Raw genomic sequence first — 143,231 nt, 5'->3', positions numbered from 1 at the left:
GTTAAGGTCTTTACCCTTACTCTGGCATAATAGCTAAGGTCTTAGACTCGTACTCTGGCCTAATGGTTAAGGTCTTAACTTTTACTCTGGCCTAATAGCTAATGTCTTAACTCTTACTCTGGCCTAATAGCTAAGGTCTTAGCTTCGTACTCTGGCCTACTGGTTAAGGTCTTAACTCGTACTCTGGCCTAATGGTTAAGGTCTTAACGCTTACTCTGCTCTAATAGCTAAGGCCTTAGACTCGTACTCTGGCCTAATAGCTAAGGTCTTAGACTCGTACTCTGGCCTAATGGTTAAGGTCTTAACTCTTACTCTGGCCTAATAACTAAGGTCGTAGACACGTACTGTGGCCTAATGGTTAAGGTCTTAACTTTTACTCTGGCCTAATAGCTAAGGTTTTAACTCTTACTGTGGCCTAATAGCTAAGGTCTTAGCCTTGTACTCTGGCCTACTGGTTAAGGTCTTAACTCTTACTCTGGCCTACTGGTTAAGGTCTTAACTCTTACTCTGGCCTAATAGCTAAGGTCTTAGACTCGTACTCTGGCCTAATAGCTAAGGTCTTAGACTCGTACTCTGGCCTAATGGTTAAGGTCTTAACTCCTACTCTGGCCTAATAGCTAAGGTCTTAGACTCGTACTCTGGCCTAATGGTTAAGGTCTTAACATTTACTCTGGCCTAATAGCTAATGTCTTAGACTCGTACTCTGGCCTAATAGCTAAGGTCTTAGACTCTTACTCTGGCCTAATGGTTAAGCTTTTAACTCCTACTCTGGCCTAATAGCTAAGGTCTTAACTCTTACTCTGGCCTAATAGCTAAGGTCTTAGACTCATACTCTGGCCTAATGGTTAAGGTCTTAACTCTTACTCTGGCCTACTGGTTAAGGTCTTAACTCTTACTCTGGCCTAATAGCTAAGGTTTTAGACTCGTACTCTGGCCTACTGGTTAAGGTCTTAACTCTTACTCTGGGATAATAGCTAAGGTCTTAGACTCGTACTCTGGCCTGCAGGTTAAGGTCTTAACTCTTACTCAGGCCTTCTGGTTAAGGTCTTAACTCTTACTCTGGCCTAATAGCTAAGGTCTTAGACTCGTACTCTGGCCTAATGGTTAAGGTCTTAACACTTACTCTGGCCTACTGGTTAAGGTCTTAACTCTTACTCTGGCCTAATAGCTGAGGTCTTAACTCTTACTCTGGCCTACTGGTTAAGGTCTTAACTTTTATTCTGGCCTAATAGCTAAGGTCTTAGACTCATACTCTGGCCTAATGGTTAAGGTCTTAACTCTTACTCTGGCCTAATAGCTAAGGTCCTAACTCTTACTCTGGCCTAATAGCTAAGGTCTTAACTCTCACTCTGGCCTACTGGTTAAGATCTTAACTCTTACTCTGGCCTAATAGCTAAGGTCTTAGACTCGTACTCTGGCCTAATAGCTAAGGTCTTAGACTCGTACTCTGGCCTAATAGTTAAGGTCCTAACTCTTACTCTGGCCTACTGGTTAAGGTCTTTACCCTTACTCTGGCATAATAGCTAAGGTCTTAGACTCGTACTCTGGCCTAATGGTTAAGGTCTTAACTCTTACTCTGGCCTAATAGCTAGGGTCTTAACTCGTACTCTGGCCTAATAGCTAAGGTCTTAGACTCGTACTCTGGCCTACTGGTTAAGGTCTTACCCCTTACTCTGGCCTACTGGTTAAGGTCTTAACTGTTACTCTAGCCTAATAGCTAAGGTCTTAACTCTTACTCTGGCCTAATAGCTAAGGTCTTAGACTCGTACTCTGGCCTAATAGCTAAGGTCCTAGACTCGTACTCTGGCCTAATGGTTAAGGTCTTAACTCTTACTCTGGCCTAATAGCTAAGGTTTTAGACTCGTACTCTGGCCTAATGGTTAAGGTCTTAACTTTTACTCTGGCCTAACAGCTAATGTCTTAACTCTTACTCTGGCCTAATAGCTAAGGTGTTAGCTTCATACTCTGGCCTACTGGTTAAGGTCTTAACTCGTACTCTGGCCTAATGGTTAAGGTCTTAACGCTTACTCTGCTCTAGTAGCTAAGGCCTTAGACTCGTACTCTGGCCTAATAGCTAAGGTCTTAGACTCGTACTCTGGCCTAATGGTTAAGGTCTTAACTCTTACTCTGGCCTAATAACTAAGGTCTTAGACTCGTACTGTGGCCTAATGGTTAAGGTCTTAACTTTTACTCTGGCCTAATAGCTAAGGTTTTAACTCTTACTCTGGCCTAATAGCTAAGGTCTTAGCCTTGTACTCTGGCCTACTGGTTAAGGTCTTAACTCTTACTCTGGCCTACTGGTTAAGGTCTTAACTCTAACTCTGGCCTAATAGCTAAGGTCTTAGACTCGTACTCTGGCCTAATAGCTAAGGTCTTAGACTCGTACTCTGGCCTAATGGTTAAGGTCTTAACTCCTACTCTGGCCTAATAGCTAAGGTCTTAGACTCGTACTCTGGCCTAATGGTTAAGGTCTTAATTTTTACTCTGGCCTAATAGCTAAGGTCTTAGACTCGTACTCTGGCCTAATAGCTAAGGTCTTAGACTCGTACTCTGGCCTAATGGTTAAGCTTTTAACTCCTACTCTGGCCTAATAGCTAAGGTCTTAACTCTTACTCTGGCCTAATAGCTAAGGTCTTAGACTCATACACTGGCCTAATAGCTAAGGTCTTAACTCTTACTCGGGCCTAATAGCTAATGTCTTAACTCTTACTCTGGCCTAATAGCTAAGGTCTTAGACTCGTACTCTGGCCTAATAGCTAAGGTCTTAACTCTTACTCTGGCCTACTGGTTAATGTCTTAACTCTTACTCTGGCCTAATAGCTAAGTTCTTAACTCTGTCTCTGGCCTACTGGTTAGGGTCTTAACACTTACTCTGGCCTAACAGCTAAGGTCTTAGACTCATACTCTGGCCTAATAGCTAAGGTCTTAGACTCGTACTTTGGCCTGCAGGTTAAGGTCTTAACTCCTACTCGGGCCTTCTGGTTAAGGTCTTAACTCTTACTCTGGCCTAATAGCTAAGGTCTTAGACTCGTACTCTGGCCTAATGGTTAAGGTCTTAACTCTTACTCTGGCCTACTGGTTAAGGTCTTAACTCTTACTCTGGCCTAATAGCTGAGGTCTTAACTCTTACTCTGGCCTACTGGTTAAGGTCTTAACTTTTACTCTGGCCTAATAGCTAGGGTCTTAGACTCATACTCTGGCCTAATGGTTAAGGTCTTAACTTTTACTCTGGCCTAATAGCTAAGGTCTTAACTCTTACTCTGGCCTAATAGCTAAGGTCCTAACTCTTACTCTGGCCTAATAGCTAAGGTCTTAACTCTTACTCTGGCCTACTGGTTAAGGTCTTAACTCTTACTCTGGCCTAATAGCTAAGGTCTTAGACTCGTACTCTGACCTAATGGTTAAGGTATTAACTCTTACTCTGGCCTACTGGTTAAGGTCTTTACCCTTACTCTGGCATAATAGCTAAGGTCTTAGACTCGTACTCTGGCCTAATGGTTAAGGTCTTAACTCTTACTCTGGCCTACTGGTTAAGGTCTTAACTCTTACTCTGGCCTACTGGTTAAGGTCTTAACTCTTCATCTGGCCTAATAGCTAAGGTCTTAACACTTACTCTGGCCTAATAGCTAAGGTCTTAGACTTATACTCTGGCCTAATGGTTAAGGTCTTAACTCTTACTCTAGCCTAATAGCTAAGGTCTTAACTCTTACTCTGGCCTAATAGCTAAGGTCTTAGACTCGTACTCTGGCCTAATAGCTAAGGTCCTAGACTCGTACTCTGGCCTAATGGTTAAGGTCTTAACTCTTACTCTGGCCTAATAGCTAAGGTCTTAGACTCGTACTCTGGCCTAATGGTTAAGGTCTTAACTTTTACTCTGGCCTAATAGCTAATGTCTTAACTCTTACTCTGGCCTAATAGCTAAGGTCTTAGCTTCATACTCTGGCCTACTGGTTAAGGTCTTAACTCGTACTCTGGCCTAATGGTTAAGGTCTTAACGCTTACTCTGCTCTAGTAGCTAAGGCCTTAGACTCGTACTCTGGCCTAATAGCTACGGTCTTAGACTCGTACTCTGGCCTAATGGTTAAGGTCTTAACTCTTACTATGGCCTAATAACTAAGGTCTTAGACTCGTACTGTGGCCTAATGGTTAAGGTCTTAACTTTTACTCTGGCCTAATAGCTAAGGTTTTAACTCTTACTCTGGCCTAATAGCTAAGGTCTTAGCCTTGTACTCTGGCCTACTGGTTAAGGTCTTAACTCTTACTCTGGCCTACTGGTTAAGGTCTTAACTCTTACTCTGGCCTAATAGCTAAGGTCTTAGACTCGTACTCTGGCCTAATAGCTAAGGTCTTAGACTCGTACTCTGGCCTAATGGTTAAGGTCTTAACTCCTACTCTGGCCTAATAGCTAAGGTCTTAGACTCGTACTCTGGCCTAATGGTTAAGGTCTTAACTTTTACTCTGGCCTAATAGCTAAGGTCTTAGACTCGTACTCTGGCCTAACAGCTAAGGTCTTAGACTCGTACTCTGGCCTAATGGTTAAGCTTTTAACTCCTACTCTGGCCTAATAGCTAAGGTCTTAACTCTTACTCTGGCCTAATAGCTAAGGTCTTAGACTCATACACTGGCCTAATAGCTAAGGTCTTAACTCTTACTCGGGCCTAGCTAATGTCTTAACTCTTACTCTGGCCTAATAGCTAAGGTCTTAGACTCGTACTCTGGCCTAATAGCTAAGGTCTTAACTCTTACTCTGGCCTACTGGTTCATGTCTTAACTTTTACTCTGGCCTAATAGCTAATGTCTTAACTCTTACTCTGGCCTAATAGCTAAGGTCTTAGCTTCATACTCTGGCCTACTGGTTAAGGGCTTAACTCGTACTCTGGCCTAATGGTTAAGGTCTTAACGCTTACTCTGCTCTAGTAGCTAAGGCCTTAGACTCGTACTCTGGCCTAATAGCTAAGGTCTTAGACTCGTACTCTGGCCTAATGGTTAAGGTCTTAACTCTTACTCTGGCCTAATAACTAAGGTCTTAGACTCGTACTGTGGCCTAATGGTTAAGGTCTTAACTTTTACTCTGGCCTAATAGCTAAGGTTTTAACTCTTACTCTGGCCTAATAGCTAAGGTCTTAGCCTTGTACTCTGGCCTACTGGTTAAGGTCTTAACTCTTACTCTGGCCTACTGGTTAAGGTCTTAACTCTTACTCTGGCCTAATAGCTAAGGTCTTAGACTCGTACTCTGGCCTAATAGCTAAGGTCTTAGACTCGTACTCTGGCCTAATGGTTAAGGTCTTAACTCCTACTCTGGCCTAATAGCTAAGGTCTTAGACTCGTACTCTGGCCTAATGGTTAAGGTCTTAACTATTACTCTGGCCTAATAGCTAAGGTCTTAGACTCGTACTCTGGCCTAACAGCTAAGGTCTTAGACTCGTACTCTGGCCTAATGGTTAAGCTTTTAACTCCTACTCTGGCCTAATAGCTAAGGTCTTAACTCTTACTCTGGCCTAATAGCTAAGGTCTTAGACTCATACACTGGCCTAACAGCTAAGGTCTTAACTCTTACTCGGGCCTAATAGCTAATGTCTTAACTCTTACTCTGGCCTAATAGCTAAGGTCTTAGACTCGTACTCTGGCCTAATAGCTAAGGTCTTAACTCTTACTCTGGCCTACTGGTTCATGTCTTAACTCTTACTCTGGCCTAATAGCTAAGTTCTTAACTCTGTCTCTGGCCTACTGGTTAGGGTCTTAACACTTACTCTGGCCTAACAGCTAAGGTCTTAGACTCATACTCTGGCCTAATAGCTAAGGTCTTAGACTCGTACTTTGGCATGCAGGTTAAGGTCTTAACTCCTACACGGGCCTTCTGGTTAAGGTCTTAACTCTTACTCTGACCTAATAGCTAAGGTCTTAGACTCGTACTCTGGCCTAATGGTTAAGGTCTTAACTCTTACTCTGGCCTACTGGTTAAGGTCTTAACTCTTACTCTGGCCTAATAGCTGAGGTCTTAACTCTTACTCTGGCCTACTGGTTAAGGTCTTAACATTTACTCTGGCCTAATAGCTAAGGTCTTAGACTCATACTCTGGCCTAATGGTTAAGGTCTTAACTTTTACTCTGGCCTAATAGCTAAGGTCTTAACTCTTACTCTGGCCTAATAGCTAAGGTCCTAACTCTTACTCTGGCCTAATAGCTAAGGTCTTAACTCTTACTCTGGCCTACTGGTTAAGGTCTTAACTCTTACTCTGGCCTAATAGCTAAGGTCTTAGACTCGTACTCTGACCTAATGGTTAAGGTATTAACTCTTACTCTGGCCTACTGGTTAAGGTCTTTACCCTTACTCTGGCATAATAGCTAAGGTCTTAGACTCGTACTCTGGCCTAATGGTTAAGGTCTTAACTTTTACTCTGGCCTAATAGCTAATGTCTTAACTCTTACTCTGGCCTAATAGCTAAGGTCTTAGACTCGTACTCTGGCCTAATAGCTAAGGTCTTAACTCTTACTCTGGCCTACTGGTTAATGTCTTAACTCTTACTCTGGCCTAATAGCTAAGTTCTTAACTCTGTCTCTGGCCTACTGGTTAGGGTCTTAACACTTACTCTGGCCTAACAGCTAAGGTCTTAGACTCATACTCTGGCCTAATAGCTAAGGTCTTAGACTCGTACTTTGGCCTGCAGGTTAAGGTCTTAACTCCTACTCGGGCCTTCTGGTTAAGGTCTTAACTCTTACTCTGGCCTAATAGCTAAGGTCTTAGACTCGTACTCTGGCCTAATGGTTAAGGTCTTAACTCTTACTCTGGCCTACTGGTTAAGGTCTTAACTCTTACTCTGGCCTAATAGCTGAGGTCTTAACTCTTACTCTGGCCTACTGGTTAAGGTCTTAACTTTTACTCTGGCCTAATAGCTAAGGTCTTAGACTCATACTCTGGCCTAATGGTTAAGGTCTTAACTTTTACTCTGGCCTAATAGCTAAGGTCTTAACTCTTACTCTGGCCTAATAGCTAAGGTCCTAACTCTTACTCTGGCCTAATAGCTAAGGTCTTAACTCTTACTCTGGCCTACTGGTTAAGGTCTTAACTCTTACTCTGGCCTAATAGCTAAGGTCTTAGACTCGTACTCTGACCTAATGGTTAAGGTATTAACTCTTACTCTGGCCTACTGGTTAAGGTCTTTACCCTTACTCTGGCATAATAGCTAAGGCCTTAGACTCGTACTCTGGCCTAATGGTTAAGGTCTTAACTTTTACCCTGGCCTAATAGCTAATGTCTTAACTCTTACTCTGGCCTAATAGCTAAGGTCTTAGACTCGTACTCTGGCCTAATGGTTAAGGTCTTAACTCTTACTCTGGCCTACTGGTTAAGGTCTTAAATCTTACTCTGGCCTACTGGTTAAGGTCTTAACTCTTCATCTGGCCTAATAGCTAAGGTCTTAACACTTACTCTGGCCTAATAGCTAAGGTCTTAGACTTATACTCTGGCCTAATGGTTAAGGTCTTAACTCTTACTCTAGCCTAATAGCTAAGGTCTTAACTCTTACTCTGGCCTAATAGCTAAGGTCTTAGACTCGTACTCTGGCCTAATAGCTAAGGTCCTAGACTCGTACTCTGGCCTAATGGTTAAGGTCTTAACTCTTACTCTGGCCTAATAGCTAAGGTCTTAGACTCGTACTCTGGCCTAATGGTTAAGGTCTTAACTTTTACTCTGGCCTAATAGCTAATGTCTTAACTCTTACTCTGGCCTAATAGCTAAGGTCTTAGCTTCATACTCTGGCCTACTGGTTAAGGTCTTAACTCGTACTCTGGCCTAATGGTTAAGGTCTTAACGCTTACTCTGCTCTAGTAGCTAAGGCCTTAGACTCGTACTCTGGCCTAATAGCTAAGGTCTTAGACTCGTACTCTGGCCTAATGGTTAAGGTCTTAACTCTTACTCTGGCCTGATAACTAAGGTCTTAGACTCGTACTGTGGCCTAATGGTTAAGGTCTTAACTTTTACTCTGGCCTAATAGCTAAGGTTTTAACTCTTACTCTGGCCTAATAGCTAAGGTCTTAGCCTTGTACTCTGGCCTACTGGTTAAGGTCTTAACTCTTACTCTGGCCTACTGGTTAAGGTCTTAACTCTTACTCTGGCCTAATAGCTAAGGTCTTAGACTCGTACTCTGGCCTAATAGCTAAGGTCTTAGACTCGTACTCTGGCCTAATGGTTAAGGTCTTAACTCCTTCTCTGGCCTAATAGCTAAGGTCTTAGACTCGTACTCTGGCCTAATGGTTAAGGTCTTAACTATTACTCTGGCCTAATAGCTAAGGTCTTAGACTCGTACTCTGGCCTAACAGCTAAGGTCTTAGACTCGTACTCTGGCCTAATGGTTAAGCTTTTAACTCCTACTCTGGCCTAATAGCTAAGGTCTTAACTCTTACTCTGGCCTAATAGCTAAGGTCTTAGACTCATACACTGGCCTAATAGCTAAGGTCTTAACTCTTACTCGGGCCTAATAGCTAATGTCTTAACTCTTACTCTGGCCTAATAGCTAAGGTCTTAGCCTTGTACTCTGGCCTACTGGTTAAGGTCTTAACTCTTACTCTGGCCTACTGGTTAAGGTCTTAACTCTTACTCTGGCCTAATAGCTAAGGTCTTAGACTCGTACTCTGGCCTAATAGCTAAGGTCTTAGACTCGTACTCTGGCCTAATGGTTAAGGTCTTAACTCCTACTCTGGCCTAATAGCTAAGGTCTTAGACTCGTACTCTGGCCTAATGGTTAAGGTCTTAACTTTTACTCTGGCCTAATAGCTAAGGTCTTAGACTCGTACTCTAGCCTAATGGTTAAGCTTTTAACTCCTACTCTGGCCTAATAGCTAAGGTCTTAACTCTTACTCTGGCCTAATAGCTAAGGTCTTAGACTCATACTCTGGCCTAATGGTTAAGGTCTTAACTCTTACTCTGGCCTACTGGTTAAGGTCTTAACTCTTACTCTGGCCTAATAGCTAAGGTTTTAGACTCGTACTCTGGCCTACTGGTTAAGGTCTTAACTCTTACTCTGGGATAATAGCTAAGGTCTTAGACTCGTACTCTGGCCTGCAGGTTAAGGTCTTAACTCTTACTCGGGCCTTCTGGTTAAGGTCTTAACTCTTACTCTGGCCTAATAGCTAAGGTCTTAGACTCGTACTCTGGCCTAATGGTTAAGGTCTTAACACTTACTCTGGCCTACTGGTTAAGGTCTTAACTCTTACTCTGGCCTAATAGCTGAGGTCTTAACTCTTACTCTGGCCTACTGGTTAAGGTCTTAACTTTTATTCTGGCCTAATAGCTAAGGTCTTAGACTCATACTCTGGCCTAATGGTTAAGGTCTTAACTCTTACTCTGGCCTAATAGCTAAGGTCCTAACTCTTACTCTGGCCTAATAGCTAAGGTCTTAACTCTCACTCTGGCCTACTGGTTAAGATCTTAACTCTTACTCTGGCCTAATAGCTAAGGTCTTAGACTCGTACTCTGGCCTAATAGCTAAGGTCTTAGACTCGTACTCTGGCCTAATAGTTAAGGTCCTAACTCTTACTCTGGCCTACAGGTTAAGGTCTTAACTCTTACTCTGGTCTACTGGTTAAGGACTTTACCCTTACTCTGGCATAACAGCTAAGGTCTTAGACTCGTACTCTCGTCTAATGGTTAAGGTCTTAACTCTTACTCTTGCCTAATAGCTAGGGTCTTAACTCGTACTCTGGCCTAATAGCTAAGGTCTTAGACTCGTACTCTGGCCTACTGGTTAAGGTCTTACCTCTTACTCTGGCCTACTGGTTAAGGTCTTAACTGTTACTCTAGCCTAATAGCTAAGGTCTTAACTCTTACTCTGGCCTAATAGCTAAGGTCTTAGACTCGTACTCTGGCCTAATAGCTAAGGTCCTAGACTCGTACTCTGGCCTAATGGTTAAGGTCTTAACTCTTACTCTGGCCTAAAAGCTAAGGTCTTAGACTCGTACTCTGGCCTAATGGTTAAGGTCTTAACTTTTACTCTGGCCTAACAGCTAATGTCTTAACTCTTACTCTGGCCTAATAGCTAAGGTGTTAGCTTCATACTCTGGCCTACTGGTTAAGGTCTTAACTCGTACTCTGGCCTAATGGTTAAGGTCTTAACGCTTACTCTGCTCTAGTAGCTAAGGCCTTAGACTCGTACTCTGGCCTAATAGCTAAGGTCTTAGACTCGTACTCTGGCCTAATGGTTAAGGTCTTAACTCTTACTCTGGCCTAATAACTAAGGTCTTAGACTCGTACTGTGGCCTAATGGTTAAGGTCTTAACTTTTACTCTGGCCTAATAGCTAAGGTTTTAACTCTTACTCTGGCCTAATAGCTAAGGTCTTAGCCTTGTACTCTGGCCTACTGGTTAAGGTCTTAACTCTTACTCTGGCCTACTGGTTAAGGTCTTAACTCTAACTCTGGCCTAATAGCTAAGGTCTTAGACTCGTACTCTGGCCTAATAGCTAAGGTCTTAGACTCGTACTCTGGCCTAATGGTTAAGGTCTTAACTCCTACTCTGGCCTAATAGCTAAGGTCTTAGACTCGTACTCTGGCCTAATGGTTAAGGTCTTAACTTTTACTCTGGCCTAATAGCTAAGGTCTTAGACTCGTACTCTGGCCTAATAGCTAAGGTCTTAGACTCGTACTCTGGCCTAATGGTTAAGCTTTTAACTCCTACTCTGGCCTAATAGCTAAGGTCTTAACTCTTACTCTGGCCTAATAGCTAAGGTCTTAGACTCATACACTGGCCTAATAGCTAAGGTCTTAACTCTTACTCGGGCCTAATAGCTAATGTCTTAACTCTTACTCTGGCCTAATAGCTAAGGTCTTAGACTCGTACTCTGGCCTAATAGCTAAGGTCTTAACTCTTACTCTGGCCTACTGGTTAATGCCTTAACTCTTACTCTGGCCTAATAGCTAAGTTCTTAACTCTGTCTCTGGCCTACTGGTTAGGGTCTTAACACTTACTCTGGCCTAACAGCTAAGGTCTTAGACTCATACTCTGGCCTAATAGCTAAGGTCTTAGACTCGTACTTTGGCCTGCAGGTTAAGGTCTTAACTCCTATTCGGGCCTTCTGGTTAAGGTCTTAACTCTTACTCTGGCCTAATAGCTAAGGTCTTAGACTCGTACTCTGGCCTAATGGTTAAGGTCTTAACTCTTACTCTGGCCTACTGGTTAAGGTCTTAACTCTTACTCTGGCCTAATAGCTGAGGTCTTAACTCTTACTCTGGCCTACTGGTTAAGGTCTTAACTTTTACTCTGGCCTAATAGCTAAGGTCTTAGACTCATACTCTGGCCTAATGGTTAAGGTCTTAACTTTTACTCTGGCCTAATAGCTAAGGTCTTAACTCTTACTCTGGCCTAATAGCTAAGGTCCTAACTCTTACTCTGGCCTAATAGCTAAGGTCTTAACTCTTACTCTGGCCTACTGGTTAAGGTCTTAACTCTTACTCTGGCCTAATAGCTAAGGTCTTAGACTCGTACTCTGACCTAATGGTTAAGGTATTAAATCTTACTCTGGCCTACTGGTTAAGGTCTTTACCCTTACTCTGGCATAATAGCTAAGGTCTTAGACTCGTACTCTGGCCTAATGGTTAAGGTCTTAACTTTTACTCTGGCCTAATAGCTAATGTCTTAACTCTTACTCTGGCCTAATAGCTAAGGTCTTAGACTCGTACTCTGGCCTAATGGTTAAGGTCTTAACTCTTACTCTGGCCTACTGGTTAAGGTCTTAACTCTTACTTTGGCCTACTGGTTAAGGTCTTAACTCTTACTCTGGCCTAATAGCTAAGGTCTTAGACTCGTACTCTGGCCTAATAGCTAAGGTCTTAGACTTATACTCTGGCCTAATGGTTAAGGTCTTAACTCTTACTCTAGCCTAATAGCTAAGGTCTTAACTCTTACTCTGGCCTAATAGCTAAGGTCTTAGACTCGTACTCTGGCCTAATAGCTAAGGTCCTAGACTCGTACTCTGGCCTAATGGTTAAGGTCTTAACTCTTACTCTGGCCTAATAGCTAAGGTCTTAGACTCGTACTCTGGCCTAATGGTTAAGGTCTTAACTTTTAGTCTGGCCTAATAGCTAATGTCTTAACTCTTACTCTGGCCTAATAGCTAAGGTCTTAGCTTCATACTCTGGCCTACTGGTTAAGGTCTTAACTCGTACTCTGGCCTAATGGTTAAGGTCTTAACGCTTACTCTGCTCTAGTAGCTAAGGCCTTAGACTCGTACTCTGGCCTAATAGCTAAGGTCTTAGACTCGTACTCTGGCCTAATGGTTAAGGTCTTAACTCTTACTCTGGCCTAATAACTAAGGTCTTAGACTCGTACTGTGGCCTAATGGATAAGGTCTTAACTTTTACTCTGGCCTAATAGCTAAGGTTTTAACTCTTACTCTGGCCTAATAGCTAAGGTCTTAGCCTTGTACTCTGGCCTACTGGTTAAGGTCTTAACTCTTACTCTGGCCTACTGGTTAAGGTCTTAACTCTTACTCTGGCCTAATAGCTAAGGTCTTAGACTCGTACTCTGGCCTAATAGCTAAGGTCTTAGACTCGTACTCTGGCCTAATGGTTAAGGTCTTAACTCCTACTCTGGCCTAATAGCTAAGGTCTTAGACTCGTACTCTGGCCTAATGGTTAAGGTCTTAACTTTTACTCTGGCCTAATAGCTAAGGTCTTAACTCTTACTCTGGCCTAATAGCTAAGGTCTTAGACTCATACACTGGCCTAATAGCTAAGGTCTTAACTCTTACTCGGGCCTATTAGCTAATGTCTTAACTCTTACTCTGGCCTAATAGCTAAGGTCTTAGACTCGTACTCTGGCCTAATAGCTAAGGTCTTAACTCTTACTCTGGCCTACTGGTTCATGTCTTAACTTTTACTCTGGCCTAATAGCTAATGTCTTAACTCTTACTCTGGCCTAATAGCTAAGGTCTTAGCTTCATACTCTGGCCTACTGGTTAAGGTCTTAACTCGTACTCTGGCCTAATGGTTAAGGTCTTAACGCTTACTCTGCTCTAGTAGCTAAGGCCTTAGACTCGTACTCTGGCCTAATAGCTAAGGTCTTAGACTCGTACTCTGGCCTAATGGTTAAGGTCTTAACTCTTACTCTGGCCTAATAACTAAGGTCTTAGACTCATACACTGGACTAATAGCTAAGGTCTTAACTCTTACTCGGGCCTAATAGCTAATGTCTTAACTCTTACTCTGGCCTAATAGCTAAGTTCTTAGACTCGTACTCTGGCCTAATAGCTAAGGTCTTAACTCTTACTCTGGCCTACTGGTTCAAGTCTTAACTCTAACTCTGGCCTAATAGCTAAGTTCTTAACTCTGTCTCTGGCCTACTGGTAAGGGTCTTAACACTTACTCTGGCCTAACAGCTAAGGTCTTAGACTCATACTCTGGCCTAATAGCTAAGGTCTTAGACTCATACTTTGGCATGCAGGTTAAGGTCTTAACTCCTACTCGGGCCTTCTGGTTAAGGTCTTAACTCTTACTCTGGCCTAATAGCTAAGGTCTTAGACTCGTACTCTGGCCTAATGGTTAAGGTCTTAACTCTTACTCTGGCCTACTGGTTAAGGTCTTAACTCTTACTCTGGCCTAATAGCTGAGGTCTTAACTCTTACTCTGGCCTACTGGTTAAGGTCTTAACTTTTACTCTGGCCTAATAGCTAAGGTCTTAGACTCATACTCTGGCCTAATGGTTAAGGTCTTAACTTTTACTCTGGCCTAATAGCTAAGGTCTTAACTCCTACTCTGGCCTAATAGCTAAGGTCCTAACTCTTACTCTGGCCTAATAGCTAAGGTCTTAACTCTTACTCTGGCCTACTGGTTAAGGTCTTAACTCTTACTCTGGCCTAATAGCTAAGGTCTTAGACTCGTACTCTGACCTAATGGTTAAGGTGTTAACTCTTACTCTGGCCTACTGGTTAAGGTCTTTACCCTTACTCTGGCATAATAGCTAAGGTCTTAGACTCGTACTCTGGCCTAATGGTTAAGGTCTTAACTTTTACTCTGGCCTAATAGCTAATGTCTTAACTCTTACTCTGGCCTAATAGCTAAGGTCTTAGACTCGTACTCTGGCCTAATAGCTAAGGTCTTAACTCTTACTCTGGCCTACTGGTTAATGTCTTAACTCTTACTCTGGCCTAATAGCTAAGTTCTTAACTCTGTCTCTGGCCTACTGGTTAGGGTCTTAACACTTACTCTGGCCTAACAGCTAAGGTCTTAGACTCATACTCTGGCCTAATAGCTAAGGTCTTAGACTCGTACTTTGGCCTGCAGGTTAAGGTCTTAACTCCTACTCGGGCCTTCTGGTTAAGGTCTTAACTCTTACTCTGGCCTAATAGCTAAGGTCTTAGACTCGTACTCTGGCCTAATGGTTAAGGTCTTAACTCTTACTCTGGCCTACTGGTTAAGGTCTTAACTCTTACTCTGGCCTAATAGCTGAGGTCTTAACTCTTACTCTGGCCTACTGGTTAAGGTCTTAACTTTTACTCTGGCCTAATAGCTAAGGTCTTAGACTCATACTCTGGCCTAATGGTTAAGGTCTTAACTTTTACTCTGGCCTAATAGCTAAGGTCTTAACTCTTACTCTGGCCTAATAGCTAAGGTCCTAACTCTTACTCTGGCCTAATAGCTAAGGTCTTAACTCTTACTCTGGCCTACTGGTTAAGGTCTTAACTCTTACTCTGGCCTAATAGCTAAGGTCTTAGACTCGTACTCTGACCTAATGTTTAAGGTATTAACTCTTACTCTGGCCTACTGGTTAAGGTCTTTACCCTTACTCTGGCATAATAGCTAAGGTCTTAGACTCGTACTCTGGCCTAATGGTTAAGGTCTTAACTTTTACTCTGGCCTAATAGCTAATGTCTTAACTCTTACTCTGGCCTAATAGCTAAGGTCTTAGACTCGTACTCTGGCCTAATAGCTAAGGTCTTAACTCTTACTCTGGCCTACTGGTTAATGTCTTAACTCTTACTCTGGCCTAATAGCTAAGTTCTTAACTCTGTCTCTGGCCTACTGGTTAGGGTCTTAACACTTACTCTGGCCTAACAGCTAAGGTCTTAGACTCATACTCTGGCCTAATAGCTAAGGTCTTAGACTCGTACTTTGGCCTGCAGGTTAAGGTCTTAACTCCTACTCGGGCCTTCTGGTTAAGGTCTTAACTCTTACTCTGGCCTAATAGCTAAGGTCTTAGACTCGTACTCTGGCCTAATGGTTAAGGTCTTAACTCTTACTCTGGCCTACTGGTTAAGGTCTTAACTCTTACTCTGGCCTAATAGCTGAGGTCTTAACTCTTACTCTGGCCTACTGGTTAAGGTCTTAACTTTTACTCTGGCCTAATAGCTAAGGTCTTAGACTCATACTCTGGCCTAATGGTTAAGGTCTTAACTTTTACTCTGGCCTAATAGCTAAGGTCTTAACTCTTACTCTGGCCTAATAGCTAAGGTCCTAACTCTTACTCTGGCCTAATAGCTAAGGTCTTAACTCTTACTCTGGCCTACTGATTAAGGTCTTAACTCTTACTCTGGCCTAATAGCTAAGGTCTTAGACTCGTACTCTGACCTAATGGTTAAGGTATTAACTCTTACTCTGGCCTACTGGTTAAGGTCTTTACCCTTACTCTGGCATAATAGCTAAGGTCTTAGACTCATACTCTGGCCTAATGGTTAAGGTCTTAACTTTTACTCTGGCCTAATAGCTAATGTCTTAACTCTTACTCTGGCCTAATAGCTAAGGTCTTAGACTCGTACTCTGGCCTAATGGTTAAGGTCTTAACTCTTACTCTGGCCTACTGGTTAAGGTCTTAAATCTTACTCTGGCCTACTGGTTAAGGTCTTAACTCTTCATCTGGCCTAATAGCTAAGGTCTTAACACTTACTCTGGCCTAATAGCTAAGGTCTTAGACTTATACTCTGGCCTAATGGTTAAGGTCTTAACTCTTACTCTAGCCTAATAGCTAAGGTCTTAACTCTTACTCTGGCCTAATAGCTAAGGTCTTAGACTCGTACTCTGGCCTAATAGCTAAGGTCCTAGACTCGTACTCTGGCCTAATGGTTAATGTCTTAACTCTTACTCTGGCCTAATAGCTAAGGTCTTAGACTCGTACTCTGGCCTAATGGTTAAAGTCTTAACTTTTACTCTGGCCTAATAGCTAATGTCTTAACTCTTACTCTGGCCTAATAGCTAAGGTCTTAGCTTCATACTCTGGCCTACTGGTTAAGGTCTTAACTCGTACTCTAGCCTAATGGTTAAGGTCTTAACGCTTACTCTGCTCTAGTAGCTAAGGCCTTAGACTCGTACTCTGGCCTAATAGCTAAGGTCTTAGACTCGTACTCTGGCCTAATGGTTAAGGTCTTAACTCTTACTCTGGCCTAATAACTAAGGTCTTAGACTCGTACTGTGGCCTAATGTTTAAGGTCTTAACTTTTACTCTGGCCTAATAGCTAAGGTTTTAACTCTTACTCTGGCCTAATAGCTAAGGTCTTAGCCTTGTACTCTGGCCTACTGGTTAAGGTCTTAACTCTTACTCTGGCCTACTGGTTAAGGTCTTAACTCTTACTCTGGCCTAATAGCTAAGGTCTTAGACTCATACTCTGGCCTAATAGCTAAGGTCTTAGACTCGTACTCTGGCCTAATGGTTAAGGTCTTAACTCCTACTCTGGCCTAATAGCTAAGGTCTTAGACTCGTACTCTGGCCTAATGGTTAAGGTCTTAACTTTTACTCTGGCCTAATAGCTAAGGTCTTAGACTCGTACTCTGGCCTAACAGCTAAGGTCTTAGACTTGTACTCTGGCCTAATGGTTAAGCTTTTAACTCCTACTCTGGCCTAATAGCTAAGGTCTTAACTCTTACTCTGGCCTAATAGCTAAGGTCTTAGACTCATACACTGGCCTAATAGCTAAGGTCTTAACTCTTACTCGGGCCTAATAGCTAATGTCTTAACTCTTACTCTGGCCTAATAGCTAAGTTCTTAGACTCGTACTCTGGCCTAATAGCTAAGGTCTTAACTCTTACTCTGGCCTACTGGTTCATGTCTTAACTCTAACTCTGGCCTAATAGCTAAGTTCTTAACTCTGTCTCTGGCCTACTGGTAAGGGTCTTAACACTTACTCTGGCCTAACAGCTAAGGTCTTAGACTCATACTCTGGCCTAATAGCTAAGGTCTTAGACTCATACTTTGGCATGCAGGTTAAGGTCTTAACTCCTACTCGGGCCTTCTGGTTAAGGTCTTAACTCTTACTCTGGCCTAATAGCTAAGGTCTTAGACTCGTACTCTGGCCTAATGGTTAAGGTCTTAACTCTTACTCTGGCCTACTGGTTAAGGTCTTAACTCTTACTCTGGCCTAATAGCTGAGGTCTTAACTCTTACTCTGGCCTACTGGTTAAGGTCTTAACTTTTACTCTGGCCTAATAGCTAAGGTCTTAGACTCATACTCTGGCCTAATGGTTAAGGTCTTAACTTTTACTCTGGCCTAATAGCTAAGGTCTTAACTCTTACTCTGGCCTAATAGCTAAGGTCCTAACTCTTACTCTGGCCTAATAGCTAAGGTCTTAACTCTTACTCTGGCCTACTGGTTAAGGTCTTAACTCTTACTCTGGCCTAATAGCTAAGGTCTTAGACTCGTACTCTGACCTAATGGTTAAGGTATTAACTCTTACTCTGGCCTACTGGTTAAGGTCTTTACCCTTACTCTGGCATAATAGCTAAGGTCTTAGACTCGTACTCTGGCCTAATGGTTAAGGTCTTAACTTTTACTCTGGCCTAATAGCTAATGTCTTAACTCTTACTCTGGCCTAATAGCTAAGGTCTTAGACTCGTACTCTGGCCTAATAGCTAAGGTCTTAACTCTTACTCTGGCCTACTGGTTAATGTCTTAACTCTTACTCTGGCCTAATAGCTAAGTTCTTAACTCTGTCTCTGGCCTACTGGTTAGGGTCTTAACACTTACTCTGGCCTAACAGCTAAGGTCTTAGACTCATACTCTGGCCTAATAGCTAAGGTCTTAGACTCGTACTTTGGCCTGCAGGTTAAGGTCTTAACTCCTACTCGGGCCTTCTGGTTAAGGTCTTAACTCTTACTCTGGCCTAATAGCTAAGGTCTTAGACTCGTACTCTGGCCTAATGGTTAAGGTCTTAACTCTTACTCTGGCCTACTGGTTAAGGTCTTAACTCTTACTCTGGCCTAATAGCTGAGGTCTTAACTCTTACTCTGGCCTACTGGTTAAGGTCTTAACTTTTACTCTGGCCTAATAGCTAAGGTCTTAGACTCATACTCTGGCCTAATGGTTAAGGTCTTAACTTTTACTCTGGCCTAATAGCTAAGGTCTTAACTCTTACTCTGGCCTAATAGCTAAGGTCCTAACTCTTACTCTGGCCTAATAGCTAAGGTCTTAACTCTTACTCTGGCCTACTGGTTAAGGTCTTAACTCTTACTCTGGCCTAATAGCTAAGGTCTTAGACTCATACTCTGATCTAATGGTTAAGGTATTAACTCTTACTCTGGCCTACTGGTTAAGGTCTTTACCCTTACTCTGGCATAATAGCTAAGGTCTTAGACTCGTACTCTGGCCTAATGGTTAAGGTCTTAACTTCTACTCTGGCCTAATAGCTAATGTCTTAACTCTTACTCTGGCCTAATAGCTAAGGTCTTAGACTCGTACTCTGGCCTAATGGTTAAGGTCTTAACTCTTACTCTGGCCTACTGGTTAAGGTCTTAAATCTTACTCTGGCCTACTGGTTAAGGTCTTAACTCTTCATCTGGCCTAATAGCTAAGGTCTTAATACTTACTCTGGCCTAATAGCTAAGGTCTTAGACTTATACTCTGGCCTAATGGTTAAGGTCTTAACTCTTACTCTAGCCTAATAGCTAAGGTCTTAACTCTTACTCTGGCCTAATAGCTAAGGTCTTAGACTCGTACTCTGGCCTAATAGCTAAGGTCCTAGACTAGTACTCTGGCCTAATGGTTAAGGTCTTAACTCTTACTCTGGCCTAATAGCTAAGGTCTTAGACTCGTACTCTGGCCTAATGGTTAAGGTCTTAACTTTTACTCTGGCCTAATAGCTAATGTCTTTACTCTTACTCTGGCCTAATAGCTAAGGTCTTAGCTTCATACTCTGGCCTACTGGTTAAGGTCTTAACTCGTACTCTGGCCTAATGGTTAAGGTCTTAACGCTTACTCTGCTCTAGTAGCTAAGGCCTTAGACTCGTACTCTGGCCTAATAGCTAAGGTCTTAGACTCGTACTCTGGCCTAATGGTTAAGGTCTTAACTCTTACTCTGGCCTAATAACTAAGGTCTTAGACTCGTACTGTGGCCTAATGGTTAAGGTCTTAACTTTTACTCTGGCCTAATAGCTAAGGTTTTAACTCTTACTCTGGCCTAATAGCTAAGGTCTTAGCCTTGTACTCTGGCCTACTGGTTAAGGTCTTAACTCTTACTCTGGCCTACTGGTTAAGGTCTTAACTCTTACTCTGGCCTAATAGCTAAGGTCTTAGACTCGTACTCTGGCCTAATAGCTAAGGTCTTAGACTCGTACTCTGGCCTAATGGTTAAGGTCTTAACTCCTACTCTGGCCTAATAGCTAAGGTCTTAGACTCGTACTCTGGCCTAATGGTTAAGGTCTTAACTTTTACTCTGGCCTAATAGCTAAGGTCTTAGACTCGTACTCTGGCCTAACAGCTAAGGTCTTAGACTCGTACTCTGGCCTAATGGTTAAGCTTTTAACTCCTACTCTGGCCTAATAGCTAAGGTCTTAACTCTTACTCTGGCCTAATAGCTAAGGTCTTAGACTCATACACTGGCCTAATAGCTAAGGTCTTAACTCTTACTCGAGCCTAATAGCTAATGTCTTAACTCTTACTCTGGCCTAATAGCTAATGTCTTAACTCTTACTCTGGCCTAATAGCTAAGGTCTTAGACTCGTACTCTGGCCTAATAGCTAAGGTCTTAACTCTTACTCTGGCCTACTGGTTCATGTCTTAACTCTTACTCTGGCCTAATAGCTAAGTTCTTAACTCTGTCTCTGGCCTACTGGTTAGGGTCTTAACACTTACTCTGGCCTAACAGCTAAGGTCTTAGACTCATACTCTGGCCTAATAGCTAAGGTCTTAGACTCATACTTTGGCATGCAGGTTAAGGTCTTAACTCCTACTCGGGCCTTCTGGTTAAGGTCTTAACTCTTACTCTGGCCTAATAGCTAAGGTCTTAGACTCGTACTCTGGCCTAATGGTTAAGGTCTTAACTCTTACTCTGGCCTACTGGTTAAGGTCTTAACTCTTACTCTGGCCTAATAGCTGAGGTCTTAACTCTTACTCTGGCCTACTGGTTAAGGTCTTAACTTTTACTCTGGCCTAATAGCTAAGGTCTTAGACTCATACTCTGGCCTAATGGTTAAGGTCTTAACTTTTACTCTGGCCTAATAGCTAAGGTCTTAACTCTTACTCTGGCCTAATAGCTAAGGTCCTAACTCTTACTCTGGCCTAATAGCTAAGGTCTTAACTCTTACTCTGGCCTACTGGTTAAGGTCTTAACTCTTAATCTGGCCTAATAGCTAAGGTCTTAGACTCGTACTCTGACCTAATGGTTAAGGTATTAACTCTTACTCTGGCCTACTGGTTAAGGTCTTTACCCTTACTCTGGCATAATAGCTAAGGTCTTAGACTCGTACTCTGGCCTAATGGTTAAGGTCTTAACTTTTACTCTGGCCTAATAGCTAATGTCTTAACTCTTACTCTGGCCTAATAGCTAAGGTCTTAGACTCGTACTCTGGCCTAATAGCTAAGGTCTTAACTCTTACTCTGGCCTACTGGTTAATGTCTTAACTCTTACTCTGGCCTAATAGCTAAGTTCTTAACTCTGTCTCTGGCCTACTGGTTAGGGTCTTAACACTTACTCTGGCCTAACAGCTAAGGTCTTAGACTCATACTCTGGCCTAATAGCTAAGGTCTTAGACTCGTACTTTGGCCTGCAGGTTAAGGTCTTAACTCCTACTCGGGCCTTCATGTTAAGGTCTTAACTCTTACTCTGGCCTAATAGCTAAGGTCTTAGACTCATACTCTGGCCTAATGGTTAAGGTCTTAACTCTTACTCTGGCCTACTGGTTAAGGTCTTAACTCTTACTCTGGCCTAATAGCTGAGGTCTTAACTCTTACTCTGGCCTACTGGTTAAGGTCTTAACTTTTACTCTGGCCTAATAGCTAAGGTCTGAGACTCATACTCTGGCCTAATGGTTAAGGTCTTAACTTTTACTCTGGCCTAATAGCTAAGGTCTTAACTCTTACTCTGGCCTAATAGCTAAGGTCCTAACTCTTACTCTGGCCTAATAGCTAAGGTCTTAACTCTTACTCTGGCCTACTGGTTAAGGTCTTAACTCTTACTCTGGCCTAATAGCTAAGGTCTTAGACTCATACTCTGACCTAATGGTTAAGGTATTAACTCTTACTCTGGCCTACTGGTTAAGGTCTTTACCCTTACTCTGGCATAATAGCTAAGGTCTTAGACTCTTACTCTGGCCTAATGGTTAAGGTCTTAACTTTTACTCTGGCCTAATAGCTAATGTCTTAACTCTTACTCTGGCCTAATAGCTAAGGTCTTAGACTCGTACTCTGGCCTAATGGTTAAGGTCCTAACTCTTACTCTGGCCTACTGGTTAAGGTCTTAAATCTTACTCTGGCCTACTGGTTAAGGTCTTAACTCTTCATCTGGCCTAATAGCTAAGGTCTTAACACTTACTCTGGCCTAATAGCTAAGGTCTTAGACTTATACTCTGGCCTAATGGTTAAGGTCTTAACTCTTACTCTAGCCTAATAGCTAAGGTCTTAACTCTTACTCTGGCCTAATAGCTAAGGTCTTAGACTCGTACTCTGGCCTAATAGCTAAGGTCCTAGACTAGTACTCTGGCCTAATGGTTAAGGTCTTAACTCTTACTCTGGCCTAATAGCTAAGGTCTTAGACTCGTACTCTGGCCTAATGGTTAAGGTCTTAACTTTTACTCTGGCCTAATAGCTAATGTCTTAACTCTTACTCTGGCCTAATAGCTAAGGTCTTAGCTTCATACTCTGGCCTACTGGTTAAGGTCTTAACTCGTACTCTGGCCTAATGGTTAAGGTCTTAACGCTTACTCTGCTCTAGTAGCTAAGGCCTTAGACTCGTACTCTGGCCTAATAGCTAAGGTCTTAGACTCGTACTCTGGCCTACTGGTTAAGGTCTTAACTCTTACTCTGGCCTAATAGCTGAGGTCTTAACTCTTACTCTGGCCTACTGGTTAAGGTCTTAACTTTTACTCTGGCCTAATAGCTAAGGTCTTAGACTCATACTCTGGCCTAATGGTTAAGGTCTTAACTTTTACTCTGGCCTAATAGCTAAGGTCTTAACTCTTACTCTGGCCTAATAGCTAAGGTCCTAACTCTTACTCTGGCCTAATAGCTAAGGTCTTAACTCTTACTCTGGCCTACTGGTTAAGGTCTTAACTCTTACTCTGGCCTAATAGCTAAGGTCTTAGACTCATACTCTGACCTAATGGTTAAGGTATTAACTCTTACTCTGGCCTACTGGTTAAGGTCTTTACCCTTACTCTGGCATAATAGCTAAGGTCTTAGACTCTTACTCTGGCCTAATGGTTAAGGTCTTAACTTTTACTCTGGCCTAATAGCTAATGTCTTAACTCTTACTCTGGCCTAATAGCTAAGGTCTTAGACTCGTACTCTGGCCTAATGGTTAAGGTCCTAACTCTTACTCTGGCCTACTGGTTAAGGTCTTAAATCTTACTCTGGCCTACTGGTTAAGGTCTTAACTCTTCATCTGGCCTAATAGCTAAGGTCTTAACACTTACTCTGGCCTAATAGCTAAGGTCTTAGACTTATACTCTGGCCTAATGGTTAAGGTCTTAACTCTTACTCTAGCCTAATAGCTAAGGTCTTAACTCTTACTCTGGCCTAATAGCTAAGGTCTTAGACTCGTACTCTGGCCTAATAGCTAAGGTCCTAGACTAGTACTCTGGCCTAATGGTTAAGGTCTTAACTCTTACTCTGGCCTAATAGCTAAGGTCTTAGACTCGTACTCTGGCCTAATGGTTAAGGTCTTAACTTTTACTCTGGCCTAATAGCTAATGTCTTAACTCTTACTCTGGCCTAATAGCTAAGGTCTTAGCTTCATACTCTGGCCTACTGGTTAAGGTCTTAACTCGTACTCTGGCCTAATGGTTAAGGTCTTAACGCTTACTCTGCTCTAGTAGCTAAGGCCTTAGACTCGTACTCTGGCCTAATAGCTAAGGTCTTAGACTCGTACTCTGGCCTAATGGTTAAGGTCTTAACTCTTACTCTGGCCTAATAACTAAGGTCTTAGACTCGTACTGTGGCCTAATGGTTAAGGTCTTAACTTTTACTCTGGCCTAATAGCTAAGGTTTTAACTCTTACTCTGGCCTAATAGCTAAGGTCTTAGCCTTGTACTCTGGCCTACTGGTTAAGGTCTTAACTCTTACTCTGGCCTACTGGTTAAGGTCTTAACTCTTACTCTGGCCTAATAGCTAAGGTCTTAGACTCGTACTCTGGCCTAATAGCTAAGGTCTTAGACTCGTACTCTGGCCTAATGGTTAAGGTCTTAACTCCTACTCTGGCCTAATAGCTAAGGTCTTAGACTCGTACTCTGGCCTAATGGTTAAGGTCTTAACTTTTACTCTGGCCTAATAGCTAAGGTCTTAGACTCGTACTCTGGCCTAACAGCTAAGGTCTTAGACTCGTACTCTGGCCTAATGGTTAAGCTTTTAACTCCTACTCTGGCCTAATAGCTAAGGTCTTAACTCTTACTCTGGCCTAATAGCTAAGGTCTTAGACTCATACACTGGCCTAATAGCTAAGGTCTTAACTCTTACTCGGGCCTAATAGCTAATGTCTTAACTCTTACTCTGGCCTAATAGCTAAGGTCTTAGACTCGTACTCTGGCCTAATAGCTAAGGTCTTAACTCTTACTCTGGCCTACTGGTTCATGTCTTAACTCTTACTCTGGCCTAATAGCTAAGTTCTTAACTCTGTCTCTGGCCTACTGGTTAGGGTCTTAACACTTACTCTGGCCTAACAGCTAAGGTCTTAGACTCATACTCTGGCCTAATAGCTAAGGTCTTAGACTCGTACTTTGGCATGCAGGTTAAGGTCTTAACTCCTACTCGGGCCTTCTGGTTAAGGTCTTAACTCTTACTCTGGCCTAATAGCTAAGGTCTTAGACTCGTACTCTGGCCTAATGGTTAAGGTCTTAACTCTTACTCTGGCCTACTGGTTAAGGTCTTAACTCTTACTCTGGCCTAATAGCTGAGGTCTTAACTCTTACTCTGGCCTACTGGTTAAGGTCTTAACTTTTACTCTGGCCTAATAGCTAAGGTCTTAGACTCATACTCTGGCCTAATGGTTAAGGTCTTAACTTTTACTCTGGCCTAATAGCTAAGGTCTTAACTCTTACTCTGGCCTAATAGCTAAGGTCCTAACTCTTACTCTGGCCTAATAGCTAAGGTCTTAGACTCGTACTCTGACCTAATGGTTAAGGTATTAACTCTTACTCTGGCCTACTGGTTAAGGTCTTTACCCTTACTCTGGCATAATAGCTAAGGTCTTAGACTCGTACTCTGGCCTAATGGTTAAGGTCTTAACTTTTACTCTGGCCTAATAGCTAATGTCTTAACTCTTACTCTGGCCTAATAGCTAAGGTCTTAGCTTCGTACTCTGGCCTACTGGTTAAGGTCTTAACTCGTACTCTGGCCTAATGGTTAAGGTCTTAACGCTTACTCTGCTCTAATAGCTAAGGCCTTAGACTCGTACTCTGGCCTAATAGCTAAGGTCTTAGACTCGTACTCTGGCCTAATGGTTAAGGTCTTAACTCTTACTCTGGCCTAATAACTAAGGTCGTAGACTCGTACTGTGGCCTAATGGTTAAGGTCTTAACTTTTACTCTGGCCTAATAGCTAAGGTTTTAACTCTTACTCTGGCCTAATAGCTAAGGTCTTAGCCTTGTACTCTGGCCTACTGGTTAAGGTCTTAACTCTTACTCTGGCCTACTGGTTAAGGTCTTAACTCTTACTCTGGCCTAATAGCTAAGGTCTTAACTCCTACTCTGGCCTAATAGCTAAGGTCTTAGACTCGTACGCTGGCCTAATGGTTAAGGTCTTAACTTTTACTCTGGGCTAATAGCTAAGGTCTTAGACTCGTACTCTGGCCTAATAGCTAAGGTCTTAGACTCGTACTCTGGCCTAATGGTTAAGCTTTTAGCTCCTACTCTGGCCTAATAGCTAAGGTCTTAACTCTTACTCTGGCCTAATAGCTAAGGTCTTAGACTCATACTCTGGCCTAATGGTTAAGGTCTTAACTCTTACTCTGGCCTACTGGTTAAGGTCTTAACTCTTACTCTGGCCTAATAGCTAAGGTTTTAGACTCGTACTCTGGCCTACTGGTTAAGGTCTTAACTCTTACTCTGGGATAATAGCTAAGGTCTTAGACTCGTACTCTGGCCTGCAGGTTAAGGTCTTAACTCTTACTCGGGCCTTCTGGTTAAGGTCTTAACTCTTACTCTGGCCTAATAGCTAAGGTCTTAGACTCGTACTCTGGCCTAATGGTTAAGGTCTTAACACTTACTCTGGCCTACTGGTTAAGGTCTTAACTCTTACTCTGGCCTAATAGCTGAGGTCTTAACTCTTACTCTGGCCTACTGGTTAAGGTCTTAACTTTTATTCTGGCCTAATAGCTAAGGTCTTAGACTCATACTCTGGCCTAATGGTTAAGGTCTTAACTCTTACTCTGGCCTAATAGCTAAGGTCCTAACTCTTACTCTGGCCTAATAGCTAAGGTCTTAACTCTCACTCTGGCCTACTGGTTAAGATCTTAACTCTTACCCTGGCCTAATAGCTAAGGTCTTAGACTCGTACTCTGGCCTAATAGCTAAGGTCTTAGACTCGTACTCTGGCCTAATAGTTAAGGTCTTAACTCTTACTCTGGCCTACAGGTTAAGGTCTTAACTCTTACTCTGGCCTACTGGTTAAGGTCTTTACCCTTACTCTGGCATAATAGCTAAGGTCTTAGACTCGTACTCTGGCCTAATGGTTAAGGTCTTAACTCTTACTCTGGCCTAATAGCTAGGGTCTTAACTCGTACTCTGGCCTAATAGCTAAGGTCTTAGACTCGTACTCTGGCCTACTGGTTAAGGTCTTACCTCTTACTCTGGCCTACTGGTTAAGGTCTTAACTGTTACTCTAGCCTAATAGCTAAGGTCTTAACTCTTACTCTGGCCTAATAGCTAAGGTCCTAGACTCGTACTCTGGCCTAATGGTTAAGGTCTTAACTCTTACTCTGGCCTAATAGCTAAGGTCTTAGACTCGTACTCTGGCCTAATGGTTAAGGTCTTAACTTTTACTCTGGCCTAATAGCTAATGTCTTAACTCTTACTCTGGCCTAATAGCTAAGGTCTTAGCTTCATACTCTGGCCTACTGGTTAAGGTCTTAACTCGTACTCTGGCCTAATGGTTAAGGTCTTAACGCTTACTCTGCTCTAGTAGCTAAGGCCTTAGACTCGTACTCTGGCCTAATAGCTAAGGTCTTAGACTCGTACTCTAGCCTAATGGTTAAGGTCTTAACTCTTACTCTGGCCTACTGGTTAAGGTCTTAACTCTTACTCTGGCCTAATAGCTGAGGTCTTAACTCTTACTCTGGCCTACTGGTTAAGGTCTTAACTTTTACTCTGGCCTAATAGCTAAGGTCTTAGACTCATACTCTGGCCTAATGGTTAAGGTCTTAACTTTTACTCTGGCCTAATAGCTAAGGTCTTAACTCTTACTCTGGCCTAATAGCTAAGGTCCTAACTCTTACTCTGGCCTAATAGCTAAGGTCTTAACTCTTACTCTGGCCTACTGGTTAAGGTCTTAACTCTTACTCTGGCCTAATAGCTAAGGTCTTAGACTCATACTCTGACCTAATGGTTAATGTATTAACTCTTACTCTGGCCTACTGGTTAAGGTCTTTACCCTTACTCTGGCATAATAGCTAAGGTCTTAGACTCGTACTCTGGCCTAATGGTTAAGGTCTTAACTTTTACTCTGGCCTAATAGCTAATGTCTTAACTCTTACTCTGGCCTAATAGCTAAGGTCTTAGACTCGTACTCTGGCCTAATGGTTAAGGTCTTAACTCTTACTCTGGCCTACTGGTTAAGGTCTTAAATCTTACTCTGGCCTACTGGTTAAGGTCTTAACTCTTCATCTGGCCTAATAGCTAAGGTCTTAATACTTACTCTGGCCTAATAGCTAAGGTCTTAGACTTATACTCTGGCCTAATGGTTAAGGTCTTAACTCTTACTCTAGCCTAATAGCTAAGGTCTTAACTCTTACTCTGGCCTAATAGCTAAGGTCTTAGACTCGTACTCTGGCCTAATAGCTAAGGTCCTAGACTAGTACTCTGGCCTAATGGTTAAGGTCTTAACTCTTACTCTGGCCTAATAGCTAAGGTCTTAGACTCGTACTCTGGCCTAATGGTTAAGGTCTTAACTTTTACTCTGGCCTAATAGCTAATGTCTTAACTCTTACTCTGGCCTAATAGCTAAGGTCTTAGCTTCATACTCTGGCCTACTGGTTAAGGTCTTAACTCGTACTCTGGCCTAATGGTTAAGGTCTTAACGCTTACTCTGCTCTAGTAGCTAAGGCCTTAGACTCGTACTCTGGCCTAATAGCTAAGGTCTTAGACTCGTACTCTGGCCTAATGGTTAAGGTCTTAACTCTTACTCTGGCCTAATAACTAAGGTCTTAGACTCGTACTGTGGCCTAATGGTTAAGGTCTTAACTATTACTCTGGCCTAATAGCTAAGGTTTTAACTCTTACTCTGGCCTAATAGCTAAGGTCTTAGCCTTGTACTCTGGCCTACTGGTTAAGGTCTTAACTCTTACTCTGGCCTACTGGTTAAGGTCTTAACTCTTACTCTGGCCTAATAGCTAAGGTCTTAGACTCGTACTCTGGCCTAATAGCTAAGGTCTTAGACTCGTACTCTGGCCTAATGGTTAAGGTCTTAACTCCTACTCTGGCCTAATAGCTAAGGTCTTAGACTCGTACTCTGGCCTAATGGTTAAGTTCTTAACTTTTACTCTGGCCTAATAGCTAAGGTCTTAGACTCGTACTCTGGCCTAACAGCTAAGGTCTTAGACTCGTACTCTGGCCTAATGGTTAAGCTTTTAACTCCTACTCTGGCCTAATAGCTAAGGTCTTAACTCTTACTCTGGCCTAATAGCTAAGGTCTTAGACTCATACACTGGCCTAATAGCTAAGGTCTTAACTCTTACTCGGGCCTAATAGCTAATGTCTTAACTCTTACTCTGGCCTACTAGCTAAGGTCTTAGACTCGTACTCTGGCCTAATAGCTAAGGTCTTAACTCTTACTCTGGCCTACTGGTTCATGTCTTAACTCTTACTCTGGCCTAATAGCTAAGTTCTTAACTCTGTCTCTGGCCTACTGGTTAGGGTCTTAACACTTACTCTGGCCTAACAGCTAAGGTCTTAGACTCATACTCTGGCCTAATAGCTAAGGTCTTAGACTCATACTTTGGCATGCAGGTTAAGGTCTTAACTCCTACTCGGGCCTTCTGGTTAAGGTCTTAACTCTTACTCTGGCCTAATAGCTAAGGTCTTAGACTCGTACTCTGGCCTAATGGTTAAGGTCTTAACTCTTACTCTGGCCTACTGGTTAAGGTCTTAACTCTTACTCTGGCCTAATAGCTGAGGTCTTAACTCTTACTCTGGCCTACTGGTTAAGGTCTTAACTTTTACTCTGGCCTAATAGCTAAGGTCTTAGACTCATACTCTGGCCTAATGGTTAAGGTCTTAACTTTTACTCTGGCCTAATAGCTAAGGTCTTAACTCTTACTCTGGCCTAATAGCTAAGGTCCTAACTCTTACTCTGGCCTAATAGCTAAGGTCTTAACTCTTACTCTGGCCTACTGGTTAAGGTCTTAACTCTTACTCTGGCCTAATAGCTAAGGTCTTAGACTCGTACTCTGACCTAATGGTTAAGGTATTAACTCTTACTCTGGCCTACTGGTTAAGGTCTTTACCCTTACTCTGGCATAATAGCTAAGGTCTTAGACTCGTACTCTGGCCTAATGGTTAAGGTCTTAACTTTTACTCTGGCCTAATAGCTAATGTCTTAACTCTTACTCTGGCCTAATAGCTAAGGTCTTAGACTCGTACTCTGGCCTAATAGCTAAGGTCTTAACTCTTACTCTGGCCTACTGGTTAATGTCTTAACTCTTACTCTGGCCTAATAGCTAAGTTCTTAACTCTGTCTCTGGCCTACTGGTTAGGGTCTTAACACTTACTCTGGCCTAACAGCTAAGGTCTTAGACTCATACTCTGGCCTAATAGCTAAGGTCTTAGACTCGTACTTTGGCCTGCAGGTTAAGGTCTTAACTCCTACTCGGGCCTTCATGTTAAGGTCTTAACTCTTACTCTGGCCTAATAGCTAAGGTCTTAGACTCGTACTCTGGCCTAATGGTTAAGGTCTTAACTCTTACTCTGGCCTACTGGTTAAGGTCTTAACTCTTACTCTGGCCTAATAGCTGAGGTCTTAACTCTTACTCTGGCCTACTGGTTAAGGTCTTAACTTTTACTCTGGCCTAATAGCTAAGGTCTTAGACTCATACTCTGGCCTAATGGTTAAGGTCTTAACTTTTACTCTGGCCTAATAGCTAAGGTCTTAACTCTTACTCTGGCCTAATAGCTAAGGTCCTAACTCTTACTCTGGCCTAATAGCTAAGGTCTTAACTCTTACTCTGGCCTACTGGTTAAGGTCTTAACTCTTACTCTGGCCTAATAGCTAAGGTCTTAGACTCGTACTCTGACCTAATGGTTAAGGTATTAACTCTTACTCTGGCCTACTGGTTAAGGTCTTTACCCTTACTCTGGCATAATAGCTAAGGTCTTAGACTCGTACTCTGGCCTAATGGTTAAGGTCTTAACTTTTACTCTGGCCTAATAGCTAATGTCTTAACTCTTACTCTGGCCTAATAGCTAAGGTCTTAGACTCGTACTCTGGCCTAATAGCTAAGGTCTTAACTCTTACTCTGGCCTACTGGTTAATGTCTTAACTCTTACTCTGGCCTAATAGCTAAGTTCTTAACTCTGTCTCTGGCCTACTGGTTAGGGTCTTAACACTTACTCTGGCCTAACAGCTAAGGTCTTAGACTCATACTCTGGCCTAATAGCTAAGGTCTTAGACTCGTACTTTGGCCTGCAGGTTAAGGTCTTAACTCCTACTCGGGCCTTCATGTTAAGGTCTTAACTCTTACTCTGGCCTAATAGCTAAGGTCTTAGACTCGTACTCTGGCCTAATGGTTAAGGTCTTAACTCTTACTCTGGCCTACTGGTTAAGGTCTTAACTCTTACTCTGGCCTAATAGCTGAGGTCTTAACTCTTACTCTGGCCTACTGGTTAAGGTCTTAACTTTTACTCTGGCCTAATAGCTAAGGTCTTAGACTCATACTCTGGCCTAATGGTTAAGGTCTTAACTTTTACTCTGGCCTAATAGCTAAGGTCTTAACTCTTACTCTGGCCTAATAGCTAAGGTCCTAACTCTGACTCTGGCCTAATAGCTAAGGTCTTAACTCTTACTCTGGCCTACTGGTTAAGGTCTTAACTCTTACTCTGGCCTAATAGCTAAGGTCTTAGACTCATACTCTGACCTAATGGTTAAGGTATTAACTCTTACTCTGACCTACTGGTTAAGGTCTTTACCCTTACTCTGGCATAATAGCTAAGGTCTTAGACTCTTACTCTGGCCTAATGGTTAAGGTCTTAACTTTTACTCTGGCCTAATAGCTAATGTCTTAACTCTTACTCTGGCCTAATAGCTAAGGTCTTAGACTCGTACTCTGGCCTAATGGTTAAGGTCCTAACTCTTACTCTGGCCTACTGGTTAAGGTCTTAAATCTTACTCTGGCCTACTGGTTAAGGTCTTAACTCTTCATCTGGCCTAATAGCTAAGGTCTTAACACTTACTCTGGCCTAATAGCTAAGGTCTTAGACTCGTACTCTGGCCTAATAGCTAAGGTCCTAGACTAGTACTCTGGCCTAATGGTTAAGGTCTTAACTCTTACTCTGGCCTAATAGCTAAGGTCTTAGACTCGTACTCTGGCCTAATGGTTAAGGTCTTAACTTTTACTCTGGCCTAATAGCTAATGTCTTAACTCTTACTCTGGCCTAATAGCTAAGGTCTTAGCTTCATACTCTGGCCTACTGGTTAAGGTCTTAACTCGTACTCTGGCCTAATGGTTAAGGTCTTAACGCTTACTCTGCTCTAGTAGCTAAGGCCTTAGACTCGTACTCTGGCCTAATAGCTAAGGTCTTAGACTCGTACTCTGGCCTAATGGTTAAGGTCTTAACTCTTACTCTGGCCTAATAACTAAGGTCTTAGACTCGTACTGTGGCCTAATGGTTAAGGTCTTAACTTTTACTCTGGCCTAATAGCTAAGGTTTTAACTCTTACTCTGGCCTAATAGCTAAGGTCTTAGCCTTGTACTCTGGCCTACTGGTTAAGGTCTTAACTCTTACTCTGGCCTACTGGTTAAGGTCTTAACTCTTACTCTGGCCTAATAGCTAAGGTCTTAGACTCGTACTCTGGCCTAATAGCTAAGGTCTTAGACTCGTACTCTGGCCTAATGGTTAAGGTCTTAACTCCTACTCTGGCCTAATAGCTAAGGTCTTAGACTCGTACTCTGGCCTAATGGTTAAGGTCTTAACTTTTACTCTGGCCTAATAGCTAAGGTCTTAGACTCGTACTCTGGCCTAACAGCTAAGGTCTTAGACTCGTACTCTGGCCTAATGGTTAAGCTTTTAACTCCTACTCTGGCCTAATAGCTAAGGTCTTAACTCTTACTCTGGCCTAATAGCTAAGGTCTTAGACTCATACACTGGCCTAATAGCTAAGGTCTTAACTCTTACTCGGGCCTAATAGCTAATGTCTTAACTCTTACTCTGGCCTAATAGCTAAGGTCTTAGACTCGTACTCTGGCCTAATAGCTAAGGTCTTAACTCTTACTCTGGCCTACTGGTTCATGTCTTAACTCTTACTCTGGCCTAATAGCTAAGTTCTTAACTCTGTCTCTGGCCTACTGGTTAGGGTCTTAACACTTACTCTGGCCTAACAGCTAAGGTCTTAGACTCATACTCTGGCCTAATAGCTAAGGTCTTAGACTCGTACTTTGGCATGCAGGTTAAGGTCTTAACTCCTACTCGGGTCTTCTGGTTAAGGTCTTAACTCTTACTCTGGCCTAATAGCTAAGGTCTTAGACTCGTACTCTGGCCTAATGGTTAAGGTCTTAACTCTTACTCTGGCCTACTGGTTAAGGTCTTAACTCTTACTCTGGCCTAATAGCTGAGGTCTTAACTCTTACTCTGGCCTACTGGTTAAGGTCTTAACTTTTACTCTGGCCTAATAGCTAAGGTCTTAGACTCATACTCTGGCCTAATGGTTAAGGTCTTAACTTTTACTCTGGCCTAATAGCTAAGGTCTTAACTCTTACTCTGGCCTAATAGCTAAGGTCCTAACTCTTACTCTGGCCTAATAGCTAAGGTCTTAGACTCGTACTCTGACCTAATGGTTAAGGTATTAACTCTTACTCTGGCCTACTGGTTAAGGTCTTTACCCTTACTCTGGCATAATAGCTAAGGTCTTAGACTCGTACTCTGGCCTAATGGTTAAGGTCTTAACTTTTACTCTGGCCTAATAGCTAATGTCTTAACTCTTACTCTGGCCTAATAGCTAAGGTCTTAGCTTCGTACTCTGGCCTACTGGTTAAGGTCTTAACTCGTACTCTGGCCTAATGGTTAAGGTCTTAACGCTTACTCTGCTCTAATAGCTAAGGCCTTAGACTCGTACTCTGGCCTAATAGCTAAGGTCTTAGACTCGTACTCTGGCCTAATGGTTAAGGTCTTAACTCTTACTCTGGCCTAATAACTAAGGTCGTAGACTCGTACTGTGGCCTAATGGTTAAGGTCTTAACTTTTACTCTGGCCTAATAGCTAAGGTTTTAACTCTTACTCTGGCCTAATAGCTAAGGTCTTAGCCTTGTACTCTGGCCTACTGGTTAAGGTCTTAACTCTTACTCTGGCCTACTGGTTAAGGTCTTAACTCTTACTCTGGCCTAATAGCTAAGGTCTTAACTCCTACTCTGGCCTAATAGCTAAGGTCTTAGACTCGTACGCTGGCCTAATGGTTAAGGTCTTAACTTTTACTCTGGGCTAATAGCTAAGGTCTTAGACTCGTACTCTGGCCTAATAGCTAAGGTCTTAGACTCGTACTCTGGCCTAATGGTTAAGCTTTTAACTCCTACTCTGGCCTAATAGCTAAGGTCTTAACTCTTACTCTGGCCTAATAGCTAAGGTCTTAGACTCATACTCTGGCCTAATGGTTAAGGTCTTAACTCTTACTCTGGCCTACTGGTTAAGGTCTTAACTCTTACTCTGGCCTAATAGCTAAGGTTTTAGACTCGTACTCTGGCCTACTGGTTAAGGTCTTAACTCTTACTCTGGGATAATAGCTAAGGTCTTAGACTCGTACTCTGGCCTGCAGGTTAAGGTCTTAACTCTTACTCGGGCCTTCTGGTTAAGGTCTTAACTCTTACTCTGGCCTAATAGCTAAGGTCTTAGACTCGTACTCTGGCCTAATGGTTAAGGTCTTAACACTTACTCTGGCCTACTGGTTAAGCTCTTAACTCTTACTCTGGCCTAATAGCTGAGGTCTTAACTCTTACTCTGGCCTACTGGTTAAGGTCTTAACTTTTATTCTGGCCTAATAGCTAAGGTCTTAGACTCATACTCTGGCCTAATGGTTAAGGTCTTAACTCTTACTCTGGCCTAATAGCTAAGGTCCTAACTCTTACTCTGGCCTAATAGCTAAGGTCTTAACTCTCACTCTGGCCTACTGGTTAAGATCTTAACTCTTACCCTGGCCTAATAGCTAAGGTCTTAGACTCGTACTCTGGCCTAATAGCTAAGGTCTTAGACTCGTACTCTGGCCTAATAGTTAAGGTCTTAACTCTTACTCTGGCCTACAGGTTAAGGTCTTAACTCTTACTCTGGCCTACTGGTTAAGGTCTTTACCCTTACTCTGGCATAATAGCTAAGGTCTTAGACTCGTACTCTGGCCTAATGGTTAAGGTCTTAACTCTTACTCTGGCCTAATAGCTAGGGTCTTAACTCGTACTCTGGCCTAATAGCTAAGGTCTTAGACTCGTACTCTGGCCTACTGGTTAAGGTCTTACCTCTTACTCTGGCCTACTGGTTAAGGTCTTAACTGTTACTCTAGCCTAATAGCTAAGGTCTTAACTCTTACTCTGGCCTAATAGCTAAGGTCCTAGACTCGTACTCTGGCCTAATGGTTAAGGTCTTAACTCTTACTCTGGCCTAATAGCTAAGGTCTTAGACTCGTACTCTGGCCTAATGGTTAAGGTCTTAACTTTTACTCTGGCCTAATAGCTAATGTCTTAACTCTTACTCTGGCCTAATAGCTAAGGTCTTAGCTTCATACTCTGGCCTACTGGTTAAGGTCTTAACTCGTACTCTGGCCTAATGGTTAAGGTCTTAACGCTTACTCTGCTCTAGTAGCTAAGGCCTTAGACTCGTACTCTGGCCTAATAGCTAAGGTCTTAGACTCGTACTCTGGCCTAATGGTTAAGGTCTTAACTCTTACTCTGGCCTACTGGTTAAGGTCTTAACTCTTACTCTGGCCTACTGGTTAAGGTCTTAACTCTTACTCTGGCCTAATAGCTAAGGTCTTAACGCTTACTCTGGCCTAATAGCTAAGGTCTTAACGCTTACTCTGGCCTAATAGCTAAGGTCTTAACTCTTACTCTGGCCTAATAGCTAAGGTCTTAGACTCGTACTCTGGCCTAATGGGTAAGGTTTTAACTCTTACTCTGGCCTACTGGTTAAGGTCTTTAACTCTTACTCTGGCCTAATAGCTAAGGTCTTAGACTCATACTCTGGCCTAATGGTTAAGGTCTTAACTCTTACTTTGGCCTACTGGTTAAGGTCTTAACTCTTACTCTAGCCTAATAGCTAAGGTCTTAACTCTTACTCTGGCCTAATAGCAAATGTCTTAGACTCGTAATCTGGCCTAATAGCTAAGGTCTTAACTCTTACTCTGGCCTAATAGCTAAGATCTTAGACTCGTACTTTGGCCTAATGGTTAAGGTCTTAACTCTTACTCTGGCCTACTGGTTAAGGTCTTGGACTCGTACTCTGGCCTAATAGCTAAGGTCTTAGACTCGTACTCTGGCCTAATGGTTAAGGTCTTAACTCTTACTCTGGCCTACTGGTTAAGGTCTTAACTCTTACTCTGGCCTACTGGTTAAGGTCTTAACCCTTACTCTGGCCTAATAGCTAAGGTCTTAACACTTACTCTGGCCTAATAGCTAAGGTCTTAGACTCGTACTCTGGCCTAATGGTTAATGTCTTAACTCTTACTGTGGCCTAATAGCTAAGGTCTTAACTCTTACTCTGGCCTAATAGCTAAGGTCTTAGACTCGTAATCTGGCCTAATAGCTAAGGTCCTAGACTCGTACTCTGGCCTAATGGTTAAGGTCTTAACTCTTACTCTGGCCTAATAGCTAAGGTCTTAGACTTGTACTCTGGCCTAATGGTTAAGGTCTTAACTTTTACTCTGGCCTAATAGCTAAGGTCTTAACTCTTACTCTGGCCTAATAGCTAAGGTCTTATCTTCGTACTCTGGCCTACTGGTTAAGGTCTTAACTCGTACTCTGGCCTAATGGTTAAGGTCTTTACCCTTACTCTGGCATAATAGCTAAGGTCTTAGACTCGTACTCTGGCCTAATGGTTAAGGTCATAACTCTTACTCTGGCCTAATAGCTAGGGTCTTAACTCGTACTCTGGCCTAATAGCTAAGGTCTTAGACTCGTACTCTGGCCTAATGGTAAAGGTCTTACCTCTTACTCTGGCCTACTGGTTAAGGTCATAACTGTTACTCTGGCCTAATAGCTAAGGTCTTAACTCTTACACTGGCCTAATAGTTAAGGTCTTAGACTCGTACTCTGGCCTACTGGTTAAGGTCTTAACTCTTACTCTGGCCTAATAGCTAAGGTCTCAACTCTTACTCTGTCCTAATAGCTAAGGTCTTAACTCTTAATCTGGCCTAATAGCTAAGGTCCTAGACTCGTACTCTGGCCTAATGGTTAAGGTCTTAACTCTTACTCTGGCCTACTGGTTAAGGTCTTAACTCTTACTCTGGCCTAATAGCTAAGGTCTTAGATTTGTACTCTGGCCTAATGGTTAAGGTCTTAACTCTTACTCTGGCCTAATAGCTAAGGTCTTAGACTCGTACTCTGGCCTACTGGTTAAGGTCTTAACTCTTACTTTGGCCTACTGGTTAAGGTCTTAACTACTACTCTGGCCTAATAGCTAAGGTCTTAGACTCACACTCTGGCCTAATGGTTAAGGTCTTAACTCTTACTCTGGCCTACTGGTTAAGGTCTTAACTCTTACTCTGGCCTAATAGCTAAGGTCTTAACGCTTACTCTGGCCTAATAGCTAAGGTCTTAACTCTTACTCTGGCCTAATAGCTAAGGTCTTAGACTCGTACTCTGGCCTAATGGGTAAGGTCTTAGACTCACACTCTGGCCTAATGGTTAAGGTCTTAACTCTTACTCTGGCCTACTGGTTAAGGTCTTAACTCTTACTCTGGCCTAATAGCTAAGGTCTTAGACTCGTACTCTGGCCTAATAGCTAAGGTCTTAGACTCGTACTCTGGCCTAATGGTTAAGGTCTTAGACTCGTACTCTGGCCTACTGGTTAAGGTCTTAACTCTTACTCTAGCCTAATAGCTAAGGTCTTAACTCTTACTCTGGCCTAATAGCAAATGTCTTAGACTCTTACTCTGGCCTAATAGCTAAGATTTTAGACTCGTACTTTGGCCTAATGGTTAAGGTCTTAACTCTTACTCTGGCCTACTGGTTAAGGTCTTAGACTCGTACTCTGGCCTAATAGCTAAGGTCTTAGACTCGTACTCTGGCCTAATGGTTAAGGTCTTAACTCTTACTCTGGCCTACTGGTTAAGGTCTTAACTCTTACTCTGGCCTACTGGTTAAGGTCTTAACACTTACTCTGGCCTAATAGCTAAGGTCTTAACACTTACTCTGGCCTAATAGCTAAGGTCTTAGACTCGTACTCTGGCCTAATGGTTAAGGTCTTAACTCTTACTCTGGCCTAATAGCTAAGGTCTTAACTCTTACTCTGGCCTAATAGCTAAGGTCTTAGACTCGTACTCTGGCCTAATAGCTAAGGTCCTAGACTCGTACTCTGGCCTAATGGTTAAGGTCTTAACTCTTACTCTGGCCTAATAGCTAAGGTCTTAGACTCGTACTCTGGCCTAATGGTTAAGGTCTTAACTTTTACTCTGGCCTAATAGCTAAGGTCTTAACTCTTACTCTGGCCTAATAGCTAAGGTCTTAGCTTCGTACTCTGGCCTACTGGTTAAGGTCTTAACTCGTACTCTGGCCTTATGGTTAAGGTCTTAACGCTTACTCTGCTCTAATAGCTAAGGTCTTAGACTCGTACTCTGGCCTAATAGCTAAGGTCTTAGACTCGTACTCTGGCCTAATGGTTAAGGTCTTAACTCTTACTCTGGCCTAATAGCTAAGGTCTTAAACTCGTACATTGGCCTAATAGCTAAGGTCTTAACTCTTACTCGGGCCTAATAGCTGATGTCTTAACTCTTACTCTGGCCTAATAGCTAAGGACTTAGACACGTACTCTGGCCTAATAGCTAAGGTCTTAACTCTTACTCTGGCCTACTGGTTAAGGTCTTAACTCTTACTCTGGCCTAATAGCTAAGGTCTTAGACTCGTACTCTGGCCTAATAGCTAAGGTCTTAACTCTTACTCGGGCCTAATAGCTAATGTCTTAACTCTTACTCTGGCCTAATAGCTAAGGTCTTAGACTCATACTCTGGCCTAATGGTTAAGGTCTTAACTCTTACTCTGGCCTAATAGCTAAGGTCCTAACTCTTACTCTGGCCTAATAGCTAAGGTCTTAACTCTCACTCTGGCCTACTGGTTAAGATCTTAACTCTTACTCTGGCCTAATAGCTAAGGTCTTAGACTCGTACTCTGGCCTAATAGCTAAGGTCTTAGACTCGTACTCTGGCCTAATAGTTAAGGTCTTAACTCTTACTCTGGCCTACAGGTTAAGGTCTTAACTCTTACTCTGGCCTACTGGTTAAGGTCTTTACCCTTACTCTGGCATAATAGCTAAGGTCTTAGACTCGTACTCTGGCCTAATGGTTAAGGTCTTAACTCTTACTCTGGCCTAATAGCTAGGGTCTTAACTCGTACTCTGGCCTAATAGCTAAGGTCTTAGACTCGTACTCTGGCCTACTGGTTAAGGTCTTACCTCTTACTCTGGCCTACTGGTTAAGGTCTTAACTGTTACTCTAGCCTAATAGCTAAGGTCTTAACTCTTACTCTGGCCTAATAGCTAAGGTCCTAGACTCGTACTCTGGCCTAATGGTTAAGGTCTTAACTCTTACTCTGGCCTAATAGCTAAGGTCTTAGACTCGTACTCTGGCCTAATGGTTAAGGTCTTAACTTTTACTCTGGCCTAATAGCTAATGTCTTAACTCTTACTCTGGCCTAATAGCTAAGGTCTTAGCTTCATACTCTGGCCTACTGGTTAAGGTCTTAACTCGTACTCTGGCCTAATGGTTAAGGTCTTAACGCTTACTCTGCTCTAGTAGCTAAGGCCTTAGACTCGTACTCTGGCCTAATAGCTAAGGTCTTAGACTCGTACTCTGGCCTAATGGTTAAGGTCTTAACTCTTACTCTGGCCTACTGGTTAAGGTCTTAACTCTTACTCTGGCCTACTGGTTAAGGTCTTAACTCTTACTCTGGCCTAATAGCTAAGGTCTTAACGCTTACTCTGGCCTAATAGCTAAGGTCTTAACGCTTACTCTGGCCTAATAGCTAAGGTCTCAAATCTTACTCTGGCCTAATAGCTAAGGTCTTAGACTCGTACTCTGGCCTAATGGGTAAGGTTTTAACTCTTACTCTGGCCTACTGGTTAAGGTCTTTAACTCTTACTCTGGCCTAATAGCTAAGGTCTTAGACTCATACTCTGGCCTAATGGTTAAGGTCTTAACTCTTACTTTGGCCTACTGGTTAAGGTCTTAACTCTTACTCTAGCCTAATAGCTAAGGTCTTAACTCTTACTCTGGCCTAATAGCAAATGTCTTAGACTCGTAATCTGGCCTAATAGCTAAGGTCTTAACTCTTACTCTGGCCTAATAGCTAAGATCTTAGACTCGTACTTTGGCCTAATGGTTAAGGTCTTAACTCTTACTCTGGCCTACTGGTTAAGGTCTTAGACTCGTACTCTGGCCTAATAGCTAAGGTCTTAGACTCGTACTCTGGCCTAATGGTTAAGGTCTTAACTCTTACTCTGGCCTAATAGCTAAGGTCTTAACTCTTACTCTGGCCTAATAGCTAAGGTCTTAGACTCGTAATCTGGCCTAATAGCTAAGGTCCTAGACTCGTACTCTGGCCTAATGGTTAAGGTCTTAACTCTTACTCTGGCCTAATAGCTAAGGTCTTAGACTTGTACTCTGGCCTAATGGTTAAGGTCTTAACTTTTACTCTGGCCTAATAGCTAAGGTCTTAACTCTTACTCTGGCCTAATAGCTAAGGTCTTATCTTCGTACTCTGGCCTACTGGTTAAGGTCTTAACTCGTACTCTGGCCTAATGGTTAAGGTCTTTACCCTTACTCTGGCATAATAGCTAAGGTCTTAGACTCGTACTCTGGCCTAATGGTTAAGGTCATAACTCTTACTCTGGCCTAATAGCTAGGGTCTTAACTCGTACTCTGGCCTAATAGCTAAGGTCTTAGACTCGTACTCTGGCCTAAAGGTAAAGGTCTTACCTCTTACTCTGGCCTACTGGTTAAGGTCATAACTGTTACTCTGGCCTAATAGCTAAGGTCTTAACTCTTACACTGGCCTAATAGCTAAGGTCTTAGACTCGTACTCTGGCCTACTGGTTAAGGTCTTAACTCTTACTCTGGCCTAATAGCTAAGGTCTCAACTCTTACTCTGTCCTAATAGCTAAGGTCTTAACTCTTACTCTGGCCTAATAGCTAAGGTCCTAGACTCGTACTCTGGCCTAATGGTTAAGGTCTTAACTCTTACTCTGGCCTACTGGTTAAGGTCTTAACTCTTACTCTGGCCTAATAGCTAAGGTCTTAGATTTGTACTCTGGCCTAATGGTTAAGGTCTTAACTCTTACTCTGGCCTAATAGCTAAGGTCTTAGACTCGTACTCTGGCCTACTGGTTAAGGTCTTAACTCTTACTTTGGCCTACTGGTTAAGGTCTTAACTACTACTCTGGCCTAATAGCTAAGGTCTTAGACTCACACTCTGGCCTAATGGTTAAGGTCTTAACTCTTACTCTGGCCTACTGGTTAAGGTCTTAACTCTTACTCTGGCCTAATAGCTAAGGTCTTAACGCTTACTCTGGCCTAATAGCTAAGGTCTTAACTCTTACTCTGGCCTAATAGCTAAGGTCTTAGACTCGTACTATGGCCTAATGGGTAAGGTCTTAGACTCACACTCTGGCCTAATGGTTAAGGTCTTAACTCTTTCTCTGGCCTACTGGTTAAGGTCTTTAACTCTTACTCTGGCCTAATAGCTAAGGTCTTAGACTCGTACTCTGGCCTAATGGTTAAGGTCTTAACTCTTACTCTGGCCTACTGGTTAAGGTCTTAACTCTTACTCTAGCCTAATAGCTAAGGTCTTAACTCTTACTCTGGCCTAATAGCAAATGTCTTAGACTCTTACTCTGGCCTAATAGCTAAGATTTTAGACTCGTACTTTTGCCTAATGGTTAAGGTCTTAACTCTTACTCTGGCCTACTGGTTAAGGTCTTAGACTCGTACTCTGGCCTAATAGCTAAGGTCTTAGACTCGTACTCTGGCCTAATGGTTAAGGTCTTAACTCTTACTCTGGCCTACTGGTTAAGGTCTTAACTCTTACTCTGGCCTACTGGTTAAGGTCTTAACACTTACTCTGGCCTAATAGCTAAGGTCTTAACACTTACTCTGGCCTAATAGCTAAGGTCTTAGACTCGTACTTTTGCCTAATGGTTAAGGTCTTAACTCTTACTCTGGCCTACTGGTTAAGGTCTTAGACTCGTACTCTGGCCTAATAGCTAAGGTCTTAGACTCGTACTCTGGCCTAATGGTTAAGGTCTTAACTCTTACTCTGGCCTACTGGTTAAGGTCTTAACCCTTACTCTGGCCTAATAGCTAAGGTCTTAACACTTACTCTGGCCTAATAGCTAGGGTCTTAGACTCGTACTCTGGCCTAATGGTTAAGGTCTTAACTCTTACTCTGGCCTAATAGCTAAGGTCTTAACTCTTACTCTGGCCTAATAGCTAAGGTCTTAGACTCGTAATCTGGCCTAATAGCTAAGGTCCTAGACTCGTACTCTGGCCTAATGGTTAAGGTCTTAACTCTTACTCTGGCCTAATAGCTAAGGTCTTAGACTTGTACTCTGGCCTAATGGTTAAGGTCTTAACTTTTACTCTGGCCTAATAGCTAAGGTCTTAACTCTTACTCTGGCCTAATAGCTAAGGTCTTATCTTCGTACTCTGGCCTACTGGTTAAGGTCTTAACTCGTACTCTGGCCTAATGGTTAAGGTCTTTACCCTTACTCTGGCATAATAGCTAAGGTCTTAGACTCGTACTCTGGCCTAATGGTTAAGGTCATAACTCTTACTCTGGCCTAATAGCTAGGGTCTTAACTCGTACTCTGGCCTAATAGCTAAGGTCTTAGACTCGTACTCTGGCCTAATGGTAAAGGTCTTACCTCTTACTCTGGCCTACTGGTTAAGGTCATAACTGTTACTCTGGCCTAATAGCTAAGGTCTTAACTCTTACACTGGCCTAATAGCTAAGGTCTTAGACTCGTACTCTGGCCTACTGGTTAAGGTCTTAACTCTTACTCTGGCCTAATAGCTAAGGTCTCAACTCTTACTCTGTCCTAATAGCTAAGGTCTTAACTCTTACTCTGGCCTAATAGCTAAGGTCCTAGACTCGTACTCTGGCCTAATGGTTAAGGTCTTAACTCTTACTCTGGCCTACTGGTTAAGGTCTTAACTCTTACTCTGGCCTAATAGCTAAGGTCTTAGATTTGTACTCTGGCCTAATGGTTAAGGTCTTAACTCTTACTCTGGCCTAATAGCTAAGGTCTTAGACTCGTACTCTGGCCTACTGGTTAAGGTCTTAACTCTTACTTTGGCCTACTGGTTAAGGTCTTAACTACTACTCTGGCCTAATAGCTAAGGTCTTAGACTCACACTCTGGCCTAATGGTTAAGGTCTTAACTCTTACTCTGGCCTACTGGTTAAGGTCTTAACTCTTACTCTGGCCTAATAGCTAAGGTCTTAACGCTTACTCTGGCCTAATAGCTAAGGTCTTAACTCTTACTCTGGCCTAATAGCTAAGGTCTTAGACTCGTACTATGGCCTAATGGGTAAGGTCTTAGACTCACACTCTGGCCTAATGGTTAAGGTCTTAACTCTTACTCTGGCCTACTGGTTAAGGTCTTTAACTCTTACTCTGGCCTAATAGCTAAGGTCTTAGACTCGTACTCTGGCCTAATGGTTAAGGTCTTAACTCTTACTCTGGCCTACTGGTTAAGGTCTTAACTCTTACTCTAGCCTAATAGCTAAGGTCTTAACTCTTACTCTGGCCTAATAGCTAAGGTCTTAACACTTACTCTGGCCTAATAGCTAAGGTCTTAGACTCGTACTCTGGCCTAATGGTTAAGGTCTTAACTCTTACTCTGGCCTAATAGCTAAGGTCTTAACTCTTACTCTGGCCTAATAGCTAAGGTCTTAGACTCGTACTCTGGCCTAATAGCTAAGGTCCTAGACTCGTACTCTGGCCTAATGGTTAAGGTCTTAACTCTTACTCTGGCCTAATAGCTAAGGTCTTAGACTCGTACTCTGGCCTAATGGTTAAGGTCTTAACTTTTACTCTGGCCTAATAGCTAAGGTCTTAACTCTTACTCTGGCCTAATAGCTAAGGTCTTAGCTTCGTACTCTGGCCTACTGGTTAAGGTCTTAACTCGTACTCTGGCCTAATGGTTAAGGTCTTAACGCTTACTCTGCTCTAATAGCTAAGGTCTTAGACTCGTACTCTGGCCTAATAGCTAAGGTCTTAGACTCGTACTCTGGCCTAATGGTTAAGGTCTTAACTCTTACTCTGGCCTAATAGCTAAGGTCTTAGACTCGTACATTGGCCTAATAGCTAAGGTCTTAACTCTTACTCGGGCCTAATAGCTGATGTCTTAACTCTTACTCTGGCCTAATAGCTAAGGACTTAGACACGTACTCTGGCCTAATAGCTAAGGTCTTAACTCTTACTCTGGCCTACTGGTTAAGGTCTTAACTCTTACTCTGGCCTAATAGCTAAGGTCTTAGACTCGTACTCTGGCCTAATAGCTAAGGTCTTAACTCTTACTCGGGCCTAATAGCTAATGTCTTAACTCTTACTCTGGCCTAATAGCTAAGGTCTTAGACTCGTACTCTGGCCGAATGGTTAAGGTCTTACCTCTTACTCTGGCCTACTGGTTAAGGTCTTAACTGTTACTCTGGCCTAATAGATAAGGTCTTAACTCTTACTCTGGCCTAATAGCTAAGGTCTTAGACTTGTACTCTGGCCTACTGGTTAAGGTCTTAACTCTTACTCTGGCCTAATAGCTAAGGTCTCAACTCTTACTCTGTCCTAATAGCTAAGGTCTTAACTCTTACTCTGGCCTAATAGCTAAGGTCTTAGACTCGTACTCTGGCCTAATGGTTAAGGTCTTAACTCTTACTCTGGCCTACTGGTTAAGGTCTTAACTCTTACTCTGGCCTAATAGCTAAGGTCTTAGATTTGTACTCTGGCCTACTGGTTAAGGTCTTAACTTTTACTCTGGCCTAATAGCTAAGGTCTTAGACTCATAATCTTGCCTAATGGTTAAGGTCTTAACTCTTACTCTGGCCTAATAGCTAAGGTCCTAACTCTTACTCTGGCCTGATAGATAAGGTCTTAACTCTTACTCTGGCCTACTGGTTAAGGTCTTAATTCTTACTCTGGCCTAATAGCTAAGGTCTTAGACTCGTACTCTGGCCTAATAGCTAAGGTCTTAGACTTGTACTCTGTCCTAATAGCTAAGGTCTTAACTCTTACTCTGTCCTAATAGCTAAGGTCCTAGACTCGTACTCTGGCCTAATGGTTAAGGTCTTAACTCTTACTCTGGCCTACTGGTTAAGGTCTTAACTCTTACTCTGGCATAATAGCTAAGGTCTTAGATTTGTACTCTGGCCTAATAGTTAAGGTCTTAACTCTTACTCTGGCCTAATAGCTAAGGTCTTAGACTCATACTCTGGCCTACTGGTTAAGGTCTTAACTCTTACTTTGGCCTACTGGTTAAGGTCTTAACTACTACTCTGGCCTAATAGCTAAGGTCTTAGACTCATACTCTGGCCTAATGGTTAAGGTCTTAACTCTTACTCTGGCCTAATAGCTAAGGTCTTAACGCTTACTCTGGCCTAATAGCTAAGGTCTTAACTCTTACTCTGGCCTAATAGCTAAGGTCTTAGACTCGTACTCTGGCCTAATGGGTAAGGTCTTAACTCTTACTCTGGCCTACTGGTTAAGGTATTTAACTCTTACTCTGGCCTAATAGCTAAGGTCTTAGACTCTTACTCTGGCCTACTGGTTAAGGTCTTAACTCTTACTCTAGCGTAATAGCTAATGTCTTAGACTCGTAATCTGGCCTAATAGCTAAGGTCTTAACTCTTACTCTGGCCTAATAGCTAAGATCTTAGACTCGTACTTTGGCCTAATGGTTAAGGTCTTAACTCTTACTTTGGCCTACTGGTTAAGGTCTTAACTACTACTCTGGCCTAATAGCTAAGGTCTTAGACTCATACTCTGGCCTAATGGTTAAGGTCTTAACTCTTACTCTGGCCTACTGGTTAAGGTCTTAACTCTTACTCTGGCCTAATAGCTAAGGTCTTAACGCTTACTCTGGCCTAATAGCTAAGGTCTTAATTCTTACTCTGGCCTAATAGCTAAGGTCTTAGACTCGTACTCTGGCCTAATGGGTAAGGTCTTAACTCTTACTCTGGCCTACTGGTTAAGGTCTTTAACTCTTACTCTGGCCTAATAGCTAAGGTCTTAGACTCGTACTCTGGCCTAATGGTTAAGGTCTTAACTCTTACTCTGGCATACTGGTTAAGGTCTTAACTCTTACTCTAGCCTAATAGCTAAGGTCTTAACTCTTACTCTGGCCTAATAGCAAATGTCTTAGACTCGTAATCTGGCCTAATAGCTAAGGTCTTAACTCTTACTCTGGCCTAATAGCTAAGAGTTTAGACTCGTACTTTGGCCTAATGGTTAAGGTCTTAACTCTTACTCTGGCCTACTGGTTAAGGTCTTAGACTCGTACTCTGGCCTAATAGCTAAGGTCTTAGACTCGTACTCTGGCCTAATGGTTAAGGTCTTAACTCTTACTCTGGCCTACTGGTTAAGGTCTTAACTCTTACTCTGGCCTACTGGTTAAGGTCTTAACCCTTACTCTGGCCTAATAGCTAAGGTCTTAACACTTACTCTGGCCTAATAACTAAGGTCTTAGACTCGTACTCTGGCCTAATGGTTAAGGTCTTAACTCTTACTCTGGCCTAATAGCTAAGGTCTTAACTCTTACTCTGGCCTAATAGCTAAGGTCTTAGACTCGTACTCTGGCCTAATAGCTAAGGTCTTAACTCTTACTCGGGCCTAATAGCTAATGTCTTAACTCTTACTCTGGCCTAATAGCTAAGGTCTTAGACTCGTACTCTGGCCGAATGGTTAAGGTCTTACCTCTTACTCTGGCCTACTGGTTAAGGTCTTAACTGTTACTCTGGCCTAATAGATAAGGTCTTAACTCTTACTCTGGCCTAATAGCTAAGGTCTTAGACTTGTACTCTGGCCTACTGGTTAAGGTCTTAACTCTTACTCTGGCCTAATAGCTAAGGTCTCAACTCTTACTCTGTCGTAATAGCTAAGGTCTTAACTCTTACTCTGGCCTAATAGCTAAGGTCTTAGACTCGTACTCTGGCCTAATGGTTAAGGTCTTAACTCTTACTCTGGCCTACTGGTTAAGGTCTTAACTCTTAATCTGGCCTAATAGCTAAGGTCTTAGATTTGTACTCTGGCCTACTGGTTAAGGTCTTAAATTTTACTCTGGCCTAATAGCTAAGGTCTTAGACTCATAATCTTGCCTAATGGTTAAGGTCTTAACTCTTACTCTGGCCTAATAGCTAAGGTCCTAACTCTTACTCTGGCCTAATAGATAAGGTCTTAACTCTTACTCTGGCCTACTGGTTAAGGTCTTAATTCTTACTCTGGCCTAATAGCTAAGGTCTTAGACTCGTACTCTGGCCTAATAGCTAAGGTCTTAGACTTGTACTCTGTCCTAATAGCTAAGGTCTTAACTCTTACTCTGGCCTAATAGCTAAGGTCCTAGACTCGTACTCTGGCCTAATGGTTAAGGTCTTAACTCTTACTCTGGCCTACTGGTTAAGGTCTTAACTCTTACTCTGGCATAATAGCTAAGGTCTTAGATTTGTACTCTGGCCTAATAGTTAAGGTCTTAACTCTTACTCTGGCCTAATAGCTAAGGTCTTAGACTCATACTCTGGCCTACTGGTTAAGGTCTTAACTCTTACTTTGGCCTACTGGTTAAGGTCTTAACTACTACTCTGGCCTAATAGCTAAGGTCTTAGACTCATACTCTGGCCTAATGGTTAAGGTCTTAACTCTTACTCTGGCCTACTGGTTAAGGTCTTAACTCTTACTCTGGCCTAATAGCTAAGGTCTTAACGCTTACTCTGGCCTAATAGCTAAGGTCTTAACTCTTACTCTGGCCTAATAGCTAAGGTCTTAGACTCGTACTCTGGCCTAATGGGTAAGGTCTTAACTCTTACTCTGGCCTACTGGTTAAGGTCTTTAACTCTTACTCTGGCCTAATAGCTAAGGTCTTAGACTCGTACTCTGGCCTAATGGTTAAGGTCTTAACTCTTACTCTGGCCTACTGGTTAAGGTCTTAACTCTTACTCTAGCCTAATAGCTAAGGTCTTAACTCTTACTCTGGCCTAATAGCAAATGTCTTAGACTCGTAATCTGGCCTAATAGCTAAGGTCTTAACTCTTACTCTGGCCTAATAGCTAAGATTTTAGACTCGTACTTTGGCCTAATGGTTAAGGTCTTAACTCTTACTCTGGCCTACTGGTTAAGGTCTTAGACTCGTACTCTGGCCTAATAGCTAAGGTCTTAGACTCGTACTCTGGCCTAATGGTTAAGGTCTTAACTCTTACTCTGGCCTACTGGTTAAGGTCTTAACTCTTACTCTGGCCTACTGGTTAAGGTCTTAACCCTTACTCTGGCCTAATAGCTAAGGTCTTAACACTTACTCTGGCCTAATAACTAAGGTCTTAGACTCGTACTCTGGCCTAATGGTTAAGGTCTTAACTCTTACTCTGGCCTAATAGCTAAGGTCTTAACTCTTACTCTGGCCTAATAGCTAAGGTCTTAGACTCGTACTCTGGCCTAATAGCTAAGGTCCTAGACTCGTACTCTGGCCTAATGGTTAAGGTCTTAACTCTTACTCTAGCCTAATAGCTAAGGTCTTAGACTCGTACTCTGGCCTAATGGTTAAGGTCTTAACTTTTACTCTGGCCTAATAGCTAAGGTCTTAACTCTTACTCTGGCCTAATAGCTAAGGTCTTAGCTTCGTACTCTGGCCTACTGGTTAAGGTCTTAACTCGTACTCTGGCCTAATGGTTAAGGTCTTAACGCTTACTCTGCTCTAATAGCTAAGGTCTTAGACTCGTACTCTGGCCTAATAGCTAAGGTCTTAGACTCGTACTCTGGCCTAATGGTTAAGGTCTTAACTCTTACTCTGGCCTAATAGCTAAGGTCTTAGACTCGTACATTGGCCTAATAGCTAAGGTCTTAACTCTTACTCGGGCCTAATAGCTGATGTCTTAACTCTTACTCTGGCCTAATAGCTAAGGTCTTAGACACGTACTCTGGCCTAATAGCTAAGGTCTTAACTCTTACTCTGGCCTACTGGTTAAGGTCTTAACTCTTACTCTGGCCTAATAGCTAAGGTCTTAAACTCGTACTCTGGCCTAATAGCTAAGGTCTTAACTCTTACTCGGGCCTAATAGCTAATGTCTTAACTCTTACTCTGGCCTAATAGCTAAGGTCTTAGACTCGTACTCTGGCCGAATGGTTAAGGTCTTACCTCTTACCCTGGCCTACTGGTTAAGGTCTTAACTGTTACTCTGGCCTAATAGCTGAGGTCTTAACTCTTACTCTGGCCTACTGGTTAAGGTCTTAACTTTTACTCTGGCCTAATAGCTAAGGTCTTAGACTCATACTCTGGCCTAATGGTTAAGGTCTTAACTTTTACTCTGGCCTAATAGCTAAGGTCTTAACTCTTACTCTGGCCTAATAGCTAAGGTCCTAACTCTTACTCTGGCCTAATAGCTAAGGTCTTAACTCTTACTCTGGCCTACTGGTTAAGGTCTTAACTCTTACTCTGGCCTAATAGCTAAGGTCTTAGACTCGTACTCTGACCTAATGGTTAAGGTATTAACTCTTACTCTGGCCTACTGGTTAAGGTCTTTACCCTTACTCTGGCATAATAGCTAAGGTCTTAGACTCGTACTCTGGCCTAATGGTTAAGGTCTTAACTTTTACTCTGGCCTAATAGCTAATGTCTTAACTCTTACTCTGGCCTAATAGCTAAGGTCTTAGACTCGTACTCTGGCCTAATGGTTAAGGTCTTAACTCTTACTCTGGCCTACTGGTTAAGGTCTTAACTCTTCATCTGGCCTAATAGCTAAGGTCTTAACACTTACTCTGGCCTAATAGCTAAGGTCTTAGACTTATACTCTGGCCTAATGGTTAAGGTCTTAACTCTTACTCTAGCCTAATAGCTAAGGTCTTAACTCTTACTCTGGCCTAATAGCTAAGGTCTTAGACTCGTACTCTGGCCTAATAGCTAAGGTCCTAGACTCGTACTCTGGCCTAATGGTTAAGGTCTTAACTCTTACTCTGGCCTAATAGCTAAGGTCTTAGACTCGTACTCTGGCCTAATGGTTAAGGTCTTAACTTTTACTCTGGCCTAATAGCTAATGTCTTAACTCTTACTCTGGCCTAATAGCTAAGGTCTTAGCTTCATACTCTGGCCTACTGGTTAAGGTCTTAACTCGTACTCTGGCCTAATGGTTAAGGTCTTAACGCTTACTCTGCTCTAGTAGCTAAGGCCTTAGACTCGTACTCTGGCCTAATAGCTAAGGTCTTAGACTCGTACTCTGGCCTAATGGTTAAGGTCTTAACTCTTACTCTGGCCTAATAACTAAGGTCTTAGACTCGTACTGTGGCCTAATGGTTAAGGTCTTAACTTTTACTCTGGCCTAATAGCTAAGGTTTTAACTCTTACTCTGGCCTAATAGCTAAGGTCTTAGCCTTGTACTCTGGCCTACTGGTTAAGGTCTTAACTCTTACTCTGGCCTACTGGTTAAGGTCTTAACTCTTACTCTGGCCTAATAGCTAAGGTCTTAGACTCGTACTCTGGCCTAATAGCTAAGGTCTTAGACTCGTACTCTGGCCTAATGGTTAAGGTCTTAACTCCTACTCTGGCCTAATAGCTAAGGTCTTAGACTCGTACTCTGGCCTAATGGTTAAGGTCTTAACTTTTACTCTGGCCTAATAGCTAAGGTCTTAGACTCGTACTCTGGCCTAACAGCTAAGGTCTTAGACTCGTACTCTGGCCTAATGGTTAAGCTTTTAACTCCTACTCTGGCCTAATAGCTAAGGTCTTAACTCTTACTCTGGCCTAATAGCTAAGGTCTTAGACTCATACACTGGCCTAATAGCTAAGGTCTTAACTCTTACTCGGGCCTAATAGCTAATGTCTTAACTCTTACTCTGGCCTAATAGCTAAGGTCTTAGACTCGTACTCTGGCCTAATAGCTAAGGTCTTAACTCTTACTCTGGCCTACTGGTTCATGTCTTAACTTTTACTCTGGCCTAATAGCTAATGTCTTAACTCTTACTCTGGCCTAATAGCTAAGGTCTTAGCTTCATACTCTGGCCTACTGGTTAAGGTCTGAACTCGTACTCTGGCCTAATGGTTAAGGTCTTAACGCTTACTCTGCTCTAGTAGCTAAGGCCTTAGACTCGTACTCTGGCCTAATAGCTAAGGTCTTAGACTCGTACTCTGGCCTAATGGTTAAGGTCTTAACTCTTACTCTGGCCTAATAACTAAGGTCTTAGACTCGTACTGTGGCCTAATGGTTAAGGTCTTAACTTTTACTCTGGCCTAATAGCTAAGGTTTTAACTCTTACTCTGGCCTAATAGCTAAGGTCTTAGCCTTGTACTCTGGCCTACTGGTTAAGGTCTTAACTCTTACTCTGGCCTACTGGTTAAGGTCTTAACTCTTACTCTGGCCTAATAGCTAAGGTCTTAGACTCGTACTCTGGCCTAATAGCTAAGATCTTAGACTCGTACACTGGCCTAATGGTTAAGGTCTTAACTCCTACTCTGGCCTAATAGCTAAGGTCTTAACTCTTACTCTGGCCTAATAGCTAAGGTCTTAGACTCGTACTCTGGCCTAATGGGTAAGGTCTTAACTCTTACTCTGGCCTTCTGGTTAAGGTCTTTAACTCTTACTCTGGCCTAATAGCTAAGGTCTTAGACTCGTACTCTTGCCCAATGGTTAAGGTCTTAACTCTTACTCTGGCCTACTGGTTAAGGTCTTAACTCTTACTCTGGCCTAATAGCTGAGGTCTTAACTCTTACTCTGGCCTACTGGTTAAGGTCTTAACTTTTACTCTGGCCTAATAGCTAAGGTCTTAGCCTTGTACTCTGGCCTACTGGTTAAGGTCTTAACTTTTACTCTGGCCTAATAGCTAAGGTCTTAACTCTTACTCTGGCCTAATAGCTAAGGTCCTAACTCGTACTCTGGCCTAATAGCTAAGGTCTTAACTCTTACTCTGGCCTACTGGTTAAGGTCTTAACTCTTACTCTGGCCTAAAAGCTAAGGTCTTAGACTCGTACTCTGACCTAATGGTTAAGGTATTAACTCTTACTCTGGCCTACTGGTTAAGGTCTTTACCCTTACTCTGGCATAATAGCTAAAGTCTTAGACTCGTACTCTGGCCTAATGGTTAAGGTCTTAACTTTTACTCTGGCCTAATAGCTAATGTCTTAACTCTTACTCTGGCCTAATAGCTAAGGTCTTAGACTCGTACTCTGGCCTAATAGCTAAGGTCTTAACTCTTACTCTGGCCTACTGGTTAATGTCTTAACTCTTACTCTGGCCTAATAGCTAAGTTCTTAACTCTGTCTCTGGCCTACTGGTTAGGGTCTTAACACTTACTCTGGCCTAACAGCTAAGGTCTTAGACTCATACTCTGGCCTAATAGCTAAGGTCTTAGACTCGTACTTTGGCCTGCAGGTTAAGGTCTTAACTCCTACTCGGGCCTTCTGGTTAAGGTCTTAACTCTTACTCTGGCCTAATAGCTAAGGTCTTAGACTCGTACTCTGGCCTAATGGTTAAGGTCTTAACTCTTACTCTGGCCTACTGGTTAAGGTCTTAACTCTTACTCTGGCCTAATAGCTGAGGTCTTAACTCTTACTCTGGCCTACTGGTTAAGGTCTTAACTTTTACTCTGGCCTAATAGCTAAGGTCTTAGACTCATACTCTGGCCTAATGGTTAAGGTCTTAACTTTTACTCTGGCCTAATAGCTAAGGTCTTAACTCTTACTCTGGCCTAATAGCTAAGGTCCTAACTCTTACTCTGGCCTAATAGCTAAGGTCTTAACTCTTACTCTGGCCTACTGGTTAAGGTCTTAACTCTTACTCTGGCCTAATAGCTAAGGTCTTAGACTCGCACTCTGACCTAATAGTTAAGGTATTAACTCTTACTCTGGCCTACTGGTTAAGGTCTTTACCCTTACTCTGGCATAATAGCTAAGGTCTTAGACTCGTACTCTGGCCTAATGGTTAAGGTCTTAACTTTTACTCTGGCCTAATAGCTAATGTCTTAACTCTTACTCTGGCCTAATAGCTAAGGTCTTAGACTCGTACTCTGGCCTAATGGTTAAGGTCTTAACTCTTACTCTGGCCTACTGGTTAAGGCCTTAACGCTTACTCTGCTCTAATAGCTAAGGTCTTAGACTCGTACTCTGGCCTAATAGCTAAGGTCTTAGACTCGTACTCTGGCCTAATGGTTAAGGTCTTAACTCTTACTCTGGCCTACTGGTTAAGGTCTTAACTCTTACTCTGGCCTACTGGTTAAGGTCTTAACTCTTACTCTGGCCTAATAGCTAAGGTCTTAACACTTACTCTGGCCTAATAGCTAAGGTCTTAGACTCGTACTCTGGCCTAATGATTAAGGTCTTAACTCTTACTCTGGCCTAATAGCTAAGGTCTTAACACTTACTCTGGCCTAATAGCTAAGGTCTTAGACTCGTACTCTGGCCTAATGGTTAAGGTCTTAACTCTTACTCTGGCCTACTGGTTAAGGTCTTAGACTCGTACTCTGGCCTAATAGCTAAGGTCATAGACTCGTACTCTGGCCTAATGGTTAAGGTCTTAACTCTTACTCTGGCCTACTGGTTAAGGTCTTAACTCTTACTCTGGCCTAATAGCTAAGGTCTTAACACTTACTCTGGCCTAATAGCTAAGGTCTTAGACTCATACTCTGGCCTAATAGCTAAGGTCTTAGACTCGTACTCTGGCCTAATGGTTAAGGTCTTAACTCCTACTCTGGCCTAATAGCTAAGGTCTTAACTCTTACTCTGGCCTAATAGCTAAGGTCTTAGCTTCGTACTCTGGCCTACTGGTTAAGGTCTTAACTCTTACTCTGGCCCAATAGCTAAGGTCTTAGACTCATACTCTGGCCTAATAGCTAAGGTCTTAGACTCGTACTCTGGCCTAATGGTTAAGGTCTTAACTCCTACTCTGGCCTAATAGCTAAGGTCTTAACTCTTACTCTGGCCTAATAGCTAAGGTCTTAGCTTCGTACTCTGGCCTACTGGTTAAGGTCTTAACTCGTACTCTGGCCTAATGGTTAAGGTCTTAACGCTTACTCTGCTCTAATAGCTAAGGTCTTAGACTCGTACTCTGGCCTAATAGCTAAGGTCTTAGACTCGTACTCTGGCCTAATGGTTAAGGTCTTAAGTCTTACTCTGGCCTAATAGCTAAGGTCTTAGACTCGTACTCTGGCCTAATAGCTAAGGGCTTAACTCTTACTCTGGCCTAATAGCTAATGTCTTAACTCTTACTCTGGCCTAATAGCTAAGGTCTTAGACTCGTACTCTGGCCTAATAGCTAAGGTCTTAACTCTTACTCTGGCCTACTGGTTAAGGTCTTAACTCTTACTCTGGCCTAATAGCTAAGGTCTTAGACTCGTACTCTGGCCTAATAGCTAAGGTCTTAACTCTTACTCTGGCCTAATAGCTAATGTCTTAACTCTTACTCTGGCCTAATAGCTAAGGTCTTAGACTCCTACTCTGGCCTAATAGCTAAGGTCTTAACTCTTACTCTGGCCTACTGGTTAAGGTCTTAACTCTTACTCAGGCCTTCTGGTTAAGGTCTTAACTCTTACTCTGGCCTAATAGCTAAGGTCTTAGACTCGTACTCTGGCCTAATGGTTAAGGTCTTAACTCTTACTCTGGCCTAATAGCTGAGGTCTTAACTCTTACTCTGGCCTACTGGTTAAGGTCTTAACTTTTACTCTGGCCTAATAGCTAAGGTCTTAGACTCATACTCTGGCCTAATGGTTAAGGTCTTAACTCTTACTCTGGCCTAATAGCTAAGGTCCTAACTCTTACTCTGGCCTAATAGCTAAGGTCTCAACTCTTACTCTGGCCTACTGGTTAAGGTCTTAACTCTTACTCTGGCCTAATAACTAAGGTCTTAGACTCGTACTCTGGCCTAATAGCTAAGGTCTTAGACTTGTACTCTGGCCTACAGGTTAAGGTCTTAACTCTTACTCTGGCCTACTGGTTAAGGTCTTTACCCTTACTCTGGCATAATAGCTAAGGTCTTAGACTCGTACTCTGGCCTAATGGTTAAGGTCTTAACTCTTACTCTGGCCTAATAGCTAGGGTCTTAACTCGTACTCTGGCCTAATAGCTAAGGTCCTAGACTCGTACTCTGGCCTAATGGTTAAGGTCTTAACTCTTACTCTGGCCTAATAGCTAAGGTCTTAGACTCGTACTCTGGCCTAATGGTTAAGGTCTTAACTTTTACTCTGGCCTAATAGCTAAGGTCTTAACTCTTACTCTGGCCTAATAGCTAAGGTCTTAGCTTCGTAATCTGGCCTACTGGTTAAGGTCTTAACTCGTACTCTGGCCTAATGGTTAAGGCCTTAACGCTTACTCTGCTCTAATAGCTAAGGTCTTAGACTGGTACTCTGGCCTAATAGCTAAGGTCTTAGACTCGTACTCTGGCCTAATGGTTAAGGTCTTAACTCTTACTCTGGCCTACTGGTTAAGGTCTTAACTCTTACTCTGGCCTACTGGTTAAGGTCTTAACTCTTACTCTGGCCTAATAGCTAAGGTCTTAACACTTACTCTGGCCTAATAGCTAAGGTCTTAGACTCGTACTCTGGCCTAATGGTTAAGGTTTTAACTCTTACTCTGGCCTAATAGCTAAGGTCTTAACACTTACTCTGGCCTAATAGCTAAGGTCTTAGACTCGTACTCTGGCCTAATGGTTAAGGTCTTAACTTTTACTCTGGCCTAATAGCTAAGGTTTTAACTCTTACTCTGGCCTAATACCTAAGGTCTTAGCCTTGTACTCTGGCCTACTGGTTAAGGTCTTAACTCTTACTCTGGCCTACTGGTTAAGGTCTTAACTCTTACTCTAGCCTAATAGCTAAGGTCTTAGACTCATACTCTGGCCTAATAGCTCAGGTCTTAGACTCGTACTCTGGCCTAATGGTTAAGGTCTTAACTCCTACTCTGGCCTAATAGCTAAGGTCTTAGACTCGTACTCTGACCTAATGGTTAAGGTCTTAACATTTACTCTGGCCTAATAGCTAAGGTCTTAACTCTTACACTGGACTAATAGCTAAGGTCTTAGACTCGTACTCTGGCCTACTGGTTAAGGTTTTAACTCTTACTCTGGCCTACTGGTTAAGGTCTTAACTCTTACTGTGGCCTAATAGCTAAGGTCTTAACTTTTACTCTGGCCTAATAGCTAAGGTCTTAACTCTTACTCTGGCCTAATAGCTAAGGTCTTAGCTTTGTAATCTGGCCTACTGGTTAAGGTCTCAACTCGTACTCTGGCCTACTGGTTAAGGTCTTAACTCTTACTCTGGGATAATAGCTAAGGTCTTAGACTCGTACTCTGGCCTAATAGCTAAGGTCTTAACTCTTACTCGGGCCTAATAGCTAAGGTCTTAGCTTCGTACTCTGACCTACTGGTTAAGGTCTTAACTCATACTCTGGCCTAATGGTTAAGGTCTTAACGCTTACTCTGCTCTAATAGCTAAGGTCTTAGACTCGTACTCTGGCCTAATAGCTAAGGTCTTAGACTCATACTCTGGCCTAATGGTTAAGGTCTTAACTCTTACTCTGGCCTAATAACTAAGGTCTTAGACTCGTACTGTGGCCTAATGGTTAAGGTCTTAACTTTTACTTTGGCCTAATAGCTAAGTTTTTAACTCTTACTCTGGCCTAATAGCTAAGGTCTTAGCCTTGTACTCTGGCCTTCTGGTTAAGGTCTTAACTCTTACTCTGGCCTACTGGTTAAGGTCTGAACTCTTACTCTGGCCTAATAGCTAAGGTCTTAGACTCGTACTCTGGCCTAATAGCTAAGGTCTTAGACTCGTACTCTGGCCTAATGGTTAGGGTCTTAACTCCTACTCTGGCCTAATAGCTAAGGTCTTAACTCTTACACTGGCCTCTTAGCTAAGATCTTAGACTCGTACTCTGGCCTAATGGTTAAGGTCTTAACTTTTACTCTGGCCTAATAGCTAAGGTCTTAACTCTTACACTGGACTAATAGCTAAGGTCTTAGACTCGTACTCTGGCCTACTGGTTAAGGTCTTAACTCTTACTCTGGCCTACTGGTTAAGGTCTTAACGCTTACTCTTGCCTAATAGCTAAGGTCTTAACTCTTACTCTGGCCTAATAGCTAAGGTCTTAGACTCATACTCTGGCCTAATGGTTAAGGTCTTAACTCTTACTCTGGCCTACTGGTTAAGGTCTTAACTCTTACTCTGGCCTAATAGCTAAGGTCTTAACTCTTACTCTGGCCTAATAGCAAAGGTCTTCGACTCGTAATCTGGCCTAATAGCTAAGGTCTTAACTCTTACTTTGGCCTAATAGCTAAGATCTTAGACTCGTACTTTGGCCTAATGGTTAAGGTCTTAACTCTTACTCTGGCCTACTGGTTAAGGTCTTAGACTCGTACTCTGGCCTAATAGCTAAGGTCTTAGACTCGTACTCTGGCCTAATGGTTAAGGTCTTAACTCTTACTCTGGCCTACTGGTTAAGGTCTTAACTCTTACTCTGGCCTAATAGCTAAGGTCTTAACACTTACTCTGGCCTAATAGCTAAGGTCTTAGACTCGTACTCTGGCCTAATGGTTAAGGTCTTAACTCTTACTCTGGCCTAATATCTAAGGTCTTAACTCTTACTGTGGCCTAATAGCTAAGGTCTTAGACTCGTACTCTGGCCTAATAGCTAAGGTCCTAGACTCGTACTCTGGCTTAATGGTTAAGGTCTTAACTCTTACTCTGGCCTAATAGCTAAGGTCTTAGACTCGTACTCTGGCCTAATGGTTAAGGTCTTAACTTGTTCTCTGGCCTAATAGCTAAGGTCTTAACTCTCACTCTGGCCTAATAGCTAAGGTCTTAGCTTCGTACTCTGGCCTACTGGTTAAGGTCTTAACTCGTACTCTGGCCTAATGGTTAAGGCCTTAACGCTTACTCTGCTCTAATAGCTAAGGTCTTAGACTCGTACTCTGGCCTAATAGCTAAGGTCTTAGACTCATACTCTGGCCTAATGGTTAAGGTCTTAACTCCTACTCTGGCCTACTGGTTAAGGTCTTAACTCTTACTCTGGCCTACTGGTTAAGGTCTTAACTCTTACTCTGGCCTAATAGCTAAGGTCTTAGACTCGTACTCTGGCCTAATGGTTAAGGTCTTACCTCTTACTCTGGCCTACTGGTTAAGGTCTTAACTGTTACTCTGGCCTAATAGCTAAGGTCTTAACTCTTACTCTGTCCTAATAGCTAAGGTCTTAGACTCATACTCTGGCCTACTGGTTAAGGTCTTAACTCTTACTCTGGCCTAATAGCTAAGGTCTTAACTCTTACTCTGGCCTAATAGCTAAGGTCTTAGACTCGTACTCTGGCCTAATGGTTAAGGTCTTAACTCTTACTCTGGCCTAATAGCTAAGGTCTTAGATTTGTACTCTGGCCTAATGGTTAAGGTCTTAACTCTTACTCTGGCCTACTGGTTAAGGTCTTAACTCTTACTCTGGCCTAATAGCTAAGGTCTTAGATTTGTACTCTGGCCTAATGGTTAAGGTCTTAACTCTTACTCTGGCCTAATAGCTAAGGTCTTAGACTCGTACTCTGGCCTACTGGTTAAGGTCTTAACTCTTACTCTGGCCTAATAGCTAAGGTCTTAACTCTTACTCTGGCCTAATAGCTAAGGTCTTAGACTCGTACTCTGGCCTACTGGTTAAGGTCTTAACTCTTACTTTGGCCTACTGGTTAAGGTCTTAACTCTTACTCTGGCCTAATAGCTAAGGTCTTAGACTCATACTCCGGCCTAATGGTTAAGGTCTTAACTCTTACTCTGGCCTACTGGTTAAGGTCTTAACTCTTACTCTGGCCTACTGGTTAAGGTCTTAACTCTTACTCTGGCCTAATAGCTAAGGTCTTAACGCTTACTCTTGCCTAATAGCTAAGGTCTTAACTCTTACTCTGGCCTAATAGCTAAGGTCTTAGACTCATACTCTGGCCTAATGGTTAAGGTCTTAACTCTTACTCTGGCCTATTGGTTAAGGTCTTAACTCTTACTCTGGCCTAATAGCTAAGGTCTTAACTCTTACTCTGGCCTAATAGCAAAGGTCTTAGACTCGTAATCTGGCCTAATAGCTAAGGTCTTAACTCTTACTCTGGCCTAATAGCTAAGATCTTAGACTCGTACTTTGGCCTAATGGTTAAGGTCTTAACTCTTACTCTGGCCTACTGGTTAAGGTCTTAGACTCGTACTCTGGCCTAATAGCTAAGGTCTTAGACTCGTACTCTGGCCTAATGGTTAAGGTCTTAACTCTTACTTTGGCCTACTGGTTAAGGTCTTAACTCTTACTCTGGCCTAATAGCTAAGGTCTTAAAACTTACTCTGGCCTAATAGCTAAGGTCTTAGACTCGTACTCTGGCCTAATGGTTAAGGTCTTAACTCTTACTCTGGCCTAATATCTAAGGTCTTAACTCTTACTCTGGCCTAATAGCTAAGGTCTTAACTCTTACTCTGGCCTAATAGCTAAGGTCTTAGACTTGTACTCTGGCCTAATGGTTAAGGTCTTAACTTTTTCTCTGGCCTAATAGCTAAGGTCTTAACTCTTACTCTGGCCTAATAGCTAAGGTCTTAGCTTCGTACTCTGGCCTACTGGTTAAGGTCTTAAATCGTACTCTGGCCTAATGGTTAAGTCCTTAACGCTTACTCTGCTCTAATAGCTAAGGTCTTAGACTTGTACTCTGGCCTAATAGCTAAGGTCTTAGACTCGTACTCTGGCCTAATAGTTAAGGTCTTAACTCTTACTCTGGCCTACTGGTTAAGGTCTTAACTCTTACTCTGGCCTACTGGTTAAGGTCTTAACTCTTACTCTTGCCTAATAGCTAAGGTCTTAACACTTACTCTGGCCTAATAGCAAAGGTCTTAGACTCGTACTCTGGCCTAATAGCTAAGGTCTTAGACTCGTACTCTGGCCTAATGGTTAAAGTCTTAACTCTTACTCTGGTCTAATAGCTAAGGTCTTAGACTCGTACTGTGGCCTAATGGTTAAGGTCTTAACTTTTACTTTGGTCTAATAGCTAAGGTTTTAACTCTTACTCTGGCCTAATAGCTAAGGTCTTAGCCTTGTACTCTGGCCTACTGGTTAAGGTCTTAACTCTTACTCTGGCCTAATAGCTAAGGTCTTAGACTCGTACTCTGGCCTAATAGCTAAGGTCTTAGACTCGTACTCTGGCCTAATGGTTAAGGTCTTAACTCCTACTCTGGCCTAATAGCTAAGGTCTTAGACTCGTACTCTGGCCTAATGGTTAAGGTCTTAACTTTTACTCTGGCCTAATAGCTGAGGTCTTAACTCTTACACTGGACTAATAGCTAAGGTCTTAGACTCGTACTCTGGCCTACTGGTTAAGGTCTTAACTCTTACTCTGGCCTACTGGTTAAGGTCTTAACTCTTACTCTGGCCTAATAGCTAAGGTCTTAACATTTACTCTGGCCTAATAGCTAAGGTCTTAACTCTTACTCTGCTCTAATAGCTAAGGTCTTAGACTCGTACTCTGGCCTAATAGCTAAGGTCTTAGACTCGTACTCTGGCCTAATGGTTAAGGTCTTAACTCTTACTCTGGCCTCATAGCTAAGGACTTAGACTCGTACTGTGGCCTAATGGTTAAGGTCTTAACTTTTACTTTGGCCTAATAGCTAAGGTTTTAACTCTTACTCTGGCCTAATAGCTAAGGTCTTAGCCTTGTACTCTGGCCTACTGGTTAAGGTCTTAACTCGTACTCTGGCCTAATGTTTAAAGCCTTAACGCTTACTCTGCTCTAATAGCTAAGGTCTTAGACTCGTACTCTGGCCTAATGGTTAAGGTCTTAACTCTTACTCTGGCCTACTGGTTAAGGTCTTAACTCTTACTCTGGCCTACTGGTTAAGGTCTTATCTCTTACTCTGGCCTAATAGCTAAGGTCTTAACACTTACTCTGGCCTAATAGCTAAGGTCTTAGACTCGTACTCTGGCCTAATGGTTAAGGTCTTAACTCTTACTCTGGCCTAATAGCTAAGGTCTTAACACTTACTCTGGCCTAATAGCTAAGGTCTTAGACTCGTACTCTGGCCTAATGGTTAAGGTCTTAACTCTTACTCTGGCCTAATAGCTAAGGTCTTAACTCTTACTCTGGCCTAATAGCTAAGGTCTTAGACTCGTACTCTGGCCTAATGGTTAAGCTTTTAACTCCTACTCTGGCCTAATAGCTAAGGTCTTAACTCTTACTCTGGCCTAATAGCTAAGGTCTTAGACTCATACTCTGGCCTAATGGTAAAGGTCTTAACTCTTACTCTGGCCTACTGGTTATGGTCTTAACTCTTACTCTGGGATAATAGCTAAGGTCTTAGACTCGTACTCTGGCCTGCAGGTTAAGGTCTTAACTCTTACTCGGGCCTTCTGGTTAAGGTCTTAACTCTTACTCTGGCCTAACAGCTAAGGTCTTAGACTCGTACTCTGGCCTAATGGTTAAGGTCTTAACTCTTACTCTGGCCTACTGGTTAAGGTCTTAACTCTTTCTCTGGCCTAATAGCTGAGGTCTTAACTCTTACTCTGGCCTACTGGTTAAGGTCTTAACTTTTACTCTGGCCTAATAGCTAAGGTCTTCAACTCATACTCTGGCCTAATGGTTAAGGTCTTAACTCTTACTCTGGCCTAATAGCTAAGGTCTTAGACTCGTACTCTGGCCTAATAGCTAAGGTCTTAGACTCGTACTTTGGCCTAATGGTTAAGGTCTTAACTCCTACTCTGGCCTAATAGCTAAGGTCTTAGACTCGTACTCTGGCCTAATGGTTAAGGTCTTAACTTTTACTCTGGCCTAATAGCTAAGGTCTTAACTCTTACTCTGGCCTAATAGCTAAGGTCTTAGCTTCGTAATCTGGCCTACTGGTTAAGGTCTTAACTCGTACTCTGGCCTAATGGTTAAGGTCTTAACGCTTACTCTGGCCTAATAGCTAAGGTCTTAGACTCGTACTCTGGCCTAATGGTTAAGGTCTTAACTCCTACTCTGGCCTAATAGCTAAGGTCTTAGACTCGTACTCTGGCCTAATGGTTAAGGTCTTAACTTTTACTCTGGCCTAATAGCTAAGGTCTTAACTCTTACACTGGACTAATAGCTAAGGTCTTAGACTCGTACTCTGGCCTACTGGTTAAGGTCTTAACTCATACTCTGGCCTACTGGTTAAGGTCTTAACTCTTACTCTGGCCTAATAGCTGAGGTCTTAACTTTTACTCTGGCCTAATAGCTAAGGTCTTAACTCTTACTCTGCTCTAATAGCTAAGGTCTTAGACTCGTACTCTGGCCTAATAGCTAAGGTCTTAGACTCGTACTCTGGCCTAATGGTTAAGGTCTTAACTCTTACTCTGGCCTAATAGCTAAGGTCTTAGACTCGTATTGTGGCCTAATGGTTAAGGTCTTAACTTTTACTTTGGCCTAATAACTAAGGTTTTAACTCTTACTCTGGCCTAATAGCTAAGGTCTTAGCCTTGTACTCTGGCCTACTGGTTAAGGCCTTAACGCTTACTCTGCTCTAATAGCTAATGTCTTAGACTCGTACTCTGGCCTAATAGCTAAGGTCTTAGACTCATACTCTGGCCTAATGGTTAAGGTCTTAACTCTTACTCTGGCCTACTGGTTAAGGTCTTAACTCTTACTCTGGCCTACTGGTTAAGGTCTTAACTCTTACTCTGGCCTAATAGCTAAGGTCTTAACACTTACTCTGGCCTAATAGCTAAGGTCTTAGACTCGTACTCTGGCCTAATGGTTAAGGTCTTAACTCTTACTCTGGCCTAATAGCTAAGGTCTTAACACTTACTCTGGCCTAATAGCTAAGGTCTTAGACTCTGGCCTAATGGTTAAGGTCTTAACTCTTACTCTGGCCTAATAGCTAAGGTCTTAGACTCGTACTCTGGCCTAATATCTAAGGTCCTAGACTCGTACTCTGGCCTAATGGTTAAGGTCTTAACTCTTACTCTGGCCTAATAGCTAAGGTCTTAACTCTTACTCTGGCCTAATAGCTAAGGTCTTAGACTCGTACTCTGGCCTAATATCTAAGGTCCTAGACTCGTACTCTGGCCTAATGGTTAAGGTCTTAACTCTTACTCTGGCCTAATAGCTAAGGTCTTAGACTCGTACTCTGGCCTAATGGTTAAGGTCTTAACTTTTACTCTGGCCTAATAGCTAAGGTCTTAACTCTTACTCTGGCCTAATAGCTAAGGTCTTAGCTTCGTAATCTGGCCTACTGGTTAAGGTCTTAACTCGTACTCTGGCCTAATGGTTAAGGTCTTAACGCTTACTCTGGCCTAATAGCTAAGGTCTTAGACTCGTACTCTGGCCTAATGGTTAAGGTCTTAACTTTTACTCTGGCTTAATAGCTAAGGTCTTAGACTCGTACTCTGGCCTAATAGCTAAGGTCTTAGACTCTGGCCTAATGGTTAAGGTCTTAACTCTTACTCTGGCCTAATAGCTAAGGTCTTAACTCTTACTCTGGCCTAATAGCTAAGGTCTTAGACTCGTACTCTGGCCTGATATCTAAGGTCCTAGACTCGTACTCTGGCCTAATGGTTAAGGTCTTAACTCTTACTCTGGCCTAATAGCTAAGGTCTTAGACTCGTACTCTGGCCTAATGGTTAAGGTCTTAACTTTTACTCTGGCCTAATAGCTAAGGTCTTAACTCTTACTCTGGCCTAATAGCTAAGGTCTTAGCTTCGTAATCTGGCCTACTGGTTAAGGTCTTAACTCGTACTCTGGCCTAATGGTTAAGGTCTTAACGCTTACTCTGGCCTAATAGCTAAGGTCTTAGACTCGTACTCTGGCCTAATGGTTAAGGTCTTAACTCCTACTCTGGCCTAATAGCTAAGGTCTTAGACTCGTACTCTGGCCTAATGGTTAAGGTCTTAACTTTTACTCTGGCCTAATAGCTAAGGTCTTAACTCTTACACTGGACTAATAGCTAAGGTCTTAGACTCGTACTCTGGCCTACTGGTTAAGGTCTTAACTCTTACTCTGGCCTACTGGTTAAGGTCTTAACTCTTACTCTGGCCTAATAGCTGAGGTCTTAACTTTTACTCTGGCCTAATAGCTAAGGTCTTAACTCTTACTCTGCTCTAATAGCTAAGGTCTTAGACTCGTACTCTGGCCTAATAGCTAAGGTCTTAGACTCGTACTCTGGCCTAATGGTTAAGGTCTTAACTCTTACTCTGGCCTAATAGCTAAGGTCTTAGACTCGTATTGTGGCCTAATGGTTAAGGTCTTAACTTTTACTTTGGCCTAATAACTAAGGTTTTAACTCTTACTCTGGCCTAATAGCTAAGGTCTTAGCCTTGTACTCTGGCCTACTGGTTAAGGCCTTAACGCTTACTCTGCTCTAATAGCTAAGGTCTTAGACTCGTACTCTGGCCTAATAGCTAAGGTCTTAGACTCATACTCTGGCCTAATGGTTAAGGTCTTAACTCTTACTCTGGCCTACTGGTTAAGGTCTTAACTCTTACTCTGGCCTACTGGTTAAGGTCTTAACTCTTACTCTGGCCTAATAGCTAAGGTCTTAACACTTACTCTGGCCTAATAGCTAAGGTCTTAGACTCGTACTCTGGCCTAATGGTTAAGGTCTTAACTCTTACTCTGGCCTAATAGCTAAGGTCTTAACACTTACTCTGGCCTAATAGCTAAGGTCTTAGACTCTGGCCTAATGGTTAAGGTCTTAACTCTTACTCTGGCCTAATAGCTAAGGTCTTAGACTCGTACTCTGGCCTAATATCTAAGGTCCTAGACTCGTACTCTGGCCTAATGGTTAAGGTCTTAACTCTTACTCTGGCCTAATAGCTAAGGTCTTAGACTCGTACTCTGGCCTAATGGTTAAGGTCTTAACTTTTACTCTGGCCTAATAGCTAAGGTCTTAACTCTTACTCTGGCCTAATAGCTAAGGTCTTAGCTTCGTAATCTGGCCTACTGGTTAAGGTCTTAACTCATACTCTGGCCTAATGGTTAAGGTCTTAACGCTTACTCTGGCCTAATAGCTAAGGTCTTAGACTCGTACTCTGGCCTAATGGTTAAGGTCTTAACTTTTACTCTGGCTTAATAGCTAAGGTCTTAGACTCGTACTCTGGCCTAATAGCTAAGGTCTTAGACTCGTACTCTGGCCTAATGGTTAAGCTTTTAACTCCTACACTGGCCTAATAGCTAAGGTCTTAACTCTTACTCTGGCCTAATAGCTAAGGTCTTAGACTCATACTCTGGCCTAATAGTTAAGGTCTTAACTCTTACTCTGGCCTACTGGTTAAGGTCTTAACTCTTACTCTGGCCTAATAGCTAAGGTCTTAGACTCGTACTCTGGCCTGCAGGTTAAGGTCTTAACTCTTACTCGGGCCTTCTGGTTAAGGTCTTAACTCTTACTCTGGCCTAATAGCTAAGGTCTTAGACTCGTACTCTGGCCTAATGGTTAAGGTCTTAACTCTTACTCTGGCCTACTGGTTAAGGTCTTAACTCTTACTCTGGCCTAATAGCTGAGGTCTTAACTCTTACTCTGGCCTACTGGTTAAGGTCTTAACTTTTACTCTGGCCTAATAGCTAAGGTCTTAGACTCATACTCTGGCCTAATGGTTAAGGTCTTAACTCTTACTCTGGCCTAATAGCTAAGGTCTTAGACTCGTACTCTGGCCTAATGGTTAAGGTCTTAACTTTTACTCTGGCCTAATAGCTAAGGTCTTAACTCTTACTCTGGCCTAATAGCTAAGGTCTTAGCTTCGTAATCTGGCCTACTGGTTAAGGTCTTAACTCGTACTCTGGCCTAATGGTTAAGGTCTTAACGCTTACTCTGCTCTAATAGCTAAGGTCTTAGACTCGTACTCTGGCCTAATAGCTAAGGTCTTAGACTCGTACTCTGGCCTAATGGTTAAGGTCTTAACTCTTACTCTGGCCTAATAGCTAAGGTCTTAGACTCGTACTGTGGCCTAATGGTTAAGGTCTTAACTTTTACTTTGGCCTAATAGCTAAGGTTTTAACTCTTACTCTGGCCTAATAGCTAAGGTCTTAGCCTTGTACTCTGGCCTACTGGTTAAGGTCTTAACTCCTACTCTGGCCTAATAGCTAAGGTCTTAGACTCGTACTCTGGCCTAATGGTTAAGGTCTTAACTTTTACTCTGGCCAAATAGCTAAGGTCTTAACTCTTACACTGGACTAATAGCTAAGGTCTTAGACTCGTACTCTGGCCTACTGGTTAAGGTCTTAACTCTTACTCTGGCCTACTAGTTAAGGTCTTAACTCTTACTCTGGCCTAATAGCTAAGGTCTTAACTTTTACTCTGGCCTAATAGCTAAGGTCTTAACTCTTACTCTGCTCTAATAGCTAAGGTCTTAGACTCGTACTCTGGCCTAATAGCTAAGGTCTTAGACTTGTACTCTGGCCTAATGGTTAAGGTCTTAACTTTTACTCTGGCCTAATAGCTAAGGTCTTAGACTCGTACTGTGGCCTAATGGTTAAGGTCTTAACTTTTACTTTGGCCTAATAGCTAAGGTTTTAACTCTTACTCTGGCCTAATAGCTAAGGTCTTAGCCTTGTACTCTGGCCTACTGGTTAAGGTCTTAACTCTTACTCTGGCCTACTGGTTAAGGTCTTAACTCTTACTCTGGCCTAATAGCTAAGGTCTTAGACTCGTACTCTGGCCTAATAGCTAAGGTCTTAGACTCGTACTCTGGCCTAATGGTTAAGGTCTTAACTCCTACTCTGGCCTAATAGTTAAGGTCTTAGACTCGTACTCTGGCCTAATGGTTAAGGTCTTAACATTTACTCTGGCCTAATAGTTAAGGTGTTAACTCTTACACTGGACTAATAGCTAAGGTCTTAGACTCGTACTCTGGCCTACTGGTTAAGGTCTTAACTCTTACTCTGGCCTACTGGTTAAGGTCTTAACTCTTACTCTGGCCTAATAGCTAAGGTCTTAGACTCGTACTCTGGCCTAATAGCTAAGGTCTTAGACTTGTACTCTGGCCTAATGGTTAAGCTTTTAACTCCTACTCTGGCCTAATTGCTAAGGTCTTAACTTGTACTCTGGCCTACTGGTTAAGGTCTTAACTCTTACTCTGGCCTAATAGCTAAGGTCTTAGACTCGTACTCTGGCCTAATAGCTAAGGTCTTAGACTCGTACTCTGGCCTAATGGTTAAGCTTTTAACTCCTACTCTGGCCTAATAGCTAAGGTCTTAACTCTTACTCTGGCCTACTGGTTAAGGTCTTAACTCTCACTCTAGCCTAATAGCTAAGGTCTTAACTCTTACTCTGGCCTAATAGCTAAGGTCTTAGACTCATACTCTGGCCTAATGGTTAAGGTCTTAACTCTTACTCTGGCCTACTGGTTAAGGTCTTAACTCTTACTCTGGCATAATAGCTAAGGTTTTAGACTCGCACTCTGGCCTACTGGTTAAGGTCTTAACTCTTACTCTGGGATAATAGCTAAGGTCTTAGACTCGTACTCTGGCCTAATAGCTAAGGTCTTAACTCTTACTGGGGCCTAATAGCTAATGTCTTAACTCTTACTCTGGCCTAATAGGTAAGGTCTTAGACTCGTACTCTGGCCTAATGGTTAAGGTCTTAACTCTCACTCTGGCCTAATAGCTAAGTTCTTAACTCTGACTCTGGCCTACTGGTTAGGGTCTTAACTCTTACTCTGGCCTAACAGCTAAGGTCTTAGACTCGTACTCTGGCCTAATAGCTAAGGTCTTAGACTCGTACTCTGGCCTGCAGGTTAAGGTCTTAACTCTGACTCGGGCCTTCTGTTTAAGGTCTTAACTCTTACTCTGGCCTAATAGCTAAGGTCTTAGACTCGTACTCTGGCCTAATGGTTAAGGTCTTAACTCTTACTCTGGCCTACTGGTTAAGGTCTTAACTCTTACTCTGGCCTAATAGCTGAGGTCTTAACTCTTACTCTGGCCTACTGGTTAAGGTCTTAACCTTTACTCTGGCCTTATAGCTAAGGTCTTAGACTCATAATCTGGCCTAATGGTTAAGGTCTTAACTCTTACTCTGGCCTAATAGCTAAGGTCCTAACTCTTACTCCGGCCTAATAGCTAAGGTCTTAACTCTTACTCTGGCCTACTGGTTAAGGTCTTAACTCTTACTCTGGCCTAATAATAAGGTCTTAGACTCGTACTCTGGCCTAATAGCTAAGGTCTTAGACTTGTACTCTGGCCTACAGGTTAAGGTCTTAACTCTTACTCTGGCCTACTGGTTAAGGTCTTTACCCTTACTCTGGCATAATAGCTAAGGTCCTAGACTCGTACTCTGGCCTAATGGTTAAGGTCTTAACTCTTACTCTGGCCTAATAGCTAGGGTCTTAACTCGTACTCTGGCCTAATAGCTAAGGTCTTAGACTCGTACTCTGGCCTAATGGTTAAGGTCTTACCTCTTACTCTGGCCTACTGGTTAAGGTCTTAACTGTTACTCTGGCCTAATAGCTAAGGTCTTAACTCTTACTCTGTCCTAATAGCTAAGGTCTTAGACTCGTACTCTAGCCTACTGGTTAAGGTCTTAACTCTTACTCTGGCCTAATAGCTAAGGTCTTAATTCTTACTCTGGCCTAATAGCTAAGGTCTTAGACTCGCACTCTGGCCTAATGGTTAAGGTCTTAACTCTTACTCTGGCCTACTGGTTAAGGTCTTAACTCTTACTCTGGCCTAAAAGCTAAGGTCTTAGATTTGTACTCTGGCCTAATGGTTAAGGTCTTAACTCTTACTCTGGCCTAATAGCTAAGGTCTTAGACTCGTACTCTGGCCTACTGGTTAAGGTCTTAACTCTTACTTTGGCCTACTGGTTAAGGTCTTAACTCTTACTCTGGCCTAATAGCTAAGGTCTTAGACTCATACTCTGGCCTAATGGTTAAGGTCTTAACTCTTACTCTGGCCTACTGGTTAAGGTCTTAACTCTTACTCTGGCCTACTGGTTAAGGTCTTAACTCTTACTCTGGCCTAATAGCTAAGGTCTTAACGCTTACTCGTGCCTAATAGCTAAGGTCTTAACTCTTACTCTGGCCTAATAGCTAAGGTCTTAGACTCATACTCTGGCCTAATGGTTAAGGTCTTAACTCTTACTCTGGCCTACTGGTTAAGGTCTTAACTCTTACTCTGGCCTAATAGCTAAGGTCTTAACTCTTACTCTGGCCTAATAGCAAAGGTCTTAGACTCGTAATCTGGCCTAATAGCTAAGGTCTTAACTCTTACTCTGGCCTAATAGCTAAGATCTTAGACTCGTACTTTGGCCTAATGGTTAAGGTCTTAACTCTTACTCTGGCCTACTGGTTAAGGTCTTAGACTCGTACTCTGGCCTAATAGCTAAGGTCATAGACTCGTACTCTGGCCTAATGGTTAAGGTCTTAACTCTTACTCTGGCCTACTGGTTAAGGTCTTAACTCTTACTCTGGCCTAATAGCTAAGGTCTTAACACTTACTCTGGCCTAATAGCTAAGGTCTTAGACTCGTAATCTGGCCTAATAGCTAAGGTCTTAACTCTTTCTCTGGCCTACTGGTTAAGGTCTTAACTGTTACTCTGGCCTAATAGCTAAGGTCTTAACTCTTACTCTGTCCTAATAGCTAAGGTCTTAGACTCGTACTCTGGCCTAATGGTTAAGGTCTTACCTCTTACTCTGGCCTACTGGTTAAGGTCTTAACTGTTACTCTGGCCTAATAGCTAAGGTCTTAACTCTAACTCTGTCCTAATAGCTAAGGTCTTAGACTCGTACTCTGGCCTATTGGTTAAGGTCTTAACTCTTACTCTGGCCTAATAGCTAAGGTCTTAACTCTTACTCTGGCCTAATAGCTAAGGTCTTAAACTCGTACTCTGGCCTAATGGTTAAGGTCTTAACTCTTACTCTGGCCTACTGGTTAAGGTCTTAACTCTTACTCTGGCCTAATAGCTAAGGTCTTAGATTTGTACACTGGCCTAATGGTTAAGGTCTTAACTCTTACTCTGGCCTAATAGCTAAGGTCTTAGACTCGTACTCTGGCCTGCTGGTTAAGGTCTTAACTCTTACTTTGGCCTACTGGTTAAGGTCTTAACTCTTACTCTGGCCTAATAGCTAAGGTCTTAGACTCATACTCTGGCCTAATGGTTAAGGTCTTAACTCTTACTCTGGCCTACTGGTTAAGGTCTTAACTCTTACTCTGGCCTACTGGTTAAGGTCTTAACTCTTACTCTGGCCTAATAGCTAAGGTCTTAACGCTTACTCTTGCCTAATAGCTAAGGTCTTAACTCTTACTCTGGCCTAATAGCTAAGGTCTTAGACTCATACTCTGGCCTAATGGTTAAGGTCTTAACTCTTACTCAGGCCTAATAGCTAAGATCTTAGACTCGTACTTTGGCCTAATGGTTAAGGTCTTAACTCTTACTCTGGCCTACTGGTTAAGGTCTTAGACTCGTACTCTGGCCTAATAGCTAAGGTCTTAGACTCGTACTCTGGCCTAATGGTTAAGGTCTTAACTCTTACTCTGGCCTACTGGTTAAGGTCTTAACTCTTACTCTGGCCTAATAGCAAAGGTCTTAGACTCGTAATCTGGCCTAATAGCTAAGGTCTTAACTCTTACTCTGGCCTAATAGCTAAGATCTTAGACTCGTACTTTGGCCTAATGGTTAAGGTCTTAACTCTTACTCTGGCCTACTGGTTAAGGTCTTAGACTCGTACTCTGGCCTAATAGCTAAGGTCTTAGACTCGTACTCTGGCCTAATGGTTAAGGTCTTAACTCTTACTCTGGCCTACTGGTTAAGGTCTTAACTCTTACTCTGGCCTAATAGCTAAGGTCTTAACACTTACTCTGGCCTAATAGCTAAGGTCTTAGACTCGTACTCTGGCCTAATGATTAAGGTCTTAACTCTTACTCTGGCCTAATATCTAAGGTCTTAACTCTTACTCTGGCCTAATAGCTAAGGTCTTAGACTCGTACTCTGGCCTAATAGCTAAGGTCCTAGACTCGTACTCTGGCTTAATGGTTAAGGTCTTAACTCTTACTCTGGCCTAATAGCTAAGGTCTTAGACTCGTACTCTGGCCTAATGGTTAAGGTCTTAACTTTTTCTCTGGCCTAATAGCTAAGGTCTTAACTCTTACTCTGGCCTAATAGCTAAGGTCTTAGCTTCGTACTCTGGCCTACTGGTTAAGGTCTTAACTCGTACTCTGGCCTAATGGTTAAGGCCTTAACGTTTACTCTGCTCTAATAGCTAAGGTCTTAGACTCGTACTCTGGCCTAATAGCTAAGGTCTTAGACTCGTACTCTGGCCTAATGGTTAAGGTCTATCTCTTACTCTGGCCTACTGGTTACGGTCTTAACTCTTACTCTGGCCTACTGGTTAAGGTCTTAACTCTTACTCTGGCCTAATAGCTAAGGTCTTAACACTTACTCTGGCCTAATAGCTAAGGTCTTAGACTAGTACTCTGGCCTAATGGTTAAGGTCTTAACTCTTACTCTGGCCTAATAGCTAAGGTCTTAACACTTACTCTGGCCTAATAGCTAAGGTATTAGACTCGTACTCTGGCCTAATGGTTAAGGTCTTAACTCTTACTCTGGCCTAATAGCTAAGGTCTTAACTCTTACTCTGACCTAATAGCTAAGGTCTTAGACTCGTACTCTGGCCTAATAGCTAAGGTCCCAGACTCGTACTCTGGCCTAATGGTTAAGGTCTTAACTCTTACTCTGGCCTAATAGCTAAGGTCTTAGACTCGTACTCTGGCCTAATGGTTAAGGTCTTAACTTTTACTCTGGCCTAATAGCTAAGGTCTTAACTCTTACTCTGGCCTAATAGCTAACGTCTTAGCTTCGTAATCTGGCCTACTGGTTAAGGTCTTACCTCGTACTCTGGCCTAATGGTTAAGGTCTTAACGCGTACTCTGCTCTAATAGCTAAGGGCTTAGACTCGTACTCTGGCCTAATAGCTAAGGTCTTAGACTCGTACTCCGGCCTAATGGTTAAGGTCTTATCTCTTACTCTGGCCTAATAGCTAAGGTCTTAGCCTTGTACTCTGGCCTACTGGTTAAGGTCTTAGCTCTTACTCTGGCCTACTGGTTAAGGTCTTAACTCTTACTCTGCCCTAATAGCTAAGGTCTTAGACTCGTACTCTGGCCTAATAGCTAAGGTCTTAGACTCGTACTCTGGCCTAATGGTTAAGGTCTTAACTCCTACTCTGGCCTAATAGCTAAGGTCTTAGACTCGTACTCTGGCCTAATGGTTAAGGTCTTAACTTTTACTCTGGCCTAATAGCTAAGGTCTTAACTCTTACACTGGACTAATAGCTAATGTCTTAGACTCGTACTCTGGTCTACTGGTTAAGGTCTTAACTCTTACTCTGGCCTACTGGTTAAGGTCTTAACTCTTACTCTGGCCTAATAGCTAAGGTCTTAGACTCGTACTCTGGCCTAATAGCTAAGGTCTTAGACTCGTACTCTGGCCTAATGGTTAAGCTTTTAACTCCTACTCTGGCCTAATAGCTAAGGTCTTAGACTCGTACTCTGGCCTAATGGTTAAGCTTTTAACTCCTACTCTGGCCTAATAGCTAAGGTCTTAACTCTTACTCTGGCCTAATAGCTAAGGTCTTAACTCTTACTCTGGCCTAATAGTTAAGGTCTTAGACTCATACTCTGACCTAATAGTTAAGGTCTTAACTCTTACTCTGGCCTACTGGTTAAGGTCTTAACTCTTACTCTGGCCTAATAGCTAAGGTTTTAGACTCATACTCTGGCCTACTGGTTAAGGTCTTAACTCTTACTCTGGGATAATAGCTAAGGTCTTAGTCTCGTACTCTGGCCTAACAGCTAAGGTCTTAACTCTTACTCGGGCCTAATAGCTAAGGTCTTAGCTTCATACTCTGGCCTACTGGTTAAGGTCTTAACTCGTACTCTGGCCTAATGGTTAAGGTCTTAACGCTTACTCTGCTCTAATAGCTAAGGTCTTAGACTTGTACTCTGGCCTAATAGCTAAGGTCTTAGACTCGTACTCTGGCCTAATGGTTAAGGTCTTAACTCTTACTCTGGCCTAATAGCTAAGGTCTTAGACTCGTACTGTGGCCTAATGGTTAAGGTCTTAATTTTTACTCTGGCCTAATAGCTAAGGTTTTAACTCTTACTCTGGCCTAATAGCTAAGGTCTTAGACTCGTACCCTGGCCTACTGGTTAAGGTCTTAACTCTTACTCTGGCCTACTGGTTAAGGTCTTAACTCTTACTCTGGTCTAATAGCTAAGGTCTTAGACTCGTACTCTGGCCTAATAGCTAAGGTCTTAGACTCGTACTCTGGCCTAATGGTTAAGGTCTTAACTCCTACTCTGGCCTAATAGCTAAGGTCTTAGACTCGTACTCTGGCCTAATGGTTAAGGTCTTAACTTTTACTCTGGCCTAATAGCTAAGGTCTTAGACTCGTACTCTGGCCTAATAGCTAAGGTCTTAGACTCGTGCTCTGGCCTAATGGTTAAGCTTTTAACTCCTACTCTGGCCTAATAGCTAAGGTCTTAACTCTTACTCTGGCCTAATAGCTAAGGTCTTAGACTCATACTCTGGCCTAATGGTTAAGGTCTTAACTCTTACTCTGGACTACTGGTTAAGGTCTTAACTCTTACTCTGGCCTAATAGCTAAGGTTTTAGACTCATACTCTGGCCTACTGGTTAAGGTCTTAACTCTTACTCTGGGATAATAGCTAAGGTCTTAGACTCGCACTCTGGCCTGCAGGTTAAGGTCTTAACTCTTACTCGGGCCTTCTGGTTAAGGTCTTAACTCTTACTCTGGCCTAATAGCTAAGGTCTTAGACTCGTACTCTGGCCTAATGGTTAAGGTCTTAACTCTTACTCTGGCCTACTGGTTAAGGTCTTAACTCTTACTCTGGCCTAATAGCTGAGGTCTTAACTCTTACTCTGGCCTACTGGTTAAGGTCTTAACTTTTACTCTGGCCTAATAGCTAAGGTCTTAGACTCATACTCTGGCCTAATGGTTAAGGTCTTAACTCTTACTCTGGACTACTGGTTAAGGTCTTAACTCTTACTCTGGCCTAATAGCTAAGGTTTTAGACTCGTACTCTGGCCTACTGGTTAAGGTCTTAACTCTTACTCTGGGATAATAGCTAAGGTCTTAGACTCGCACTCTGGCCTGCAGGTTAAGGTCTTAACTCTTACTCGGGCCTTCTGGTTAAGGTCTTAACTCTTACTCTGGCCTAATAGCTAAGGTCTTAGACTCGTACTCTGGCCTAATGGTTAAGGTCTTAACTCTTACTCTGGCCTACTGGTTAAGGTCTTAACTCTTACTCTGGCCTAATAGCTGAGGTCTTAACTCTTACTCTGGCCTACTGGTTAAGGTCTTAACTTTTACTCTGGCCTAATAGCTAAGGTCTTAGACTCATACTCTGGCCTAATGGTTAAGGTCTTAACTCTTACTCTGGCCTAATAGCTAAGGTCCTAACTCTTACTCTGGCCTAATAGCTAAGGTCTTAACTCTCACTCTGGCCTACTGATTACGATCTTAACTCTTACTCTGGCCTAATAGCTAAGGTCTTAGACTCGTACTCTGGCCTAATAGCTAAGGTCTTAGACTTGTACTCTGGCCTACAGGTTAAGGTCTTAACTCTTACTCTGGCCTACTGGTTAAGGTCTTTACCCTTACTCTGGCATAATAGCTAAGGTCTTAGACTCGTACTCTGGCCTAATGGTTAAGGTCTTAACTTTTACTCTGGCCTAATAGCTAAGGTCTTAACTCTTACTCTGGCCTAATAGCTAAGGTCTTAGACTCGTACTGTGGCCTAATGGTTAAGGTCTTAACTTTTACTTTGGCCCAATAGCTAAGGTTTTATCTCTTACTCTGGCCTAATAGCTAAGGTCTTAGCCTTGTACTCTGGCCTACTGGTTAAGGTCTTAACTCTTACTCTGGCCTACTGGTTAAGGTCTTAACTCTTACTCTGGGATAATAGCTAAGGTCTTAGACTCGCACTCTGGCCTGCAGGTTAAGGTCTTAACTCTTACTCGGGCCTTCTGGTTAAGGTCTTAACTCTTACTCTGGCCTAATAGCTAAGGTCTTAGACTCGTACTCTGGCCTAATGGTTAAGGTCTTAACTCTTACTCTGGCCTACTGGTTAAGGTCTTAACTCTTACTCTGGCCTAATAGCTGAGGTCTTAACTCTTACTCTGGCCTACTGGTTAAGGTCTTAACTTTTACTCTGGCCTAATAGCTAAGGTCTTAGACTCATACTCTGGCCTAATGGTTAAGGTCTTAACTCTTACTCTGGACTACTGGTTAAGGTCTTAACTCTTACTCTGGCCTAATAGCTAAGGTTTTAGACTCGTACTCTGGCCTACTGGTTAAGGTCTTAACTCTTACTCTGGGATAATAGCTAAGGTCTTAGACTCGCACTCTGGCCTGCAGGTTAAGGTCTTAACTCTTACTCGGGCCTTCTGGTTAAGGTCTTAACTCTTACTCTGGCCTAATAGCTAAGGTCTTAGACTCGTACTCTGGCCTAATGGTTAAGGTCTTAACTCTTACTCTGGCCTACTGGTTAAGGTCTTAACTCTTACTCTGGCCTAATAGCTGAGGTCTTAACTCTTACTCTGGCCTACTGGTTAAGGTCTTAACTTTTACTCTGGCCTAATAGCTAAGGTCTTAGACTCATACTCTGGCCTAATGGTTAAGGTCTTAACTCTTACTCTGGCCTAATAGCTAAGGTCCTAACTCTTACTCTGGCCTAATAGCTAAGGTCTTAACTCTCACTCTGGCCTACTGATTACGATCTTAACTCTTACTCTGGCCTAATAGCTAAGGTCTTAGACTCGTACTCTGGCCTAATAGCTAAGGTCTTAGACTTGTACTCTGGCCTACAGGTTAAGGTCTTAACTCTTACTCTGGCCTACTGGTTAAGGTCTTTACCCTTACTCTGGCATAATAGCTAAGGTCTTAGACTCATACTCTGGCCTAATGGTTAAGGTCTTAACTTTTACTCTGGCCTAATAGCTAAGGTCTTAACTCTTACTCTGGCCTAATAGCTAAGGTCTTAGACTCGTACTGTGGCCTAATGGTTAAGGTCTTAACTTTTACTTTGGCCCAATAGCTAAGGTTTTATCTCTTACTCTGGCCTAATAGCTAAGGTCTTAGCCTTGTACTCTGGCCTACTGGTTAAGGTCTTAACTCTTACTCTGGCCTACTGGTTAAGGTCTTAACTCTTACTCTGGCCTAATAGCTAAGGTCTTAGACTCGTACTCTGGCCTAATAGCTAAGGTCTTAGACTCGTACTCTGGCCTAATGGTTAAGGTCTTAACTCCTACTCTGGCCTAATAGCTAAGGTCTTAGACTCGTACTCTGGCCTAATGGTTAAGGTCTTAACTTTTACTCTGGCCTAATAGCTAATGTCTTAGACTCGTACTCTGGCCTAATAGCTAAGGTCTTAGACTCGCACTCTGGCCTAATGGTTAAGGTCTTAACTCTTACTCGGGCCTTCTGGTTAAGGTCTTAACTCTTACTCTGGCCTAATAGCTAAGGTCTTAGACTCGTACTCTGGCCTAATGGTTAAGGTCTTAACTCTTACTCTGGCCTACTGGTTAAGGTCTTAACTCTTACTCTGGCCTAATAGCTGAGGTCTTAACTCTTACTCTGGCCTACTGGTTAAGGTCTTAACTTTTACTCTGGCCTAATAGCTAAGGTCTTAGACTCATACTCTGGCCTAATGGTTAAGGTCTTAACTCTTACTCTGGCCTAATAGCTAAGGTCCTAACTCTTACTCTGGCCTAATAGCTAAGGTCTTAACTCTCACTCTGGCCTACTGGTTAAGATCTTAACTCTTACTCTGGCCTAATAGCTAAGGTCTTAGACTCGTACTCTGGCCTAATAGCTAAGGTCTTAGACTTGTACTCTGGCCTACAGGTTAAGGTCTTAACTCTTACTCTGGCCTACTGGTTAAGGTCTTTACCCTTACTCTCGCATAATAGCTAAGGTCTTAGACTCGTACTCTGGCCTAATGGTTAAGGTCTTAACTTTTACTCTGGCCTAATAGCTAAGGTCTCAACTCTTACTCTGGCCTAATAGCTAAGGTCTTAGCTTCGTAATCTGGCCTACTGGTTAAGGTCTTAACTCGTACTCTGGCCTAATGGTTAAGGTCTTAACGCTTACTCTGCTCTAATAGCTAAGGTCTTAGACTCGTACTCTGGCCTAATAGCTAAGGTCTTAGACTCGTACTCCGGCCTAATGGTTAAGGTCTTATCTCTTACTCTGGCCTAATAGCTAAGGTCTTAGACTCGTACTGTGGCCTAATGGTTAAGGTCTTAACTTTTACTTTGGCCTAATAGCTAAGGTTTTAACTCTTACTCTGGCCTAATAGCTAAGGTCTTAGCCTTGTACTCTGGCCTACTGGTTAAGGTCCTAACTCTTACTCTGGCCTACTGGTTAAGGTCTTAACTCTTACTCTGGCCTAATAGCTAAGGTCTTAGACTCGTACTCTGGCCTAATAGCTAAGGTCTTAGACTCATACTCTGGCCTAATGGTTAAGGTCTTAACTCCTACTCTGGCCTAATAGCTAAGGTCTTAGACTCGTACTCTGGCCTAATGGTTAAGGTCTTAACTTTTACTCTGGCCTAATAGCTAAGGTCTTAACTCTTACACTGGACTAATAGCTAAGGTCTTAGACTCGTACTCTGGCCTACTGGTTAAGGTCTTAACTCTTACTCTGGCCTACTGGTTAAGGTCTTAACTCTTACTCTGGCCTAATAGCTAAGGTCTTAGACTCGTACTCTGGCCTAATAGCTAAGGTCTTAGATTCATACTCTGGCCTAATGGTTAAGCTTTTAACTCCTACTCTGGCCTAATAGCTAAGGTCTTAACTCTTACTCTGGCCTAATAGCTAAGGTTTTAACTCTTACTCTGGCCTAATAGTTAAGGTCTTAGACTCATACTCTGGCCTAATGTTTAAGGTCTTAACTCTTACTCTGGCCTACTGGTTAAGGTCTTAACTCTTACTCTGGCCTAATAGCTAAGGTTTTAGACTCGTACTCTGGCCTACTGGTTAAGGTCTTAACTCTTACTCTGGGATAATAGCTAAGGTCTTAGACTCGTACTCTGGCCTAACAGCTAAGGTCTTAACTCTTACTCGGGCCTAATAGCTAAGGTCTTAGCTTCGTACTCTGGCCTACTGGTTAAGGTCTTAACTCGTACTCTGGCCTAATGGTTAAGGTCTTAACGCTTACTCTGCTCTAATAGCTAAGGTCTTAAACTCGTACTCTGGCCTAATAGCTAAGGTCTTAGACTAGTACTCTGGCCTAATGGTTAAGGTCTTAACTCTTTGTAGGAGAGTGGAATCTGACTAATGGTTGCCCCCAACTTTTTGCCTGGTATTTAAGTGGTTTTTGACTAGTCTGGCTGGGATCCTGCTATCCAGGACCCCAGCCTATCTGCTTTCTCCCTAAAACTGTTGTGAGTACTCTAGGTACAAACATAATTGGATGCTGGGCATGCCCTTCCAGTCCCTTGTAGATGGTACCCTAGGTACCCAGGGCATGGGTCCCCCAGTAGGCCTACCAGGGCTGCAGCACTTATTGTGCCACCCTGGGACAGCCACCCAAACTGACACCACCAGGCCACTACTGTAGCCTGGGTAAGGTGGTGCTAGCACCCCTTACAGGGACGTAGGTACCCTATGTCCCATACCATTACAACACATATACTCTCATAGGTCACCCCTATGGCAGGCCCTGGTAATCCTACAGGGCTGGGTGCTGAGGTATGTGTGAGGGGGGACCCCTACATGAGTAGGACCTCTCTGCAACCTTCGTAAGACCGTTACTGGGTTGTTTGTAGTGTAGCCATACCATATACTCTACCGCATTATAAGTTATTGCGTCATCGCTGTAACTTGGGACTGGCTACACAGAACCATATCGTGTTTGGTGTCAAACATGAAGGAATCATACCCCCAGTCCAGCCATGGGCATGGGGGCACGATTCCCCCTTGCTAGGAGGGTGATATGGGAAAAGCGGTAGAATTTGGAAACCAATTTAAAAGTGCACATGTACCACAAAATGGCTACTGTTCGCCACCTACACGACTCTGGCTGGCTGTTGCTGGGGAAAACCCCAGCCTCGCCATCTGGACAATAGGGCTCCTGTGGCAGGGAGGTGCCAGCACCTCCCCAGACAGGATATGTGGATTGGAACAGGGTGGGTGCACCAAAAGTCCATTCAGAGTTGCACGTAGGCAGCTGCAGAGCCCCAATTCTGCATACACCGCCTGGAACCGGTTCAGGGGCATCCTGCCCCTCGCCCAGGCGGGAAACACACAAAGGGGAGTGGGTGTAGCCACCCTTTCCCGCCTCTACTCTGATTGGTAGGCTCTATTTTGGACCATCCCCTAATCTTGGGGATATATGGGAATAACTTTGCCCTAGAGCCTTAGATTCGTACAGGACTTCACAGAACTGACCTTCGACGAGCTGCTGCCCAGCTGACTGAAGAAATCTCCCTTGGGATAAAGGAGTTATCCCCCTGCTTGGCAGGCACCTAAAAGACTACAAGATACCCGGTTGGAACTTCGTTGCTCTCACGACCTTCGACGCCTTCCAGCAACCTCGAGGTGGGTCTCCAGTGCATCCCAGCGTCCTGTGAGTGTGCCCAGCAAGTCTGAGCACCCTGGACCACGTGGGTGTCGAGATCCCCGCATACCCCGAGACACCGGCCACCTCTTGTCCAGCACACGACCCCGACCAGTGGGGAAGTTGTGCTTTGGCCCATTCTTGAGCCAACCTTCAAGCAGCATTTGTGCCGACTCTCAGCTCCCTGGCCCGCTCCGGTGGCCCGTGGGAGCACTTTTACGCACTCCATTTTGCTGCCTTCCGCGGTCCCTTGTCTCTCGACTTGTGGGCCCTGACGGAGGACAATCTTCCTTTCTAAGAGTTCCCCTGGTTGCTCCAGGCCTGCTCTACGCTCCCTGCAAAGGAGAGCACCCTCAGACCTCGTGGGTCTGCACCAGCAGCTGCTTTGTTCATCTTGCGTGGGTTGCGGTTGCCAATGCTTAGTGGATCCAATCGGGACACTAACACCGCAGCGACCCTCAGCCGACGTGGGACAGTCGCCCTCCAGAAGCTGGCCTTCCTTGAAGCCTCCCGGAGCCCGTGACTGCAGAGCCCAGCTGTACCTTCCACACCTGAAGCACCCGACATCCACGAGCTCCTTCCTGTGAGCTCCCTGGTCACGGTGCTGTGACCCAGACTCTGTCCCCTCTGCTTTCAGGTTCACCTTTGTCTTTTCTTCAACTTTAATCTTCACGACTTCAGCGACACTTCCAGTTAGCAGCAGTTTGGACTCCTTTTCCATAGAAAATCAGCCCGCGACCCGACACCAGAATCGACCTATGCACCCGGCTTCCCTGGGGCAGGTAACAGTGGTACTTCGGTACTTCCGTGGTGGTGGGCTCTCCAAAGCCTTAAGTCTCAAGCCTTAACTTTGTGCTGTTGTTAGAAGTGTCCTTAAACCTTAATTATTCAACCGCGACATTCTCCATAGGCTAACATTGCGATCCCGACAGCAGCTTCTCGCACTGCACACGCCTCCCGTGGGTCCCCGTCCTCTTAACTGTGGGTGGATTCTCAAGGGGCCAGCGATCCTGAATGCCCTAGGCATTGCCTGTAGAATTGTCGTGGTTCTTATACCACTATTTTAGTATATGGTTTGGTCCCCCCCTGGGGCCCATTGATTTCTGTGCTATTTATTGTGTTTAGAAATGCTTGTTTGAATTGTAACTTTGCCACTAGCCACATAAAGTGACTGTGGGATTCTGTCTAGAATAAATACATATATTTTATATATATACCTGTGTGGGCTACTCTTTCATTTGGTTATTCAAGAGGTTATTATGGTAAAACAATAAGCTTAACACTCCTTCAAGACTTAGCCTGAAGGCTGCTCTCCACAGCTACCACTAGGATAGCTTTCTTAAAGGTTGTCTTAAACCTATCATCAATAGGAGTCGAATTGGACTGGTGCAAGGTGTCCCTATAACTAGGAACAGCATATGCCAGGCCAACTTCTCACATTGGTGTGCAGCGGTTGGATTCAAGCTTGCCATTGTTTTACCAGATAACACATTGAATTTCTAAAGTGAAAGCCACAAGGTACCAAAGGTACATATAAATTCAAGCTAGAATACAATAAGTTCTACTGAACTTGGAGTTGTGTGTAGAGGGTCTAGCACACCTTGACTACAACTCAAGAGAGGGTTCAGTAGGCCACACTTAGTGTAGGTAGATACATCACTACACTAAACATGTCTTCAAGTGGCACTAAGGCTATGGAAGGACCCCAGAGGGTCCCAGTAGATAAGTATGATAATTTCACCTTTGCTGAGCTCAGGGAAATGTGCACCCTTAGGAGACTGAAGACAGAAAGAGGTGCCAACACAAAACGTCTCAAAGAGATCCTGCTCATAGCAGACTTTATGGAGTCCATAGGATCCAGAGGGACGGACAACGTGGGTGGGCACCCCTCAGAAGAGGACACTCCCAGAGTGGAATCTGAAGAGGATCAGGAAGAGGATGAAAATCCTGACCTGGAAGACACAAACCACTCACAGCATGGAAGTGATGGCCCAAGAGGCACTCCTTCCACCCTTAAAAGGAGAGTGGTGGACCCCAGAAGGAACAGATCCCCCTCAGTGGGATCCAACCATTCTAGGGGATCCAAAGGGTCCTCTGCCTCTTCTCAGAGAAGAGAATCCTCTCATGAGAGGAAATGCAGACTGATCAAATTTGAGCAGGCTAAGCTTCAGCTTAAAAGAGAACAGTTAGCATTAGACAGGGAAACCCTGGAGCTTCAGAAAGCTTCAAAGAAATGGGGTCTAGAGATCCCTGGTGGCAGTGATGAAACCCCTAGAGTTAGAGAGAGAGTCCCTGACAATAGGAACCTCCACAAGATTGTGCCCCCCTATCAGAATGGGGATGATATTCACAAATGGATATCTGCTCTTGAAAGGGCCTGTAGAGTACAGAGGGTCCCTGTAGAGCAGTGGGCAGCAATCCTGTGGCTCTCCTTTTCAGATAAAGGGAGAGACAAGCTCCTCTCTGTAAGAGAAGAGGATGCTGATGATTATTATATCCTGAAAGATGCTTTAATAGATGGGTTTGGCTTAACCACTGATCAATACAGACTTAAGTTCAGAGACACCCAGAAAGCACAAAATCAGGATTGGGTAGACTTTGTGGATTGTGCAACCAAGGCACTGGAAGGTTGGTTAAATGGCAGTAAAGTTAATGATTATCAAGGATTGTATAATCTCATTATGAGGGAGCAGATTCTTAATAATTGTCAGAACCAACTTTTACACCAGCACCTGGTGGACTCTGATCTGACCTCTCCCCAAGAATTGGGAAAGAAGGCAGACAAATGGGTCAGAACCAGGATCAGGCCTAAGAACCAAGTTGGTGACCAGAAGAAGGATTCCACTAAGCCCAAAGAGAAAGGTGGGGATGATAAACAAGAAAAGTCATCTGAAGGGCCCCAACAAACCAGTGCTGGGGGTGGGTCCCAAAATCCTTCCTCTAATATCAAGAAACCCTATTGCCATGTCTGTAAGAAACCTGGCCACTGGAAAACTGACTCCAGCTGTCCTAAAAATGGCAATAAAGAAAATGTTCCTCCAAAACCTGCTCCAACACCTCCTGTTACTACTAGTAGTAATCCCCCAGGTGGTGGGAGTGCACCCAAAAACTTAGTTGGGTTCTCTTTGGGGACACCAGTGGACTCTGGCCTAGCCAGGTCCCCTGCATTAGCAACTATGGTCTGTGATGGTGGCATGGGGTTTGCCAACTTTACCATGAGCCCCAGTATTCTGGGCAGGTACAGACAAGAACCAATAATCAATGGTCAGAAGGCTGTGGCCTATAAGGACACAGGGGCCACTGTCACCATGGTGACCAAGAGGCTAGTGCCCCTAGATCAGCTTTTACCTGGGTTTAGCTATCAGGTGACCAACATTGATGGAATCAGGACAGATCATCCCATGGCAGTGATAAATCTCAGCTGGGGAGGAGTCACTGGCCCCAAGAGAGTGGCAGTGTCCCCAAACTTGCCTGTGGATTGTTTACTGGGGAATGATCTAGAAATCTCAGCCTGGGCTGAGGTTGACCACAAGGCCCATTTGAAAATGGTAGGAATTCCTGAGAGAGTGGATGAGACCCTGAGGGCCTCACCTCCACCCCAGGAGAAAATAGAAAGAGTGAAGCCTGAAACTATGGATCACTCTACACAAACAGAGAGCATAGGGGAGGAAGAGCAGTCTTCCCCCCACCAGACTACAGGTAAAGGGCAAGTTTCTCAGGGAACTGACCCTGCCCCTTGTGAAGTAACTGCCCCAGAAGTGGACAGGCTTGGCCTGCCCACCTCTCTGATGGCAGGGGATCCTTCCAAGGTGGTACCCAGTCTGGAGCAGGTATCCTGCCCCTCTCTACCCTGCCTCAGTCAGCCCAGGGCTGCAGAGGTCAGGGAGGCCAGTGGACCCTTACTGGGCCCCTGTCCAGAGGAACCCCCTCATCAAGAGATTAGGGACACCCAGCAGAGTAGTTTCAGCCAGGTGAATATTCCTCTACAAACTGAGGGATCCCCCTTACCCCTAGGTATAGGCACCCCTCAAATGGATGTTGTTGAGCACAGGGAAACCTGGGGCCTAGCTGCCCCAAACCTTCCAGTGCCCTCCACTATTCCAGCCAAAGGGATCCAGCCCCCAGCTGTAGGCAGCCAGAGGTTGACCCTTAGGGCCAGATATGACACCGTCATGGGCAGAAAGGCTTCCATAGTGGCCAGTGATCTGAGGAGGTTGAGACCAACCCAAGTAGGGTCTCACTTCCAGACTCAGACACCCCACCAGCCCACCTCTGACCCAAAAACCAATACAGGTAATTTCCCTAGACTTTGGAGAAACTCTAGAACCCCTTGGGGTAGGATTTCCCAAGTGGACCATGACACAGGGAGCAACCATGTTAGTACAGGTTCTTCCTTATATGGCCACTCAGGAAATAAAGGCTTATCTGGACAAGGTTAGCCTTATCTCCTTTCGTTTGGGGGGGGGTTATGTAGGAGAGTGGAATCTGACTAATGGTTGCCCCCAACTTTTTGCCTGGTATTTAAGTGGTTTTTGACTAGTCTGGCTGGGATCCTGCTATCCAGGACCCCAGCCTATCTGCTTTCTCCCTAAAACTGTTGTGAGTACTCTAGGTACAAACATAATTGGATGCTGGGCATGCCCTTCCAGTCCCTTGTAGATGGTACCCTAGGTACCCAGGGCATGGGTCCCCCAGTAGGCCTACCAGGGCTGCAGCACTTATTGTGCCACCCTGGGACAGCCACCCAAACTGACACCACCAGGCCACTACTGTAGCCTGGGTAAGGTTGTGCTAGCACCCCTTACAGGGACGTAGGTACCCTATGTCCCATACCATTACAACACATATACTCTCATAGGTCACCCCTATGGCAGGCCCTGGTAATCCTACAGGGCTGGGTGCTGAGGTATGTGTGAGGGGGGACCCCTACATGAGTAGGACCTCTCTGCAACCTTCGTAAGACCGTTACTGGGTTGTTTGTAGTGTAGCCATACCATATACTCTACCGCATTATAAGTTATTGCGTCATCGCTGTAACTTGGGACTGGCTACACAGAACCATATCGTGTTTGGTGTCAAACATGAAGGAATCATACCCCCAGTCCAGCCATGGGCATGGGGGCACGATTCCCCCTTGCTAGGAGGGTGATATGGGAAAAGCGGTAGAATTTGGAAACCAATTTAAAAGTGCACATGTACCACAAAATGGCTACTGTTCGCCACCTACACGACTCTGGCTGGCTGTTGCTGGGGAAAACCCCAGCCTCGCCATCTGGACAATAGGGCTCCTGTGGCAGGGAGGTGCCAGCACCTCCCCAGACAGGATATGTGGATTGGAACAGGGTGGGTGCACCAAAAGTCCATTCAGAGTTGCACGTAGGCAGCTGCAGAGCCCCAATTCTGCATACACCGCCTGGAACCGGTTCAGGGGCATCCTGCCCCTCGCCCAGGCGGGAAACACACAAAGGGGAGTGGGTGTAGCCACCCTTTCCCGCCTCTACTCTGATTGGTAGGCTCTATTTTGGACCATCCCCTAATCTTGGGGATATATGGGAATAACTTTGCCCTAGAGCCTTAGATTCGTACAGGACTTCACAGAACTGACCTTCGACGAGCTGCTGCCCAGCTGACTGAAGAAATCTCCCTTGGGATAAAGGAGTTATCCCCCTGCTTGGCAGGCACCTAAAAGACTACAAGATACCCGGTTGGAACTTCGTTGCTCTCACGACCTTCGACGCCTTCCAGCAACCTCGAGGTGGGTCTCCAGTGCATCCCAGCGTCCTGTGAGTGTGCCCAGCAAGTCTGAGCACCCTGGACCACGTGGGTGTCGAGATCCCCGCATACCCCGAGACACCGGCCACCTCTTGTCCAGCACACGACCCCGACCAGTGGGGAAGTTGTGCTTTGGCCCATTCTTGAGCCAACCTTCAAGCAGCATTTGTGCCGACTCTCAGCTCCCTGGCCCGCTCCGGTGGCCCGTGGGAGCACTTTTACGCACTCCATTTTGCTGCCTTCCGCGGTCCCTTGTCTCTCGACTTGTGGGCCCTGACGGAGGACAATCTTCCTTTCTAAGAGTTCCCCTGGTTGCTCCAGGCCTGCTCTACGCTCCCTGCAAAGGAGAGCACCCTCAGACCTCGTGGGTCTGCACCAGCAGCTGCTTTGTTCATCTTGCGTGGGTTGCGGTTGCCAATGCTTAGTGGATCCAATCGGGACACTAACACCGCAGCGACCCTCAGCCGACGTGGGACAGTCGCCCTCCAGAAGCTGGCCTTCCTTGAAGCCTCCCGGAGCCCGTGACTGCAGAGCCCAGCTGTACCTTCCACACCTGAAGCACCCGACATCCACGAGCTCCTTCCTGTGAGCTCCCTGGTCACGGTGCTGTGACCCAGACTCTGTCCCCTCTGCTTTCAGGTTCACCTTTGTCTTTTCTTCAACTTTAATCTTCACGACTTCAGCGACACTTCCAGTTAGCAGCAGTTTGGACTCCTTTTCCATAGAAAATCAGCCCGCGACCCGACACCAGAATCGACCTATGCACCCGGCTTCCCTGGGGCAGGTAACAGTGGTACTTCGGTACTTCCGTGGTGGTGGGCTCTCCAAAGCCTTAAGTCTCAAGCCTTAACTTTGTGCTGTTGTTAGAAGTGTCCTTAAACCTTAATTATTCAACCGCGACATTCTCCATAGGCTAACATTGCGATCCCGACAGCAGCTTCTCGCACTGCACACGCCTCCCGTGGGTCCCCGTCCTCTTAACTGTGGGTGGATTCTCAAGGGGCCAGCGATCCTGAATGCCCTAGGCATTGCCTGTAGAATTGTCGTGGTTCTTATACCACTATTTTAGTATATGGTTTGGTCCCCCCCTGGGGCCCATTGATTTCTGTGCTATTTATTGTGTTTAGAAATGCTTGTTTGAATTGTAACTTTGCCACTAGCCACATAAAGTGACTGTGGGATTCTGTCTAGAATAAATACATATATTTTATATATATACCTGTGTGGGCTACTCTTTCATTTGGTTATTCAAGAGGTTATTATGGTAAAACAATAAGCTTAACACTCCTTCAAGACTTAGCCTGAAGGCTGCTCTCCACAGCTACCACTAGGATAGCTTTCTTAAAGGTTGTCTTAAACCTATCATCAATAGGAGTCGAATTGGACTGGTGCAAGGTGTCCCTATAACTAGGAACAGCATATGCCAGGCCAACTTCTCACACTCTTACTCTGGCCTAATAGCTAAGGTCTTCTTAGACTCGTACTGTGGCCTAATGGTTAAGGTCTTAAATTTTACTCTGGCCTAATAGCTAAGGTTTTAACTCTTACTCTGGCCTAATAGCTAAGGTCTTAGACTCGTACTCTGGCCTAATGGTTAAGGTCTTAACTCCTACTCTGGCCTAATAGCTAAGGTCTTAGACTCGTACTCTGGCCTAATGGTTAAGGTCTTAACTCCTACTCTGGCCTAATAGCTAAGGTCTTAGACTCGTACTCTGGCCTAATGGTTAAGGTCTTAACTTTTACTCTGGCCTAATAGCTAAGGTCTTAACTCTTACTCTGGCCTAATAGCTAAGGTCTTAGCTTCGTAATCTGGCCTACTGGTTAAGGTCTTAACTCGTACTCTGGCCTAATGGTTAAGGTCTTAACGCTTATTCTGGCCTAATAGCTAAGGTCTTAGACTCGTACTCTGGCCTAATGGTTAAGGTCTTAACTTTTACTCTGGCTTAATAGCTAAGGTCTTAGACTCGTACTCTGGCCTAATAGCTAAGGTCTTAGACTCGTACTCTGGCCTAATGGTTAAGCTTTTAACTCCTACTCTGGCCTAATAGCTAAGGTCTTAACTCTTACTCTGGCCTAATAGCTAAGGTCTTAGACTCATACTCTGGCCTAATGGTTAAGGTCTTAACTCTTACTCTGGCCTACTGGTTAAGGTCTTAACTAGGCCTGGGCAAAAATTTCGTTCCGTTCGCGGAAATTGCGATAATTTGCCATTTTTGCGTTCCGCGGAGAGCGCGAAAATGTCAAAAATTCCGGTTTCCGCAGCTTGGCGATAATTTGTTTCTTGCTCGCGCTGTAAAATGATACATTCTCGCGCGCGCGCGATCGCCTTACCTGAATCCCTGCGTTCGCCGACAAGTTTTCTTGATCCGGTCGCGTTCTCCATGAGATGTTGTATTGTTTTTAGCCATTTGCGCTGTCTCGCGACAGTTCGCGCCCGCAGTGACGTCATGCGTCGCGCGACCACGTCTTTCTTCTCGCGATCATGCACCGCGAGAACAACTCAAAACAAGATGGCCGCGCCCGCAAGCAACCACATGGGTAAGTTGGCGACCCGCAACCATGCAGAAAATCTCGCGAACATGCCGGAAAAAAACTTCCGCATCTTCGCGATATTTCTGCTTGTTTGCGATAATTTTAAACATTCTCGCGATAATTTGCGAAGGTTAATTCCGCAAATTCCGCCCACCCCTAGTCTTAACTCTTACTCTGGCCTAATAGCTAAGGTCTTAGACTCGTACTCTGGCCTGCAGGTTAAGGTCTTAACTCTTACTCGGGCCTTCTGGTTAAGGTCTTAACTCTTACTCTGGCCTAATAGCTAAGGTCTTAGACTCGTACTCTGGCCTAATGGTTAAGGTCTTAACTCTTACTCTGGCCTACTGGTTAAGGTCTTAACTCTTACTCTGGCCTAATAGCTGAGGTCTTAACTCTTACTCTGGCCTACTGGTTAAGGTCTTAACTTTTACTCTGGCCTAATAGCTAAGGTCTTAGACTCATACTCTGGCCTAATGGTTAAGGTCTTAACTCTTACTCTGGCCTAATAGCTAAGGTCTTAGACTCGTACTCTGGCCTAATGGTTAAGGTCTTAACTTTTACTCTGGCCTAATAGCTAAGGTCTTAACTCTTACTCTGGCCTAATAGCTAAGGTCTTAGCTTCGTAATCTGGCCTACTGGTTAAGGTCTTAACTCGTACTCTGGCCGAATGGTTAAGGTCTTAACGCTTACTCTGCTCTAATAGCTAAGGTCTTAGACTCGTACTCTGGCCTAATAGCTAAGGTCTTAGACTCGTACTCTGGCCTAAAGGTTAAGGTCTTAACTCTTACTCTGGCCTAATAGCTAAGGTCTTAGACTCGTACTGTGGCCTAATGGTTAAGGTCTTAACTTTTACTTTGGCCTAATAGCTAAGGTTTTAACTCTTACTCTGGCCTAATAGCTAAGGTCTTAGCCTTGTACTCTGGCCTACTGGTTAAGGTCTTAACTCCTACTCTGGCCTAATAGCTAAGGTCTTAGACTCGTACTCTGGCCTAATGGTTAAGGTCTTAACTCTTACTCTGGGCTAATAGCTAAGGTCTTAGACTCGTACTCTGGCCTAATGGTTAAGGTCTTAACTCTTACTCTGGCCTAATAGCTAAGATCTTAGACTCGTACTCTGGCCTACTGGTTAAGGTCTTAACTCTTACTCTGGCCTACTGGTTAAGGTCTTAACTCTTACTCTGGCCTACTGGTTAAGGTCTTAACTTTTACTCTGGCCTAATAGCTAAGGTCTTAGACTCATACTCTGGTCTAATGGTTAAGGTCTTAACTCTTACTCTGGCCTAATAGCTAAGGTCCTAACTCTTACTCTGGCCTAATAGCTAAGGTCTTAACTCTCACTCTGGCCTACTGGTTAAGATCTTAACTCTTACTCTGGCCTAATAGCTAAGGTCTTAGACTCGTACTCTGGCCTAATAGCTAAGGTCTTAGACTTGTACTCTGGCCTACAGGTTAAGGTCTTAACTCTTACTCTGGCCTACTGGTTAAGGTCTTTACCCTTACTCTCGCATAATAGCTAAGGTCTTAGACTCGTACTCTGGCCTAATGGTTAAGGTCTTAACTTTTACTCTGGCCTAATAGCTAAGGTCTCAACTCTTACTCTGGCCTAATAGCTAAGGTCTTAGCTTCGTAATCTGGCCTACTGGTTAAGGTCTTAACTCGTACTCTGGCCTAATGGTTAAGGTCTTAACGCTTACTCTGCTCTAATAGCTAAGGTCTTAGACTCGTACTCTGGCCTAATAGCTAAGGTCTTAGACTCGTACTCCGGCCTAATGGTTAAGGTCTTATCTCTTACTCTGGCCTAATAGCTAAGGTCTTAGACTCGTACTGTGGCCTAATGGTTAAGGTCTTAACTTTTACTTTGGCCTAATAGCTAAGGTTTTAACTCTTACTCTGGCCTAATAGCTAAGGTCTTAGCCTTGTACTCTGGCCTACTGGTTAAGGTCCTAACTCTTACTCTGGCCTACTGGTTAAGGTCTTAACTCTTACTCTGGCCTAATAGCTAAGGTCTTAGACTCGTACTCTGGCCTAATAGCTAAGGTCTTAGACTCATACTCTGGCCTAATGGTTAAGGTCTTAACTCCTACTCTGGCCTAATAGCTAAGGTCTTAGACTCGTACTCTGGCCTAATGGTTAAGGTCTTAACTTTTACTCTGGCCTAATAGCTAAGGTCTTAACTCTTACACTGGACTAATAGCTAAGGTCTTAGACTCGTACTCTGGCCTACTGGTTAAGGTCTTAACTCTTACTCTGGCCTACTGGTTAAGGTCTTAACTCTTACTCTGGCCTAATAGCTAAGGTCTTAGACTCGTACTCTGGCCTAATAGCTAAGGTCTTAGATTCGTACTCTGGCCTAATGGTTAAGCTTTTAACTCCTACTCTGGCCTAATAGCTAAGGTCTTAACTCTTACTCTGGCCTAATAGCTAAGGTTTTAACTCTTACTCTGGCCTAATAGTTAAGGTCTTAGACTCATACTCTGGCCTAATGTTTAAGGTCTTAACTCTTACTCTGGCCTACTGGTTAAGGTCTTAACTCTTACTCTGGCCTAATAGCTAAGGTTTTAGACTCGTACTCTGGCCTACTGGTTAAGGTCTTAACTCTTACTCTGGGATAATAGCTAAGGTCTTAGACTCGTACTCTGGCCTAACAGCTAAGGTCTTAACTCTTACTCGGGCCTAATAGCTAAGGTCTTAGCTTCGTACTCTGGCCTACTGGTTAAGGTCTTAACTCGTACTCTGGCCTAATGGTTAAGGTCTTAACGCTTACTCTGCTTCAATAGCTAAGGTCTTAAACTCGTACTCTGGCCTAATAGCTAAGGTCTTAGACTAGTACTCTGGCCTAATGGTTAAGGTCTTAACTCTTACTCTGGCCTAATAGCTAAGGTCTTCTTAGACTCGTACTGTGGCCTAATGGTTAAGGTCTTAAATTTTACTCTGGCCTAATAGCTAAGGTTTTAACTCTTACTCTGGCCTAATAGCTAAGGTCTTAGACTCGTACTCTGGCCTAATGGTTAAGGTCTTAACTCCTACTCTGGCCTAATAGCTAAGGTCTTAGACTCGTACTCTGGCCTAATGGTTAAGGTCTTAACTCCTACTCTGGCCTAATAGCTAAGGTCTTAGACTCGTACTCTGGCCTAATGGTTAAGGTCTTAACTTTTACTCTGGCCTAATAGCTAAGGTCTTAACTCTTACTCTGGCCTAATAGCTAAGGTCTTAGCTTCGTAATCTGGCCTACTGGTTAAGGTCTTAACTCGTACTCTGGCCTAATGGTTAAGGTCTTAACGCTTACTCTGGCCTAATAGCTAAGGTCTTAGACTCGTACTCTGGCCTAATGGTTAAGGTCTTAACTTTTACTCTGGCTTAATAGCTAAGGTCTTAGACTCGTACTCTGGCCTAATAGCTAAGGTCTTAGACTCGTACTCTGGCCTAATGGTTAAGCTTTTAACTCCTACTCTGGCCTAATAGCTAAGGTCTTAACTCTTACTCTGGCCTAATAGCTAAGGTCTTAGACTCATACTCTGGCCTAATGGTTAAGGTCTTAACTCTTACTCTGGCCTACTGGTTAAGGTCTTAACTCTTACTCTGGCCTAATAGCTAAGGTCTTAGACTCGTACTCTGGCCTGCAGGTTAAGGTCTTAACTCTTACTCGGGCCTTCTGGTTAAGGTCTTAACTCTTACTCTGGCCTAATAGCTAAGGTCTTAGACTCATACTCTGGCCTAATGGTTAAGGTATTAACTCTTACTCTGGCCTACTGGTTAAGGTCTTAACTCTTACGCTGGCCTAATAGCTGAGGTCTTAACTCTTACTCTGGCCTACTGGTTAAGGTCTTAACTTTTACTCTGGCCTAATAGCTAAGGTCTTAGACTCATACTCTGGCCTAATGGTTAAGGTCTTAACTCTTACTCTGGCCTAATAGCTAAGGTCTTAGACTCGTACTCTGGCCTAATGGTTAAGGTCTTAACTTTTACTCTGGCCTAATAGCTAAGGTCTTAACTCTTACTCTGGCCTAATAGCTAAGGTCTTAGCTTCGTAATCTGGCCTACTGGTTAAGGTCTTAACTCGTACTCTGGCCGAATGGTTAAGGTCTTAACGCTTACTCTGCTCTAATAGCTAAGGTCTTAGACTCGTACTCTGGCCTAATAGCTAAGGTCTTAGACTCGTACTCTGGCCTAATGGTTAAGGTCTTAACTCTTACTCTGGCCTAATAGCTAAGGTCTTAGACTCGTACTGTGGCCTAATGGTTAAGGTCTTAACTTTTACTTTGGCCTAATAGCTAAGGTTTTAACTCTTACTCTGGCCTAATAGCTAAGGTCTTAGCCTTGTACTCTGGCCTACTGGTTAAGGTCTTAACTCCTACTCTGGCCTAATAGCTAAGGTCTTAGACTCGTACTCTGGCCTAATGGTTAAGGTCTTAACTCTTACTCTGGCCTAATAGCTAAGGTCTTAGACTCGTACTCTGGCCTAATGGTTAAGGTCTTAACTCTTACTCTGGCCTAATAGCTAAGATCTTAGACTCGTACTCTGGCCTACTGGTTAAGGTCTTAACTCTTACTCTGGCCTACTGGTTAAGGTCTTAACTCTTACTCTGGCCTACTGGTTAAGGTCTTAACTTTTACTCTGGCCTAATAGCTAAGGTCTTAGACTCATACTCTGGTCAAATGGTTAAGGTCTTAACTCTTACTCTGGCCTAATATCTAAGGTCCTAACTCTTACTCTGGCCTAATAGCTAAGGTCTTAACTCTCACTCTGGCCTACTGGTTAAGATCTTAACTCTTACTCTGGCCTAATAGCTAAGGTCTTAGACTCATACTCTGGCCTAATAGCTAAGGTCTTAGACTTGTACTCTGGCCTACAGGTTAAGGTCTTAACTCTTACTCTGGCCTACTGGTTAAGGTCTTTACCCTTACTCTCGCATAATAGCTAAGGTCTTAGACTCGTACTCTGGCCTAATGGTTAAGGTCTTAACTTTTACTCTGGCCTAATAGCTAAGGTCTCAACTCTTACTCTGGCCTAATAGCTAAGGTCTTAGCTTCGTAATCTGGCCTACTGGTTAAGGTCTTAACTCGTACTCTGGCCTAATGGTTAAGGTCTTAACGCTTACTCTGCTCTAATAGCTAAGGTCTTAGACTCGTACTCTGGCCTAATAGCTAAGGTCTTAGACTCGTACTGCGGCCTAATGGTTAAGGTCTTATCTCTTACTCTGGCCTAATAGCTAAGGTCTTAGACTCGTACTGTGGCCTAATGGTTAAGGTCTTAACTTTTACTTTGGCCTAATAGCTAAGGTTTTAACTCTTACTCTGGCCTAATAGCTAAGGTCTTAGCCTTGTACTCTGGCCTACTGGTTAAGGTCTTAACTCTTACTCTGGCCTACTGGTTAAGGTCTTAACTCTTACTCTGGCCTAATAGCTAAGGTCTTAGACTCGTACTCTGGCCTAATAGCTAAGGTCTTAGACTCATACTCTGGCCTAATGGTTAAGGTCTTAACTCCTACTCTGGCCTAATAGCTAAGGTCTTAGACTCGTACTCTGGCCTAATGGTTAAGGTCTTAACTTTTACTCTGGCCTAATAGCTAAGGTCTTAACTCTTACACTGGACTAATAGCTAAGGTCTTAGACTCGTACTCTGGCCTACTGGTTAAGGTCTTAACTCTTACTCTGGCCTACTGGTTAAGGTCTTAACTCTTACTCTGGCCTAATAGCTACGGTCTTAGACTCGTACTCTGGCCTAATAGCTAAGGTCTTAGATTCGTACTCTGGCCTAATGGTTAAGCTTTTAACTCCTACTCTGGCCTAATAGCTAAGGTCTTAACTCTTACTCTGGCCTAATAGCTAAGGTTTTAACTCTTACTCTGGCCTAATAGTTAAGGTCTTAGACTCATACTCTGGCCTAATGTTTAAGGTCTTAACTCTTACTCTGGCCTACTGGTTAAGGTCTTAACTCTTACTCTGGCCTAATAGCTAAGGTTTTAGACTCGTACTCTGGCCTACTGGTTAAGGTCTTAACTCTTACTCTGGGATAATAGCTAAGGTCTTAGACTCGTACTCTGGCCTAACAGCTAAGGTCTTAACTCTTACTCGGGCCTAATAGCTAAGGTCTTAGCTTCGTACTCTGGCCTACTGGTTAAGGTCTTAACTCGTACTCTGGCCTAATGGTTAAGGTCTTAACGCTTACTCTGCTCTAATAGCTAAGGTCTTAAACTCGTACTCTGGCCTAATAGCTAAGGTCTTAGACTAGTACTCTGGCCTAATGGTTAAGGTCTTAACTCTTACTCTGGCCTAATAGCTAAGGTCTTCTTAGACTCGTACTGTGGCCTAATGGTTAAGGTCTTAAATTTTACTCTGGCCTAATAGCTAAGGTTTTAACTCTTACTCTGGCCTAATAGCTAAGGTCTTAGACTCGTACTCTGGCCTAATGGTTAAGGTCTTAACTCCTACTCTGGCCTAATAGCTAAGGTCTTAGACTCGTACTCTGGCCTAATGGTTAAGGTCTTAACTCCTACTCTGGCCTAATAGCTAAGGTCTTAGACTCGTACTCTGGCCTAATGGTTAAGGTCTTAACTTTTACTCTGGCCTAATAGCTAAGGTCTTAACTCTTACTCTGGCCTAATAGCTAAGGTCTTAGCTTCGTAATCTGGCCTACTGGTTAAGGTCTTAACTCGTACTCTGGCCTAATGGTTAAGGTCTTAACGCTTACTCTGGCCTAATAGCTAAGGTCTTAGACTCGTACTCTGGCCTAATGGTTAAGGTCTTAACTTTTACTCTGGCTTAATAGCTAAGGTCTTAGACTCGTACTCTGGCTTAATAGCTAAGGTCTTAGACTCGTACTCTGGCCTAATGGTTAAGCTTTTAACTCCTACTCTGGCCTAATAGCTAAGGTCTTAACTCTTACTCTGGCCTAATAGCTAAGGTCTTAGACTCATACTCTGGCCTAATGGTTAAGGTCTTAACTCTTACTCTGGCCTACTGGTTAAGGTCTTAACTCTTACTCTGGCCTAATAGCTAAGGTCTTAGACTCGTACTCTGGCCTGCAGGTTAAGGTCTTAACTCTTACTCGGGCCTTCTGGTTAAGGTCTTAACTCTTACTCTGGCCTAATAGCTAAGGTCTTAGACTCGTACTCTGGCCTAATGGTTAAGGTCTTAACTCTTACTCTGGCCTACTGGTTAAGGTCTTAACTCTTACTCTGGCCTAATAGCAGAGGTCTTAACTCTTACTCTGGCCTACTGGTTAAGGTCTTAACTTTTACTCTGGCCTAATAGCTAAGGTCTTAGACTCATACTCTGGCCTAATGGTTAAGGTCTTAACTCTTACTCTGGCCTAATAGCTAAGGTCTTAGACTCGTACTCTGGCCTAATGGTTAAGGTCTTAACTTTTACTCTGGCCTAATAGCTAAGGTCTTAACTCTTACTCTGGCCTAATAGCTAAGGTCTTAGCTTCGTAATCTGGCCTACTGGTTAAGGTCTTAACTCGTACTCTGGCCTAATGGTTAAGGTCTTAACGCTTACTCTGCTCTAATAGCTAAGGTCTTAGACTCGTACTCTGGCCTAATAGCTAAGGTCTTAGACTCGTACTCTGGCCTAATGGTTAAGGTCTTAACTCTTACTCTGGCCTAATAGCTAAGGTCTTAGACTCGTACTGTGGCCTAATGGTTAAGGTCTTAACTTTTACTTTGGCCTAATAGCTAAGGTTTAAACTCCTACTCTGGCCTAATAGCTAAGGTCTTAGACTCGTACTCTGGCCTAATGGTTAAGGTCTTAACTCTTACTCTGGCCTAATAGCTAAGGTCTTATACTCGTACTCTGGCCTAATGGTTAAGGTCTTAACTCTTACTCTGGCCTAATAGCTAAGATCTTAGACTCGTACTCTGGCCTACTGGTTAAGGTCTTATCTCTTACTCTGGCCTACTGGTTAAGGTCTTAACTCTTACTCTGGCCTGATAGCTAAGGTCTTAGACTCGTACTCTGGCCTAATGGTTAAGGTCTTAACTCTTACTCTGGCCTACTGGTTAAGGTCTTAACTCTTACTCTGGCCTAATAGCTACGGTCTTAGACTCGTACTCTGGCCTAATGGTTAAGGTCTTAACTCTTACTCTGGCCTACTGGTTAAGGTCTTAACTCTTACTCTGGCCTAATAGCTAAGGTCTTAGACTCGTACTCTGGCCTAATAGCTAAGGTCTTAGACTCGTACTCTGGCCTAATGGTTAAGGTCTTAACTCCTACTCTGGCCTAATAGCTAAGGTCTTAGACTCGTACTCTGGCCTAATGGTTAAGGTCTTAACTTTTACTCTGGCCTAATAGCTAAGGTGTTAACTCTTACACTGGACTAATAGCTAAGGTCTTAGACTCGTACTCTGGCCTACTGGTTAAGGTCTTAACTCTTACTCTGGCCTAATAGCTAAGGTCTTAGACTCGTACTCTGGCCTAATAGCTAAGGTCTTAGACTCGTACTCTGGCCTAATGGTTAAGCTTTTAACTCCTACTCTGGCCTAATAGCTAAGGTCTTAACTCTTACTCTGGCCTACTGGTTAAGGTCTTAACTCTCACTCTAGCCTAATAGCTAAGGTCTTAACTCTTACTCTGGCCTAATAGCTAAGGTCTTAGACTCATACTCTGGCCTAATGGTTAAGGTCTTAACTCTTACTCTGGCCTACTGGTTAAGGTCTTAACTCTTACTCTGGCCTAATAGCTAAGGTTTTAGACTCGTACTCTGGCCTACTGGTTAAGGTCTTAACTCTTACTCTGGGATAATAGCTAAGGTCTTAGACTCGTACTCTGGCCTAATAGCTAAGGTCTTAACTCTTACTGGGGCCTAATAGCTAATGTCTTAACTCTTACTCTGGCCTAATAGGTAAGGTCTTAGACTCGTACTCTGGCCTAATGGTTAAGGTCTTAACTCTCACTCTGGCCTAATAGCTAAGTTCTTAACTCTCACTCTGGCCTACTGGTTAGGGTCTTAACTCTTACTCTGGCCTAACAGCTAAGGTCTTAGACTCGTACTCTGGCCTAATAGCTAAGGTCTTAGACTCGTACTCTGGCCTGCAGGTTAAGGTCTTAACTCTTACTCGGGCCTTCTGGTTAAGGTCTTAACTCTTACTCTGGCCTAATAGCTAAGGTCTTAGACTCGTACTCTGGCCTAATGGTTAAGGTCTTAACTCTTACTCTGGCCTACTGGTTAAGGTCTTAACTCTTACTCTGGCCTAATAGCTGAGGTCTTAACTCTTACTCTGGCCTACTGGTTAAGGTCTTAACCTTTACTCTGGCCTAATAGCTAAGGTCTTAGACTCATAATCTGGCCTAATGGTTAAGGTCTTAACTCTTACTCTGGCCTAATAGCTAAGGTCCTAACTCTTACTCCGGCCTAATAGCTAAGGTCTTAACTCTTACTCTGGCCTACTGGTCAAGGTCTTAACTCTTACTCTGGCCTAATAGCTAAGGTCTTAGACTCATACTCTGGCCTAATAGCTAAGGTCTTAGACTTGTACTCTGGCCTACAGGTTAAGGTCTTAACTCTTACTCTGGCCTACTGGTTAAGGTCTTTACCCTTACTCTGGCATAATAGCTAAGGTCCTAGACTCGTACTCTGGCCTAATGGTTAAGGTCTTAACTCTTACTCTGGCCTAATAGCTAGGGTCTTAACTCGTACTCTGGCCTAATAGCTAAGGTCTTAGACTCGTACTCTGGCCTAATGGTTAAGGTCTTACCTCTTACTCTGGCCTACTGGTTAAGGTCTTAACTGTTACTCTGGCCTAATAGCTAAGGTCTTAACTCTTACTCTGTCCTAATAGCTAAGGTCTTAGACTCGTACTCTAGCCTACTGGTTAAGGTCTTAACTCTTACTCTGGCCTAATAGCTAAGGTCTTAACTCTTACTCTGGCCTAATAGCTAAGGTCTTAGACTCGTACTCTGGCCTAATGGTTAAGGTCTTAACTCTTACTCTGGCCTACTGGTTAAGGTCTTAACTCTTACTCTGGCCTAAAAGCTAAGGTCTTAGATTTGTACTCTGGCCTAATGGTTAAGGTCTTAACTCTTACTCTGGCCTAATAGCTAAGGTCTTAGACTCGTACTCTGGCCTACTGGTTAAGGTCTTAACTCTTACTTTGGCCCACTGGTTAAGGTCTTAACTCTTACTCTGGCCTAATAGCTAAGGTCTTAGACTCATACTCTGGACTAATGGTTAAGGTCTTAACTCTTACTCTGGCCTACTGGTTAAGGTCTTAACTCTTACTCTGGCCTAATAGCTAAGGTCTTAACGCTTACTCTTGCCTAATAGCTAAGGTCTTAACTCTTACTCTGGCCTAATAGCTAAGGTCTTAGACTCATACTCTGGCCTAATGGTCAAGGTCTTAACTCTTACTCTGGCCTACTGGTTAAGGTCTTAACTCTTACTCTGGCCTAATAGCTAAGGTCTTAACACTTACTCTGGCCTAATAGCAAAGGTCTTAGACTCGTAATCTGGCCTAATAGCTAAGGTCTTAACTCTTACTCTGGCCTAATAGCTAAGATCTTAGACTCGTACTTTGGCCTAATGGTTAAGGTCTTAACTCTTACTCTGGCCTACTGGTTAAGGTCTTAGACTCGTACTCTGGCCTAATAGCTAAGGTCATAGACTCGTACTCTGGCCTAATGGTTAAGGTCTTAACTCTTACTCTGACCTACTGGTTAAGGTCTTAACTCTTACTCTGGCCTAATAGCTAAGGTCTTAACACTTACTCTGGCCTAATAGCTAAGGTCTTAGACTCGTAATCTGGCCTAATAGCTAAGGTCTTAACTCTTACTCTGGCCTACTGGTTAAGGTCTTAACTGTTACTCTGGCCTAATAGCTAAGGTCTTAACTCTTACTCTGTCCTAATAGCTAAGGTCTTAGACTCGTACTCTGGCCTAATGGTTAAGGTCTTACCTCTTACTCTGGCCTACTGGTTAAGGTCTTAACTGTTACTCTGGCCTAATAGCTAAGGTCTTAACTCTTACTCTGTCCTAATAGCTAAGGTCTTAGACTCGTACTCTGGCCTATTGGTTAAGGTCTTAACTCTTACTCTGGCCTAATAGCTAAGGTCTTAACTCTTACTCTGGCCTAATAGCTAAGGTCTTAGACTCATACTCTTGCCTAATGGTTAAGGTCTTAACTCTTACTCTGGCCTACTGGTTAAGGTCTTAACTCTTACTCTGGCCTAATAGCTAAGGTCTTAGATTTGTACACTGGCCTAATGGTTAAGGTCTTAACTCTTACTCTGGCCTAATAGCTAAGGTCTTAGACTCGTACTCTGGCCTGCTGGTTAAGGTCTTAACTCTTACTTTGGCCTACTGGTTAAGGTCTTAACTCTTACTCTGGCCTAATAGCTAAGGTCTTAGACTCATACTCTGGCCTAATGGTTAAGGTCTTAACTCTTACTCTGGCCTACTGGTTAAGGTCTTAACTCTTACTCTGGCCTACTGGTTAAGGTCTTAACTCTTACTCTGGCCTAATAGCTAAGGTCTTAACGCTTACTCTTGCCTAATAGCTAAGGTCTTAACTCCTACTCTGGCCTAATAGCTAAGGTCTTAGACTCATACTCTGGCCTAATGGTTAAGGTCTTAACTCTTACTCTGGCCTACTGGTTAAGGTCTTAACTCTTACTCTGGCCTAATAGCTAAGGTCTTAACTCTTACTCTGGCCTAATAGCAAAGGTCTTAGACTCGTAATCTGGCCTAATAGCTAAGGTCTTAACTCTTACTCTGGCCTAATAGCTAAGATCTTAGACTCGTACTTTGGCCTAATGGTTAAGGTCTTAACTCTTACTCTGGCCTACTGGTTAAGGTCTTAGACTCGTACTCTGGCCTAATAGCTAAGGTCTTAGACTCGTACTCTGGCCTAATGGTTAAGGTCTTAACTCTTACTCTGGCCTACTGGTTAAGGTCTTAACTCTTACTCTGGCCTAATAGCTAAGGTCTTAACACTTACTCTGGCCTAATAGCTAAGGTCTTAGACTCGTACTCTGGCCTAATGATTAAGGTCTTAACTCTTACTCTGGCCTAATATCTAAGGTCTTAACTCTTACTCTGGCCTAATAGCTAAGGTCTTAGACTCGTACTCTGGCCTAATAGCTAAGGTCCTAGACTCGTACTCTGGCTTAATGGTTAAGGTCTTAACTCTTACTCTGGCCTAATAGCTAAGGTCTTAGACTCGTACTCTGGCCTAATGGTTAAGGTCTTAACTTTTTCTCTGGCCTAATAGCTAAGGTCTTAACTCTTACTCTGGCCTAATAGCTAAGGTCTTAGCTTCGTACTCTGGCCTACTGGTTAAGGTCTTAACTCGTACTCTGGCCTAATGGTTAAGGCCTTAACGTTTACTCTGCTCTAATAGCTAAGGTCTTAGACTCGTACTCTGGCCTAATAGCTAAGGTCTTAGACTCGTACTCTGGCCTAATGGTTAAGGTCTTATCTCTTACTCTGGCCTACTGGTTACGGTCTTAACTCTTACTCTGGCCTACTGGTTAAGGTCTTAACTCTTACTCTGGCCTAATAGCTAAGGTCTTAACACTTACTCTGGCCTAATAGCTAAGGTATTAGACTCGTACTCTGGCATAATGGTTAAGGTCTTAACTCTTACTCTGGCCTAATAGCTAAGGTCTTAACTCTTACTCTGGCCTAATAGCTAAGGTCTTAGACTCGTACTCTGGCCTAATAGCGAAGGTCCCAGACTCGTACTCTGGCCTAATGGTTAAGGTCTTAACTCTTACTCTGGCCTAATAGCTAAGGTCTTAGACTCGTACTCTGGCCTAATGGTTAAGGTCTTAACTTTTACTCTGGCCTAATAGCTAAGGTCTTAACTCTTACTCTGGCCTAATAGCTAACGTTTTAGCTTCGTAATCTGGCCTACTGGTTAAGGTCTTAACTCGTACTCTGGCCTAATGGTTAAGGTCTTAACGCTTACTCTGCTCTAATAGCTAAGGGCTTAGACTCGTACTCTGGCCTAATAGCTAAGGTCTTAGACTCGTACTCCGGCCTAATGGTTAAGGTCTTATCTCTTACTCTGGCCTAATAGCTAAGGTCTTAGACTCGTACTGTGGCCTAATGGTTAAGGTCTTAACTTTTACTTTGGCCTAATAGCTAAGGTTTTAACTCTTACTCTGGCCTAATAGCTAAGGTCTTAGCCTTGTACTCTGGCCTACTGGTTAAGGTCTTAACTCTTACTCTGGCCTACTGGTTAAGGTCTTAACTCTTACTCTGGCCTAATAGCTAAGGTCTTAGACTCGTACTCTGGCCTAATAGCTAAGGTCTTAGACTCGTACTCTGGCCTAATGGTTAAGGTCTTAACTCCTACTCTGGCCTAATAGCTAAGGTCTTAGACTCGTACTCTGGCCTAATGGTTAAGGTCTTAACTTTTACTCTGGCCTAATAGCTAAGGTCTTAACTCTTACACTGGACTAATAGCTAAGGTCTTAGACTCGTACTCTGGCCTACTGGTTAAGGTCTTAACTCTTACTCTGGCCTACTGGTTAAGGTCTTAACTCTTACTCTGGCCTAATAGCTAAGGTCTTAGACTCGTACTCTGGCCTAATAGCTAAGGTCTTAGACTCGTACTCTGGCCTAATGGTTAAGCTTTTAACTCCTACTCTGGCCTAATAGCTAAGGTCTTAACTCTTACTCTGGCCTAATAGCTAAGGTCTTAACTCTTACTCTGGCCTAATAGTTAAGGTCTTAACTCTTACTCTGGCCTACTGGTTAAGGTCTTAACTCTTACTCTGGCCTAATAGCTAAGGTTTTAGACTCATACTCTGGCCTACTGGTTAAGGTCTTAACTCTTACTCTGGGATAATAGCTAAGGTCTTAGTCTCGTACTCTGGCCTAACAGCTAAGGTCTTAACTCTTACTCGGGCCTAATAGCTAAGGTCTTAGCTTTGTACTCTGGCCTACTGGTTAAGGTCTTAACTCGTACTCTGGCCTAATGGTTAAGGTCTTAACGCTTACTCTGCTCTAATAGCTAAGGTCTTAGACTCGTACTCTGGCCTAATAGCTAAGGTCTTAGACTCGTACTCTGGCCTAATGGTTAAGGTCTTAACTCTTACTCTGGCCTAATAACTAAGGTCTTAGACTCGTACTGTGGCCTAATGGTTAAGGTCTTAAATTTTACTCTGGCCTAATAGCTAAGGTTTTAACTCTTACTCTGGCCTAATAGCTAAGGTCTTAGCCTCGTACCCTGGCCTACTGGTTAAGGTCTTAACTCTTACTCTGGCCTACTGGTTAAGGTCTTAACTCTTACTCTGGCCTAATAGCTAAGGTCTTAGACTCGTACTCTGGCCTAATAGCTAAGGTCTTAGACTCGTACTCTGGCCTAATAGTTAAGGTCTTAACTCCTACTCTGGCCTAATAGCTAAGGTCTTAGACTCGTACTCTGGCCTAATGGTTAAGGTCTTAACTTTTACTCTGGCCTAATAGCTAAGGTCTTAGACTCGTACTCTGGCCTAATAGCTAAAGTCTTAGACTCGTGCTCTGGCCTAATGGTTAAGCTTTTAACTCCTACTCTGGCCTAATAGCTAAGGTCTTAACTCTTACTCTGGCCTAATAGCTAAGGTCTTAGACTCATACTCTGGCCTAATGGTTAAGGTCTTAACTCTTACTCTGGCCTACTGGTTAAGGTCTTAACTCTTACTCTGGCCTAATAGCTAAGGTTTTAGACACGTACTCTGGCCTACTGGTTAAGGTCTTAACTCTTACTCTGGGATAATAGCTAAGGTCTTAGACTCGCACTCTGGCCTGCAGGTTAAGGTCTTAACTCTTACTCGGGCCTTCTGGTTAAGGTCTTAACTCTTACTCTGGCCTAATAGCTAAGGTCTTAGACTTGTACTCTGGCCTAATGGTTAAGGTCTTAACTCTTACTCTGGCCTACTGGTTAAGGTCTTAACTCTTACTCTGGCCTAATAGCTAAGGTCTTAACTCTTACTCTGGCCTAATAGCTAAGGTCTTAGACTCGTACTCTGGCCTAATGGTTAAGGTCTTAACTCTTACTCTGGCCTACTGGTTAAGGTCTTAACTCTTACTCTGGCCTAAAAGCTAAGGTCTTAGATTTGTACTCTGGCCTAATGGTTAAGGTCTTAACTCTTACTCTGGCCTAATAGCTAAGGTCTTAGACTCATACTCTGGCCTACTGGTTAAGGTCTTAACTCTTACTTTGGCCTACTGGTTAAGGTCTTAACTCTTACTCTGGCCTAATAGCTAAGGTCTTAGACTCATACTCTGGCCTAATGGTTAAGGTCTTAACTCTTACTCTGGCCTACTGGTTAAGGTCTTAACTCTTACTCTGGCCTAATAGCTAAGGTCTTAACGCTTACTCTTGCCTAATAGCTAAGGTCTTAACTCTTACTGTGGCCTAATAGCTAAGGTCTTAGACTCATACTCTGGCCTAATGGTTAAGGTCTTAACTCTTACTCTGGCCTACTGGTTAAGGTCTTAACTCTTACTCTGGCCTAATAGCTAAGGTCTTAACTCTTACTCTGGCCTAATAGCAAAGGTCTTAGACTCGTAATCTGGCCTAATAGCTAAGGTCTTAACTCTTACTCTGGCCTAATAGCTAAGATCTTAGACTCGTACTTTGGCCTAATGGTTAAGGTCTTAACTCTTACTCTGGCCTACTGGTTAAGGTCTTAGACTCGTACTCTGGCCTAATAGCTAAGGTCATAGACTCGTACTCTGGCCTAATGGTTAAGGTCTTAACTCTTACTCTGGCCTACTGGTTAAGGTCTTAACTCTTACTCTGGCCTAATAGCTAAGGTCTTAACACTTACTCTGGCCTAATAGCTAAGGTCTTAGACTCGTAATCTGGCCTAATAGCTAAGGTCTTAACTCTTACTCTGGCCTACTGGTTAAGGTCTTAACTGTTACTCTGGCCTAATAGCTAAGGTCTTAACTCTTACTCTGTCCTAATAGCTAAGGTCTTAGACTCGTACTCTGGCCTAATGGTTAAGGTCTTACCTCTTACTCTGGCCTACTGGTTAAGGTCTTAACTGTTACTCTGGCCTAATAGCTAAGGTCTCAACTCTTACTCTGTCCTAATAGCTAAGGTCTTAGACTCGTACTCTGGCCTATTGGTTAAGGTCTTAACTCTTACTCTGGCCTAATAGCTAAGGTCTTAACTCTTACTCTGGCCTAATAGCTAAGGTCTTAGACTCGTACTCTTGCCTAATGGTTAAGGTCTTAACTCTTACTCTGGCCTACTGGTAAAGGTCTTAACTCTTACTCTGGCCTAATAGCTAAGGTCTTAGACTCGTACTCTGGCCTGCTGGTTAAGGTCTTAACTCTTACTTTGGCCTACTGGTTAAGGTCTTAACACTTACTCTGGCCTAATAGCTAAGGTCTTAGACTCATACTCTGGCCTAATGGTTAAGGTCTTAACTCTTACTCTGGCCTACTGGTTAAGGTCTTAACTCTTACTCTGGCCTACTGGTTAAGGTCTTAACTCTTACTCTGGCCTAATAGCTAAGGTCTTAACGCTTACTCTTGCCTAATAGCTAAGGTCTTAACTCTTACTCTGGCCTAATAGCTAAGGTCTTAGACTCATACTCTGGCCTAATGGTTAAGGTCTTAACTCTTACTCTGGCCTACTGGTTAAGGTCTTAACTCTTACTCTGGCCTAATAGCTAAGGTCTTAACTCTTACTCTGGCCTAATAGCAAAGGTCTTAGACTCGTAATCTGGCCTAATAGCTAAGGTCTTAACTCTTACTCTGGCCTAATAGCTAAGATCTTAGACTCGTACTTTGGCCTAATGGTTAAGGTCTTAACTCTTACTCTGGCCTACTGGTTAAGGTCTTAGACTCGTACTCTGGCCTAATAGCTAAGGTCTTAGACTCGTACTCTGGCCTAATGGTTAAGGTCTTAACTCTTACTCTGGCCTACTGGTTAAGGTCTTAACTCTTACTCTGGCCTAATAGCTAAGGTCTTAACACTTACTCTGGCCTAATAGCTAAGGTCTTAGACTCGTACTCTGGCCTAATGATTAAGGTCTTAACTCTTACTCTGGCCTAATATCTAAGGTCTTAACTCTTACTCTGGCCTAATAGCTAAGGTCTTAGACTCGTACTCTGGCCTAATAGCTAAGGTCCTAGACTCGTACTCTGGCTTAATGGTTAAGGTCTTAACTCTTACTCTGGCCTAATAGCTAAGGTCTTAGACTCGTACTCTGGCCTAATGGTTAAGGTCTTAACTTTTTCTCTGGCCTAATAGCTAAGGTCTTAACTCTTACTCTGGCCTAATAGCTAAGGTCTTAGCTTCGTACTCTGGCCTACTGGTTAAGGTCTTAACTCGTACTCTGGCCTAATGGTTAAGGCCTTAACGTTTACTCTGCTCTAATAGCTAAGGTCTTAGACTCGTACTCTGGCCTAATAGCTAAGGTCTTAGACTCGTACTCTGGCCTAATGGTTAAGGTCTTATCTCTTACTCTGGCCTACTGGTTACGGTCTTAACTCTTACTCTGGCCTACTGGTTAAGGTCTTAACTCTTACTCTGGCCTAATAGCTAAGGTCTTAACACTTACTCTGGCCTAATAGCTAAGGTCTTAGACTAGTACTCTGGCCTAATGGTTAAGGTCTTAACTCTTACTCTGGCCTAATAGCTAAGGTCTTAACACTTACTCTGGCCTAATAGCTAGGGTATTAGACTCGTACTCTGGCATAATGGTTAAGGTCTTAACTCTTACTCTGGCCTAATAGCTAAGGTCTTAACTCTTACTCTGGCCTAATAGCTAAGGTCTTAGACTCGTACTCTGGCCTAATAGCGAAGGTCCCAGACTCGTACTCTGGCCTAATGGTTAAGGTCTTAACTCTTACTCTGGCCTAATAGCTAAGGTCTTAGACTCGTACTCTGGCCTAATGGTTAAGGTCTTAACTTTTACTCTGGCCTAATAGCTAAGGTCTTAACTCTTACTCTGGCCTAATAGCTAACGTCTTAGCTTCGTAATCTGGCCTACTGGTTAAGGTCTTAACTCGTACTCTGGCCTAATGGTTAAGGTCTTAACGCTTACTCTGCTCTAATAGCTAAGGGCTTAGACTCGTACTCTGGCCTAATAGCTAAGGTCTTAGACTCGTACTCCGGCCTAATGGTTAAGGTCTTATCTCTTACTCTGGCCTAATAGCTAAGGTCTTAGACTCGTACTGTGGCCTAATGGTTAAGGTCTTAACTTTTACTTTGGCCTAATAGCTAAGGTTTTAACTCTTACTCTGGCCTAATAGCTAAGGTCTTAGCCTTGTACTCTGGCCTACTGGTTAAGGTCTTAACTCTTACTCTGGCCTACTGGTTAAGGTCTTAACTCTTACTCTGGCCTAATAGCTAAGGTCTTAGACTCGTACTCTGGCCTAATAGCTAAGGTCTTAGACTTGTACTCTGGCCTAATGGTTAAGGTCTTAACTCCTACTCTGGCCTAATAGCTAAGGTCTTAGACTCGTACTCTGGCCTAATGGTTAAGGTCTTAACTTTTACTCTGGCCTAATAGCTAAGGTCTTAACTCTTACACTGGACTAATAGCTAAGGTCTTAGACTCGTACTCTGGCCTACTGGTTAAGGTCTTAACTCTTACTCTGGCCTACTGGTTAAGGTCTTAACTCTTACTCTGGCCTAATAGCTAAGGTCTTAGACTCGTACTCTGGCCTAATAGCTAAGGTCTTAGACTCGTACTCTGGCCTAATGGTTAAACTTTTAACTCCTACTCTGGCCTAATAGCTAAGGTCTTAACTCTTACTCTGGCCTAATAGCTAAGGTCTTAACTCTTACTCTGGCCTAATAGTTAAGGTCTTAACTCTTACTCTGGCCTACTGGTTAAGGTCTTAACTCTTACTCTGGCCTAATAGCTAAGGTTTTAGACTCATACTCTGGCCTACTGGTTAAGGTCTTAACTCTTACTCTGGGATAATAGCTAAGGTCTTAGTCTCGTACTCTGGCCTAACAGCTAAGGTCTTAACTCTTACTCGGGCCTAATAGCTAAGGTCTTAGCTTCGTACTCTGGCCTACTGGTTAAGGTCTTAACTCGTACTCTGGCCTAATGGTTAAGGTCTTAACGCTTACTCTGCTCTAATAGCTAAGGTCTTAGACTCGTACTCTGGCCTAATAGCTAAGGTCTTAGACTCGTACTCTGGCCTAATGGTTAAGGTCTTAACTCTTACTCTGGCCTAATAGCTAAGGTCTTAGACTCGTACTGTGGCCTAATGGTTAAGGTCTTAAATTTTACTCTGGCCTAATAGCTAAGGTTTTAACTCTTACTCTGGCCTAATAGCTAAGGTCTTAGCCTCGTACCCTGGCCTACTGGTTAAGGTCTTAACTCTTACTCTGGCCTACTGGTTAAGGTCTTAACTCTTACTCTGGCCTAATAGCTAAGGTCTTAGACTCGTACTCTGGCCTAATAGCTAAGGTCTTAGACTCGTACTCTGGCCTAATGGTTAAGGTCTTAACTCCTACTCTGGCCTAATAGCTAAGGTCTTAGACTCGTACTCTGGCCTAATGGTTAAGGTCTTAACTTTTACTCTGGCCTAATAGCTAAGGTCTTAGACTCGTACTCTGGCCTAATAGCTAAGGTCTTAGACTCGTGCTCTGGCCTAATGGTTAAGCTTTTAACTCCTTCTCTGGCCTAATAGCTAAGGTCTTAACTCTTACTCTGGCCTAATAGCTAAGGTCTTAGACTCATACTCTGGCCTAATGGTTAAGGTCTTAACTCTTACTCTGGCCTAATAGCTAAGGTTTTAGACTCGTACTCTGGCCTACTGGTTAAGGTCTTAACTCTTACTCTGGGATAATAGCTAAGGTCTTAGACTCGCACTCTGGCCTGCAGGTTAAGGTCTTAACTCTTACTCGGGCCTTCTGGTTAAGGTCTTAACTCTTACTCTGGCCTAATAGCTAAGGTCTTAGACTCGTACTCTGGCCTAATGGTTAAGGTCTTAACTCTTACTCTGGCCTACTGGTTAAGGTCTTAACTCTTACTCTGGCCTAAAAGCTGAGGTCTTAACTGTTACTCTGGCCTACTGGTTAAGGTCTTAACTTTTACTCTGGCCTAATAGCTAAGGTCTTAGACTCATACTCTGGCCTAATGGTTAAGGTCTTAACTCTTACTCTGGCCTAATAGCTAAGGTCCTAACTCTTACTCTGGCCTAATAGCTAAGGTCTTAACTCTCACTCTGGCCTACTGGTTAAGATCTTAACTCTTACTCTGGCCTAATAGCTAAGGTCTTAGACTCGTACTCTGGCCTAATAGCTAAGGTCTTAGACTTGTACTCTGGCCTACAGGTTAAGGTCTTAACTCTTACTCTGGCCTACTGGTTAAGGTCTTTACCCTTACTCTGGCATTATAGCTAAGGTCTTAGACTCGTACTCTGGCCTAATGGTTAAGGTCTTAACTTTTACTCTGGCCTAATAGCTAAGGTCTTAACTCTTACTCTGGCCTAATAGCTAAGGTCTTAGCTTCGTAATCTGGCCTACTGGTTAAGGTCTTAACTTGTACTCTGGCCTAATGGTTAAGGTCTTAATGCTTACTCTGCTCTAATAGCTAAGGTCTTAGACTCGTACTCTGGCCTAATAGCTAAGGTCTTAGACTCGTACTCCAGCCTAATGGTTAAGGTCTTATCTCTTACTCTGGCCTAATAGCTAAGGTCTTAGACTCGTACTGTGGCCTAATGGTTAAGGTCTTAACTTTTACTTTGGCCCAATAGCTAAGGTTTTAACTCTTACTCTGGCCTAATAGCTAAGGTCTTAACTCTTACTTTGGCCTAATAGCTAAGGTTTTAGACTCGTACTCTGGCCTACTGGTTAAGGTCTTAACTCTTACTCTGGGATAATAGCTAAGGTCTTAGAATCGCACTCTGGCCTGCAGGTTAAGGTCTTAACTCTTACTCGGGCCTTCTGGTTAAGGTTTTAACTCTTACTCTGGCCTAATAGCTAAGGTCTTAGACTCGTACTCTGGCCTAATGGTTAAGGTCTTAACTCTTACTTTGGCCTAATAGCTAAGGTTTTAACTCTTACTCTGGCCTAATAGCTAAGGTCTTAGCCTTGTACTCTGGCCTACTGGTTAAGGTCTTAACTCTTACTCTGGCCTACTGGTTAAGGTCTTAACTCTTACTCTGGCCTAATAGCTAAGGTCTTAGACTCGTACTCTGGCCTAATAGCTAAGGTCTTAGACTCGTACTCTGGCCTAATGGTTAAGGTCTTAACTCCTACTCTGGCCTAATAGCTAAGGTCTTAGACTCGTACTCTGGCCTAATGGTTAAGGTCTTATCTTTTACTCTGGCCTAATAGCTAAGGTCTTAACTCTTACACTGGACTAATAGCTAAGGTCTTAGACTCGTACTCTGGCCTACTGGTTAAGGTCTTAACTCTTACTCTGGCCTACTGGTTAAGGTCTTAACTCTTACTCTGGCCTAATAGCTAAGGTCTTAGACTCGTACTCTGGCCTAATAGCTAAGGTCTTATACTCGTACTCTGGCCTAATGGTTAAGCTTTTAACTCCTACTCTGGCCTAATAGCTAAGGTCTTAACTCTTACTCTGGCCTAATAGCTAAGGTCTTAACTCTTACTCTGGCCTAATAGTTAAGGTCTTAACTCTTACTCTGGCCTACTGGTTAAGGTCTTAACTCTTACTCTGGCCTAATAGCTAAGGTTTTAGACTCATACTCTGGCCTACTGGTTAAGGTCTTAACTCTTACTCTGGGATAATAGCTAAGGTCTTAGTCTCGTACTCTGGCCTAACAGCTAAGGTCTTAACTCTTACTCGGGCCTAATAGCTAAGGTCTTAGCTTCGTACTCTGGCCTACTGGTTAAGGTCTTAACTCGTACTCTGGCCTAATGGTTAAGGTCTTAACGTTACTCTGCTCTAATAGCTAAGGTCTTAGACTCGTACTCTGGCCTAATAGCTAAGGTCTTAGACTCGTACTCTGGCCTAATGGTTAAGGTCTTAACTCTTACTCTGGCCTAATAGCTAAGGTCTTAGACTCGTACTGTGGCCTAATGGTTGAGGTCTTAAATTTTACTCTGGCCTAATAGCTAAGGTTTTAACTCTTACTCTGGCCTAATAGCTAAGGTCTTAGCCTCGTATCCTGGCCTACTGGTTAAGGTCTTAACTCTTACTCTGGCCTACTGGTTAAGGTCTTAACTCTTACTCTGGCCTAATAGCTAAGGTCTTAGACTCGTACTCTGGCCTAATAGCTAAGGTCTTAGACTTGTACTCTGGCCTAATGGTTAAGGTCTTAACTCCTACTCTGGCCTAATAGCTAAAGTCTTAGACTCGTACTCTGGCCTAATGGTTAAGGTCTTAACTTTTACTCTGGCCTAATAGCTAAGGTCTTAGACTCGTACTCTGGCCTAATAGCTAAGGTCTTAGACTCGTGCTCTGGCCTAATGGTTAAGCTTTTAACTCCTACTCTGGCCTAATAGTTAAGGTCTTAACTCTTACTCTGGCCTAATAGCTAAGGTCTTAGACTCATACTCTGGCCTAATGGTTAAGGTCTTAACTCTTACTCTGGCCTAATAGCTAAGGTCTTAGACTCGTACTGTGGCCTAATGGTTAAGGTCTTAACTTTTACTTTGGCCCAATAGCTAAGGTTTTAACTCTTACTCTGGCCTAATAGCTAAGGTCTTAACTCTTACTCTGGCCTAATAGCTAAGGTCTTAGACTCATACTCTGGCCTAATGGTTAAGGTCTTAACTCTTACTCTGGCCTACTGGTTAAGGTCTTAACTCTTACTCTGGCCTAATAGCTAAGGTTTTAGACTCATACTCTGGCCTACTGGTTAAGGTCTTAACTCTTACTCTGGGATAATAGCTAAGGTCTTAGACTCGCACTCTGGCCTGCAGGTTAAGGTCTTAACTCTTACTCGGGCCTTCTGGTTAAGGTCTTAACTCTTACTCTGGCCTAATAGCTAAGGTCTTAGACTCGTACTCTGGCCTAATGGTTAAGGTCTTAACTCTTACTCTGGCCTACTGGTTAAGGTCTTAACTCTTACTCTGGCCTAATAGCTGAGGTCTTAACTCTTACTCTGGCCTACTGGTTAAGGTCTTAACTTTTACTCTGGCCTAATAGCTAAGGTCTTAGACTCATACTCTGGCCTAATGGTTAAGGTTTTAACTCTTACTCTGGCCTAATAGCTAAGGTCCTAACTCTTACTCTGGCCTAATAGCTAAGGTCTTAACTCTCACTCTGGCCTACTGGTTAAGATCTTAACTCTTACTCTGGCCTAATAGCTAAGGTCTTAGACTCGTACTCTGGCCTAATAGCTAAGGTCTTAGACTTGTACTCTGGCCTAATAGCTAAGGTCTTAACTCTTACTCTGGCCTAATAGCTAAGGTCTTAGCTTCGTAATCTGGCCTACTGGTTAAGGTCTTAACTTGTACTCTGGCCTAATGGTTAAGGTCTTAACGCTTACTCTGCTCTAATAGCTAAGGTCTTAGACTCGTACTCTGGCCTAATAGCTAAGGTCTTAGACTCGTACTCCGGCCTAATGGTTAAGGTCTTATCTCTTACTCTGGCCTAATAGCTAAGGTCTTAGACTCATACTGTGGCCTAATGGTTAAGGTCTTAACTTTTACTTTGGCCCAATAGCTAAGGTTTTAACTCTTACTCTGGCCTAATAGCTAAGGTCTTAGCCTTGTACTCTGGCCTACTGGTTAAGGTCTTAACTCTTACTCTGGCCTAATAGCTAAGGTCTTAGACTCGTACTCTGGCCTAATAGCTAAGGTCTTAGACTCGTACTCTGGCCTAATGGTTAAGGTCTTAACTTTTACTCTGGCCTAATAGCTAAGGTCTTAGACTCGTACTCTGGCCTAATAGCTAAGGTCTTAGACTCGTGCTCTGGCCTAATGGTTAAGCTTTTAACTCCTACTCTGGCCTAATAGCTAAGGTCTTAACTCTTACTCTGGCCTAATAGCTAAGGTCTTAGACTCATACTCTGGCCTAATGGTTAAGGTCTTAACTCTTACTCTGGCCTACTGGTTAAGGTCTTAACTCTTACTCTGGCCTAATAGCTAAGGTTTTAGACTCGTACTCTGGCCTACTGGTTAAGGTCTTAACTCTTACTCTGGGATAATAGCTAAGGTCTTAGACTCGCACTCTGGCCTGCAGGTTAAGGTCTTAACTCTTACTCGCGCCTTCTGGTTAAGGTCTTAACTCTTACTCTGGCCTAATAGCTAAGGTCTTAGACTCGTACTCTGGCCTAATGGTTAAGGTCTTAACTCTTACTCTGGCCTACTGGTTAAGGTCTTAACTCTTACTCTGGCCTAATAGCTGAGGTCTTAACTCTTACTCTGGCCTACTGGTTAAGGTCTTAACTTTTACTCTGACCTAATAGCTAAGGTCTTAGACTCATACTCTGGCCTAATGGTTAAGGTCTTAACTCTTACTCTGGCTTAATAGCTAAGGTCCTAACTCTTACTCTGGCCTAATAGCTAAGGTCTTAACTCTCACTCTGGCCTACTGGTTAAGATCTTAACTCTTACTCTGGCCTAATAGCTAAGGTCTTAGACTCGTACTCTGGCCTAATAGCTAAGGTCTTAGACTTGTACTCTGGCCTACAGGTTAAGGTCTTAACTCTTACTCTGGCCTACTGGTTAAGGTCTTTACCCTTACTCTGGCATAATAGCTAAGGTCTTAGACTCGTACTCTGGCCTAATGGTTAAGGTCTTAACTTTTACTCTGGCCTAATAGCTAAGGTCTCAACTCTTACTCTGGCCTAATAGCTAAGGTCTTAGCTTCGTAATCTGGCCTACTGGTTAAGGTCTTAACTCGTACTCTGGCCTAATGGTTAAGGTCTTAACTCTTACTCTGGCCTAATTGTATTGTATTGTATTGTAGGCGGTTTTATATAGCGTGCAGTTACCCTCGGGCATCCCAGCGCTTGATCAGTCATACCCTAACCAGGAACAAGAAGGCACATCAAAGAGGGAACAGATAGGTTTTCAGCAGTTTCCGGAAGCGCAGGGTGCCTGTTTCTGAACGCAACTCGAGCGGGAGCGCATTCCAGAGGGTAGCAATATGCACGGCGAATCTTCTGCCACCAGTGCGGGCCTTACACACCCTGGGGACCTTGAGAAGGGATTTCTGGTCCGAACGCAGGGGTCTAGAAGCTTTATAGGGTACCACTAATTTAGATAGAATAGGGGGGCCTTTGCCCTGCAGGATTTTATGGGCAATACAGAGGGACTTAAACTTAACTCTCTCTCGTACTGGGAGCCAGTGCAAAATCTTCAAGGCTGGTCTGGCTGACTGCCTCCTAGGAGCATTGGTTAGTACCCTAGCCGCGGCATTTTGCACTTGTTGGAGCTTGTTCAGCGTGGCTTCAGGGGCACCAAGGAAGATCGCATTACAGTAATCTAACCTAGATGTAATCAGGCCCTGAATAAGTAGCTTCCTGGAAGTAGGGGGGAGAAGGGGCAGGACCTTACGGGCAGAGCGAAGAAGCCCAAAACAGATCCCTGCCGTCTTCTTTGCCTGCGTCTTGAAGGTAAGGTCCTGCTCCAACCAGACTCCCAAGCTCTTGATCTCCTGTTTGGAGCCGGGGAGCTCTCCCAGGCAGCTAGGCCAGCTGGACAGAGGGAGAGGGGGAGCCTTGTGCCCCAGAAGCATAATCTCAGTTTTTGATCCGTTGAGTTTCAACGCTGAGTCGCACATCCAGGTGTATACATGAGACAGGCATTGATGCAAAACCTCCGGATTCTTCATCAATTGGGAGAGAGCCACCACCAATTGCGTGTCATCAGCATAGCTGACGATTTTTATCCCGAAAGGTGCAACCACATCCTCCAGGGGAGACATATACACATTGAATAAAGTGGGACTCAAGGAGGAGCCCTGTGGGACCCCACACTGGAGGGGGATAGGCGAAGACCGCGCACTACCTTCCCATACCTGATAAGTACGGCCAGTAAGAAAGGAGCGCAGCCACTGCAACACAACACCTCTTACTCCCACGTTGGACAATCGTTGGATCAGTACTTGATGGTTAACAGTATCGAAGGCAGCGCTAAGATCCAGGAGGATCACTGCCACTGACCCCCCCGAATCCAGCATGCTTCTGGCTTCGTCCACAACTGCTAGGAGGGCGGTGTCCGTGCCGTGGCCTGGGCGGAAGCCGGTTTGGGTTTCTCGAAGCAGCCCGTTGGACTCCAGAAAGCTGGAAAGTTGATAGTTGACCAGCCTTTCTGCGATCTTACCAAGTCCCGGCAGAAGAGAAATAGGCCTGAAATTAGCCAAGTCCGAGGGATCCAGACTAGGCTTTTTCAGGAGGGCCTTCACCACAGCCCTTTTCCACCCTGGAGGAACCACCCCTTGAGTAAGGGAAAGATTGATGAGATTCGTGATAGGGGCCGTGATCACAGAGGCAACTTGTTTGAGGAATCTCATTGGAGCAGGGTCGTCTGGCGAGCCGCTCTTCATCGAGCTGAGTTCCCTAGTCACTTCCATAATAGCTAAGGTCTTAGACTCGTACTCTGGCCTAATAGCTAAGGTCTTAGACTTGTACTCCGGCCTACAGGTTAAGGTCTTAACTCTTACTCTGGCCTACTGGTTAAGGTCTTAACTCTTACTCTGGCCTAATAGCTAAGGTCTTAGACTCGTACTCTGGCCTAATAGCTAAGGTCTTAGACTCGTACTCTGGCCTAATGGTTAAGGTCTTAACTCCTACTCTGGCCTAATAGCTAAGGTCTTAGACTCGTACTCTGGCCTAATGGTTAAGGTCTTATCTTTTACTCTGGCCTAATAGCTAAGGTCTTAACTCTTACACTGGACTAATAGCTAAGGTCTTAGACTCGTACTCTGGCCTACTGGTTAAGGTCTTAACTCTTACTCTGGCCTACTGGTTAAGGTCTTAACTCTTACTCTGGCCTAATAGCTAAGGTCTTAGACTCGTACTCTGGCCTAATAGCTAAGGTCTTATACTCGTACTCTGGCCTAATGGTTAAGCTTTTAACTCCTACTCTGGCCTAATAGCTAAGGTCTTAACTCTTACTCTGGCCTAATAGCTAAGGTCTTAACTCTTACTCTGGCCTAATAGTTAAGGTCTTAACTCTTACTCTGGCCTACTGGTTAAGGTCTTAACTCTTACTCTGGCCTAATAGCTAAGGTTTTAGACTCATACTCTGGCCTACTGGTTAAGGTCTTAACTCTAACTCTGGGATAATAGCTAAGGTCTTAGTCTCGTACTCTGGCCTAACAGCTAAGGTCTTAACTCTTACTCGGGCCTAATAGCTAAGGTCTTAGCTTCGTACTCTGGCCTACTGGTTAAGGTCTTAACTCGTACTCTGGCCTAATGGTTAAGGTCTTAACGTTACTCTGCTCTAATAGCTAAGGTCTTAGACTCGTACTCTGGCCTAATAGCTAAGGTCTTAGACTCGTACTCTGGCCTAATGGTTAAGGTCTTAACTCTTACTCTGGCCTAATAGCTAAGGTCTTAGACTCGTACTGTGGCCTAATGGTTGAGGTCTTAAATTTTACTCTGGCCTAATAGCTAAGGTTTTAACTCTTACTCTGGCCTAATAGCTAAGGTCTTAGCCTCGTATCCTGGCCTACTGGTTAAGGTCTTAACTCTTACTCTGGCCTACTGGTTAAGGTCTTAACTCTTACTCTGGCCTAATAGCTAAGGTCTTAGACTCGTACTCTGGCCTAATAGCTAAGGTCTTAGACTTGTACTCTGGCCTAATGGTTAAGGTCTTAACTCCTACTCTGGCCTAATAGCTAAAGTCTTAGACTCGTACTCTGGCCTAATGGTTAAGGTCTTAACTTTTACTCTGGCCTAATAGCTAAGGTCTTAGACTCGTACTCTGGCCTAATAGCTAAGGTCTTAGACTCGTGCTCTGGCCTAATGGTTAAGCTTTTAACTCCTACTCTGGCCTAATAGCTAAGGTCTTAACTCTTACTCTGGCCTAATAGCTAAGGTCTTAGACTCATACTCTGGCCTAATGGTTAAGGTCTTAACTCTTACTCTGGCCTAATAGCTAAGGTCTTAGACTCGTACTGTGGCCTAATGGTTAAGGTCTTAACTTTTACTTTGGCCCAATAGCTAAGGTTTTAACTCTTACTCTGGCCTAATAGCTAAGGTCTTAACTCTTACTCTGGCCTAATAGCTAAGGTCTTAGACTCATACTCTGGCCTAATGGTTAAGGTCTTAACTCTTACTCTGGCCTACTGGTTAAGGTCTTAACTCTTACTCTGGCCTAATAGCTAAGGTTTTAGACTCATACTCTGGCCTACTGGTTAAGGTCTTAACTCTTACTCTGGGATAATAGCTAAGGTCTTAGACTCGCACTCTGGCCTGCAGGTTAAGGTCTTAACTCTTACTCGGGCCTTCTGGTTAAGGTCTTAACTCTTACTCTGGCCTAATAGCTAAGGTCTTAGACTCGTACTCTGGCCTAATGGTTAAGGTCTTAACTCTTACTCTGGCCTACTGGTTAAGGTCTTAACTCTTACTCTGGCCTAATAGCTGAGGTCTTAACTCTTACTCTGGCCTACTGGTTAAGGTCTTAACTTTTACTCTGGCCTAATAGCTAAGGTCTTAGACTCATACTCTGGCCTAATGGTTAAGGTTTTAACTCTTACTCTGGCCTAATAGCTAAGGTCCTAACTCTTACTCTGGCCTAATAGCTAAGGTCTTAACTCTCACTCTGGCCTACTGGTTAAGATCTTAACTCTTACTCTGGCCTAATAGCTAAGGTCTTAGACTCGTACTCTGGCCTAATAGCTAAGGTCTTAGACTTGTACTCTGGCCTAATAGCTAAGGTCTTAACTCTTACTCTGGCCTAATAGCTAAGGTCTTAGCTTTGTAATCTGGCCTACTGGTTAAGGTCTTAACTTGTACTCTGGCCTAATGGTTAAGGTCTTAACGCTTACTCTGCTCTAATAGCTAAGGTCTTAGACTCGTACTGTGGCCTAATAGCTAAGGTCTTAGACTCGTACTCCGGCCTAATGGTTAAGGTCTTATCTCTTACTCTGGCCTAATAGCTAAGGTCTTAGACTCGTACTGTGGCCTAATGGTTAAGGTCTTAACTTTTACTTTGGCCCAATAGCTAAGGTTTTAACTCTTACTCTGGCCTAATAGCTAAGGTCTTAGCCTTGTACTCTGGCCTACTGGTTAAGGTCTTAACTCTTACTCTGGCCTAATAGCTAAGGTCTTAGACTCGTACTCTGGCCTAATAGCTAAGGTCTTAGACTCGTACTCTGGCCTAATGGTTAAGGTCTTAACTTTTACTCTGGCCTAATAGCTAAGGTCTTAGACTCGTACTCTGGCCTAATAGCTAAGGTCTTAGACTCGTGCTCTGGCCTAATGGTTAAGCTTTTAACTCCTACTCTGGCCTAATAGCTAAGGTCTTAACTCTTACTCTGGCCTAATAGCTAAGGTCTTAGACTCATACTCTGGCCTAATGGTTAAGGTCTTAACTCTTACTCTGGCCTACTGGTTAAGGTCTTAACTCTTACTCTGGCCTAATAGCTAAGGTTTTAGACTCGTACTCTGGCCTACTGGTTAAGGTCTTAACTCTTACTCTGGGATAATAGCTAAGGTCTTAGACTCGCACTCTGGCCTGCAGGTTAAGGTCTTAACTCTTACTCGCGCCTTCTGGTTAAGGTCTTAACTCTTACTCTGGCCTAATAGCTAAGGTCTTAGACTCGTACTCTGGCCTAATGGTTAAGGTCTTAACTCTTACTCTGGCCTACTGGTTAAGGTCTTAACTCTTACTCTGGCCTAATAGCTGAGGTCTTAACTCTTACTCTGGCCTACTGGTTAAGGTCTTAACTTTTACTCTGACCTAATAGCTAAGGTCTTAGACTCATACTCTGGCCTAATGGTTAAGGTCTTAACTCTTACTCTGGCTTAATAGCTAAGGTCCTAACTCTTACTCTGGCCTAATAGCTAAGGTCTTAACTCTCACTCTGGCCTACTGGTTAAGATCTTAACTCTTACTCTGGCCTAATAGCTAAGGTCTTAGACTCGTACTCTGGCCTAATAGCTAAGGTCTTAGACTTGTACTCTGGCCTACAGGTTAAGGTCTTAACTCTTACTCTGGCCTACTGGTTAAGGTCTTTACCCTTACTCTGGCATAATAGCTAAGGTCTTAGACTCGTACTCTGGCCTAATGGTTAAGGTCTTAACTTTTACTCTGGCCTAATAGCTAAGGTCTCAACTCTTACTCTGGCCTAATAGCTAAGGTCTTAGCTTCGTAATCTGGCCTACTGGTTAAGGTCTTAACTCGTACTCTGGCCTAATGGTTAAGGTCTTAACTCTTACTCTGGCCTAATTGTATTGTATTGTATTGTAGGCGGTTTTATATAGCGCGCAGTTACCCTCGGGCATCCCAGCGCTTGATCAGTCATACCCTAACCAGGAACAAGAAGGCACATCAAAGATGGAACAGATAGGTTTTCAGCAGTTTCCGGAAGCGCAGGGTGCCTGTTTCTGAACGCAACTCGAGCGGGAGCGCATTCCAGAGGGTAGCAATATGCACGGCGAATCTTCTGCCACCAGTGCGGGCCTTACACACCCTGGGGACCTTGAGAAGGGATTTCTGGTCCGAACGCAGGGGTCTAGAAGCTTTATAGGGTACCACTAATTTAGATAGAATAGGGGGGCCTTTGCCCTGCAGGATTTTATGGGCAATACAGAGGGACTTAAACTTAACTCTCTCTCGTACTGGGAGCCAGTGCAAAATCTTCAAGGCTGGTCTGGCTGACTGCCTCCTAGGAGCATTGGTTAGTACCCTAGCCGCGGCATTTTGCACTTGTTGGAGCTTGTTCAGCGTGGCTTCAGGGGCACCAAGGAAGATCGCATTACAGTAATCTAACCTAGATGTAATCAGGCCCTGAATAAGTAGCTTCCTGGAAGTAGGGGGGAGAAGGGGCAGGACCTTACGGGCAGAGCGAAGAAGCCCAAAACAGATCCCTGCCGTCTTCTTTGCCTGCGTCTTGAAGGTAAGGTCCTGCTCCAACCAGACTCCCAAGCTCTTGATCTCCTGTTTGGAGCCGGGGAGCTCTCCCAGGCAGCTAGGCCAGCTGGACAGAGGGAGAGGGGGAGCCTTGTGCCCCAGAAGCATAATCTCAGTTTTTGATCCGTTGAGTTTCAACGCTGAGTCGCACATCCAGGTGTATACATGAGACAGGCATTGATGCAAAACCTCCGGATTCTTCATCAATTGGGAGAGAGCCACCACCAATTGCGTGTCATCAGCATAGCTGACGATTTTTATCCCGAAAGGTGCAACCAGATCCTCCAGGGGAGACATATACACATTGAATAAAGTGGGACTCAAGGAGGAGCCCTGTGGGACCCCACACTGGAGGGGGATAGGCGAAGACCGCGCACTACCTTCCCATACCTGATAAGTACGGCCAGTAAGAAAGGAGCGCAGCCACTGCAACACAACACCTCTTACTCCCACGTTGGACAATCGTTGGATCAGTACTTGATGGTTAACAGTATCGAAGGCAGCGCTAAGATCCAGGAGGATCACTGCCACTGACCCCCCCGAATCCAGCATGCTTCTGGCTTCGTCCACAACTGCTAGGAGGGCGGTGTCCGTGCCGTGGCCTGGGCGGAAGCCGGTTTGGGTTTCTCGAAGCAGCCCGTTGGACTCCAGAAAGCTGGAAAGTTGATAGTTGACCAGCCTTTCTGCGATCTTACCAAGTCCCGGCAGAAGAGAAATAGGCCTGAAATTAGCCAAGTCCGAGGGATCCAGACTAGGCTTTTTCAGGAGGGCCTTCACCACAGCCCTTTTCCACCCTGGAGGAACCACCCCTTGAGTAAGGGAAAGATTGATGAGATTCGTGATAGGGGCCGTGATCACAGAGGCAACTTGTTTGAGGAATCTCATTGGAGCAGGGTCGTCTGGCGAGCCGCTCTTCATCGAGCTGAGTTCCCTAGTCACTTCCATAATAGCTAAGGTCTTAGACTCGTACTCTGGCCTAATAGCTAAGGTCTTAGACTTGTACTCTGGCCTACAGGTTAAGGTCTTAACTCTTACTCTGGCCTACTGGTTAAGGTCTTTACCCTTACTCTGGCATAATAGCTAAGGTCTTAGACTCGTACTCTGGCCTACTGGTTAAGGTCTTAACTCTTACTCTGGCCTAATAGCTAAGGTCTTAACTCTTACTCTGGCCTAATAGCAAAGATCTTAGACTCGTAATGTGGCCTAATAGCTAAGGTCTTAACTCTTACTCTGGCCTAATAGTTAAGGTCTTAACTCTTACTCTGGCCTACTGGTTAAGGTCTTAACTCTTACTCTGGCCTAATAGCTAAGGTTTTAGACTCATACTCTGGCCTACTGGTTAAGGTCTTAACTCTTACTCTGGGATAATAGCTAAGGTCTTAGTCTCGTACTCTGGCCTAACAGCTAAGGTCTTAACTCTTACTCGGGCCTAATAGCTAAGGTCTTAGCTTTGTACTCTGGCCTACTGGTTAAGGTCTTAACTCGTACTCTGGCCTAATGGTTAAGGTCTTAACGCTTACTCTGCTCTAATAGCTAAGGTCTTAGACTCGTACTCTGGCCTAATAGCTAAGGTCTTAGACTCGTACTCTGGCCTAATGGTTAAGGTCTTAACTCTTACTCTGGCCTACTGGTTAAGGTCTTAGACTCGTACTCTGGCCTAATAGCTAAGGTCATAGACTCGTACTCTGGCCTAATGGTTAAGGTCTTAACTCTTACTCTGGCCTACTGGTTAAGGTCTTAACTCTTACTCTGGCCTAATAGCTAAGGTCTTAACACTTACTCTGGCCTAATAGCTAAGGTCTTAGACTCGTAATCTGGCCTAATAGCTAAGGTCTTAACTCTTACTCTGGCCTACTGGTTAAGGTCTTAACTGTTACTCTGGCCTAATAGCTAAGGTCTTAACTCTTACTCTGTCCTAATAGCTAAGGTCTTAGACTCGTACTCTGGCCTAATGGTTAAGGTCTTACCTCTTACTCTGGCCTACTGGTTAAGGTCTTAACTGTTACTCTGGCCTAATAGCTAAGGTCTCAACTCTTACTCTGTCCTAATAGCTAAGGTCTTAGACTCGTACTCTGGCCTATTGGTTAAGGTCTTAACTCTTACTCTGGCCTAATAGCTAAGGTCTTAACTCTTACTCTGGCCTAATAGCTAAGGTCTTAGACTCGTACTCTTGCCTAATGGTTAAGGTCTTAACTCTTACTCTGGCCTACTGGTAAAGGTCTTAACTCTTACTCTGGCCTAATAGCTAAGGTCTTAGACTCGTACTCTGGCCTGCTGGTTAAGGTCTTAACTCTTACTTTGGCCTACTGGTTAAGGTCTTAACACTTACTCTGGCCTAATAGCTAAGGTCTTAGACTCATACTCTGGCCTAATGGTTAAGGTCTTAACTCTTACTCTGGCCTACTGGTTAAGGTCTTAACTCTTACTCTGGCCTACTGGTTAAGGTCTTAACTCTTACTCTGGCCTAATAGCTAAGGTCTTAACGCTTACTCTTGCCTAATAGCTAAGGTCTTAACTCTTACTCTGGCCTAATAGCTAAGGTCTTAGACTCATACTCTGGCCTAATGGTTAAGGTCTTAACTCTTACTCTGGCCTACTGGTTAAGGTCTTAACTCTTACTCTGGCCTAATAGCTAAGGTCTTAACTCTTACTCTGGCCTAATAGCAAAGGTCTTAGACTCGTAATCTGGCCTAATAGCTAAGGTCTTAACTCTTACTCTGGCCTAATAGCTAAGATCTTAGACTCGTACTTTGGCCTAATGGTTAAGGTCTTAACTCTTACTCTGGCCTACTGGTTAAGGTCTTAGACTCGTACTCTGGCCTAATAGCTAAGGTCTTAGACTCGTACTCTGGCCTAATGGTTAAGGTCTTAACTCTTACTCTGGCCTACTGGTTAAGGTCTTAACTCTTACTCTGGCCTAATAGCTAAGGTCTTAACACTTACTCTGGCCTAATAGCTAAGGTCTTAGACTCGTACTCTGGCCTAATGATTAAGGTCTTAACTCTTACTCTGGCCTAATATCTAAGGTCTTAACTCTTACTCTGGCCTAATAGCTAAGGTCTTAGACTCGTACTCTGGCCTAATAGCTAAGGTCCTAGACTCGTACTCTGGCTTAATGGTTAAGGTCTTAACTCTTACTCTGGCCTAATAGCTAAGGTCTTAGACTCGTACTCTGGCCTAATGGTTAAGGTCTTAACTTTTTCTCTGGCCTAATAGCTAAGGTCTTAACTCTTACTCTGGCCTAATAGCTAAGGTCTTAGCTTCGTACTCTGGCCTACTGGTTAAGGTCTTAACTCGTACTCTGGCCTAATGGTTAAGGCCTTAACGTTTACTCTGCTCTAATAGCTAAGGTCTTAGACTCGTACTCTGGCCTAATAGCTAAGGTCTTAGACTCGTACTCTGGCCTAATGGTTAAGGTCTTATCTCTTACTCTGGCCTACTGGTTACGGTCTTAACTCTTACTCTGGCCTACTGGTTAAGGTCTTAACTCTTACTCTGGCCTAATAGCTAAGGTCTTAACACTTACTCTGGCCTAATAGCTAAGGTCTTAGACTAGTACTCTGGCCTAATGGTTAAGGTCTTAACTCTTACTCTGGCCTAATAGCTAAGGTCTTAACACTTACTCTGGCCTAATAGCTAGGGTATTAGACTCGTACTCTGGCATAATGGTTAAGGTCTTAACTCTTACTCTGGCCTAATAGCTAAGGTCTTAACTCTTACTCTGGCCTAATAGCTAAGGTCTTAGACTCGTACTCTGGCCTAATAGCGAAGGTCCCAGACTCGTACTCTGGCCTAATGGTTAAGGTCTTAACTCTTACTCTGGCCTAATAGCTAAGGTCTTAGACTCGTACTCTGGCCTAATGGTTAAGGTCTTAACTTTTACTCTGGCCTAATAGCTAAGGTCTTAACTCTTACTCTGGCCTAATAGCTAACGTCTTAGCTTCGTAATCTGGCCTACTGGTTAAGGTCTTAACTCGTACTCTGGCCTAATGGTTAAGGTCTTAACGCTTACTCTGCTCTAATAGCTAAGGGCTTAGACTCGTACTCTGGCCTAATAGCTAAGGTCTTAGACTCGTACTCCGGCCTAATGGTTAAGGTCTTATCTCTTACTCTGGCCTAATAGCTAAGGTCTTAGACTCGTACTGTGGCCTAATGGTTAAGGTCTTAACTTTTACTTTGGCCTAATAGCTAAGGTTTTAACTCTTACTCTGGCCTAATAGCTAAGGTCTTAGCCTTGTACTCTGGCCTACTGGTTAAGGTCTTAACTCTTACTCTGGCCTAATAGCTAAGGTCTTAACTCTTACACTGGACTAATAGCTAAGGTCTTAGACTCGTACTCTGGCCTACTGGTTAAGGTCTTAACTCTTACTCTGGCCTACTGGTTAAGGTCTTAACTCTTACTCTGGCCTAATAGCTAAGGTCTTAGACTCGTACTCTGGCCTAATAGCTAAGGTCTTAGACTCGTACTCTGGCCTAATGGTTAAACTTTTAACTCCTACTCTGGCCTAATAGCTAAGGTCTTAACTCGTACTCTGGCCTACTGGTTAAGGTCTTAACTCTTACTCTGGCCTACTGGTTAAGGTCTTAACTCTTACTCTGGCCTAATAGCTAAGGTCTTAGACGCGTACTCTGGCCTAATAGCTAAGGTCTTAGACTCGTACTCTGGCCTAATGGTTAAACTTTTAACTCCTACTCTGGCCTAATAGCTAAGGTCTTAACTCTTACTCTGGCCTAATAGCTAAGGTCTTAACTCTTACTCTGGCCTAATAGTTAAGGTCTTAACTCTTACTCTGGCCTACTGGTTAAGGTCTTAACTCTTACTCTGGCCTAATAGCTAAGGTTTTAGACTCATACTCTGGCCTACTGGTTAAGGTCTTAACTCTTACTCTGGGATAATAGCTAAGGTCTTAGTCTCGTACTCTGGCCTAACAGCTAAGGTCTTAACTCTTACTCGGGCCTAATAGCTAAGGTCTTAGCTTCGTACTCTGGCCTACTGGTTAAGGTCTTAACTCGTACTCTGGCCTAATGGTTAAGGTCTTAACGCTTACTCTGCTCTAATAGCTAAGGTCTTAGACTCGTACTCTGGCCTAATAGCTAAGGTCTTAGACTCGTACTCTGGCCTAATGGTTAAGGTCTTAACTCTTACTCTGGCCTAATAGCTAAGGTCTTAGACTCGTACTGTGGCCTAATGGTTAAGGTCTTAAATTTTACTCTGGCCTAATAGCTAAGGTTTTAACTCTTACTCTGGCCTAATAGCTAAGGTCTTAGCCTCGTACCCTGGCCTACTGGTTAAGGTCTTAACTCTTACTCTGGCCTACTGGTTAAGGTCTTAACTCTTACTCTGGCCTAATAGCTAAGGTCTTAGACTCGTACTCTGGCCTAATAGCTAAGGTCTTAGACTCGTACTCTGGCCTAATGGTTAAGGTCTTAACTCCTACTCTGGCCTAATAGCTAAGGTCTTAGACTCGTACTCTGGCCTAATGGTTAAGGTCTTAACTTTTACTCTGGCCTAATAGCTAAGGTCTTAGACTCGTACTCTGGCCTAATAGCTAAGGTCTTAGACTCGTGCTCTGGCCTAATGGTTAAGCTTTTAACTCCTTCTCTGGCCTAATAGCTAAGGTCTTAACTCTTACTCTGGCCTAATAGCTAAGGTCTTAGACTCATACTCTGGCCTAATGGTTAAGGTCTTAACTCTTACTCTGGCCTAATAGCTAAGGTTTTAGACTCGTACTCTGGCCTACTGGTTAAGGTCTTAACTCTTACTCTGGGATAATAGCTAAGGTCTTAGACTCGCACTCTGGCCTGCAGGTTAAGGTCTTAACTCTTACTCGGGCCTTCTGGTTAAGGTCTTAACTCTTACTCTGGCCTAATAGCTAAGGTCTTAGACTCGTACTCTGGCCTAATGGTTAAGGTCTTAACTCTTACTCTGGCCTACTGGTTAAGGTCTTAACTCTTACTCTGGCCTAAAAGCTGAGGTCTTAACTGTTACTCTGGCCTACTGGTTAAGGTCTTAACTTTTACTCTGGCCTAATAGCTAAGGTCTTAGACTCATACTCTGGCCTAATGGTTAAGGTCTTAACTCTTACTCTGGCCTAATAGCTAAGGTCCTAACTCTTACTCTGGCCTAATAGCTAAGGTCTTAACTCTCACTCTGGCCTACTGGTTAAGATCTTAACTCTTACTCTGGCCTAATAGCTAAGGTCTTAGACTCGTACTCTGGCCTAATAGCTAAGGTCTTAGACTTGTACTCTGGCCTACAGGTTAAGGTCTTAACTCTTACTCTGGCCTACTGGTTAAGGTCTTTACCCTTACTCTGGCATTATAGCTAAGGTCTTAGACTCGTACTCTGGCCTAATGGTTAAGGTCTTAACTTTTACTCTGGCCTAATAGCTAAGGTCTTAACTCTTACTCTGGCCTAATAGCTAAGGTCTTAGCTTCGTAATCTGGCCTACTGGTTAAGGTCTTAACTTGTACTCTGGCCTAATGGTTAAGGTCTTAATGCTTACTCTGCTCTAATAGCTAAGGTCTTAGACTCGTACTCTGGCCTAATAGCTAAGGTCTTAGACTCGTACTCCAGCCTAATGGTTAAGGTCTTATCTCTTACTCTGGCCTAATAGCTAAGGTCTTAGACTCGTACTGTGGCCTAATGGTTAAGGTCTTAACTTTTACTTTGGCCCAATAGCTAAGGTTTTAACTCTTACTCTGGCCTAATAGCTAAGGTCTTAACTCTTACTTTGGCCTAATAGCTAAGGTTTTAGACTCGTACTCTGGCCTACTGGTTAAGGTCTTAACTCTTACTCTGGGATAATAGCTAAGGTCTTAGAATCGCACTCTGGCCTGCAGGTTAAGGTCTTAACTCTTACTCGGGCCTTCTGGTTAAGGTTTTAACTCTTACTCTGGCCTAATAGCTAAGGTCTTAGACTCGTACTCTGGCCTAATGGTTAAGGTCTTAACTCTTACTTTGGCCTAATAGCTAAGGTTTTAACTCTTACTCTGGCCTAATAGCTAAGGTCTTAGCCTTGTACTCTGGCCTACTGGTTAAGGTCTTAACTCTTACTCTGGCCTACTGGTTAAGGTCTTAACTCTTACTCTGGCCTAATAGCTAAGGTCTTAGACTCGTACTCTGGCCTAATAGCTAAGGTCTTAGACTCGTACTCTGGCCTAATGGTTAAGGTCTTAACTCCTACTCTGGCCTAATAGCTAAGGTCTTAGACTCGTACTCTGGCCTAATGGTTAAGGTCTTATCTTTTACTCTGGCCTAATAGCTAAGGTCTTAACTCTTACACTGGACTAATAGCTAAGGTCTTAGACTCGTACTCTGGCCTACTGGTTAAGGTCTTAACTCTTACTCTGGCCTACTGGTTAAGGTCTTAACTCTTACTCTGGCCTAATAGCTAAGGTCTTAGACTCGTACTCTGGCCTAATAGCTAAGGTCTTATACTCGTACTCTGGCCTAATGGTTAAGCTTTTAACTCCTACTCTGGCCTAATAGCTAAGGTCTTAACTCTTACTCTGGCCTAATAGCTAAGGTCTTAACTCTTACTCTGGCCTAATAGTTAAGGTCTTAACTCTTACTCTGGCCTACTGGTTAAGGTCTTAACTCTTACTCTGGCCTAATAGCTAAGGTTTTAGACTCATACTCTGGCCTACTGGTTAAGGTCTTAACTCTTACTCTGGGATAATAGCTAAGGTCTTAGTCTCGTACTCTGGCCTAAAAGCTAAGGTCTTAACTCTTACTCGGGCCTAATAGCTAAGGTCTTAGCTTCGTACTCTGGCCTACTGGTTAAGGTCTTAACTCGTACTCTGGCCTAATGGTTAAGGTCTTAACGTTACTCTGCTCTAATAGCTAAGGTCTTAGACTCGTACTCTGGCCTAATAGCTAAGGTCTTAGACTCGTACTCTGGCCTAATGGTTAAGGTCTTAACTCTTACTCTGGCCTAATAGCTAAGGTCTTAGACTCGTACTGTGGCCTAATGGTTGAGGTCTTAAATTTTACTCTGGCCTAATAGCTAAGGTTTTAACTCTTACTCTGGCCTAATAGCTAAGGTCTTAGCCTCGTATCCTGGCCTACTGGTTAAGGTCTTAACTCTTACTCTGGCCTACTGGTTAAGGTCTTAACTCTTACTCTGGCCTAATAGCTAAGGTCTTAGACTCGTACTCTGGCCTAATAGCTAAGGTCTTAGACTTGTACTCTGGCCTAATGGTTAAGGTCTTAACTCCTACTCTGGCCTAATAGCTAAAGTCTTAGACTCGTACTCTGGCCTAATGGTTAAGGTCTTAACTTTTACTCTGGCCTAATAGCTAAGGTCTTAGACTCGTACTCTGGCCTAATAGCTAAGGTCTTAGACTCGTGCTCTGGCCTAATGGTTAAGCTTTTAACTCCTACTCTGGCCTAATAGTTAAGGTCTTAACTCTTACTCTGGCCTAATAGCTAAGGTCTTAGACTCATACTCTGGCCTAATGGTTAAGGTCTTAACTCTTACTCTGGCCTAATAGCTAAGGTCTTAGACTCGTACTGTGGCCTAATGGTTAAGGTCTTAACTTTTACTTTGGCCCAATAGCTAAGGTTTTAACTCTTACTCTGGCCTAATAGCTAAGGTCTTAACTCTTACTCTGGCCTAATAGCTAAGGTCTTAGACTCATACTCTGGCCTAATGGTTAAGGTCTTAACTCTTACTCTGGCCTACTGGTTAAGGTCTTAACTCTTACTCTGGCCTAATAGCTAAGGTTTTAGACTCATACTCTGGCCTACTGGTTAAGGTCTTAACTCTTACTCTGGGATAATAGCTAAGGTCTTAGACTCGCACTCTGGCCTGCAGGTTAAGGTCTTAACTCTTACTCGGGCCTTCTGGTTAAGGTCTTAACTCTTACTCTGGCCTAATAGCTAAGGTCTTAGACTCGTACTCTGGCCTAATGGTTAAGGTCTTAACTCTTACTCTGGCCTACTGGTTAAGGTCTTAACTCTTACTCTGGCCTAATAGCTGAGGTCTTAACTCTTACTCTGGCCTACTGGTTAAGGTCTTAACTTTTACTCTGGCCTAATAGCTAAGGTCTTAGACTCATACTCTGGCCTAATGGTTAAGGTTTTAACTCTTACTCTGGCCTAATAGCTAAGGTCCTAACTCTTACTCTGGCCTAATAGCTAAGGTCTTAACTCTCACTCTGGCCTACTGGTTAAGATCTTAACTCTTACTCTGGCCTAATAGCTAAGGTCTTAGACTCGTACTCTGGCCTAATAGCTAAGGTCTTAGACTTGTACTCTGGCCTAATAGCTAAGGTCTTAACTCTTACTCTGGCCTAATAGCTAAGGTCTTAGCTTCGTAATCTGGCCTACTGGTTAAGGTCTTAACTTGTACTCTGGCCTAATGGTTAAGGTCTTAACGCTTACTCTGCTCTAATAGCTAAGGTCTTAGACTCGTACTCTGGCCTAATAGCTAAGGTCTTAGACTCGTACTCCGGCCTAATGGTTAAGGTCTTATCTCTTACTCTGGCCTAATAGCTAAGGTCTTAGACTCATACTGTGGCCTAATGGTTAAGGTCTTAACTTTTACTTTGGCCCAATAGCTAAGGTTTTAACTCTTACTCTGGCCTAATAGCTAAGGTCTTAGCCTTGTACTCTGGCCTACTGGTTAAGGTCTTAACTCTTACTCTGGCCTAATAGCTAAGGTCTTAGACTCGTACTCTGGCCTAATAGCTAAGGTCTTAGACTCGTACTCTGGCCTAATGGTTAAGGTCTTAACTTTTACTCTGGCCTAATAGCTAAGGTCTTAGACTCGTACTCTGGCCTAATAGCTAAGGTCTTAGACTCGTGCTCTGGCCTAATGGTTAAGCTTTTAACTCCTACTCTGGCCTAATAGCTAAGGTCTTAACTCTTACTCTGGCCTAATAGCTAAGGTCTTAGACTCATACTCTGGCCTAATGGTTAAGGTCTTAACTCTTACTCTGGCCTACTGGTTAAGGTCTTAACTCTTACTCTGGCCTAATAGCTAAGGTTTTAGACTCGTACTCTGGCCTACTGGTTAAGGTCTTAACTCTTACTCTGGGATAATAGCTAAGGTCTTAGACTCGCACTCTGGCCTGCAGGTTAAGGTCTTAACTCTTACTCGCGCCTTCTGGTTAAGGTCTTAACTCTTACTCTGGCCTAATAGCTAAGGTCTTAGACTCGTACTCTGGCCTAATGGTTAAGGTCTTAACTCTTACTCTGGCCTACTGGTTAAGGTCTTAACTCTTACTCTGGCCTAATAGCTGAGGTCTTAACTCTTACTCTGGCCTACTGGTTAAGGTCTTAACTTTTACTCTGACCTAATAGCTAAGGTCTTAGACTCATACTCTGGCCTAATGGTTAAGGTCTTAACTCTTACTCTGGCTTAATAGCTAAGGTCCTAACTCTTACTCTGGCCTAATAGCTAAGGTCTTAACTCTCACTCTGGCCTACTGGTTAAGATCTTAACTCTTACTCTGGCCTAATAGCTAAGGTCTTAGACTCGTACTCTGGCCTAATAGCTAAGGTCTTAGACTTGTACTCTGGCCTACAGGTTAAGGTCTTAACTCTTACTCTGGCCTACTGGTTAAGGTCTTTACCCTTACTCTGGCATAATAGCTAAGGTCTTAGACTCGTACTCTGGCCTAATGGTTAAGGTCTTAACTTTTACTCTGGCCTAATAGCTAAGGTCTCAACTCTTACTCTGGCCTAATAGCTAAGGTCTTAGCTTCGTAATCTGGCCTACTGGTTAAGGTCTTAACTCGTACTCTGGCCTAATGGTTAAGGTCTTAACTCTTACTCTGGCCTAATTGTATTGTATTGTATTGTAGGCGGTTTTATATAGCGTGCAGTTACCCTCGGGCATCCCAGCGCTTGATCAGTCATACCCTAACCAGGAACAAGAAGGCACATCAAAGAGGGAACAGATAGGTTTTCAGCAGTTTCCGGAAGCGCAGGGTGCCTGTTTCTGAACGCAACTCGAGCGGGAGCGCATTCCAGAGGGTAGCAATATGCACGGCGAATCTTCTGCCACCAGTGCGGGCCTTACACACCCTGGGGACCTTGAGAAGGGATTTCTGGTCCGAACGCAGGGGTCTAGAAGCTTTATAGGGTACCACTAATTTAGATAGAATAGGGGGGCCTTTGCCCTGCAGGATTTTATGGGCAATACAGAGGGACTTAAACTTAACTCTCTCTCGTACTGGGAGCCAGTGCAAAATCTTCAAGGCTGGTCTGGCTGACTGCCTCCTAGGAGCATTGGTTAGTACCCTAGCCGCGGCATTTTGCACTTGTTGGAGCTTGTTCAGCGTGGCTTCAGGGGCACCAAGGAAGATCGCATTACAGTAATCTAACCTAGATGTAATCAGGCCCTGAATAAGTAGCTTCCTGGAAGTAGGGGGGAGAAGGGGCAGGACCTTACGGGCAGAGCGAAGAAGCCCAAAACAGATCCCTGCCGTCTTCTTTGCCTGCGTCTTGAAGGTAAGGTCCTGCTCCAACCAGACTCCCAAGCTCTTGATCTCCTGTTTGGAGCCGGGGAGCTCTCCCAGGCAGCTAGGCCAGCTGGACAGAGGGAGAGGGGGAGCCTTGTGCCCCAGAAGCATAATCTCAGTTTTTGATCCGTTGAGTTTCAACGCTGAGTCGCACATCCAGGTGTATACATGAGACAGGCATTGATGCAAAACCTCCGGATTCTTCATCAATTGGGAGAGAGCCACCACCAATTGCGTGTCATCAGCATAGCTGACGATTTTTATCCCGAAAGGTGCAACCACATCCTCCAGGGGAGACATATACACATTGAATAAAGTGGGACTCAAGGAGGAGCCCTGTGGGACCCCACACTGGAGGGGGATAGGCGAAGACCGCGCACTACCTTCCCATACCTGATAAGTACGGCCAGTAAGAAAGGAGCGCAGCCACTGCAACACAACACCTCTTACTCCCACGTTGGACAATCGTTGGATCAGTACTTGATGGTTAACAGTATCGAAGGCAGCGCTAAGATCCAGGAGGATCACTGCCACTGACCCCCCCGAATCCAGCATGCTTCTGGCTTCGTCCACAACTGCTAGGAGGGCGGTGTCCGTGCCGTGGCCTGGGCGGAAGCCGGTTTGGGTTTCTCGAAGCAGCCCGTTGGACTCCAGAAAGCTGGAAAGTTGATAGTTGACCAGCCTTTCTGCGATCTTACCAAGTCCCGGCAGAAGAGAAATAGGCCTGAAATTAGCCAAGTCCGAGGGATCCAGACTAGGCTTTTTCAGGAGGGCCTTCACCACAGCCCTTTTCCACCCTGGAGGAACCACCCCTTGAGTAAGGGAAAGATTGATGAGATTCGTGATAGGGGCCGTGATCACAGAGGCAACTTGTTTGAGGAATCTCATTGGAGCAGGGTCGTCTGGCGAGCCGCTCTTCATCGAGCTGAGTTCCCTAGTCACTTCCATAATAGCTAAGGTCTTAGACTCGTACTCTGGCCTAATAGCTAAGGTCTTAGACTTGTACTCCGGCCTACAGGTTAAGGTCTTAACTCTTACTCTGGCCTACTGGTTAAGGTCTTAACTCTTACTCTGGCCTAATAGCTAAGGTCTTAGACTCGTACTCTGGCCTAATAGCTAAGGTCTTAGACTCGTACTCTGGCCTAATGGTTAAGGTCTTAACTCCTACTCTGGCCTAATAGCTAAGGTCTTAGACTCGTACTCTGGCCTAATGGTTAAGGTCTTATCTTTTACTCTGGCCTAATAGCTAAGGTCTTAACTCTTACACTGGACTAATAGCTAAGGTCTTAGACTCGTACTCTGGCCTACTGGTTAAGGTCTTAACTCTTACTCTGGCCTACTGGTTAAGGTCTTAACTCTTACTCTGGCCTAATAGCTAAGGTCTTAGACTCGTACTCTGGCCTAATAGCTAAGGTCTTATACTCGTACTCTGGCCTAATGGTTAAGCTTTTAACTCCTACTCTGGCCTAATAGCTAAGGTCTTAACTCTTACTCTGGCCTAATAGCTAAGGTCTTAACTCTTACTCTGGCCTAATAGTTAAGGTCTTAACTCTTACTCTGGCCTACTGGTTAAGGTCTTAACTCTTACTCTGGCCTAATAGCTAAGGTTTTAGACTCATACTCTGGCCTACTGGTTAAGGTCTTAACTCTAACTCTGGGATAATAGCTAAGGTCTTAGTCTCGTACTCTGGCCTAACAGCTAAGGTCTTAACTCTTACTCGGGCCTAATAGCTAAGGTCTTAGCTTCGTACTCTGGCCTACTGGTTAAGGTCTTAACTCGTACTCTGGCCTAATGGTTAAGGTCTTAACGTTACTCTGCTCTAATAGCTAAGGTCTTAGACTCGTACTCTGGCCTAATAGCTAAGGTCTTAGACTCGTACTCTGGCCTAATGGTTAAGGTCTTAACTCTTACTCTGGCCTAATAGCTAAGGTCTTAGACTCGTACTGTGGCCTAATGGTTGAGGTCTTAAATTTTACTCTGGCCTAATAGCTAAGGTTTTAACTCTTACTCTGGCCTAATAGCTAAGGTCTTAGCCTCGTATCCTGGCCTACTGGTTAAGGTCTTAACTCTTACTCTGGCCTACTGGTTAAGGTCTTAACTCTTACTCTGGCCTAATAGCTAAGGTCTTAGACTCGTACTCTGGCCTAATAGCTAAGGTCTTAGACTTGTACTCTGGCCTAATGGTTAAGGTCTTAACTCCTACTCTGGCCTAATAGCTAAAGTCTTAGACTCGTACTCTGGCCTAATGGTTAAGGTCTTAACTTTTACTCTGGCCTAATAGCTAAGGTCTTAGACTCGTACTCTGGCCTAATAGCTAAGGTCTTAGACTCGTGCTCTGGCCTAATGGTTAAGCTTTTAACTCCTACTCTGGCCTAATAGCTAAGGTCTTAACTCTTACTCTGGCCTAATAGCTAAGGTCTTAGACTCATACTCTGGCCTAATGGTTAAGGTCTTAACTCTTACTCTGGCCTAATAGCTAAGGTCTTAGACTCGTACTGTGGCCTAATGGTTAAGGTCTTAACTTTTACTTTGGCCCAATAGCTAAGGTTTTAACTCTTACTCTGGCCTAATAGCTAAGGTCTTAACTCTTACTCTGGCCTAATAGCTAAGGTCTTAGACTCATACTCTGGCCTAATGGTTAAGGTCTTAACTCTTACTCTGGCCTACTGGTTAAGGTCTTAACTCTTACTCTGGCCTAATAGCTAAGGTTTTAGACTCATACTCTGGCCTACTGGTTAAGGTCTTAACTCTTACTCTGGGATAATAGCTAAGGTCTTAGACTCGCACTCTGGCCTGCAGGTTAAGGTCTTAACTCTTACTCGGGCCTTCTGGTTAAGGTCTTAACTCTTACTCTGGCCTAATAGCTAAGGTCTTAGACTCGTACTCTGGCCTAATGGTTAAGGTCTTAACTCTTACTCTGGCCTACTGGTTAAGGTCTTAACTCTTACTCTGGCCTAATAGCTGAGGTCTTAACTCTTACTCTGGCCTACTGGTTAAGGTCTTAACTTTTACTCTGGCCTAATAGCTAAGGTCTTAGACTCATACTCTGGCCTAATGGTTAAGGTTTTAACTCTTACTCTGGCCTAATAGCTAAGGTCCTAACTCTTACTCTGGCCTAATAGCTAAGGTCTTAACTCTCACTCTGGCCTACTGGTTAAGATCTTAACTCTTACTCTGGCCTAATAGCTAAGGTCTTAGACTCGTACTCTGGCCTAATAGCTAAGGTCTTAGACTTGTACTCTGGCCTAATAGCTAAGGTCTTAACTCTTACTCTGGCCTAATAGCTAAGGTCTTAGCTTCGTAATCTGGCCTACTGGTTAAGGTCTTAACTTGTACTCTGGCCTAATGGTTAAGGTCTTAACGCTTACTCTGCTCTAATAGCTAAGGTCTTAGACTCGTACTGTGGCCTAATAGCTAAGGTCTTAGACTCGTACTCCGGCCTAATGGTTAAGGTCTTATCTCTTACTCTGGCCTAATAGCTAAGGTCTTAGACTCGTACTGTGGCCTAATGGTTAAGGTCTTAACTTTTACTTTGGCCCAATAGCTAAGGTTTTAACTCTTACTCTGGCCTAATAGCTAAGGTCTTAGCCTTGTACTCTGGCCTACTGGTTAAGGTCTTAACTCTTACTCTGGCCTAATAGCTAAGGTCTTAGACTCGTACTCTGGCCTAATAGCTAAGGTCTTAGACTCGTACTCTGGCCTAATGGTTAAGGTCTTAACTTTTACTCTGGCCTAATAGCTAAGGTCTTAGACTCGTACTCTGGCCTAATAGCTAAGGTCTTAGACTCGTGCTCTGGCCTAATGGTTAAGCTTTTAACTCCTACTCTGGCCTAATAGCTAAGGTCTTAACTCTTACTCTGGCCTAATAGCTAAGGTCTTAGACTCATACTCTGGCCTAATGGTTAAGGTCTTAACTCTTACTCTGGCCTACTGGTTAAGGTCTTAACTCTTACTCTGGCCTAATAGCTAAGGTTTTAGACTCGTACTCTGGCCTACTGGTTAAGGTCTTAACTCTTACTCTGGGATAATAGCTAAGGTCTTAGACTCGCACTCTGGCCTGCAGGTTAAGGTCTTAACTCTTACTCGCGCCTTCTGGTTAAGGTCTTAACTCTTACTCTGGCCTAATAGCTAAGGTCTTAGACTCGTACTCTGGCCTAATGGTTAAGGTCTTAACTCTTACTCTGGCCTACTGGTTAAGGTCTTAACTCTTACTCTGGCCTAATAGCTGAGGTCTTAACTCTTACTCTGGCCTACTGGTTAAGGTCTTAACTTTTACTCTGACCTAATAGCTAAGGTCTTAGACTCATACTCTGGCCTAATGGTTAAGGTCTTAACTCTTACTCTGGCTTAATAGCTAAGGTCCTAACTCTTACTCTGGCCTAATAGCTAAGGTCTTAACTCTCACTCTGGCCTACTGGTTAAGATCTTAACTCTTACTCTGGCCTAATAGCTAAGGTCTTAGACTCGTACTCTGGCCTAATAGCTAAGGTCTTAGACTTGTACTCTGGCCTACAGGTTAAGGTCTTAACTCTTACTCTGGCCTACTGGTTAAGGTCTTTACCCTTACTCTGGCATAATAGCTAAGGTCTTAGACTCGTACTCTGGCCTAATGGTTAAGGTCTTAACTTTTACTCTGGCCTAATAGCTAAGGTCTCAACTCTTACTCTGGCCTAATAGCTAAGGTCTTAGCTTCGTAATCTGGCCTACTGGTTAAGGTCTTAACTCGTACTCTGGCCTAATGGTTAAGGTCTTAACTCTTACTCTGGCCTAATTGTATTGTATTGTATTGTAGGCGGTTTTATATAGCGCGCAGTTACCCTCGGGCATCCCAGCGCTTGATCAGTCATACCCTAACCAGGAACAAGAAGGCACATCAAAGATGGAACAGATAGGTTTTCAGCAGTTTCCGGAAGCGCAGGGTGCCTGTTTCTGAACGCAACTCGAGCGGGAGCGCATTCCAGAGGGTAGCAATATGCACGGCGAATCTTCTGCCACCAGTGCGGGCCTTACACACCCTGGGGACCTTGAGAAGGGATTTCTGGTCCGAACGCAGGGGTCTAGAAGCTTTATAGGGTACCACTAATTTAGATAGAATAGGGGGGCCTTTGCCCTGCAGGATTTTATGGGCAATACAGAGGGACTTAAACTTAACTCTCTCTCGTACTGGGAGCCAGTGCAAAATCTTCAAGGCTGGTCTGGCTGACTGCCTCCTAGGAGCATTGGTTAGTACCCTAGCCGCGGCATTTTGCACTTGTTGGAGCTTGTTCAGCGTGGCTTCAGGGGCACCAAGGAAGATCGCATTACAGTAATCTAACCTAGATGTAATCAGGCCCTGAATAAGTAGCTTCCTGGAAGTAGGGGGGAGAAGGGGCAGGACCTTACGGGCAGAGCGAAGAAGCCCAAAACAGATCCCTGCCGTCTTCTTTGCCTGCGTCTTGAAGGTAAGGTCCTGCTCCAACCAGACTCCCAAGCTCTTGATCTCCTGTTTGGAGCCGGGGAGCTCTCCCAGGCAGCTAGGCCAGCTGGACAGAGGGAGAGGGGGAGCCTTGTGCCCCAGAAGCATAATCTCAGTTTTTGATCCGTTGAGTTTCAACGCTGAGTCGCACATCCAGGTGTATACATGAGACAGGCATTGATGCAAAACCTCCGGATTCTTCATCAATTGGGAGAGAGCCACCACCAATTGCGTGTCATCAGCATAGCTGACGATTTTTATCCCGAAAGGTGCAACCAGATCCTCCAGGGGAGACATATACACATTGAATAAAGTGGGACTCAAGGAGGAGCCCTGTGGGACCCCACACTGGAGGGGGATAGGCGAAGACCGCGCACTACCTTCCCATACCTGATAAGTACGGCCAGTAAGAAAGGAGCGCAGCCACTGCAACACAACACCTCTTACTCCCACGTTGGACAATCGTTGGATCAGTACTTGATGGTTAACAGTATCGAAGGCAGCGCTAAGATCCAGGAGGATCACTGCCACTGACCCCCCCGAATCCAGCATGCTTCTGGCTTCGTCCACAACTGCTAGGAGGGCGGTGTCCGTGCCGTGGCCTGGGCGGAAGCCGGTTTGGGTTTCTCGAAGCAGCCCGTTGGACTCCAGAAAGCTGGAAAGTTGATAGTTGACCAGCCTTTCTGCGATCTTACCAAGTCCCGGCAGAAGAGAAATAGGCCTGAAATTAGCCAAGTCCGAGGGATCCAGACTAGGCTTTTTCAGGAGGGCCTTCACCACAGCCCTTTTCCACCCTGGAGGAACCACCCCTTGAGTAAGGGAAAGATTGATGAGATTCGTGATAGGGGCCGTGATCACAGAGGCAACTTGTTTGAGGAATCTCATTGGAGCAGGGTCGTCTGGCGAGCCGCTCTTCATCGAGCTGAGTTCCCTAGTCACTTCCATAATAGCTAAGGTCTTAGACTCGTACTCTGGCCTAATAGCTAAGGTCTTAGACTTGTACTCTGGCCTACAGGTTAAGGTCTTAACTCTTACTCTGGCCTACTGGTTAAGGTCTTTACCCTTACTCTGGCATAATAGCTAAGGTCTTAGACTCGTACTCTGGCCTACTGGTTAAGGTCTTAACTCTTACTCTGGCCTAATAGCTAAGGTCTTAACTCTTACTCTGGCCTAATAGCAAAGATCTTAGACTCGTAATGTGGCCTAATAGCTAAGGTCTTAACTCTTACTCTGGCCTAATAGCTAAGATCTTAGACTCGTACTTTGGCCTAATGGTTAAGGTCTTAACTCTTACTCTGGCCTACTGGTTAAGGTCTTAACTCTTACTCTGGCCTACTGGTTAAGGTCTTAACTCTTACTCTGGCCTAATAGCTAAGGTCTTAACACTTACTCTGGCCTAATAGCTAAGGTCTTAGACTCGTAATCTGGCCTAATAGCTAAGGTCTTAACTCTTACTCTGGCCTACTGGTTAAGGTCTTAACTGTTACTCTGGCCTAATAGCTAAGGTCTTAACTCTTACTCTGTCCTAATAGCTAAGGTCTTAGACTCGTACTCTGGCCTAATCGTTAAGGTCTTACCTCTTACTCTGGCCTACTGGTTAAGGTCTTAACTGTTACTCTGGCCTAATAGCTAAGGTCTTAACTCTTACTCTGTCCTAATAGCTAAGGTCTTAGACTCGTACTCTGGCCTATTGGTTAAGGTCTTAACTCTTACTCTGGCCTAATAGCTAAGGTCTTAACTCTTACTCTGGCCTAATAGCTAAGGTCTTAGACTCGTAATCTTGCCTAATGGTTAAGGTCTTAACTCTTACTCTGGCCTACTGGTTAAGGTCTTAACTCTTACTCTGGCCTAATAGATAAGGTCTTAGATTTGTACACTGGCCTAATGGTTAAGGTCTTAACTCTTACTCTGGCCTAATAGCTAAGGTCTTAGACTCGTACTCTGGCCTGCTGGTTAAGGTCTTAACTCTTACTTTGGCCTACTGGTTAAGGTCTTAACTCTTACTCTGGCCTAATAGCTAAGGTCTTAGACTCATACTCTGGCCTAATGGTTAAGGTCTTAACTCTTACTCTGGCCTACTGGTTAAGGTCTTAACTCTTACTCTGGCCTACTGGTTAAGGTCTTAACTCTTACTCTGGCCTAATAGCTAAGGTCTTAACGCTTACTCTTGCCTAATAGCTAAGGTCTTAACTCTTACTCTGGCCTAATAGCTAAGGTCTTAGACTCATACTCTGGCCTAATGGTTAAGGTCTTAACTCTTACTCTGGCCTACTGGTTAAGGTCTTAACTCTTACTCTGGCCTAATAGCTAAGGTCTTAACTCTTACTCTGGCCTAATAGCAAAGGTCTTAGACTCGTAATCTGGCCTAATAGCTAAGGTCTTAACTCTTACTCTGGCCTAATAGCTAAGATCTTAGACTCGTACTTTGGCCTAATGGTTAAGGTCTTAACTCTTACTCTGGCCTATTGGTTAAGGTCTTAGACTCGTACTCTGGCCTAATAGCTAAGGTCTTAGACTCGTACTCTGGCCTAATGGTTAAGGTCTTAACTCTTACTCTGGCCTAATAGCTAAGGTCTTCACACTTACTCTGGCCTAATAGCTAAGGTCTTAGACTCGTACTCTGGCCAAATAGCTAAGGTCCTAGACTCGTACTCTGGCTTAATGGTTAAGGTCTTAACTCTTACTCTGGCCTAATAGCTAAGGTCTTAGACTCGTACTCTGGCCTAATGGTTAAGGTCTTAACTTTTTCTCTGGCCTAATAGCTAAGGTCTTAACTATTACTCTGGCCTAATAGCTAAGGTCTTAGCTTCGTACTCTGGCCTACTGGTTAAGGTCTTAACTCGTACTCTGGCCTAATGGTTAAGGCCTTAACGTTTACTCTGCTCTAATAGCTAAGGTCTTAGACTCGTACTCTGGCCTAATAGCTAAGGTCTTAGACTCGTACTCTGGCCTAATGGTTAAGGTCTTATCTCTTACTCTGGCCTACTGGTTACGGTCTTAACTCTTACTCTGGCCTACTGGTTAAGGTCTTAACTCTTACTCTGGCCTAATAGCTAAGGTCTTAACACTTACTCTGGCCTAATAGCTAAGGTCTTAGACTAGTACTCTGGCCTAATGGTTAAGGTCTTAACTTTTACTCTGGCCTAATAGCTAAGGTCTTAACACTTACTCTGGCCTAATAGCTAAGGTATTAGACTCGTACTCTGGCCTAATGGTTAAGGTCTTAACTCTTACTCTGGCCTAATAGCTAAGGTCTTAACTCTTACTCTGGCCTAATAGCTAAGGTCTTAGACTCGTACTCTGGCCTAATAGCTACGGTCCCAGACTCGTACTCTGGCCTAATGGTTAAGGTCTTAACTCTTACTCTGGCCTAATAGCTAAGGTCTTAGACTCGTACTATGGCCTAATGGTTAAGGTCTTAACTTTTACTCTGGCCTAATAGCTAAGGTCTTAACTCTTACTCTGGCCTAATAGCTAACGTCTTAGCTTCGTAATCTGGCCTACTGGTTAAGGTCTTAACTCGTACTCTGGCCTAATGGTTAAGGTCTTTATGCTTACTCTGCTCTAATAGCTAAGGGCTTAGACTCGTACTCTGGCCTAATAGCTAAGGTCTTAGACTCGTACTCCGGCCTAATGGTTAAGGTCTTATCTCTTACTCTGGCCTAATAGCTAAGGTCTTAGACTCGTACTGTGGCCTAATGGTTAAGGTCTTAACTTTTACTTTGGCCTAATAGCTAAGGTTTTAACTCTTACTCTGGCCTAATAGCTAAGGTCTTAGCCTTGTACTCTGGCCTACTGGTTAAGGTCTTAACTCTTACTCTGGCCTACTGGTTAAGGTCTTAACTCTTACTCTGGCCTAATAGCTAAGGTCTTAGACTCGTACTCTGGCCTAATGGTTAAAGTCTTAACTCCTACTCTGGCCTAATAGCTAAGGTCTTAGACTCGTACTCTGGCCTAATGGTTAAGGTCTTAACTTTTACTCTGGCCTAATAGCTAAGGTCTTAACTCTTACACTGGACTAATAGCTAAGGTCTTAGACTTGTACTCTGGCCTACTGGTTAAGGTCTTAACTCTTACTCTGGCCTACTGGTTAAGGTCTTAACTCTTACTCTGGCCTAATAGCTAAGGTCTTAGACTCGTACTCTGGCCTAATAGCTAAGGTCTTAGACTCGTACTCGGGCCTAATGGTTAAGCTTTTAACTCCTACTCTGGCCTAATAGCTAAGGTCTTAACTCTTACTCTGGCCTAATAGCTAAGGTCTTAACTCTTACTCTGGCCTAATAGTTAAGGTCTTAACTCTTACTCTGGCCTACTGGTTAAGGTCTTAACTCTTACTCTGGCCTAATAGCTAAGGTTTTAGACTCATACTCTGGCCTTCTGGTTAAGGTCTTAACTCTTACTCTGGGATAATAGCTAAGGTCTTAGTCTCGTACTCTGGCCTAACAGCTAAGGTCTTAACTCTTACTCGGGCCTAATAGCTAAGGTCTTAGCTTCGTACTCTGGCCTACTGGTTAAGGTCTTAACTCGTACTCTGGCCTAATGGTTAAGGTCTTAACGCTTACTCTGCTCTAATAGCTAAGGTCTTAGACTCGTACTCTGGCCTAATAGCTAAGGTCTTAGACTCGTACTCTGGCCTAATGGTTAAGGTCTTAACTCTTACTCTGGCCTAATAGCTAAGGTCTTAGACTCGTACTGTGGCCTAATGGTTAAGGTCTTAAATTTTACTCTGGCCTAATAGCTAAGGTTTTAACTCTTACTCTGGCCTTATAGCTAAGGTCTTAGCCTCGTACCCTGGCCTACTGGTTAAGGTCTTAACTCTTACTCTGGCCTACTGGTTAAGGTCTTAACTCTTACTCTGGCCTAATAGCTAAGGTCTTAGACTCGTACTCTGGCCTAATAGCTAAGGTCTTAGACTCGTACTCTGGCCTAATGGTTAAGGTCTTAACTCCTACTCTGGCCTAATAGCTAAGGTCTTAGACTCGTACTCTGGCCTAATGGTTAAGGTCTTAACTTTTACTCTGGCCTAATAGCTAAGGTCTTAGACTCGTACTCTGGCCTAATAGCTAAAGTCTTAGACTCGTGCTCTGGCCTAATGGTTAAGCTTTTAACTCCTACTCTGGCCTAATAGCTAAGGTCTTAACTCTTACTCTGGCCTAATAGCTAAGGTCTTAGACTCATACTCTGGCCTAATGGTTAAGGTCTTAACTCTTACTCTGGCCTACTGGTTAAGGTCTTAACTCTTACTCTGGCCTAATAGCTAAGGTTTTAGACTCGTACTCTGGCCTACTGGTTAAGGTCTTAACTCTTACTCTGGGATAATAGCTAAGGTCTTAGACTCGCACTCTGGCCTGCAGGTTAAGGTCTTAACTCTTACTCGGGCCTTCTGGTTAAGGTCTTAACTCTTACTCTGGCCTAATAGCTAAGGTCTTAGACTCGTACTCTGGCCTAATGGTTAAGGTCTTAACTCTTACTCTGGCCTACTGGTTAAGGTCTTAACTCTTACTCTGGCCTAATAGCTAAGGTCTTAGACTCATACTCTGGCCTAATGGTTAAGGTCTTAACTCTTACTCTGGCCTACTGGTTAAGGTCTTAACTCTTACTCTGGCCTACTGGTTAAGGTCTTAACTCTTACTCTGGCCTAATAGCTAAGGTCTTAACGCTTACTCTTGCCTAATAGCTAAGGTCTTAACTCTTACTCTGGCCTAATAGCTAAGGTCTTAGACTCATACTCTGGCCTAATGGTTAAGGTCTTAACTCTTACTCTGGCCTACTGGTTAAGGTCTTAACTCTTACTCTGGCCTAATAGCTAAGGTCTTAACTCTTACTCTGGCCTAATAGCAAAGGTCTTAGACTCGTAATCTGGCCTAATAGCTAAGGTCTTAACTCTTACTCTGGCCTAATAGCTAAGATCTTAGACTCGTACTTTGGCCTAATGGTTAAGGTCTTAACTCTTACTCTGGCCTATTGGTTAAGGTCTTAGACTCGTACTCTGGCCTAATAGCTAAGGTCTTAGACTCGTACTCTGGCCTAATGGTTAAGGTCTTAACTCTTACTCTGGCCTAATAGCTAAGGTCTTCACACTTACTCTGGCCTAATAGCTAAGGTCTTAGACTCGTACTCTGGCCAAATAGCTAAGGTCCTAGACTCGTACTCTGGCTTAATGGTTAAGGTCTTAACTCTTACTCTGGCCTAATAGCTAAGGTCTTAGACTCGTACTCTGGCCTAATGGTTAAGGTCTTAACTTTTTCTCTGGCCTAATAGCTAAGGTCTTAACTATTACTCTGGCCTAATAGCTAAGGTCTTAGCTTCGTACTCTGGCCTACTGGTTAAGGTCTTAACTCGTACTCTGGCCTAATGGTTAAGGCCTTAACGTTTACTCTGCTCTAATAGCTAAGGTCTTAGACTCGTACTCTGGCCTAATAGCTAAGGTCTTAGACTCGTACTCTGGCCTAATGGTTAAGGTCTTATCTCTTACTCTGGCCTACTGGTTACGGTCTTAACTCTTACTCTGGCCTACTGGTTAAGGTCTTAACTCTTACTCTGGCCTAATAGCTAAGGTCTTAACACTTACTCTGGCCTAATAGCTAAGGTCTTAGACTAGTACTCTGGCCTAATGGTTAAGGTCTTAACTTTTACTCTGGCCTAATAGCTAAGGTCTTAACACTTACTCTGGCCTAATAGCTAAGGTATTAGACTCGTACTCTGGCCTAATGGTTAAGGTCTTAACTCTTACTCTGGCCTAATAGCTAAGGTCTTAACTCTTACTCTGGCCTAATAGCTAAGGTCTTAGACTCGTACTCTGGCCTAATAGCTACGGTCCCAGACTCGTACTCTGGCCTAATGGTTAAGGTCTTAACTCTTACTCTGGCCTAATAGCTAAGGTCTTAGACTCGTACTATGGCCTAATGGTTAAGGTCTTAACTTTTACTCTGGCCTAATAGCTAAGGTCTTAACTCTTACTCTGGCCTAATAGCTAACGTCTTAGCTTCGTAATCTGGCCTACTGGTTAAGGTCTTAACTCGTACTCTGGCCTAATGGTTAAGGTCTTTATGCTTACTCTGCTCTAATAGCTAAGGGCTTAGACTCGTACTCTGGCCTAATAGCTAAGGTCTTAGACTCGTACTCCGGCCTAATGGTTAAGGTCTTATCTCTTACTCTGGCCTAATAGCTAAGGTCTTAGACTCGTACTGTGGCCTAATGGTTAAGGTCTTAACTTTTACTTTGGCCTAATAGCTAAGGTTTTAACTCTTACTCTGGCCTAATAGCTAAGGTCTTAGCCTTGTACTCTGGCCTACTGGTTAAGGTCTTAACTCTTACTCTGGCCTACTGGTTAAGGTCTTAACTCTTACTCTGGCCTAATAGCTAAGGTCTTAGACTCGTACTCTGGCCTAATGGTTAAAGTCTTAACTCCTACTCTGGCCTAATAGCTAAGGTCTTAGACTCGTACTCTGGCCTAATGGTTAAGGTCTTAACTTTTACTCTGGCCTAATAGCTAAGGTCTTAACTCTTACACTGGACTAATAGCTAAGGTCTTAGACTTGTACTCTGGCCTACTGGTTAAGGTCTTAACTCTTACTCTGGCCTACTGGTTAAGGTCTTAACTCTTACTCTGGCCTAATAGCTAAGGTCTTAGACTCGTACTCTGGCCTAATAGCTAAGGTCTTAGACTCGTACTCGGGCCTAATGGTTAAGCTTTTAACTCCTACTCTGGCCTAATAGCTAAGGTCTTAACTCTTACTCTGGCCTAATAGCTAAGGTCTTAACTCTTACTCTGGCCTAATAGTTAAGGTCTTAACTCTTACTCTGGCCTACTGGTTAAGGTCTTAACTCTTACTCTGGCCTAATAGCTAAGGTTTTAGACTCATACTCTGGCCTTCTGGTTAAGGTCTTAACTCTTACTCTGGGATAATAGCTAAGGTCTTAGTCTCGTACTCTGGCCTAACAGCTAAGGTCTTAACTCTTACTCGGGCCTAATAGCTAAGGTCTTAGCTTCGTACTCTGGCCTACTGGTTAAGGTCTTAACTCGTACTCTGGCCTAATGGTTAAGGTCTTAACGCTTACTCTGCTCTAATAGCTAAGGTCTTAGACTCGTACTCTGGCCTAATAGCTAAGGTCTTAGACTCGTACTCTGGCCTAATGGTTAAGGTCTTAACTCTTACTCTGGCCTAATAGCTAAGGTCTTAGACTCGTACTGTGGCCTAATGGTTAAGGTCTTAAATTTTACTCTGGCCTAATAGCTAAGGTTTTAACTCTTACTCTGGCCTTATAGCTAAGGTCTTAGCCTCGTACCCTGGCCTACTGGTTAAGGTCTTAACTCTTACTCTGGCCTACTGGTTAAGGTCTTAACTCTTACTCTGGCCTAATAGCTAAGGTCTTAGACTCGTAC

The sequence above is a fragment of the Triturus cristatus genome, chromosome 8 (genome assembly GCF_964204655.1).
Source record: "Triturus cristatus chromosome 8, aTriCri1.1, whole genome shotgun sequence".
Lineage (NCBI taxonomy): Eukaryota > Metazoa > Chordata > Amphibia > Caudata > Salamandridae > Triturus > Triturus cristatus.
Note: the sequence above shows the minus strand (reverse complement) of the source record.